We start from the raw sequence: 117,764 nt of genomic DNA on the forward strand, positions 1-117,764 counted from the left end.
AGGTGGTTTCTTTGGTTTTGGAAGTAAAACCAGACGCTGAACTTTCCAGGGGTCGGGGAACACCCCTTCTTTTATACATGCGTTGTACATTTTAGTAAACAGGGTGGGATTTGAAGTTATGGCTACCTTGAGGGCTCTATTTGGTATACCATCTAATCCTGGCGCTTTGTTGTTTTTAATTTTTTTCGCTATAGCCAATAGTTCTTCTTCCGTAACTAAAAGGGGTGACTCTGTAATATCGTTTCGCTCAGCTCTGGGAATCGGTTCGTGTGTCGGAAATAGTGCTTCGACAACTTTCTTCATGAACGGGCCGCTTTTAGGTTGTTGCGATTTATTTTTGAACTTCGACATACATATTTTGTATGCAGTTCCCCAGGGATCAATATTTGCTTCCTCGCAGAGCTTTTCAAAGCAGGACTTTTTGCTGCGGGATATGGCTGACTTCAAGAGCTTCTTATGTCTTTTAAATGTTTCTCTAAGGATACCTTCGTTTTCTCTACCCTGGTGGCGCTGTAGGTTACGTCTAGCTGAGTGACAAAGCTTCCTTAGCGTGGCAATTTCATCATTCCACCAATATACTGGACGTCGTTTGTTGTGATATTTTGTCCTTCGCATTGTTGCGTCGCATGCTGCGACCAGCTGTCTCCGCAATGCGGTTACCAAGTGGGTGGCGTCTTCGTCAGGTGCCTTTACTGCACTCCAGACTATCTCGAAAACATCAGCATCGAACTCGTTTTGCTTCCAGCTACGTTTCTGAGAAGTGTTTCCTCTCAGGGGTTCCATTTCTCGGAATACTAAGACTTCAGCAATGATAGCCATGTGATCACTATTTGTGAACATGCCTGACACCTCCCACTTCATGTGTCTGCTAAGTGCGTCATTTACAAACATAAGGTCTATTATAGAACCTTTATTACCTTTCTGATATGTGTTTTTTGTACCGCTATTTATTAACGTAAGGTTAGTTTGACTCAAAAACTCTAAAATTAAGCGCCCACGATGGTTTGTACTTCTGCTGCCCCAAGCAGTATGGAATGTATGCATATGTGTATACGAAAATTATGATATTAAAATGTATCAGAAAAATTAATTTTCAAAAAGTTCCAAAGTATCGATGGCTGGGATGTAAATCACCACATACCACACAAACACTGCGTAGAGTGCAATATGATTGGTATGCCCAGACTCTTGGCAGTTGGTGCATTGTACCGGACCGTTTCTTTTGTGTGGTTCTTCTACGGTTACTCTACTTCTCGTGTGTACTTCTGATGCACGATTTTTGTTACTTTCTCACACAAAGGACTACGTGTGCTTCTTCCATCATTCCGGGAATTCTAGTTCAAATTTGTATTGTACAATTGATGAGACATTGCCTTTGTATGTGTTGAAGAACTGCTGGTAGGATTCCCCGCACCCATACCAAGTATAGTATTTTTATTGTTATCACCATAAGCAATACGTTGTTACTATTGCAATGTTGGTGTATATTAATGCAATCTAATCTGTTTCTATGAGTCCACTGCCTGGGGTCGCTGTTGATGTACTATCGTTATGTCACTATTAAAAGTACTGTCTAAGGTTGGATAAGTTTGCAAATATCTGAAAAGAGTAATAAAAAGATAAAAGTAAGCTTTATATGAAAGTATATTCTAACAAAAAATATAATACTACTATTATAAAGAGGAAAGATTTGTATGTATGTTTGTATTGAATAAACTCGAAAACTACTGTGCCGATATAAAAAATGTTTCTCCATTGGAAAATTACATTCACCCCGAGTAACATAGGCTATATTTATTGCTAGAATCTCAACTTTCTGGAAATAGTTCCCAGGTGAGGGTATCAACAAGACTCCGTGATGGAGAATCTTAATCTGAAACTGAAAATCGTCCTGCAAGCCATTCTCTTCGCATCGCATGCCAGAGAGTCGAGCTGCTGATTTCTGAACAAAATTTGCCAAGTACGCGCTTGAGAGTCGAGTACGGAGCATACGCAGCGGCTTGAAGAACAAAATATTATAAATATACAAGCTCGCACTAGGCCGTCAACGCCTTCATATTCAGAGAGAAAGACAACGGTCATGTTCGAATTTTACTCATTTTACTTCTTTTAAAATGAACACTCGTAAGAAATGGAAAAGTACATACATATGTATGGGAGAGTGTGTAAAAACTTATAACTTTTGAAATGTTTGTTTAAGCCCGTGCGAAGCCGCAGTGGTCTGCTAGTAGTATACATATATACATATACTTATAGACTTGGGGTGTAAGTCTATTTATCAACTCCAATTCAAAATAAAAGACTCTAGTACTCTTTTACGTTATAAATCGTGGTTTTATTCAAAGAGCTGCAAGGGAGAATAAAGTCGTTCTATGTTAGGTAATACTTTTCGTCCTATAGGCTTCTTCCTGTAGTCCTAGATTGTCGTCCTGGATTCCTTCTGGGATGTCACACATTTTATTCACGAACTCACTAGTGAAGACAAACTTTGCTGAACTGAACTCCTTCTGATACTTTGCTATGCCTTTTATACATTTAGGATTTGATTATGTTAAGTCTATCGGTAAGGCGTCAAATATCGTATCACCAGTTCTTCGATCTGTGTCCAATTAAAGTATTAGGATTTCTTTGATGTTTGTTTACATTCAAAGAGTTCAAGTTCTATTGTTTTGTATACGTATGTCGTTGCCACAATTAGGTGTCAAGATTCTATGTTATGTACGTCTCTTATCAACTTGGTGTCGAATTATGCCGCGATGGGTTTATGTTTATTAATTTGGTGTCGATTTGTAACATACGTAAGTATGTATTGTGCTGATTATTGGTAGTGTGTTATGTGTGGTGCTAGATGTGGTGGCTGAATGTGTAACTATATACATATGTAAGGTTGGATATTATCAACTCACCTATCTGCCTCCAGTGGCATAATGCTTGTTCTGCTTCAATTTTTGGTTGTGTGTTGCAGCTCGCTTTGTATTCCAAGAACCATTTCCTGCAATTATCTTTTTCTTATTAACTGGCGTAGACACCGCTTATGCGGTTATAGGTCCACAACAGCCCGCCACGCCCCTCTCCTTTTGGCAGTTTGGCACCAATTGGTAACACCAAGTGAAACCAGGTCGTTCTCTTTCAGAGCTGGAGCATTTTCGTCCACTCGAACAACATGATCTAGCCAGCGTAGCCGCTGTCTTTTTATTCGCTGAACTATGTGAATGTCGTCGTATAAATCGTACAGCTCATCGTTCCCTCGTCTGCGGTATTCGCCGTTGCCAATGTTCAAGGGACCATAAATCTTCCGCAAACTAAATCTCGAAAACTCGACCATAAATCTCGGAAACTCCTAGTGTCACCTCATTGGATGTTGAAATCGTCCGCTCTTATGCACCATAAAGTAGGACCGGTATGATGAGGGACTTGTAGAGTTTTGCTTTTGTACGTCGAGAGAGGACTTAACTTTTCAATTGCCTACTCTGTCCAAAGTAGCACCTGTTGGCATTTCCAGGCCGACATTGTTAATGCTGGTTCCCAGATGAACGAAATCATCTACAACTTCAAAGTTATGACTGTCAACAGTGACGTGGGAGCCAAGACGCGAATGCGCTGACTGTTTGTTTGATGACAGGAGATATTTCGTTTTGTCCTCGTTCACCACCAGACCCATACGCTTCGCTTCCTTATCCTGTCTGGAAAAAGCCGAACTAACGGCGCGGGTGTTGTTTCCAATGATATCGATATCATCGGCGTACGCCAGTAGCTGTACACTCTTGTAGAAGATTGTACCTTCTCTATTTAGCTCTGTAGCTCGTATTATTTTTTCCAGTAATAGCAGTATCCAGTAATATTCCAGTAATTATATTAAAATCAATAAACCAATAATATTTCGATAGTAAATGGATAAATCTAGTTCATGAACGCAGGAAAGAAATATTAATAATTTGAATTTTTGACAGCTTTTTAAGAAAATAAATCACTTTTGGTAAAATCTTCAGCATATATTGGCTCAAAAAAAAATATATTTAATTCTTGGTATTTATATGAACTAGATAATGTTATTGCAAAGAAGTGTATATAATTTGAACAAAAACGGTTCATAAATTTTCGAAATAACTTGTCGCTCCATGACGCGCACAACCTTCCACTGCAAAAATGAAGCAAGAATGAGATCGGGCTGCACACCACATTATACCCGTCGCAAAAACGAGCAGAAAATTTCAAACAGTTTAATTTTCTTCATACATGTATGCAGACCAGGCTTTACACGATGCGACGGTATGCCATACTTGACATGTAGTACAGACATTTACTAGAATGGAGAAAATGTAAGTTATAATTTTTAAATGTTTTAACGAATTTTTAATATACATAAATATAAATTTATGTTTATATAGCGAGAGGAAGGAGGAGTTCGTACACTCACGGAAGAAAAAATTTGCATATGAGCATGTTTTAGAAGACTTAATATTTCAAGGATTTACGGTATGGCTGCTTTTAGCTTCAGCTCAGTAAATATTTATTATATTTGTATTTCAGGATACAACGGTCAATGCGGCTGATCTCGCGAAAATGCGAACACTTTTGAGTGCATATAAATCCACGAAAGATAATGAGAGGCAGACCGGGACTGCGCCGTGCACAGTGCCATATATGCAGGAGATGGACGATATTTTTTGCGACAGTTGTATGGTGTCCGTCAACCATACCATCAACATCGGGACAGACCCCCAAAAGGCTCTAACTGAAACATATGGTCAGTTAAAATGTTTATTTATTATGTGTGGCCCAGATTTAAATCGTAATTTTCTATTCGTTCGTAGTTAACCAGTCGTTAACGGAGTTGACCGGGCTCTCACGAACACTTGAAGACGTACCAAGTACATCTAGGCAGAGTAGGCAGGACAGACACACAACTAGTCAAATTCATGAGCCACACACAGTGATTGCTAGTCCATCTCCTAGAAATCGCAAAAGTGCAAGAGAGCGATACTTCGAAAAAAAACTCGAACTAAAGAAAAGTAGTGTTGAAGAAAAAGATAAATTCCAGGCGAATATGCAGAAAATGATGGGCGATTTAGTTAGAAAGCGCAACGTCCAAGTTGAAATAGAACAACAAAAGCTAAAAATAGAAGAAGAGAAACTTAAGCTTCTCCAACAATGTTTTAGTACTGAATAAAACGCAGCAATAATTTTTTTTTGAAATAAAATAAATTGTTTTTTATTGTTTTATATATACGTGTACATATGGGAGGCAAAAAATATATAAGTAGTTTTGTAACTCTGGTAAATAATTAACAGGTAATAATAATGAATGAATGTCAAGGTCTGGATAAATCTGGCAAGCTATCAATGGCGTATTTTATTTGACCACCACAAGGTAATATGTAAATCGTGGACAAATAAAACGCATGTGCTTATTTCATATCTTCGCTTAAAAAATCTGGCAACACGTTAGACTGTGAAGTTTAATTTTTTCTCGGTTCTTGAATTTGTGCTTAAATTTATTAATATAATTAAAGAAAGTTTACTTTTAATAAGTGTAATCTTAAGCTAAGTATTTGTGCTAATTTGCTTTTGTATTATATTAAAATTTTAATTGTATTTTAACTATTTTCTTAAATTCTGGTGCCGAGTCTTTTAAATCATTTGTTGTTGTTATCAATTATCAATTTTATTTCATACTTTGCAATTGTTTGTGCGATTGCATATTGTTTTTGTTTTAATTTGCTCTTTTTCTTTTGATTCGTCTTTTTTTCTTTCATTTTTGCTCACAGCTGTTTGCGTGTTATTTTTAAGTGGCTCAGTGCTTCTCAAACTGCTCACTATTATATTGGTTGTGATCTCCGCTAATTCAGTATAACTATCTTTGTTTTTTCTATTTACTATTATATCATATTTTAATTTTTATTATTATTTACTATTTTGTTTTTTCCTTCAATTTAAATTTTTTCATAATGACTTGCAATTTTCCGAATTGTACTATTAAAGGGATCTGATCCTTTTGTTTCTTGTTGGCTTTGTGACGGGCTTGCCCATCTTAAATGTGCTGGATTGACAGGTAGAATCTTAACCAAATTAACTTAATTCCGAACAAGTTTGGTAAATTCTTAGATTTGGTCTATGTTGATAATACTTCAACAGTTTCTGTGATCCGATCTGATCCTTTAGTTGGAAATTAATATCGAAATCATAGACGAATTACTTGTATACAACAAACAGGACCTTTGTTATCGGTTCAACTTTGAGAAAGCTAACTTCAAAAAGATTAATTGTGAACTATATAAATTGACTTGGCCTGATTACAGTGGTAATATTGAATTAAATGTATCACATTTTAATGAAACAATTTTTAATATTTTTGAAATATTTGTTCCGAAATGTTTTATTATCAAAAGAAAAAGTTCAAATTTATGGGTCTCGAATGAGCTATGTAAATTAAAAAATAAAAAAGCTCGTGCTTTTAAACTTTATAAAAAAACTGGAGCTCTTGTTGACTATTTAAAATATTCTAAATTGCGTCGTCAGTTTGAGGAACTTAACAAAAAATGTTATAAAAACTACATAATCAAAGTAAAAAATAATATTATTCGTAATCCGAAATTTTTTTATGGTTTCGTTAACTCCAAACGCAGGATTTCCAATTTTCCGTCCGCGATGAAATATAAATCAACAATGTCATGTGACAATTATATTATTTCTAATATGTTTGCAGAATTCTTCAAATCCAATTATTGTTCAAACTACCCTATGAATGTGCGATATCATCAAGTGTTATGTCCGAGTACTGTAATTAATACACCAATTATTTCTGAAACAGTGTCTTAAATTATTTAGTTACGTTAAAAATTCGTTTAAATATGGCCCTGATATGATTCCCTCAAGCTTTCTTAAAAATTGTGCAAAATATATCTATCTGCCATTAACTAAGCTTTTTAACCAATCTTTTAAACAAGGTATTTTTCCGTCAATGTGAAAAAACTCTTTTATATTACCTTTGCATAAAAGTGGAGTTAGATCATCTGGTGAGAACTATAGGGGGATAGCTAAAATGTCAGCTATACCCAAACTTTTTGAAACTATTGTCACTGACCAAATAACTTTCTTAATCTCTCCTTTAATTTCATTTTCTCAGCATGGATTTTGTAAAGGGAAATCTACAGTAACAAACTTGCATGAATTTGTAAACCATGTGTCAATGGGTTTTAGGGATAATAAGAATACAGATGTTATATATACAGACTTTAGTAAAGCATTCGATAGAGTAAACCACTCAATTCTTTTGCAAAAACTGGATCTTCTTGGTTTTCAACCAAGACTTCTTGAATGGGTATCCTCATATCTTACTAACAGAAAACAACAAGTTTTATTTAATAATACATTATCCGATTCAATTAGTGTCACTTCAGGGGTTCCACAGGGTAGTCATCTCGGCCCGATTCTGTTCTTGTTGTTCATCAATGATATACCTTCAGTAATTAAGTTTTCAGAAATTTTATTATATACGGATGATGTAAAACTTTTTAAATCATATACTTCTCATAACGAAAGGACTGAGTTGCAATCGGATTTAAATAATTTAGTTACTTGGTGTCACAAAAATGATATGCCACTGAATCTTAAAAAATGTAAAACGATGTGCTTTTCCCGTAGAACTGTTGATCTTTCTCCCTATGTAATAAATAACTTCAGTTTAGAGCAAGTTTTTAGCTTTGTTGATTTAGGCGTTAATATGGACCCTAAACTAAATTTTAATTCTCCTGTAAATTCAATTGTCTTAAAAGCTAAAGGTGCTCTTAGCTTTGTTAAACGTTGGTCTAAAGAATTTAGTGATCCGTATATTACTAAAATTCTTTTTACAACATTGGTAAGGCCTATATTGGAGTATGGTTCTGTGGTATGGAATCCTAGCTATCAATCCCATTCTGATAAGCTTGAGTCCGTTCAAAAACAATTTTTACTTTTTGCTTTAGGCCACTTACATTGGGATTCAAGATTGAATCTTCCCCCGTATACTAGTCGTTTAAAACTTATAAATCTTCCCACACTCACTAGTCGCAGAGAAATGCTAGGTATAACATTCCAAGTAAAACTTCTGAATGGTTTAGTTTGTAGTTGATTCCTTTTGTCTGATATTAAGTTTAATGTCCCATTGCGTTCATCCAGGCAGTTTAGACCATTATTTCTAAAATCTTCTAGAACAAATTTTGAGTTAAATGAACCATTCTGCCGAATATGTCATGATTTTAATTCGCATTCCAGCACATTTGATCCATCTGACTCAATAGTTAGCATCAAAAAAACTATTTTGTCTTCTCTTAATAAATAATATTCAGAAATTTTTAACTTTTTGTTTTTATATATTTTTAAATCTCAGCTGTTGAAATGTTTCTTTCTGTAGCTGAGCAGTTTGAGAACCGGACGCTTAAAAATCTCTTGCCTTTCTAGCCTCTGCAAATTCCGCTCGTATGCGGACTGCGCCCCACGCGTCGGTTGGGCGGGAGGAGGGTAATCGTTTGGGTTAATAATAATATCAAATTCAGCCGTCGTAGCAACAGCAAACAGAAATAATAAACCAATTAGCCGAAGAAAAATCACTAATAATGAAATAGAAAAGCTTGTAAATGAAAAAAGGCGAGCTAGATGTGAATGGCAGTTAAATCGCTACCCTTCTACTCAGCTGCAACTAAAATATGCTGTACGAAAACTAAAAACAGCGCTTAAACGTGAGGAAGAATACCACACTCACAAGTATATAAAGTAACTGTGTCCAAATTCAAACAAACGGAATTCTCTTTGGAAAACCCAAAAGTTAATGAAGCCTCCAGTCGATTCCAACTTGCCTATAAGAGGCTTTGGTGGAAACTGGGCACGAAGTGATGAGGATAAGGCAAATTGTTTTGCAAATCACCTAGAAAAGGTATTTCAACCTAATTGCCGAAAGAACAGCTAAAAGCTGCCAATCATATCCAGTAGCGCTAACGAGTCGCTCGAGTCTATTCAAACGTCATCTTCTGAAATTATTAAAATCATAAAAGAGCTCAATCCAAAAAAGTCGGCAGGACACGATAAAATTACTCCAAAAATGCTAATTGAGTTTCCAAATATTGCTTTAACAGTGCTCTCCTTGCTCTTTAACGCTATCTTCTGTTTCGGGTACTATCCAATTTCATGGAAAAAGTCGCAGATCATCATGATAGACAAACCAGGTAAAGACTTGACACAGCCGTCTTCATACAGACCAATCAGTCTTCTACCCTATCTTTCTAAAATATTTGAAAAAGATGTCTCCTTTCCTCCATGAAAATAATGTAATACCAACGCACCAATTCGGGTTTCGTGCAAAACATGGCACTGTAGAACAAGTAAATAGAATTACTAACGAAATCAGAAGGGCGTTCGAGTATAGAGAGTACTGTTCTGCTATATTTCTAGATGTGGCTCAGGCGTTCGATAAAGTGTGGCATGACGGGCTTTTATATAAGATTAAAAAAAGCTTACCTCTCGAAATGCATAAAACCTTGGAGTCCTATTTAAAAAATAGAAAGTTTACTGTCAAAGTAGGAGACTTCATATCTGAAGAACGACCAATAAGAGCTGGTGTACCGCAGGGCAGTGTTTTAGGACCAACTCTATACATAATATATACAGCAGACCTTCCAACAGCTAGTAATAGTTTGACATCAACTTTTCCGGATGACACAGCTTTAGTTAGCCGTAATAAGAATACTGATGTTATATATACAGACTTTAGTAAAGCATTCGATAGAGTAAACCACTCAATTCTTTTGCAAAAACTGAATCTTCTTGGTTTTCAACCAAGACTTCTTGAATGGGTATCCTCATATCTTACTAACAGAAAACAACAAGTTTTATTTAATAATACATTATCCGATTCAATTAGTGTCACTTCAGGGGTTCCACAGGGTAGTCATCTCGGCCCGATTCTGTTCTTGTTGTTCATCAATGATATACCTTCAGTAATTAAGTTTTCAGAAATTTTATTATATACGGATGATGTAAAACTTTTTAAATCATATACTTCTCATAACGAAAGGACTGAGTTGCAATCGGATTTAAATAATTTAGTTACTTGGTGTCACAAAAATGATATGCCACTGAATCTTAAAAAATGTAAAACGATGTGCTTTTCCCGTAGAACTGCTGATCTTTCTCCCTATGTAATAAATAACTACAGTTTAGAGCAAGTTTTTAGCTTTGTTAATTTAGGCGTTAATATGGACCCTAAACTAAATTTTAATTCTCCTGTAAATTCAATTGTCTTAAAAGCTAAAGGTGCTCTTAGCTTTGTTAAACGTTGGTCTAAAGAATTTAGTGATCCGTATATTACTAAAATTCTTTTTACAACATTGGTAAGGCCTATATTGGAGTATAGTTCTGTGGTATGGAATCCTAGCTATCAATCCCATTCTGATAAGCTTGAGTCCGTTCAAAAACAATTTTTACTTTTTGCTTTAGGCCACTTACATTGGGATTCAAGATTGAATCTTCCCCCGTATACTAGTCGTTTAAAACTTATAAGTCTTCCCACACTCACTAGTCGCAGAGAAATGCTAGGTATAATTTTTCTAGTAAAACTTCTGAATGGTTTAGTTTGTAGTTCATTCCTTTTGTCTGATATTAAGTTTAATGTCCCATTGCGTTCATCCAGGCAGTTTAGACCATTATTTCTAAAATCTTCTAGAACAAATTTTGAGTTAAATGAACCATTCCGCCGAATATGTCATGATTTTAATTCGCATTCCAGCACATTTGATCCATCTGACTCAATATTTAGCATCAAAAAAACTATTTTGTCTTCTCTTAATAAGTAATATTCAGAAATTTTTAACTTTTTGTTTTTATATATTTTTAAATCTCAGCTGTTGAAATGTTTCTTTCTGTAGCTGAGCAGTTTGAGAACCGGACGCTTAAAAATCTCTTGCCTTTCTAGCCTCTGCAAATTCCGCTCGTATGCGGACTGCGCCCCACGCGTCGATTGGACGGGAGGAGAGTAATCGTTTGGGTTAATAATTAATAATAAAAATACATTTATATATGTGGTATGAATGCTCGTAAATATATATTTTTATACTCTCGCAACAAAAGTTGCTAATGAGAGTATTATAGTTTTGTCCACATAATGGTTGTTTGTAAGTCCTAAAACTAAACGAGTTAGATATAGGGTTATATATACCAAAGTAATGGGTGACGAGTAAAGTTCAAATCCGGATGTCTGTTTGTCCGTCCGTGCAAGCTGTAACTTGAGTAAATATTGAGATATCTTAATGAAACTTGGAACACGTATTCCTTGGCACCATAAGAAGGTTAAGTTCGGGCGGAATCGGACCACTTCCACGCCCACAAAATGGCGATAACCAAAAACACATAAAAAGCTATAACTAAGCCATAAATAAAGTTATGAAAAAATTTGGAACATAGGATCGCATTAGAGAGGGGCACATTTGAATGTAATTTTTTTGGGGAAGTGAGCGTGACCCCGCCCACAAATAAGTTTTTTGTATATAACTCGCAAACCAATACAGCTATATAAACCAAACTTTCTGTTGTCGGTTCTCTTGCGTACCCCACCACATACCATAAAAATAGTTGAAATCGGATAATAACCACGCCCACCTCCCATACAAAGGTTAGGTTGAAAATGACTAAAAGTGGGTTAACTAACTAACGAAAAGCGTCAGAAACACTAAATTTTGCAGAAGAAATAGCAGAAGGGAGCTGTACTCAGATTTTTTTACAAAATGGAAAATGGGCGTGGTATCGTCCACTTATGGGTCAAAAACCATATCTCAGGAACTACTCGACCGATTCGAATGAAATTCGGTATATAATATTTTCTTGACACCCTGATAACACGGACAAAAAATGGGCGAAATCGGTTTACAACCACGACTACTTTCTTTTTAACTCAATTTTTAATTCCATCTTATTCCTTCACTTTATAATGTAAACATAAGGGACCAATGAAGATAGCGGAATAAAACTTTACATAAATAGTGCATATCATCTCTGGCTTCACTTGTGAAAAAATTGTCGAAAACGGATCATAACTTTTCAAGGCCCCAGATATCGAACATGTCGAACTCAGCGCCTAAGGGTAAATTTTAACCGAGTATATGGGCAAATCTCTTAGATAATTTAATGTAATTCAGATTAAATTATTTTCTTCTAATAGTGTTCTGTTCCAAACATTATTAAAATCGCTTCATAACATCTCCATATACTAGGTCCCATATACCTAATTATAGGTTTTTCAATAATACGGTGAGCTTTATTCCGCATATATGTATTGGTTAATATGTGAGCTATCTTAGCTAAATTAAGTGAGCGTATAGTCTTGGATATGGTGTAACTTGCCGATGAAAATTAATGAAATCGGCTAAGGAATTGCCTCAGCCCTCATATACTGTATATGACGATTTTCGTTATTCTATTAAACTTTATGCCGAATTTATGGGTTAATTTGTATGTTATATTAATAAAATTTCTTTAATAAATTGCGAGAGTATAATATGTTCGGTTGCACCCCAACTTAGCCTTTCCTTACTTGTTTCTTGTGTATTTGCCTGAAAGATAAAGTGCTACTTAAAACATTTAGTTGTTTTGTGATAAAAGCATAAGCAACTGATTACGACGATCTCCACTTGCTTCTCTCTCCCCTTCTGCTGCCGGGGCTGGTTCCGTTTCGGGACTTTCAATATCATTGCCAATAGTGGTATCGTCGTTTACTATAATACATATGTTGTGCATTGTACATGCGCTTGCCACTAAATTTGATATTGAACATAAATCTCTGTGCTCTGTAAACCTAAAAAGCCTTCGGAAACGTCCTTTAAGTGCGCCAAATGCATTTTCTACTACAATTCTTGCAGAAGAATGCAAGAAATGCAGCGAACCGTAGTCCTTGAACACCGGTAAGAGATAATTTTTGCAAGGGTATGCCGAGTCTCCGAGAATGAAACTATAATTTGGAAATAAAATGCTTTTTTATAAAATGCTGACCTTTTAAGCACACTACAGTCATGATAAGACCCGGGTTCGCCACAGTATATATCTATAAACTTTTGATCTGCGTCGACAATACCCTGCAGAACAATGCTATAGTTTCTTTTCCTATCAAAATAAATTTGCTTATCTTTAACTGGTGCGTTAATTGTTATATGAGTACAATCAATAGCACCAAGTACACCTGAAATTTTTTCTTTTGTAAAAATTTCTGTGTTGTGTCTTCCAGTGCTTCTGCTGTTGGCCACTTAATGAATTCATGTCCTATTGAAATAATCCATGCGACAACCAATCGAACAATATGCCAGTAGATTTTATAACACCAAACAATATGGCAAGTTGCCGGTATGTAATTATGTGACTTAGGTACCATACATACATGTACATCATTGTCTTCGCAGGAATTTTCGTCTTTCCTGACGTTGTTGCAACATGCTGTTTACTTTCTTCATATCTCGCTGCAAAAAAATACTTCTATAGAAAAGTTACAAAACTATAGTCATTCTTACCTATTAAATAGTTTATAATGTTCCGATTCATACGGAAATGTGACTTGAAATCATCACTTTCGAAATTTTCGATGGTATATACAAAATTAATACATTTCGGATGCTCTACATGTTCTTCCAACGAATCCTCTGATGATAAACTGCTTCAGCCGCTACATCAGCTAATATATTTGCAACTTCCTCATCTTCTTTTTTATTTGAACTTTATAATTCAGTACAAAAAAAACTGAAAACAAAACAGGTTTTAATTTTATTTTTACTTTAATTTAATATACATTATTACCTTTATTAAATTTGACATTTCACTCATTTACCAGAATTTATAATTTTGGTTTGTTTACATTTTTATCTGTCAAAATGGGCTATTGCCAACTACTTTTTTTGGAAGAAACCTAACTATTGTGAATGAAAAAACGAGAACAGCTGGCAATGCCTCTGGTTCAATATACAAGCTATGATAGCTTATGACAAGCCAACATAATTATGTTGGCTAAAGCGCCAAATACACGACACGAACATTTCCGCGAACATTCCGCAATCTTGTTCGCAGCTTTGGCCATACACCATACGAACTTTTGGCCGAACATTAGTTCAATTGTGCTGCAGCAATATTGCTCGCTGTGGCAATTAAGCGCAGAAAAAAGAGAGAATCTTTGCTTTTTACTTGCCACAATGATGGCAAAGATTTATACATTTCAATAAAATTACTCAGAAATTTTTTATTGTCCATTTTACTTTTCCGGGCACGTCTGTTCCGTTCAGAAATTACTACGATTATGAGCTATTTCGCCATACACGCACGAATCATTCCACTATACCATCAGATTGCGGATGTAAGGCTGTTACGTGTTTTCCGTATACCAAGTTTGTGACACATCTCCTGATTTAGAGCTGATTCGAAATTCCTCCCTTGGCCAAAATGTAGTTCTATTTGAACACCATACCTCGTTACATAACACAGCTCGACAAAATTTAAAAAAAAAATTTAATTTATCAACTGATTCTAGTTAATTTGGGCGCGATGAATTCAAATCTGTAATCAGGTCATAAGTTATGTGGAGGGAATGAAAAAGATATATCATGAAAACTAGAGCTGATAAAGACAAACTGATGAGTTGATAAATTTAAAGAAGCAAATTGAGTGTTGGCCTGTGTAATTGTTGATGAATATATCCGCTGCTATTTTAGTCTTTGGATTAGGATTTGGGTATACTTCTAGACATTTGTTAAAATAATTCATGACATCTAGAACGTATTTGTTTCCTAATTTACTAGTGAAAAAGGGCCCGCCTAAATCCATGACCATTCGCTCAAATGGCGCACCCGAATTGTACTGCTTCATCTGACCGTGACTCTATGACATAATAACCAACCAAATTTTTGCTTTAGTATTTCCAAGGTTTTTGTGCTCCCATGTGCCCTCCATTGGGCTGTTGTGCATCTCTTTGAGAACTTGAAGAATTCTTACTTTCGGAACGATCATAAGAGCTCAGGAACTAAATCCATCTCCCATACTTGATGCAAGCAGCCTCATAGTCTCCATCTATTTCTGCTAAAATTACTGCATCTGATTTTGGTGGATTCTTCTGGTTTTCTGTTATTAACAATCGGCAAATTTTGCATTTGTTATCATAACCAACATTAGAGACACTTCCATATTGGTAAAAGTCATAATTTTGTTTTCCATGTATATTTTGATTCCTTTACTAGCTCGTATCTACGGTCAGTATATATTTTCTGCCCTCCACACATCTACTAACGGTAACGTTATTCGTACGCCCTTTTCGCCTGGATCGGTTTATTTTTGATTTTAGAGTTGGTTGATCTTCCTCAATCAATATTATAGTTACGTGCAATATGACTGCTTTTTCAGCAGCGGGAGCATTTAATCCCGCTATTATTTTTCTTATAGCCTAGACAGACGGCAGAGTTAATTCGGATTAACTGCGCTTTTAATCAGTTCCTAATATGTGGGTGACAGGCGGCAGCAAAGCGAGTTATAAACTCCCAGCTGACTGGCAATAATATTTCCATTTTGGTAGAATAAAAATGGATAGAAAACAAATATTGCGGTTGTTAGTCGCACAATTAGCACAAAATTACTAATTACTAAACAAATATATATAAATACGTTATTAGATCTTCCATTTTAGAAAAAAATAACTATTTCATCGCATGCCTATGTTTTTGTTTACATTTAATTGAAAAACAGCTTTTGTATATTTTCATTCAAAATAGTAGTATAAAATGTAAAGAAATCATAACTCGCAGTACATCTAAAAAGAATGAAAGGAATACAAATATTAAATGTGCATAGCATTTGGTCAAAACTTTCAATTATATCATGTGCATTTAGTGGACAAAATTTTCCATATACCGCGATTTTAATTTGACAATGTTGCTCATTTTCATTTATCTATAAACTACTATAAAAAAATATTTTACTTTTTAACATAATTCATTTAAATACAATTTTCAAACCAACATTGAAATTTAATAGAAAAGGAACGAATTGCAGAACACCTGAAATAAAATCGTGCGAATTCTCTTTTCTGGAAGAAATTCAAATCGTACGAATGCCTGTATGAGTCCAGTTATGTGCTATCTTAAGAACATTAAATAAATAAATTGTGGGAGTATAAAATGTTCGGCTACACACTAACTTCTTTGTTCAAACTTTTCTTTTATTGTAACTTTTCCTAACTTCCATTTCCTATTCAAACTTTTCGAAATCAACTGCACGAATTTTTAACTACAATTGTTGATTTTTCATATTGTGGGCAACCGACTTTTTGTAAACGGTAATGCCACAAACAAGTTTAAGTACCATAATATTTCAACTGATTATTTTCAAAGAGTATCTTATAGTGGACATCAGTGAAGCATCAAATAGTTCACTAACTTCTTTTCGTGATTTAAAAAATTTATAAATTTAACAGCTTTTAAAGTGAAAACTAAAACCATTGACAGATAAGTATGGTTATTTCCCACATTTTTCATTTGTCATATTATATTTACAGAGACCGAGCCATATAAAACATTATTCAGTGAAGGACGTTGGAAAGACCTCGTTTTAAACTTTCGAAATGAAAACTACCGTTTATTTCAATTATCAACTCAGTCTTTACTCAGTGTTGCAATACAATTATGACTAAAAAAATAAACTTTAAGAATTATTTTATTTTCTTTGTTTGGTAAAGGCTGGATTGTCATCTTTAAAAACACCACAATGTTGTTCTCCAAACTGTAAAAACCCTCATTGCCCTGTATGTCAAGAGGATTTCAATCAAATAGCTAGGAATTTGCCATATTCACACTGTGTACAGAGCCGCATAATTTGCAGGTAAAAAATAAGATAATAAATACGTACAATATTACTTACAGTGGTCCACAGCTTATTTCGACCAACACCTATAAAAGCTGAACCAAACTAGTTTTCAAAATATCCAAAGTTCCAAATTATAATTTATTTATTTTTAATTATATTTTAAAAACCTAGCAGCTGTGCAATATGCCGTTACTCGCAATGTACAGTAATTTCTTTTCTATGAAATTAATAGTCACTGTATATAAATTATCCTCATACTCTCATATATATGTACATATATTGATTTTTAGAGACGTTTTACAATTATTTTGGAAATTACACTGTTAAAAACTTTTTGTCATACGAACTTTGTGTTAATTTTTGTTTATGTTTGCGACATTAATAATACTATACATGATATAAAAAAGGAAGGGCTAAGTTCGGGTGTAACCGCAATTTATTGATGTAATTTTATTAAGAAAAAGATTCCCACTGAATTACATTAAAATATCTGAGAAATTTACTGATATTTTCGGCGAAAAGTTACCCTTATTCACTGAGTTCTTAAAGTTCTATATCCAGGGCTTTGAAAATATATATTCCGATTTAGACAATTTTTCCACAAGTGATGCCACGCTTCAAATACAGTATTTATTAAAGTTTTATTCCACTAACTTCATTGATTCCTAATGTATATATTATAAAGTGAAGGAATCAGATGGAATTCATAATTGAGTTATATCGGAAGTAGGCGTGGTTGTAAACCGTTTTCACCCATTTTCCAATCTTGTCATAAAGGTGTCAAGATAATATTATGTACCGAATCTCGTTGAAATCGACTTTACTCGACTTGCACTGCTGCCCTCTGAGAGGCTCATCAGCATCTCGATATAAGGGAACTGTGGGATGGTATATCAAACTCCTTACGTACAGCTGCAACCGAAACCATGGGCTACGGCGATTGGCGCCAAACTGCCAGAAGGAGAGATGCGTGGCGCGCTGTTGTGGACTCGGCTATAACCGCATGAGCGGTGTCTACGCCAGTCAAGAAGAAGAAGATTCCAATAACTTTGGGGGGCGGGGTTTGACAAAGAATTCCGGGTATCGGGTGATATATGAGGCCCTCTAGAGAAGGAATATATATACATATTGTTGATAGTTTTTGAAATATTTGTGTTTAAAAGTCAAATTTATAAAACAAATCTTTCCTGGGTGTCCGCAGTTTATTCGTGCAGAACTCGTTTCTGCATTGACGGCCTTAAGGCGCGCTTTAAAATAAAAACCCAACTCTTTTCTGCATAGGCGCCTTTCGGCCGCACTTTAAAACAATAACCCTGCTCGAGCCAAAACAAGGAGTATCCGCAGTTTTTTCGCGAAGAAATCCCTTCTGCACTGGCGGGCTTCCGCCCAGCTTTAAAAAAAGCCAAAAGCATGGGTTTCAGTAGTTTCTTTCGCGTAGAACTTCTTTCTACAGTGGCGGCCTTGGGCCGCGCTTTAAAACAATAACCCTGGTCGAGCCAAGCAGATATTTTCGAATTTTTTTCGTGTAGAACTCTTTTCTGCATTAGCGGCCTTTGGCCGCGCTCTAAAAAAATAACCCTTTCGATCCAAAACCAGGGTTATCCGAAGTTTTCTCGGGTAGAACACATTTCTGCGATTACCGCGCTTTAAAAAGCCTGATTGAGTCAATACAAGTGCTAGTAACATAAGGAATTATCCTCAATATGTTTTTTTAAATTTATTTTGTTAAATAAAGAAGAGGAGCTTTTGTAAATATGGTATTGGCTCGCTTTCCGCATAATTGTAAACACATAAATCTTGAGAAATATTAGACTGAAATATGATTTTTCAAATAGGTAATTTTTGCTTTAAAAACATTAAATATATGTAATATTTGATTTTAAAGACTGTTAGCAGTGTAATTACAAATATTTGAAGTGAAAAAAGTGCGTAAATGTGTTAAAGTGTATGAAATTGAATGATGCAATTTTTGATTTTTTGATCTTTAAAGCTGAATAACTTGAGAACTAGGCGTCTGCGGTACCTATAACCCTATATATTTATTAATTAGGAGGATCTCTTCCTATTTTCAATGGTATCTGCAGAACATGGCTAAAGACTCGTTCTTTTAGGCACCGCTTTTTAGTCAGCAGCACGAATTTTGCCGACGACAATGACCACTGCAGAGCTGCCACTAATATGTGAAGTATAAAATTATAAAAAGTTCTAACAAGTATGACGTTATTTTGCCAACAGAAGCGTAAAATAGCTTTGGTATATCATTTATAATAACAATCGATTATTTAAAACAAGTAAATCAACTATTTTAAATTTTTTGCACACATAATTTGACCTTCACCTAAATATGTAAATTTTATTGAAGTGAAAGATTTTAGTACGGCGACAACGAAATTACTGTTTGATATGTCACTTCCGTTGTCAAAATGTTCAAGGCGCTGGCTTCAAAGCGACATTTGTACTCAACCGTCGCAACGTCGTGTCGTGTCGTCGTCTTAATGTTCAGCACTTCAATTGGCAATATTAACAGCAATATAAATATCGAGAAGGAATTTATTTCTTGTCGACGTGCCCAATTATCAATGAAATAGGATAGTGAATATGTATGATGTTATTATATTGAAATAAAACAATGGCAGAGGTAAAATCTATGGAACATTCAACACTTAAAGTTCCATATGAAGTTTTAAACAAAAAATTTCGAATTGCGCAGAAAAATCTTGATCGAGAATTGGACCAAGTACAAAATTCTTCAAGGGATGTTGAACAAATTATTACAAGTACTAAACTGTTTCCAACAGTTGATGAAGTCGGAGCGCTAGTTGGGAACGTTGTGGATCGTATCCAAATATTAAAGAGAAAAGCAGAGGAAAGTTTATTGGATGAATTAAATGCTGGATTAGTGTGCAAGCGTAAGATACAACATTTGAAGGTTGTAGTTCCGCCAGATTCTGATCTGGGCTACGATGCATGGCAGGCGTCAATAGACCAGTGGAAACGAGTATGTATATGATTTAATTAAAATATTTAAAAATAAGAAGTAATGATCCCCTAAACTAACTTTAAATTAATATATTTTTAAGACTATGTCTATGTTTAGTATAGTATAGTATTTCACAGTAAGGCTTAAGGTCCAAACCCAATGGTGGCTGACTTTGCTTGCTTTGCTGTGGGAACTGTCAAAACTGAATAGAACTATACTACAGCACATGAAAAGGGACCAAATGCAGCTTTGCTTCAAGCGCTTGAAGTTTCAAATAGCTCTAAGTTCTATTTTCCAGCGCTTTTGTCGCTTTTGACATATAATATTGTAACTAGGGTTACCAGTTTGGGCGAAATGTACCAATTTCAGTAGTTTTTTTGTTGCTACGTTGGCACACAAAAATGTATCACATATGCGTTTGCCAGTACAAATAGCTAAAATGTAGAATATTTTAAATTTTTAATATATGTATGTTCAAAAAAAAAAACCCTAGTCGAACCAAAACCGGGGTATCCAAAGTTTTTTCACGTATAACTCATTTCTGCACTGGCGGCCTTCGGTCGTGCTTCAAAAAAATTACCCTGGTCTATCCAAAACCGGGGGTGTCCGAAGTTTTTCGCGTATAACTCGTTTTTGCACTGGCGGCCTTCGGCCGCGCTTTAAAAAAATAACCCTGGTCGAGCCAAAACCGGGGTGTCCAAACTTTTTTTTTTCGCGTATAACCCTTTATGTACTGGCAAAAAAAGAAGAATTTATATATGGTATCTACAATGTGGCAGCGCTAGTTTTCCGCATAATTGTAAACACATAAATCTAAAGCTCCAGTTACCGATACTTGACTTGACCTAGAGAGACTTGATAACTGTCACATAAAAGATCCGTTTAATGGGCCTTGCATGTATTTGATTACCGAACGCATGACTTGACTTGAAAGTCTGTTGAATTTAGAACTCGTAAGTTACGTTGACATTTGTACTGCTCTCCCTCTCTCACTGCTTCTCTTTTCATTCTCATTATGACACTATTCCAGTGTTGCCTGAATGTTTTCGTTTAAAATTAAATATGTTAAAATTCTAATCTTTAATATTTATAAATCTTCAAATAAAGAAAAAATTAGATAATTCAGAGGAAAATACCTTTTTCACAACAATTATTTTTTAATGTGTTTAATTATCTTTTATTTTATTTATAACGCAAATACTTGTTTAACTTTAAGTGCAATAAACAAATCAAATCAAATAGGTTCGATATGAGGGTAAATTTTGCAACAGAAACATAACTATTGCGAATCTCTCAAAGAATTTGTGGTGATCTGCTCAGAAAAAAATATATTGCGAATTTATGTAATGAAAAATTGATTGTAAATGTTCAAAAACAATTTGAATAAATTATTTTTTCACCTATCATTTATACGCTTGGCTGGCTCCAATTTATTACATCTTCTAACAATTCTAAATATCGAAAAACTGAGCTTCACAGATTTCCTAATAGTGAAGATTTTTTTGTATACTAGTTTTGAAATCTTCAATCTTGGTGATATTTTAATTTAAAAAACTTAATTTAACATCTGGCAACTCTACCCAGAAACTATAATAATAACAGCTGAAGTTGAAGTTGTGTGAAGTATAACTGCATCTAAGTTTCCCAAGCGAAATTTTTCGAAGCTGAGTCAAGTCAAGCATCGGTAACTGGAGCTTTAGAGTGAAAAGTGACTTTTAAGATAAGTAATTTTTGTTTAAAAAAACTTTAAATAAATGTAAAATTTGAATTTTATTGAATGTTAGTAATATAATTTCAAATACTTGAAGTGAAAAAAGAGCGTAAAATGTGTTAAAGTGTGTGTCCTCTTTGTAATGGCGGCCTTTGGCCGCGCCCTAAAAAAAATAACCCTTGTCGAGCCAAAACTGGGGTGTCCAAACGTTTTTTTTCGTGTAGAACCCCTTTGTGTACTGGTGAAAAAAGAGGAATTTATGGATGAATTTATATATGGTATCTACAATGTGACAGCGCTCGTTTTCCGCATAATTGTAAACACATAAATCTTAGAGTGAAAATTGATTTTTAAGATAAGTAATTTTTGTTTAAAAAAACTTTAAATAAATGTAAAATTTAAATTTTATTGAATGTTAGTAATGTAATTTCAAATACTTGAAGTGAAAAAAGAGCGTAAAATGTGTTAAAGTGTGTGAAATTGCTTGTTGAAAATTTTAATTTTTTGATCTTTAAAGCGGAATATCTCGAAAACTAGGGGTCTGCGGTACCTATAACGCGCCCTCTTTCCAACGGTGCCCTCAGATCGCGGCGCCATAGTAATCGGAATTGTGCCCTTGTGTATACTATAGTGGTACTATATTTTGTATACATTATTAGAACTGCTGCTCGTCATCACGTTAGTAAATTATTATTTTATTTGGTAAATTTTGTTACGTACATGATACGTACATAAACAACGTTATTAAATAAAATTATCCAAAAAATGAGAAACTCGTGGGGTACAAATATGTACATATAGTGTACAATACTATTAACCCGGTATATACAGTAGAAAACCTTTGGTTTGTTTACATTAATTTTCATCTTCTAATACCCCTGGCAGACTTCGGCGTTAACTCGGAATAACTGCTTTAATCGGGGTTAATTCGAGAGTTATCTCAGTTAACTCCGTTTGCTAATACCCCTGACAGACGGCAGCGTTAACTCGGAATAACTGCTTTAATCGGGGTTAATTCGAGAGTTATCTCAGTTAACTCCGTTTACTAACTCCCAGTTAATCCTCAAAATTTTAGAGAGTTACTGGGAGTTCGTGGCATTTTCGTTGGCAACATTGTTAAACATGGCCGCTTTTTATCTATTGTGAATGAAAATATGCGATACTGACAGATGTTTTTCAATTAAATGTAAACAAAAACATACGCATGCTAATTTTTTTTAAAATGGAAGTAATAATAATAACGTATTTATATCTATTTTTTTTTTAATAATTAGTGATTTTGTACTATTTGTGCGGATAACAACTGCAATAATTGCTTTCTATCCTATTTTATTTCACCTAAATGTAAATATTATTGCCAATCAGCTGTTATGGGAGTTTATAACTCGCTTTGCTGCCGTCTGTCACCCACAAAATTGGAACTGATTAAAAGCGCAGTTAATCGGGGTTAACTTTGCCGCTAGACAGACGGCGTACTTGGGTTGTGTGCTACACTGTTTTTTGCTACAATTGTGGTAATTATGGTAAATGCTAGCACCATTTAATCTTCACAAAAATTTTAAAGTCCGATGAACAGTACTTAAATAATTATAAAATTAAATAATTTTTCTCTAATTTTGGAATTATTTTGAATTATTTCGCATATTTATTAAATTTTATGGTGGTATTAAATGTTATTTATTGATACGCGATTCAAATAATTTTTAATTACATTATTAAAATAAATACATCCCTGGGTTGGTGACACTGCATTTGCTGCTTTAAAATTTTAAGAGATGTAGTATTACTATGAAACAATTTGAATAATTTTCACAAAGTAACCTTGAAAGAGTATGTATGCCTGGTTCAAGATAGTTCTTGGCAAACTTTTCAAACTTTGTTAGTAAGCAATCTATTAGACATTGTATGTAAATTGATATAATTGAAAACGATTTCCTTCAGAGAAATTCATTTGCATATTTTTATGGTTATTTGTATAATGAATATTTTAAAATGCTCAATTGTTTGCTGTCTTTAACACTATTCGAGAAAGGGTAAACCTTTGAAGACGCCTATACTTTTACAAAATAAAAGTGTAGGATTCGTCAAACTTAGTAAAAGCTCTTGAGCCTTTTATAAATTTCTTAAAAAAAAACTTGAATTAGTATTAAATTAAGATTTTGAATCTTGTTACTTTGGACCCGATGATTTGAAATACATATTCAATAGCATCATGACATATTTCGTTTTAAAAATATTTAATAAGGAGGCGACCACGTATCGTTTCAAGCTCATAAAGCCTTTTAAATATAAATATTTGTAAATAATTTAAGTAAAAACTAGCAAAAATGGATTGTTTTATAATTTTGTGTCAGTAAAGTTAAAATAGATGTGGCAAAAAATAACATAACACAGAGAAGTACTTGTATGAGAGCTGTATTTTATTCTCACCACTTCTAAAATTTCTCATCTACATTAAATACATTTTTTGCATATAATATAGCGCACATTGATGTCGGGAAAACTTTAGAATAGCAAACCACGATATCGCGGATAAAATGTTTAAATATATTCTTAATCTGGTGGATCTCCTCTATCCAACCATACCCACTTTATCCCCGAAATCGTGGGATGCTATACTAAATCCCAGCCGACAGCAATATATATAATATTTGCTATTTTATGACTAAAGTTTTACTAAAATGAAGTATTCCATATATACAGCACTGTGTTTTTCCAAGATGGCGACTATCTTACCACCGATATTTCCCCCCGAATAAGGTTTTCTATTGTATGTACTGTGACTATTAGTATACGCATAGGTATATATCAGCTGTCTCTTTCTTCGGCTAGGGAGACAACTTCCTGTTTTACCAACAGTTACATTTTAACAATACAAGTTTAAAAAGGCGCTGCATTTAAAGTTTGAGGTTGATAAATTTTTACAAAATTACAGAAAATCTCGAAATTTTGGGAAATTAGGAAAATTAACTCTATGCTCATTTCAGCTAAGAATTAAAAATTATCGGAAAGCCGGAAAAGTAGGAAAACCTGAAAAATCGAAAATATACTCATTTTATTAGAGAATTTCACTAGGGACGTGATTCGATGGTTGGAAAATCGCTAAAAATTATGGGAAAGCCGGAAAAGTAGGAAAACCCGAAAAATTATATATGCTACGATTATAGCTTTAAAAAAATCTACATTTTTACATCTGCAATGATCGCAATCTTAGCGCAACAAAATTCAAAACTACTATTGATGCAGTATTCACAAGATATATAAATAGATTTAAATCAAAATTGTACATTTCATACTTTAGTTACCATAGACCTATTGTTTCAGTTTTAGAATTTGATGAAAATCCTGATAATAATGATAAAAATGCTGATAATGATGATGTAAGAGTGGTTGAAATTATGGATGAGAATTGATAAATTTTGTATTTACTATTTACTAATATTTACTCATTTAAATAAAACCACTTCCTTCGAATATAGTTTCTATATTATTATACTTCTTGTCCATTCAAAAAGTGCCCACATTGCTTTGATAAACTTGATTTTTTATGTACAATTTCTCATATCGCGAGCGCACCTAAAAATGCTCACCCAACGCGTTTTTCCGTTAAAGTTTTCACTTCTGTCAGCACTCCCGGTGTGCAACCCCGCTAGGTTTGCACAAAAACTTTCATTTTGAACTAAATATGTAAATTTAATGCAGTCAAAGGTTTCAGTACGCAACAATGAAATTCCTGTTGATATGTCGCTGCCGTCTTCAAAATTTCCAAGACGCTGGCTTCATAGCGACATTTGTAATCAGCCGTCGCTACGTCGTATCGTCGTCTTTGTGTTCAGCACTTATAGAAACGACATAGAAACAGTCATTAATTGTCGTTGCTATTATTGAGAGTGACATAGAAACGACTGGTTGTTTGAAGGAATATTTGAAGTGTGAAAATGAAAATTACAAATCAGAAACAGTTTGAAATTTTAATTTCTGAAATAGAAAAATATCCTGGTTATGCCAAAGACTTCTGAAAAGGGATAAAACCTTTAAATTGAGGGATATTTTCAAAAAACTAAATACACTCGCACAGAAGAGGAGCAGATACCACTAAGCTGCTAATTTTTTCGTTGACTTGCAATTTATTAATTATTTGTACCGCTGATGCGCACGTAGTCGCTGCAGTCAATAGGCTTATGCAATAAGTTTTATACCGACAGGTATATTAACACCTAACCTTTGCTTATTTATTGGTTGATCCCTTTTAAGCTATATTCGTGTCAGCGTTCCTGGAACTTCGTATGACTTACTGTTATGTTAAAGTTATAAATTTAATATAACATAATAAAAGATTGTGGTTTGTGCCACAAGTATTCCCCATGTTTGAGGAAGTTATCAATAACAAAGTATAAAAGAAATATAGAATTATCCTCCTTCCAAGCGGCACGAATTCCGAGTAACATAATAGGTAGCATGTCTACACACGAGCTGTTTTCATGACAGCGGATTGCATCCATCAAATGACGATGTAGACGTTCCACCATTGCGTTCGATTGCGGATGGAAAGTGGTAGTAGGTAATAAAATGATAAGAACAATCAAAGTAATCAATAAATCATCGAAAAAATATTTTTGGAAGATTTTTATTTAATTTTTTTTTTCGACAAACATTTGTATTAGGATGGAGTTTTTAAAAAATATAAAACTTGGTAAATATATGCGCATTTTTTACAGAGTTTTTTATTGCTTTGAATCTCAAAAATACTGTTCGCAAAAATAATAACAAAATAAGGTAAGCGGTTTATCTCCTGTCATCGACATGGGATTCATGAAATTTGGTTACACAAATTTAAATAACAGTTTAATGATTTTATCTGCCTATAGGCAACATTGTACTTACCGGCTTGTAATTATCGTTATTTAAAGACCAGTGGTTTTTTTTTCAATTATGTAGACTTATGTATTGTGCAAGCTTACCGTTACTTTTTCTAATATGAGCTGTGCACGTGTTCATTCAGTATGCGAAAGATTTGTATGTATATGTTTGTATTGAATAAACTCGAAAACTACTTTACCGATTTCAAAAATTCTTTCACCATTGGAAATCTACATTCACCCTGAGTAACATACCTTGCCAGCCAAATGTAGTGAAAAAACTGGTTAAACCGAAGCTTTCCAAACCCAGAAAAGTCGTTAAAAAGTGGTGAGTCTGCCATTGGCCAGCATAGCTGCTTGTGCAGCTTTTAACCACTTTTCCCCTCACACGTACGTATACATGTGATCATATGTCTCTGTTGCGCTCATTCATCTGTGTTATAAAGTATATACAAAAAATATAGCTGAACAGCACTAATTTCCATAATCGTCAGCTGATGCAGGGTTGCATTTTTTTATCCCGATCAATAAATTTTCTTAAAATTTCAAACAAAATTTTTTAATTTTAAAATTATTTTTTAAACTTTATTTATTCATTTATTAATATATTTACATTTTATTTTTACAATTATTAAAAAAAAAATTAGTATAATTAAATATTTATTATATAAATAAAAATATATCTGTATATATAAATATTGATATCTGAAAATAAAATATAAGATAAAAGAAAAAGATTATTAATATCTTAAAAAAATAATAATATTGGTTGAGAAATATATTAATGAAATCATAATAATTATAAAATTTGAAAAAAGGTTAATTAAAGCTGAAAAAGAATTAATTAAATAATAATAATTATAAAATCTGAAGAAATATTAATAAAAGCTAAAAAAATATTAATGAAATAATAATAATTATAGAATCAGAAAAAAGGTTAATTAAAACTGAAAAAATATTAACTAAATAAAAGTAGTTAATATAAATTATTATAACTCCAATGATACAAATATTGTAATAAAACCAATTATATTAAATAAAAGAACATGAAATTATGGGTTACTGTTAAGCGAACAAATTGATTAAATTAATAATGCGCAGGCCGTTTGTAACAACTTTCTTAAACATAAACACCTTTCTTTTTATAAAATTATTGGCGTCCGCAGGCGCTCAAAACATATTATTTTAATAAAATTATTGCACTGCGCAGGCTCACAAAACATATTATTTTAATAAAATTATTACACTGCGCAGGCACACAAAAAAAACGTACTAATACATTACATTTTTTTCGTTTGCTGCTGCTTCCTGCTTATATGAGATATATGTTGCTGTTGTATTGCTGGTTAATATCCAGCTAGAATAATGTAAGAAATTAGTTCATTAAGTTAAGTTATAAATTATAATAAAAAATAACAAGACTTCGACTCATTCGACTTACCTTTTTTGTTATATGACCGCAAATGACTCGCGTCTTTCAATAGTTTTTTATTTCCCTTTTTGGAATTTTTTTGGTACCAATGACAATTATGTTTCCTCTTTCACAGTCTACTTAGTTATCACTAATAATAGTTATAACTAATTTTGTTCAATTTGGGAAATTCGAAATGTATTAACCCTAGCTTGATTAATTCGACTTTGTTGGAACATATTTCTAAGCATTTTAGAGGAGTTATTTTTTCATCGCATTAGGGTTAAAAAACAAAACAACACATACAGCCTTGGCCAAAAGTATTAGGCACCCCACTAATTACTGAATTTTTTGTTTTAACAAGTGAAATAATGAAGTTTTATTGTAAAACAGTGAAAATACAATGATTTAGTGATAATAACATTAAAAAAATAATTAAAAAAAATATATATAAAATATTTTATGAATTTCTTAAAAATTACAATTTTTAGTTTTAGCTTAATTTTTTTTAATACTTTTAATATTACAAAATTTATTCGTTTAATCAACAGTTAAACACCCATGTAAGACATTTGCAAAAACAAGTGCTAACTTTGATAGCCACATTTGAAAATACTTGTATTTTAATGGGGTGCCTAATACTTTTGGCCAAGGCTGTATGTGTACGTTGGTGTTAGTAATTGAAGAAACATGCGGGGAAATTGGTTAGACCTGGATGGCAGGGATAGGCTACATTTATCTATACTACTATTATAGAGGAAATATTTGTATGCATGTTTGTAATGAATAAATTCCAAAATTACTGTGCCGATTTCAAATATTTCACCATTGGAAAGCTACATTCTCCTCGAGTAACATAGACTATGTTTATTGAGAATCTTAATCTGAAACTGAAAAACGTCTTGCAAGTCATTCTCTTCGCATCGCAATCGCGTGCCAGAGAGTCGAGTAATGAGTGCTCGCAGCTACTTGCCGAACAAAATTTCAAAACCTGCAAAATACGTGCTTGAGAGTCGAGTTTGGAGCGTGTGCAGCGGCTTGAAGAACAAAATATTAGGGCGCCGAACTCTGAGCTTTCCCAACGCCTTCATAATCAGAGAGAAAGACAACGGACACAAAAGACTAGAGGTCATAATCAAGTTTTAGTTCATTTAAAATGAACACACGCAAGAAACGGCAAAGTATATCCATATGTATGGGAGAGTGTGTAAAAACTTATAACTTTTGAAATGTTTGTTTAAGCCCGTGCGAAGCCGGAGTGGTCTGTTAGTAAATAAATAAAGATGAGAGAGTTATTAAAAAAAATACTGTCATGAGAAAAGTGTTTAATTTATTTATAATAATTCAATTTGTGTCTATAAGCAACATGCTGTAACTAATGAACCAGAATACATAGGACCTTGAAATGTTTTTCACTTTATATTTGAGTTAAGACTAATATATACCTGTCCTAAGAAAAGATTAGCTCCGCCCATTTTAGTTTACGAGATGTGTATAAAAAACGTGGTGGAGGTCGGGGCAACGCCCACTTCTCCAAAAAAATTGCATCCAAATATGTCCCTTCATAGTGTGATCCTTTGTACCATGCTCATTTTAATTCGGGCATGAGTTATTAAGGGGAACGCACAAAAAATGTCTGATAAAAAGGATGCACCCGTTTAGGGGCGTCCGGGCGGGTAACAAATTAAATTATGTTTCTAATATTAACTTCATCAATAAAAAATTATTGATATATGCTAATCCAAAAGCACGAAGTCAATAAAAGGACTTTTACTGAATAGTGTGCACATAGAACGACGGCTTCAATTTGGTAGAAATTGTATAAAGGAACCGGTGTTAGGTTGATGTTCTAAGGGACGATGAGACAATTTTTTTTTACGACTCTAGAGAGAAAAAAACAAGACTACAACAATATTAGATGATGTTTTAATCAGCAATTAAACTCTAATATACAAAGGCCTGTTGTTATGGAGATGGCCTAAAGGAGTTGTGCTTGGCTTCAGGTAAGTACTATTGGCGCCATTTATTGTGTTAATAAAAATCTGGAAACTATTGTTTTGCCGAAGAAAATATGCTACTGTGATGTATCTATCATCAAGATAATGGCCCAAAACTTGCCTCGAATAGAGCTAAAAAGTGTATACTTGGCGCAAATATTAATCCAATGTCTTAGTTTTTGTAATACTAGGAGTTTAATACAATTGGATGGATGTGAAAATGGTATAAAAGGCTCGAAACCAAAAAATGTCCAAGAATTATGGAGAGTAGCAAAAAATGCCATTGAAAATATGCGCCTCTCAACATGCCGTGCTTTTGTGGTTTCTTTTCACTCCAGAATTGCCGAAGTAATTAGAAAACGTGGAAGAACATCTTAATACTAAATGCAGACATTCGTGAACATTTTAACGCACTAAATATATCGTAATGAAACTTTTTATGTATGGTTCTTATTTTTTCGAACAGCCTATTTCGTACTGAAAGCAACAAAAAAACGCTAAAAAAATTAAATGTGCATATACAATTGTTAAAATAAAAATCTTAAAAAAATTTTCGTCGATTTATATGCTCACTTGTAAACCGGTCGATGATAGGCAAACAGTTGCGGTACCCTCTTGATGGTACGTATGGTCCAATGATGTCCAAGTGGATATGTTCGAAACGTCTTGTGCGGCCTGACAATTATTGAATTGGTGATAAAACGTGTCGAGATATGTACGGGTCCATAAGCGGCCCATTACATAAACTGAAACGTTTATCTTCGCCCATTCCTCCGCAATGACTTGTTTTAGCTGTCATACTGCTTTGTTCAGCTAAAAAATGTTGCGGAAAGTATGTCCCTTAAATCCCCTATTGAATTCAGATCTAGACTTTATGACGGACACTGAAGTTAGGCGATATTACGCGACTCATAAAATGCTTTAGTATACCCTGGGACATGGATAAGCGCGTTATCCTGCTGGAACACCCAGTTGTCGCCATGATATGCCTCAGCAAACGTGATAAATTCACTGTCCAGCAATTCCATATATATTTTGCTTTCATACGACTCGGAACAACGCAATGTGAGACTTCTCTTAGGCGCTAAAGCAGCCCACATCATTAGAAATCCACCGCTTATAGTAAGTATGGCGAGGGTGCCGTAGATCCCTCCAATACTTATGATCCATCTTAATTTAATGTTTCCTCATTACTAAATATCAAATTTTGAAGCTTTACTCCTTAGAATTTGTATTTTTCGAAAAAGGATGCATGCGTTTTTGTGGAGATTATAAACGCGGTTTAGACACTTTGCATTCATATTTAAGATTTAAGTATCCTTTCATAATTTGTTGTACATGTTGTCTTGGCACTTATAGAACAAATTCCGCTTTAATTTGGAGGAACTCATCATGTCCTGAGTTGCCAACTTGCGAATATGCCATTTGGTACTTTCATTTATCGAAAATTTTGGTCCATTACGCTTATGTTTTTTGTATTTCTCAGGGTTTCTAAAAAGTTTCGTATGGTTTTTCGATGCCACATTATTTCAGCAGTATTTACATAGTTTTTATACTCTCGCAACAAATGTTGCTAAAGAGAGTATTATAGTTTTGTTCACATAACGGTTGTTTGTAACACCCAAAACTAAACGATTTAGATATAGAGTTATATATACCAAAGTGATCAGGGTGAAGAGTGGAGTTCAAATCCGAATGTCTGTCTGTCCGTCCGTCCGTCCGTCTGTGCAAGCTGTAACTTGAGTAAAAATTAAGATATCTTGATGAAACTTGGCACACTTATTTCTTGGCAAAATCGGACCACTGCCACGCACACAAAATGGCGAAAACCGAAAACACATAAAGTGCCATAACTAAGCCATAAATAAAGCTATGGAAATAAAATTTGGTATGAAGGATCGCACTATGAAGGGGCATATTTGGATGTAATTTTTTTGGGGAAGTGGGTGTGGCCCCGCCCCCTATTAAGTTTTTTGTACATATCTCGCAAACCAAAAGAGCTATATAAACCAAACTTTCTGAAGTCGTTTTTTTAGCCACTTCCTAATGCAGTCCAAAAATGAAAGAAATCGGATCATAACCACGCCCACCTCCCATACAAAAGTTAGGTTGAAAATTACTAAAAGTGGGTTAACTCATTAACGAAAAACGTCAGAAACACTAAATTTCACATAAGAAATGGCAGATGAAAGCTTCACTCAGATTTTTTTACAAAATGCGTGGCGTCGCCCACTTATGGGTCAAAAACCATATCTCAGGAACTACTCGACCGATTTCAATGAAACTTGGTTTGTAATAGTTTCCTTACATCCCAATGATATGTTGTGAAAATAGGCCAAATCGCTTCACAACCACGCCTACTTCCTATATACCAGAACTTTGAAGACGATCTGAATCGTTTACTTTACAATATATAAAGAAAGTACTAGTGAAGATATCGGTGCAGAACTTTGCACAAATACTTTGTTAATAGTGTGGCAGCCTCATTCTAAAAATCGCCGAAATCGGACCATAGGTTTTTAAGGCCCCATATATCGAACACGTGGACCTCGGTGCTTCTAACTTAATATTAAGGTTTACAACTTTCAATGGACTTTATACAATATATATGACGAATATATGGGTCAAATTGTGTATTATATAATATTAATAAAGTTAAATAAATTGCGAGAGTATAAAATGTTCGGTTACACCCGAACTTCTTAGTACTTCCTTACTTGTTTCTGTTGAGAATTAAAAAAAAAAAATTATCAATTTTTCTGTGGTACATGGCCCGATATGTCACAATAAATTGGTTTATCGCATCCTGGAATGTTGACTGGTCGCATATTTAATGAAACGTCTTGTTCCCCCCGTAAACGTTGCTGACGTTCCTCGTCTTCGCTTTGTGCTTGTCCAAGTTCGTTTATAGATACTGACTGGGATATTTCGTCGATACGTAAAACAGCAACTCTGACGATGTTGTCCTTACCGGTTATGTATTTTATATCTGGAGTCCTAGGAATAGGGCCAGAACCTTTTATTGAAGCCTCTTGGATGTACTAATGCAAGGGTGGTTGAAACTTGGCAGAGTTTTGAATTTCCGATAAAAATTGATCATACCGAGGAACTCACGCAGTTTTCGGATCGTTGTTGGGCGAGGGAATTTGACGATCGTATCTATTTTACCTGGAAGGGGTAATATCCCTTTTGCTGAGATGCAGTGTTCCAAAAAGTCGAGCCGTTCGAAAAGTCAGCCAAGAAGCGTGTGGTGCCGGTGTTATGATGACCGTTTAGTCAACATCTTCTTTGGCAACTGGTATTTGATGAAAACCGCAAATGAGGTCAATTGTTGAAAATATGGTTTTACCAGTTAAATTGACATTAAAATTTTCCAGAACGAGAAGGGGATATCTGCCAGGCAATGTACCTGGAACCAGGAACTCTTCAGGCGTTGAGCGATACCCAATTCCGCTTTCGCAATTTTAAGTTTCACTACAAAGCGCCATGTGAAATTTGGTCTTAAGTCCGAAATTTAACGATACAGTTATGCAGCCGTTATGTTGATCGTAGATCCGTATGTCGCTGTGAGATTATAATTTGCTCATTCCGGTGACCAAGCAACTTTGTTGCGAGAGTATAAAAATACGGAAAACTTAGACGTTAACATCTCATCTTCCTTAATATCTCAAAAAACGAAAAAAGAAAACAAACCACAACCAAATTGCAAAAAATTAGTTGTGATAAAAAATCTTCATTCAAGTTTGTTTTTTCAATATTTCTTTATTTATTAAATCTGCTTTTTTTAAGCCTAACAATAAGTTATAAAATCTTAAATCTATTTAAAAAACTAGACAAGCTCCAACAAGTGAATGAGCTGTATTGGTGAAACGTTGCTCTTTAGTACGCAGGCATATCCCTTCTTTTTAGGCGTGTTTGATCAATGACTAGATAATGTTATTTCACATATGTGTGAACATTTTAAACAAAATCGCATAATAATTTTTCGAGAAATCGTGTCCACCCACTTAAAAAATTAAGTTGAGCACCTGACTTATAGTTTTCGAGATACAGTGGAACTTCTATAACTCGAAGATCTCCATAACTCCAACTTTTGAATTGGCAATAGTGTTTAGAAAACAAATTTCATACAAATTTCCTTCCATAACTTGTACTTCTATAACTCGAAGTTCTCCATAACTCAAACTCTTGAACTGAAAATAGAAGTCAAAATCCATATAAATTTCATTCCATAAATTGAACTTTTCGACCAATGCATAATACAAAATTTAAAATTTTACTATCGAGGCAGAATTTTAAAAGAGTCCCTTTATATCGTACGGAGTCGAAAAAAAAATATAATACAGTGGAATTTCCATAACTCGAAGATCTCCATAACTCGAACTTTTGAATTGGCAATAGTGTTTAGAAAACAAATTTCATACAAATTTCCTTCCATAACTTGTACTTCTATAACTCGAACTCTTGTAGAGGCAATAGAGTGCAACTTACATACAAATTTCCATCCATAAATCGAACTTTTTGTTCATCACATAATGCAAAATTTAAAATTTTACTATGCAGGCAGAATTTTAAAAGAGTCCCTCTATATTGTACGGAGGCAAACAAAAAATATAATATTACACATATGGATTGCATAAATCATCTAACAAAGGCATGGGACATAGACGTCAAGAGCCAATAATAGCAAACTGCAACAAACAAAATGACGGAATATATGTTTTAACGTATGTACATAATACTTTATGCGAAGTTAAAATTTGTATGTTTTAATGAAAATTCTACAACTCGAAGTCTCTCTAACTCGAAGTTTTTCTGTGGATTATGGTGATTCGAGTTAGAGAAGTTCCACTGTATTACACTTACGGATTGCATAAAGCATCTAACACAATGCATATCCCATGCCAAGAGCCAAATAATAGCAAAATACAAAAAACAAAATTACAGAATACGTGTTTTAACGTATGTACATAAATCTTTATGCGAAGTAAATAAATTAAACTGGGTATAAATCTATATTTTACAATATTTTGAAAAATTAGATGTTTTAAATGAAAATTCTATAACTCGAAGTTTTGTTGTGGATTATAATGATTCGGTTGAGAGTAGTTCCACTGTATTTGCAATTATATTGCATTTTTCACATACATATATTTTTTACTTTACATTTATTTGCACTTCACTAATTTGTTTCTCCATATATATTTTCTATAAACTATATTAAAATTTGCTGTAAATAAACATTTAAATTGTTGCACAATTCTCTTTATATGCACAATAACAAACGGATTCCATGTTGACAAAAAATAATTGTTGCCATTTTGCAAATGAATCGAAATAAATAAAGGAGGGATTATACACCAAATTGTATCTCGGGGTGTAATAAATTCTTTCGTGTAGAATTTCTTTCTGCATAGGCGGCCTTCGGCCACGCTTCAACAAATACTCCTGGTCGAGCCAACACCGGGGATTATCAAAGAGGTGGAATTTACGAGTTCTTTCGCGTAGAACTACTTTGAGATAATTTGACAAAATGTTGTGAACGTATAAATAAAGTATACTACATACAATTTACCCCGCTTTTAAACGTTGTCAAAAAATATGTAATTTTTCTTTGTGGAGCCATACATGCATTTATATTCTAAAATTCCGATCCGTCTAACTGAAAATGCATGGACATATACATAATTTTTCAATGAATAAGTACATGGACATTCAGCTGTAATCAGCTAATTAGTATAATCAAACTGTCATACAAATTAACTCATTTAAACATATGAACAAATTAGAAATAAATTATTCAAATTCATGTCTTAGTATTTTTGTTTTTTTACAAAACCCTGTATAATCTATTTTGGTGGAACAACTAATGTGAAACGAAATTATATTTTTACATAAATTTAATGATAATTGATTAATGATGAAACAGATATAATATGCCCAAAACATATAAAATTTTACAAAGGTTAAGAAGAGCAAAATACTAGTTAAATAAACGATTTCAATTAATCTAGATTCCCAAGTGTAATCAGATGCGTGGATGGGCCACATGTGCACATAGAAATAAAACCGATGTTATAAATTATATTGTATCATTAAAATATTACCGTCTTCTATGCGGTGATCCGAAACTACTTAGTTTGGCTGTAAAGCTTTTCATGTAACGAAGGGCTAATTTCGGGTATATAAGTAATAATAAAAATCATAATAAAGGGTGATTTTTTAAGAGCTTGATAACTTTTTAAAAAAAAAAAACGCATAAAATTTGCAAAATCTCATCGGTTCTTTATTTGAAACGTTAGATTGGTTCATGACATTTACTTTTTGAAGATAATTTCATTTAAATGTTGACCGCGGCTGCGTCTTAGGTGGTCCATTCGGAAAGTCCAATTTTGGGCAACTTTTTCGAGCATTTCGGCCGGAATAGCCCGAATTTCTTCGGAAATGTTGTCTTCCAAAGCTGGAATAGTTGCTGGCTTATTTCTGTAGACTTTAGACTTGACGTAGCCCCACAAAAAATAGTCTAAAGGCGTTAAATCGCATGATCTTGGTGGCCAACTTACGGGTCCATTTCTTGAGATGAATTGTTCTCCGAAGTTTTCCCTCAAAATGGCCATAGAATCGCGAGCTGTGTGGCATGTAGCGCCATCTTGTTGAAACCACATGTCAACCAAGTTCAGTTCTTCCATTTTTGGCAACAAAAAGTTTGTTAGCATCGAACGATAGCGATCGCCATTCACCGTAACGTTGCGTCCAACAGCATCTTTGAAAAAATACGGTCCAATGATTCCACCAGCGTACAAACCACACCAAACAGTGCATTTTTCGGGATGCATGGGCAGTTCTTGAACGGCTTCTGGTTGCTCTTCACCCCAAATGCGGCAATTTTGCTTATTTACGTAGCCATTCAACCAGAAATGAGCCTCATCGCTGAACAAAATTTGTCGATAAAAAATAAAAAAATTTGTCGATAAAATTGGTAATAAAATTCAATGATTTGCAAGCGTTGCTCGTTAGTAAGTCTATTCATGATGAAATGTCAAAGCATACTGAGCATCTTTCTCTTTGACACCATGTCTGAAATCCCACGTGATCTGTCAAATACTAATGCATGAAAATCCTAACCTCAAAAAAATCACCCTTTATATAGTATTTGGAAGCTGGGATGATTCATGGACCGATTTTAACTATTTTTGCCACCAAGCTACATTACATTATATCCCAAATTGTACGTTCACATAATTTTGCTAATCACATATAATAATGCTCACATATAATATTGCGGTATAAATATTATATATGTATGTGGGGGCTACAGGAATTATTGATATTATGTATATTGTTAATTTTGCACACTATTATAAAGAACACATCTTCTTTGAATTTATTAGAGTTAAAGTTTTGTTCCGATATCTTTACCATTGCTTTACTTATATATTGTTAAGTTAACGATTCAGATGGATTTCAAAATTGTGGTACAGTGAAAGGTGAGGTGGTTGCGAAAATTATTAGTGTAGAAAGTTTGGTTGATGTAGATTTAGTAGTTTACAAGATACAATGTCCGACAAAATTATGTATACCCTATGAATGTAAACACGAAAATTATTACAGTACTTTTCGTTTAATTGACCCTATGGTTAATTGGTTTCCCCGTTTAATTGAACGGTGTTATCGGGCAAAAAATATAGCATATAAAAGCACGTGTAAATTTTCTCGGATAATTGGACTAATTGGAAAAATCAAAGGCTGCTTGGATTTCAAACAATATTCATTTATTAATTTTTCATTTTCCTATAATGGTAAAAAAATATTCAAATATTTGAAAAACTTTTAATTGCAATATGTACACATGTATACAGTCTCCTTTAAGGGGTTGGGTGGGTTTAAGAGGTTGAAAACATTAATATATTTAAATTTTTTTTAAATGTATATAATCATATATTTCAATCAGCATATTGCATGCTGTCTACCATGTTCAGAAAAAGTGATTGTGGTTTGTTTTCCCAGGAGTCCTTCAATGTATTTAAAATGTCTCAATTATTGGGACGACAAGAATATCGGACGAGCTTATCAATCAAATATTGTTATAAATACTTAATAGGATTTAAGTCCGAAGTTTTGGCAGGCCAGAGTTGGAGCTCTATAGATTTTTGATCGAAACATTCTTTCATAACCCGACTTGTATGTTTGGGCTCATTGCCCTGCTGGTATATAGAGTTATCTTCTAAGTCCATTTTTAGTGTTGAGGGCTCGAAATTTGTACTCAGCATCACTCCGTAGGGCTCTCCCGTCATTTGCCTTCGATTAATATCATTGCTACAGCAACCCCAAACTAAAACATTTTCACCTCCGAATTTAATGGTGCCTTGGTTTTACTTACTTTGGAGCTGGTCATGACTCTTTCGTCACACTTTTTGACTGCCTTTCGTATTTTTTAATAAAAGCTTGCTCCTATTACTCCAAATTAGTATTTTCCAAAAACTTTGGCGGCATTTGATAACACTTTTTGGCAAATAGTAAACAAGTAAGGTAGGGCTAAGTTCGGGTGTCACCGAACATTTTATACTCTCGCAATTTATTTATTTAATTTTATTAATATAATAAACAATTTGAGTCACATATTCGGCATTTATATGGTATAAAGTCAATTGAAAGTTTGAAAACCCTAATATTAGGTATATAAGAGCTAGGGGAAGTTATTACCCGATTTCATTTTTGGCACGGAGACATAGAAGTGGCATATTCCTTCTGAATTTGTTAAAAATATCTGAGAGACTTACAGCGAGCAGATAAATAGTAGTGGGGGTTAGAGTTTTATATAAAAAAGTAGTTAAATAATACAAAATTAAAAAAAAAAATATTGAAGGGGTTTTGCAATTTCCTTCAATACCAAATCTTAGTACTTGGTAGCAAGACCATTATTTTTGATAACAGCAATACAACACCTCTTCATAGAATCTACGAGACCCTGGCATCTTTTCAGTGGTATGCTCTGCCATGCTCGCTGCACTATGGTCCACAACTAATTGTTGTTTTTGGGTTTATCATTCCACACGGCTTTCTTGAGGTCCAAATTTTTTCAATGGGATTGAGGTCAGGGGATTGAGCTGGCCAATCCATAAGCTCAATTCCATAGACCCGAAACCACCCCTTTGCCACCCTACTGGTGTGCTTCGGGTAATTATTCCGCTGTAATAACCATTTTAGCGGCATGTCCTCTTCAGAAAATGGTCTCATAATATCCACGTATACATATCGGTCCATTATGTCAGAAATCTTGTGAATTGAGCCTACACCTCTGAGAAAATTTCTTTCTCACGAAGTACATATTTGTAAATAATACAAATATAGTTATTTGATGGAGTTAATTTATAATCGTGAGTGTAAAGAAATGCGAAGACCTACATTTCCACCATATTGCATATTACATATTATCGCATGAAACATTTTAAAAATGAAGTAGGCCATGATTTAAAAAAAACTTGATTTCATTGCCAATTGTGCAATGTAATTGTTGAAACAGTCAATTATACGCTTTCGTCGCAAAGACATATATTATAATTTATTTTAAATGGAATCCGTATACGCGAAACATTTTGAAGGAGTCTTTCTTTATTCTCATACAAAAGGACCCAAGGTGTTTTACTTGAGTACTGAAAAGTACATAAAAAGTCGTAGGCGACCTAGCAACCAATACTTTTTGGTGCGCAAAGTAAGGGATACTGCTTTTGTAGAGCTTTAGACGACTTGGTTGTAAATAGCATTATCGAAGCTAACCCATTTGGTAATTTTGGAACTTTTTTTTATTTAGTGACTAAAACCGATTGCTTTATTGTTGATCACAAACCGGTTATTTTGATTCACTATAAAACTACGAAATTTCTTGTTTGCGGAAATACATATATTAAATGTTCAATATATATTAATTTTAAATAAATGTTGGGTGCCTTAATTTAAATTTGAAAAATTAATATTTTATTTGATTGCTGCAAACAATGAATACTGATATAACAACAGTAATACTGATCACGATGGAATATGTTGAAAATCCATTTAACACTAGAAACAACATAGCGAAAAGTCTGACGCTAAAAAATGTGTTTTACTTAAAATAGTGAATTGCGGTAATAAGAGTACTTCTCAATTTCACCATCGAGCACTAAGTATTTGTTTTTTTGTGAACTTTCCAAGAGAGGAAAATAAATTTTGACTTCTTAATTATGCATTAATATGCCATTCTTATAAATATTTTTGTTTTATACATTATTTAAGATTCGAATGGATCGCATTGTAATAGAACATCTACTCAGGAGGGGATATTATGAAACTGCAGAGTGCCTTGCAAGGAAGTCTGATATTCGAAGTCTTACTAATCTTGGTGAGTATATCATAATACAAATGAGTGAAATTAATTGTCGTAAAAATACATTAAGCGGAAAAAACACAGTTGATGTAAAGCGCATAGTAAATGTTACGTCAAATATATCTCAAGTGAAGTAGTAGTTTATGGAATTACCTCATAATCGTAACAACACTAGTGATGCACTATATTTCGTTCGGATGAAATTGAGAAATTAGAATACAGTGTAATCCGATTATAATGGACTCCACGGGACCATGTCAAATTGTCCATTATAACCGAGTGTCCATCTAATCAGAATATAAAATTTTTAACTCAAAAAGTAAATTCAATGTGTTTTTTTATTAAAGCAATAAAGTTTATGAATAAAAAAAATAAACAATTTAAACAGTAATTCATCAACTTGAGGATGTTTCGCCACTCTTATTTTTTTTCTCTTGTCGTTGACTTTCCAATCATTTTTAATTTTTTCCCGATTAATCCATATGTTCGAAATAGTCTGTTTTTTTAGGCTTGAACAAAAACCTAAAAACCAAATGTCAGCTTGGGAAGTTCCTCCTTCAATTTCGCATATTATTGTATATTTAAAATTAACAACTCTCAATGAAAAGCCAACGAACGTCACTTTCAGCCCACCCCAGAAGTTGTTTGCCTTCTTTGACTTATTTCCAAGAAAAAATGAACATTTTCTGCTGCAGAGACTGATTGTGTCCCTTGATCGAATTCGGGGAAGTACAAAATTTTGCTTATTGCCAACTGATTGCCAACTTTGTTTTGAAATTTGATTTTGAAAGCTTCGGTTATAATGGACAAAATACGATTTTATTGTCTATTATAACCGGAGTCCATTATAACCGAGTCTATTTTAACCGAGTTTTTTACATATGTTTGAACTGGGACTTGACAAAGAGGTACATAATAACAAGCTTGCATAGAGAAACTTTTGATATAATTTCCAGAATTGCACTCTGAAGCTGACAATGGGCGTAAATGGATTTTAAACCCTTTTTTGGACAAATCAATGGATCTGGCTGCTGTCAACACAAAAATGAAAGAATGTCTTCTAGAATTAGCTACTGATGGCATGCTTAAAATGGAATTTTATTCGCAAAGTGTCGACGTATTTTGGATGAAAAGAAAACACGAATATCCAGAGCTGGAAAGGGAAGCTCTTAAATTATTAGTGCATTCATACTTGTGTGAACTGACATTTTCTTCAATGGTATTCGACGTTGAGTTTCCGGTGTGCCAAATAAAATAAGATGATTAGTTTTTTATATAAAATAATTTTGTGTATTTGGGTGAGTGGGGTATATGATATACAATGTATGTGTGTGTGTATTAGTTATACAAATGAGTGGGTTTTACATGTATCTTGGTTAGCAGATCATAAATCTAACAATTGGGGATTAATTATAAGTTATAATTAGGTTTGGGTGGGTAATCCCTCGATGTTTAAATGATCCTTTGTTGTGTTGGGTTGATCCGGTGTTGGCGCCTTTTCGTCCGTCCGTGTTTTCCTTCTATCTTGGGTTGTTGTTCTTACTGTTGTGTACTTCTTAAATCTCTCCGCAAGCTATGTTGGCGCTGTTGTGCATTATTGCATTGTCCTTTAATTCGTATTTAGACGAGTTTATAGGACAATGCCGGGTTGTGTTCATCTGGCATGAACATCCCGGCCGCCTTGCAGAGTCTACGAATAAAAATTATTAGTTAAGGGTCTTGATATGTGTTAAAGAGTAATGTTGAAATGGGTGTAGTTTTTTTTGGGTCAAAGCTTCATATTCCTTTGGGGTCGATTAAAGGGTCTAGGGTCAAATAGAACTTTTCCTGGGTGTGTTCGTTCTTAGGGTCAAAGCGTTATATTCCTCCTTGAAGTACTTTCTTCGCGTTAAAATATTTAGCTTCGTAAGGGTCGTGTTGTTTTTATAGAACTTCTCTTTGTGGTATTCTCGTTGGGGCACAATGGTTGTGCGTAAGCATGAGGGCTTGCAATTGTAGAGTCCGTCCAAAGTTGAGTGCGATACTGGGTGTTGTTTAATTAGGGTAGGGTCGCATCCACTAAATTTGCTAGAATAACGGCTCCGCTTTGTTTTTGGGTCATTGTGTGGGGTCATTTTATTAAAGAATGACATTACCGTGGGTGAGATGGGTATTTCGGGAGTGGGTCCAGACAGAATCCAGCCGAATTCTATTTCTTGGGCTAGTAGTGTCCCAAAAACATTTCTTTGTACTCCTCTGAGTACAATTCGTGGGTACAAATCACTTCCAATTATAATGTCCACGGGTTTGGGTTTGTAGAAGTATGGGTCCGCTAAACTAAAACCGAATTTTGCATTGACAATTGTTGAGTCGAGTGGGTAATTGTGTAAATTGTCGGTTAAAGTTTTTAATATGAGTGCGTGGGTTGTTATTTGAAATTCTTTGTTTGTTGGTGATCGAAGGGTGAGTTCACAAGTTTTGGTAACTGTTGCGGATACTGTCTTGTTCAATCCAATCACTTGCGCATTTCTATGGGTTGTTGGTAGGTCCAATCGTCTTTGGAATTTCTCAGAAATTACTGTGGCCTCTGATCCGGAGTCTATGAGTGCTCTGGCTGTGTATAATTTCCCTTTGTTGTAAACTTGCACTATAGCAGTACCTAACAAAATCTGCTTCCTATTTGAGTTGAGTGGGTCTTGGGTTCTATTTTGAGTGGACTGTAATAGGGTTGTGTAGGCTTGCGGATTTGTATTGAGATTATGGGCCTGGGAGGTACTGTTTGAGTTTGAATCAAGAGTCGGGTTTGAGGCTCTTGGTCCTTGCGGGGGAGAATGTGATCGGGGTGTGATCTCTCTATGCAGAATAGTGTGGTGTTTCCCTCTGCATATTCTGCAAGAATATTTGCTCTTGCAGTCCTTGAAACTATGCGATAATGCGAGGCAATTAAAGCAGTATCCATTATTTTTTACGGTGGATTCTCGGGTCTCAACGTTCATCTGTAAAAATTGTGGGCATTCTCGAATGGAATGTTGTGTTCTACACAATTTACAACTCTCATTGTTTTAAGATATATATGAGAAGTTGCTGCGTTTTGTAGGGTTTTCAGTTGAGTGTAGAAAATGAAGGGTCGAAATTCCAGAGACGTTTGGGTGAAAGCTATTCAATTTCCTGTCCTTTCTGTAGGGTCCACAGTTGGATGGGGTAACTGGAGCAGGGTCAATCAAGTTTTACTGCTTCCAGAGATTTGTGCTTGTGGGTGAGAAACGCATCGAAAGTTTTCCATGATGGTATTTCTGAGTTGTCTTCTAGGGTGTCTTCAAACTGATAAAGTAGGGTCTTGGGTAGTTTCAATCCGCATAAGAATATTAAAATGGGGTCCCAGCTACTAGTGTCTATATACACATTATGCAGGTTTGTAAGACAATTGTTGACGGTCCTCTGGAGGTGTTTGATCGCGCTTGCATTTTCTTGAGTTGCGTGGGGTAAATTGAACAATATTTTTAATTGCGCGTTAACTTGTACTCGTTTATTCTCGTATTGTAATACGAAGTCCCTCCAGGCCATCACGAAACCATCATTTGTTAAAGGGGCGTTTTTAACTAAGTCTCTAGCTTCTCCTCGGGTTTTTTGAATAAGATGAAATAGTCTCTCCACGTTGCTAATTTTTGGGTTGTGTATATATACAGCGGTGAATACGTCTCTAAATGAGGGCCATGTTAAGAAATCGCCATAAAATATATCCGTGTCACAGGGAGGTAGCTGCATTGAAGGTATTGTGTCCACCGATGAGTTTTCTGCAGCGGGTTCCTTTACTGCTAATGGGGTCTTGAGATCATCAATAGTTTTATTGATTGATCCCAAACATTTTAGATACGATTTATGTCCTTTTTTAAATTCTTCTTTGACTTTAGCGAAGTCAATATTCTCGGGTTTGTGTGGGGCTCTGCGAAAAGCGTCATACGATTTGTTTGCCTTATCGTAAATGGCATTGAGTTCAACTCTTTTTATTTCAAGAGTATGAACTGACTCATCTTCGGGTAGGGAGTCGTAATGTTCCTCAATGTATTCGAACAAATCGGACATACAAAATTTAAAATCCTCCATTTTCAATAAATGTGAGTTTATTTATTCAAAGAGTCGGGTTGGATCTTTAAAAACTATTAACTTTTAAAACTTGAGTAAAACAAATTTGGAATCTGAGTTATTTTCCTTTTTTAAATAGCAAAAAAACGAATTCCGAAATTTGGCGAGTAAAATTCTTTTATCCTCTGGGTAGTTAGAAAGTTAATTGTTAAAATATTTTTTCCTTGTTTGTGTCTTATATGTACACAATATTTGAGTTTGGGTTGCAAAAATTTTAAAGTTCCGATGAACAAAAAATTTCCTAACGGGTATGTATGTATGTATGTACGTGTATGTCTATACTAATATTATAAAGAGGAAATGTTTGTTTTTTTGTTTGTTTGTGTCGAATAGGCTCCGAAACTACTGAACCGATTTGAAAAATTCTTTCACCGTTGGAAAGCTATACTATCCCTGAGTGACATAGGCTATATTTAGTTAAAAAAAAAATAGGGTTCCTTACCAGAAATCCGATAATGTAAAAAAATACCAAAAAACTTTCTTTTATCTACAAAAAACGTCGCGACATCATACCTCTAACTATTATAGTTTTGTCACAATAAGCGATTTTATATAAAAAATTAATTAAAATACCACTACTTGAAAAGGCTCTTTATTTATACCTTAGTATTAATCCTATTAATCCTTAGAAATAAATGATTTATTATTTAAGATCGCTTCAAAACCTTTATATAACTTTTTGAAATTTTTCGGCGGCTAACTATGCGTTGTAGAGTTGTAGGCGCCACTCAGGCACGGAGGTACGGGAGGGGGGGGGGGGGTAGGTAAGATCACTCGCGCGGTCGATTCCCTACTGAATGGTCCTGTGCGGAATTAAAAAAAATTGTCGCTTGATAGTAATATAATATAAACATTTTTTTCTGTTCGTTTGTGCCGCAAAAAAACGAGAACGGCCAACCGATCTGGCTAATTTTAGTCTTGAAATATTCGTGGAAGGCCAGAAAAAGATTAGAAAGTGAGTAAATATGGAAAAATTGCGAGGAATATAATAATAAGAGAATTTTATTCGAGTTGACAAGAGAAATATAAAAAAAGAAAACAAAAAAATAATATTTTGAAGGTTATCATTGTTGCTTTGTTAAAATATTTTTGTTATTGTTCAATTGTATAAGGTTGTGTCGATAGCCCAAAACAATTTGTAACTAATAAGGAAAGGCTAAGGTCGGGTCCAACCGAATATTTCATACTCTCGCAATTTATTGATGTAATTTTATTAAGATAACACACAATTTTACCTATATATTCGACAATAGAAAATCATCATATATAGTATATGAGGGCTGATGTTATTCCAGAACCAATTTCACTCATTTTCACCACCAAGGTTAACGGGAATAGGGGCAACTTGGCACCTGTTAGTAGGCAAACATACAGCAATTGCAAATGAACGAAAAACCAGTAGGCAAATTCGTCAAAAATAGCGCTATAACGAACTTTATCTTGATTGTCGATGAACGTTTTTGGTGGAGCCAGGATTCTGTTAGTAGGTGATTTACGCCAGACTCTTCCAATTATTCCTGGGTCAACTGTTACTGACGGGCTAATCGCATGCCTAAAATCATTTAATTTGTGGCGACACATAAAGAATCGCTAATTAACAACTAACATATGAGTGTTTTTGCAACAATATCAAATTGCGATTGTAGAAGTAGTTGGCAGTTGACACCTCGATGGATTAATAGCATTTCCAACAGATTTCTGTCACTTCATTGACTCAAAAGAGAAGTTTTCCTGACATGAAACCTCAATATGATAACCATAAATGACTGATTGAATGACCTATATTGGTGGTAAAAAAAAGATATCGATGATCTTAATGCGACAATTTCGAATTTCGGTCCAAGAGAGTTGACACAGCTACAAACCAGGATGACGTAGCCAATTATCGCAAACTATTTCAAATCGCCTGTACTTTGCAATTAAAAGTAGTGTGAGTTGTAATCATGCTGCGTAACATATTGGACCAACTTAATTTAATGTATACCTTAGCCACAAAAACGTGTGGCCGGGTCTGCTAGTATTATACAAAGTGCAAAGCGGAATAAGGTAAAAACGAAATTACAAATATTTTGTTAATTCGAGTTAAACACAATATTTGCTACTTCACACTGTTGTTCCGTTTCGCACTTGTAAATTACACTGTGATAGTTTTTTTCAAAAAAAAAAAAAAAAAGACAAGACCAAATTCGACGGTTTCCTCCTATTTCGGGTCCTACGAATCGAACTGCATCATTACTTTTTTGAGTTACAATCATGGTTTCATACAAAATTTTTTGTTGAAGTTTTTCATCAAAGTGGCCCATTGTAAGAGAAAGGCACATTTTTCTTCGGTCTCTAACTTTTTTAATGTTGACTTTTTTGGTAAACTTTCTTTGGCAAAGCTTCTCAGAATAAGTCCGTCTTTAAGTTCTTAGATGACTGTAAACCCCAAAATCAATGTTTTTGGTGTCCTTATAGCCAATATGTCGGAAAAACTGAAATTTAATGCATTTTTTTTAATGTTTTTTCCCTCTATCTCTATTCTCTGCAATCTATGCTTAAATTTTGACTCTTAGGCAAGCATTTAACGTTTCTTTCAAACGTTACTTATTGTTATTCCTTATCAGTGCAGTGGTAAAAAGCTTGACTCGTTGCTTGCTGATTTGTGTTGGACATTGATTTAATTTAATTTAAATATTGTGTACAAATTTATTCTCCCTAATACGATCCTATGTTCCAAATTTGATAATTTCATAACTTTATTTATGGTTTAGTTATGAAACTGTATAGGTTTTCGGTTTTCGCCATTTTGTGGGCGTGGCAGTGCAACCTCCTCAGGGTGCCAAGGAATATGTGTTCCAAGTTTCATTAAGATATCTTAATTTTTACTCAAGTTATCGCTTGCACGGACGGACAGACATCCGGATTTCAAATCCACTCGTCATCCTGATCATTTATATATATATAACCCCATATCTAACTCTTTCATTTCTTGGTGACACAAACAACCGTTATGTGAACAAAACTATAATACTCTGTGCAACATGTTGCAGGTCTGTCTCAGGTAATAGAAGAAAAACATTTCCTCTAAATTACATTAGGATACCTAAAAGATTTACCGAAATTTTCGGTGAAAAATTACCATGGGGCACTGAATTCTTCATATTCGATATTCGGGGCTTTGAAAAGATATAGTTCGATTTCGACAATTTTTGCACAAGTGATGCCACAGAGCATATTCAGTAGTGTAAAATTTTATTTCGCTATCTTCATTGGTTCCTTATGTATATATTATAAAGTGAAGGAATAAGATGGAGTTCAAAATTTAGTTACATGGGAAGTTGTCGTGATTGTGAACCGATTTCATCCATTTTCCACACGTGCCAAGAAAATATTATATACCGAATTTCATTCGAATCGGTCTAGTAGTTCCTGAGATATGGTTTTTGACCCATAAGTGGGCGATGCCACGCCCATTTTCCATTTTGTAAAAGAATCTGAGTGCAGCATCCTTCTGCAATGTCTTTGGTAAAATTTAGTATTTCCGACGTTTTTCGTTAGTTAGATAACCCACTTTTAGTAATTTTCAACCTAACCTTTGTATGAGAGGTGGGCGTGGTTATTATTCGATTTCAACTAATTTCATGGTGTGTGGTGGGGTACGTAAGAGAACCGACTGCAGAAAGTTTGGTTTATATGGCTTGGGGGCGGGGTCGCCCATTTTTTGGGCGTGGCAGTGGTCCGATTATGCCCATTTTCGAATGCAACCCTCTCACGGTCCCAAGGAACATGTGTTCCAAGTTTCATCAAGATATCTAAATTTTTACTCAACTTATCCGTTGCACTGACGGACCGATAGGCAGACGGATTTTGACTCGTCTCGTCACCCTGATCATTTTGATATATATAACCCTATATCTAACTCGTTTAGTTTTATGACTTACAAACAACCGTTATGTGAACAAAACTATAATACCCTCTTAGCAACTTTTGTTGCGAGATTATGAAAATTACATCCAAATATACCTTTCCCTAATGCGATCCTTTGTACCAAATTTTACTTTCATTATCACACTTTATGTGTTTTCGGTTTTTGCCATTTTGTGGGCGTGGCAGCGGACCGATTTTGCCCATCTTTGAAAGCAACCTCCTCAGGGTGCCAAAGAATATTCCAAGTTTCATTAAGATATCTCAATTTTTACTCAAGTTATCGCTTGCACGGACAGACGGACGGACAGACATCCGGATTTCAAATTAACTCGTCATCCTGATCATTTAAATTTAAAATTTGCTAAGTTTTACCATCTAGTCGGTTGGAGATCCACGCTTTCAATCGAAAACAAGTGTTTATATATAATCAAGTACTAAACCCAATTTGGGACTATGGAGCTCAACTATGGGGTTGCTCAAGTCAAAACTGTATTGCCTGCATTCAGCGCTTCCAAAATAAGGTACTAAGAAGTATAGTTAATGCTCCTTTGTATGTTAGCTCTGCTGACCTTCACCGTGATCTTGGTGCGAATTCAGTAGTAAACGAAATAACTAAACTTGCAAAGAATCACGAAATGAGGCTTATACAGTATGTAAATGAAGAGGTATCCAGACTCATCGGAACTGCTGTACAAGAAAACCGACTGAAACATAAGAGGCCTTCAGACTTATTTTCTTAATTTCTCTAACATTTAGCTTTTAATTATTATTCTTATGTTATTAGTATTGAATTGTTGTTAGTATTTAATCTTTTAGGGTATTCACAAGGTGTCAGAGTGTGTCATATCGTCATATTGTCATATTTTTTTATGACTGTCATACCAACACTGTTGTTGTTTCACATGCAAAATTAAAATATGACTGATACAACACTGCGTGGTATGTTCCTTGAGTACGCTATTCTATACCCCTACCCACTTGCTGCCGAATTTTTTCGGTTTTTTGCGGCATATGCGTAGTACTGCAGTAACTGGTTACTTTTTAGAACCGGTTATTTTTTTTGACATATTCGTGGCAGAGTGGGCGGTCGGTGGGTGCGGTTTTGGGGCAAAACTTCGACGAGTGGGTAGTCGGTTTTCTGTGAAGAACCGGTTTTTTTGGGTCGGTCAGTGGTCGGTTTTGCTCGTTCCCTTCTGCCCGAACACTTCTCAACCGATTTATACCGCACATTGTATATATCTGGAAAATACCGACATATATCTGGTTTTGGCCTCAGCAAAAATCGCTATGTTTTTTTTTTCTAAGGCCTAAATCGGATGATAGCATATATATATTGATGATTTTTTATCGCGGATATATAGCATTACTGTCTTCTTAATTTTTCACTATCAGCTGATTAAATGTAGAAATATGACAAAATATGACACTTAAGGGTGCTCACAAGTGTCGTATTTTTTAAGAATATTCAAATATGACATAAGACATACAACAAAGCTTGTGAATTGCCTAATTGTATACTAGGTACAATTGTAAAAAAAATCCTGATCATTTATATATACAGTCAGCGTAATATTTCATCGTACGGCACTCTAAAATCAAATTTTCCGTTTTAAACCCATTTAAATGAAAAAAGTTCTTCTATGAACTGATCAAAATAGAAAACAAAATATATTTCATATTCCAGTTGCAAAAATTATTTGCAAACTAAATGTAAAAACTCAAAAATTGGCTTAATGTTCAAAGTTGCTGCGTCATAATTCATCGTACTGCATTGTTTATCGTTACTTTTAAGAGTTTCTTGTTATCATTCACGATTGAGCGAGCTTTCAAACCATACGGACGTGTTCTCGATGCGGTCCGTGAAAACTTTTAAAATACAAAACAAAAAAAAATAATAACAATAAACAAGTATCTTTAAAAGTGCATTAAAGCAAGCGTTAGGCAATAAGTCAGTCCACAGAGCCTAGCAACAAGCAAGAACGCCCCAACAAATACGCAGGTACCGGCAAGTGAGATGACAGCGAAAGAAAACAAAAAGGAGGGTGAGAATGTACCTATGAAAAAATATTCATCTGTTCAGATTGGCATTGACCGCTACGTCAATATAAAAAGGAAGTTAAGTCCTTCAAAGTCAGCGGTCAATTCTAAAAAATTACAAGACGGCACGCCACTCAAGAATAAACCCGAGATTTTAAAGGGCAACAGATTTGCCTTATTAAGCAATTATTCGGAAGACGCTGCGAAGGGTACCACAACAGCAGCCAATGCCAAACCGCCACCAATATATCTGCGAGAGCGTAGCTCAAATGCACTTATTGCTAAACTAAGTGAAATTGTAGGTAGCAACAATTTCAATATAACGCCTTTGAAAAAAGGCAATATCGACGAAACTAAAATACAGTCCTACACTGAAAAAAGTTTTATGGACATTGTTAAGTTTTTGTCAACTAAAGAACTATTATTCTTACCAACTTAAGAGCTCTAAGGGCATAGTTGTTGTAGTTAAAGGCATAGAGTCTTCCGTAGACTCCAGCGAGGTCAAAGAAGCTCTTGAAGAATGCGGCTTTGAAATTAAAACTTTTGTAAATATCTTCAACAGAAACAAAGTACCACAACCCATGTTTAGAATTGGATTGATGCCGAATTCTAACCAGCTTAAAAAAACGAAACACATCCTATATATAACTTAAAATATTTGTTACACCGTAGAGTAACAGTAGAAGAACCACACAAAAGAAATGGTCCAGTACAATGCACCAATTGCCAAGAGTATGGGCACACCAAATCCTATTGCACATCCCACTTCCAAATGCACAATTAAGAAAGAAGATTTAACTAAAAAATGCAGCAATTGTGGAGGAAATCACACTGCTAACTATAGGGGCTGTCCTGTATACAAAGATTTAAAATCGAAGCTATCACAGGGAATTCAAGCACGTCGTAACCAAATATTACATACACCCCGTAATGAAATTATAGATATCACAGACCACTTTACAAAACCCGGTATACTTAAAAAAACTGCAGTACAAGGGAGCTATGCCAATGTTGTAAAAGCCAACATGGTACAAATGCAACTACCGCAAAATCCACTAAAAGAAGGTATTGAAACCATGATTATAAATCTTACGCAATGTATGACACAATTTATGTCTACTATGCAAAGCATGATCCAAGATTTAATAAAATCACAAAACCAAATGCTGCAAACTTTAATAAGTAAAAAATGAGCATACTAAATATTTGTATATGGAATGCTAACGGTGTTAACCAACATAAACTAGAGATTGTTAGATTTCTGTCTGAAAAAAATATAGATGTAATGCTAATATCAGAAACTCATCTAACAAACAAAAATAACTTCAATATACCCGGATATAGACTCGATGTTACAAATCACTCGGATGGAAAAGCGCATGGCAGTGTTAGTTAGGAATCGGCTTTACCACCATGCTCTCATTCTACAGCCCAGTTACAAGCTACAACTATATCATTAAAAAATCGGGGTTGTGATTTAAATCTAACGGCTATATACTGCCCACTTCTTTTAAAATCACAGATAGTGAATTTAAAGACTTTTTTGGAACACTAGGTCATAGATTTCTAGCAGGTGGAGATTACAATGCAAAACACACGTACTGGGGATCACGTCTAATTAACCCCAAAGGAAGACAGCTGTACAACACTATTATGAATAAGTATAATAATCTTGATATAATATCTCCTGGCAAGCCAACATACTGGCCCATCGTAACAAAATACCAGATCTAATTGATTTTGCTGTAATCAAAAATATAGATAGATCGCTGATACATGTACTGATCTATCTTCTGATCATTCGCCTGTACTAATAAAGTTATGTGAACAACCCATATTTGTTGAAACGAAAGTGGGCCTAACATCTCACACAACGAACTGGCTAAAATACAAAAAAATCGTAGGTAGCCACATTAATATTGATCTAAAAATAAATACAGAAAGTGACATTGACGAAGGCATAAGAGAACTCAATGATATAATAACTAATGCAGCAGTCTCAGCAACACCAAATAAGCATTTTGGTCGCCGAAAAATCACTAATAGCGAAATTGAAAAGCTTGTAAATGAAAAACGGCGAGCTAGACGTGAATGGCAAAAAATACATCGTTCCTCTTCTACTCAGCTCCAACTGAAATCTGCTGTACGTAAACTAAAAAAAGCACTTAAAGGCGGGGAAGAATATAACACTCAAAATTATATAAAGTCAAGTAAACGAAACTCCCTTTGGAAAGCCAAAAAGTCTATGAAGCCTCCAGTCGACTCCAACATGCCTTTAAGAGGCTTGGGTGGCAAAAGGGCACGAAGTGACGAAGATAAGGCAAATTGTTTTGCAAATCACCTAGAAAAGGTATTTCAATCAAATTGCCCAAAGAACAATTTTAAGTTGCCAATCATCCACAATACAACAAACGAGTCGCTTGGGTCTATTCAGACTTCAACTACTGAAATTGTTAGTATCATAAAAGAGCGACAAAACGAAACTCCAAAAACGGAGCGATTTACTGAACATGTCAAACTATTTAAAAACGGAAAATGCGAAAATATTGCATAAGTAGTTTGTTTAATTCGTTTGATTTTAACCCAAATGGGTAGCGAACAGAACTAGGACTAAATTGCAAAGGTTTACTTTTCCACATTATTGAATATACACACAAAATATTTTAATTTAATTGGTAACTGTAAAATGTAATTATTATTGTGTTTCTCTGCATGTGTAATTAATTTGAAATTTTGAAATATTAATTTTCTTTAAATTTCATTACTTTCTAGATATTTTTCAAACATCCAGAGAAGTAGAAGAGGATCTCTTGAAACATAAAACATTAAAATGTGTTTTGTGGTGCATGGACAATAAATCCAAACTTCGAAAAATAAATTCTAACATGGAATTCAGTTTACGCGTGCAAGAATTTATTGAACTAGTTCGCATTGATAACCGAGTTGAAGCAGTTAAATACGCAAGGAGGTATTTTCAGAGTTTTGAAAAAACGCAGCTAAAGGAAATTTGCAAGTGCATGGCTTTATTGGCGTATCATCCGAGCACAGGTATGTCCTTCAAATTTAAATTACTTTTGATCGAAGAAGGTACAGTAATTCCAATGGTGTAAAACATTATATGTAGACAAGGTAGCTTTTTAAGCTACAGAAACGAAAATAAAAATTTCGTCAACTTAGACGTATAAGTACGTTATAGGACAATAAGAACAATATACCAAGCATTTCTCTACGACTAGTGAATACAGGTAGATTTATAAGTTTTATACCACAAAATTCTAACCTAGCATTGGTAAAAGAAACAGGCTACTGAAATATAGTCGCCGTGTAAATGCCTTGGCTACTGAAACAAGATTTCATACGATATACTATTTACAATACACATATAACAATCCTGAGTTTACATGTTTGATAAGCACTGTAGAATTGCCAAATTTTGTGCAACAAGGAATGGAAAAAATGACGTTTTAAATTAAAGTCATGATGTTTGATAAATTTTTTTTTTTATATTTTTCCGTGTATTAATGTATCTATTATTAGCAAATGTAAAGAATATGGACAATTATTTGTTACTTAAAAGAAAACAGCGTTTAGGGCCTATTATTAGAATTATAAATATTAGTTGTAAATCCGTAAATAAAGTATGCCACAAGAAAAACTATGAAACGAAGTAAATATAAATATCAGAAAAATATAATACTTGAAAAGTTATATTCCGTTTTCGACAATTTTTTCACAAGTGAAGTCAGAGATGATATGCACTATTTGTGTAAAGTTTTATTCCACTTTCTTCATTGTATATATGATAAAGCGAAGGAATCAGATGGAATTCAAATTTGAGTTATAAGGAAAGTGTCGTGGTTGTGAACCGATTTCGCCCATTTTTTATCCGTGTTATCAGGGTGTAAAGAAAATATAATATACCGAATTCCATTTAAATCTGTCGAGTAGTTCCTGAGATATGGTTTTTGACCCATAAGTGGGCGATGCCACGCCCATTTTTCATTTTGTAAAAAAATCTGAGTGCAGCTTCCTTCTATTATTATTTCTGTGAATTTAGTGTTTTTTGTTAGTGAGTTAACCCACTTTTAGTAATTTTCAACCTGACATTTGTATGGAAGGTGGGCGTGGTTATTATCCGATTTCAACTATTTTCATGGTGTGTGGTGGGATACGTGAGAGAACCGACTGCAGAAGTATATATAAATAACCGATTTGTGGGCGGGCCACGCCTACTTCCCCACCCAAATATGCCCCTTCCTAGTGCGATCCCTTATTCCAAATTTTACTTTTATAACTTTATTTATGGCATAGGTATGACACTTTATGTGTTTTTGGTTTTCGCCATTTTATGGGAGTCGCAATGGTCCGATAAGCAACCCTCTCACTGCCTCAAGGAACATGTGTTCCAAGTTTCATTAAGATATCTTAATTTTTACTCAAGTTGCAGTTTGCACAGACGGACGGACAGACATCCGGATTTCAAATCTACCCTGATCACTTTGGTATATATGACTCTATATCTAACTCTTCTAGTTTTAGGTGTTACAAACAACCGTTATGTGAACAAAACTATTATACTCTCGTAGCAACTTTGTTGCGAGAGTATAACTAGCAGACCCGTTAGTGGCTAAGGAAGGTATACATTAAATTAGTATATTTTTCAATATAGTGAGACTTTATCTTGGCTTTGGTGACGATATTGATTACCTTCTTCACAGCCAGTCTTGTTCTATTGCAAAGTGATTGGTGATAGTCCAGACTATTTTTTATTGACAGCATCATCCTGGTTTGTAGCTGTGTCAACTCTTCTCGAACGAAATTCTAAATTGTCGGATCAACGACATCTATATTTTTATCACCAAAAGAGGTCATTCAATCAGCCATTTATGGTTATTATATTGTGGTTTCATGTCAGAAAAAACACGATGAATAAGCCCCTCTTACGAATCCATGAAGTGACAGAAATCTGTTCGAAATTTTCCGTCGAAGTGTTAACTGCGATCCTATTATTTCCAACTGCTTCTACAACCACAGTTTGATATTGTTGCAAAAACAATCATATGTTAGTATTAATTAGCGATTATTTATGTGTCGCCACCAATTAGATGATTTTAGTTATGCGCTTAGATCGTCAGCTTTGCAATTTAGGAGTAATTTCAAGGCCGAAAGTAACGTTTATCTGCCTACTAATAGGTGCCAAGTTGCCCCTATTCTCGTTATACCTTGGTGGTGAAAATTAGTGAAATCGATTCAGGAGTTACCCCAGCCCTCGTATATATATGATTTTCGTTATTCTAGTGGACTTTATGCGGAATATATGGGTCAAAATGGGTGTTATCTTAATAAAAATATAGCAATAAATTGCGAGAGTATAAAATGTTCGGTTGCAGCAGAACTTAGCCTTTCCTTACTTTTTACAAATTGTTTTGAGCTATCGACACAACCTTATGAAATTGAACACTGACAAAAATATTTTAATAAAGCATCAATGAGAACTTTTAAAATATTATTATTATTATTTTTAGTTTTCTGTTTTTTTTTTATATTTTTGTTGTAAATTCAAATAAAATTCTTTTATTATTATATTCCTCGCAACTTTTCCATATTTTCTTTCTTTCTAAATCGTTCCTGGCATTCCCCGAATATTTCAAGACTTGGCCGTTCTCGACTTCAATTCATGCGAGACTAACGAACATCAATTCATTTTTACATCTATAAATTAGAAATTGTTTGTATGGGAGATTATAAAAGTGTGGATTTTAGATTTTTTTCAGGTAATGTTTTTAATATTCCCTCCGTAAGAACGATCCTTGTACTTCATGGGATATTCTAAAAAAAGAATTAGCGAAATCGGTTCAGCTGTTCGCGAGTTATACGCTTAGCAACACATTTAGCGATTAATTTTATATTATAGAATATAAACAGTAAAATATATTTTACGGTAGGTATGTTCCTAAGAAAACAAAATCGTGTAAAAAAATACACGATTCATATGTGAATTTGGAGATCTGTTCCACACCCTTAGAAAGCCGTGGGAAATTAAAAAAAATTCAAATATTTTCTTAAAAAAAAAAACAGTGCAAAAAAAGTGATATTAAACTCCATTAGGTAATAATAACAGCCCTATTCTGTGCACTTGACAAAATAACAAAAATTTGAAAGTATTTTCAGATTTTTATCAAGTAAGAAATTGTTTGGTATTCTGTGACAATTTTGATAAAATAAAAAGCTTCAGTACGCATAGCTTTTCCCCACACGTGTGGGAAACAAAATAATGTAAACAGAAACAGCTGATTTCTGTCCAATTATATTGAATTAAATTGAAAGATTTATTTGAATTATTCTATAAAGTACGTTCAATATTTGTTGCAAATAGTTAATAATTTAACTTCAATTTCAGAATAAATTATTAGCTCTTGGTCAAAACGTTTCTGAGAGTGCGCAAATATTCCATGCTCCGTATCTGGCCCTATTTTTCATGCATAAGATCGTTATTTGGATGAGTGTTTGTTTTAACAGAGCCTTCTTCATTGTGGCTTCGTTAATAAGTTTGGTTTACGATTGACCGGTTATCAGCCTATCTATCCGATTCTGATATCGAGATATCGACTGAAGCCTCCCAGACCTGATGCAAAGTATTTGGTTTGGTTTTACAACCCTATTTATTCTATATAGATGATAAGGTTATACCGTCTGTACTCGATCGCCCTATCCAAGCAGGGAGTGCCACGCGCATTGCATACTATATAATATAATACATATATGTACATAGGTCTTTTGTAATAGATTTAAAATTATTTGCAATGCAATTTTGATTTATTTGGTTGTTATGTTTAGGTTCAGAAAAGTTCCTTGGGGACTACCATATATAAAAATTTCGTCCCTATCTTAATTTTTTATACAAAAAAGGGAAAACTAAACTTCTTAATATTAAAACGGCTCAATAACGCGAGCCATCAACATGTTCATATTTTTCCTCTTTGTATAGAAATAACGACAAAAGTAAAATATCTTCATTACAAAAAATCCACATTCACAACTTTAATTTAGACACAGAATACGAAATGCTTGATAAATTTCAATTTTTTACAAATTAGAAATTTGTTGAATTTGTAAAGTGCACAGAATAGGGCTGTAAATCACAATAATTCAATCAATAAATACGTTGACGTGTTCGTTAATTATGGACTAGCTTAAAAATAGCACTGTCATCAGAATATATGTCTAACACAACTGTTGGATTTTGTTCTAAGGCAGAATTATCTTCATTATAAGCGGCCTCTATAGTTTTTTATACTGTCGCATCCTGTTGCACTGAGTATAATAGTTTTGTTCACATAACGGTTGTTTGTGTCACCAAGAAATATAAGAGTTAGATATGGGGTTATATATACATAAATGATCAGGATGACGAGTGGATTTGAAATCCGGATGTCTGTCCGTCAATCTGTCTGAGGTAAATCCCCCAGATATTTTTATGTAATTCATTCCCTCCGAATTTTTTTCTTATAACAGTTTCTCTCTGTACCTGAAATGGTAAAAATCGGGTTATAACTTCCCCCAGATCCCATATACCTAATTATAAGTAATATTAAATTTAGGGAGCGTATAGTCTTCGATACATTTTATCTTGATGATGAAAACGAGTGAAATCGGTTTAGGAATTACCTCAGTCCCCATATACTATTTATGATGATTTTTCGTTATTCTATTGAACTTTATACCGAATATATGGGTCGAATTGTGTTATCTTTATAAAATTACATCAATAATTTGCGAGAGTATAAAATGTTCGGTTACACCCGAACTTAGCCCTTCCTTAATTGTTATAAAGTTTGTTAAAATAAGTTGTTTTTTGGTTCCTCTAGTTGTTTAGATAATTTAGATACCCAGCAACACAGGATTTAAGTTTATGTTGGAATTGTGATACAAGCTCTTGTAGCGAATGCCAAGCCCTCACGAATTTTTAAAAAGTTACCTTCACCTTCCTCTTCGTTGATATCGACATTTTTATTCTCATTCAAAAATACATTTTTTTTGGAATTCGTGTTAAATCAAAAATAACGTGTAAAAAATTTTAAAATTTCTTCTTAACGAACCTTATTATTTCAAAACATTGTAAACAAATATTTTACTGTACCATTAATAAATAAACGAGGAAGGAAGGACATAATTTGAGTCTGAAAAAGTATCATTAATGCTTCTATTATAGTTTATAATTCAACTCAATTTAATTTTTTTTATAATTTGATTAATTTTTTTATGGGTAATCAATTTCGAGGTTCCCTACTTTTTAAAGTAAAAAAAATCAAATTTAATGGGGAATGTTTAGATCATTCGAATGGACAAATTTCGTAATAAAGTTGAACCATTTGTTAACGTTGTTCAGGTGTAAGTTTTTCTATGATAAAATGCCAATCAATATTGATTGACATGACAGCTTAGCACGCCTCACGCGAGTTACGTCGACGTCGATGCCAACCACTGTCGGCATGACCGATATGAATGCAACTGCAATTCATAAGAACTGCAACAAAGAAATAATGCCGACGTCGACGACCTACTCAAAACACTTAAAGTCAATTGGTCTACTTAAGTATTTTCCCTTTTTTTGTTACCGCAACAATGTTGCGACCACACGAAATATGCATATCATATTTCGAAATAAACCAGGGCACTTACATTGGATCACATTGCATTTCCGCTCCGCTTTTAATATGTTCAAACGAATATTGCGATAACCAAATACAAATAACAATTAACGTCACAATAAATAGTGCAACGTAAACATTTGAGGGAATGCAATTGATGTAATGTGAGAAGTAGGCCACTTGACAAATATCGTCGCAACTACAAGTGGTTGCACTAAAATATTAATAAGAAAAGAAATAATATATTTTGTATTAGAAAACATAACTTAGCTTAAGAAAATATTGGAAATAAAAGATCAGAAGAATTTTGACTATCAACCAGGAAAGTCACGTCTTTGCATTTACAAACGTTAAACTAAAGTTTAGAATTATTGAACCGAAGTTCAATATACGGATAAAATATTAAGTTAAATATAAATTTAACTTACATTGAACCGAAGTTCAATATACGGATCAAATATTAAATTTATGAACTCGGGGTTCATAAACACAACTCGCGTGATCTGTCAATAAAAATCTATTTAAAAAAATTACCTCTAATCATCCTTTCTACCCCAACGTAATCATCCTTTACTACCACTACGTAAGCGGCGATAGAATATTTAATTAGTTATCGGCATACTCTCTTTGTTGTTGCTTTCACATGTAAAATACTTGACAAACGAGCAGCGCTCAGAGAAGAGAAGTGGCCAATTGAATACAGCTATAATAAGGAATACGATAGCGCCATATTCGTTTTATGGTAACTGAATCTTTATGACCAATAATGTTTTAAATAATCCAGCAACTGAGATAGATATTATGCAAGAAAAATCCCGTTATCGCAAATCGCAAATCCCCAATGCAATGATATCAAATTAAACGTTAGGCAAAGAAACTAAAAAATTACGAAGAACTTTGGTAGGGCACTACTCTCCTTATATCATCATTTTGATGCCCATCTGATTAGCAATCTTTAAATTAAGCACCAGTGAAGATATCGGAACAAAACTTTGCACAAATATAGCGTTTATAGTGTGACATCTTAAAATCACCGAAATGGGACTATAACATTTCAAGGCCCTGTTTTTTCAACTGGTGTGCTTCTATGCCAAAATTTGGTAAAATCGCCTCAATTCTTCCTATAGGCCCCATATACCTAATATACAGATTTTCAAACTTTATACGGTATATATCAGTTATTATGTGAGATATTTTAGCAAAATTAAATTAAGTTAATCTTGTAGAAGATGTAGGTGGGTGGTGAAAATGAGGAAAAAAGGTCAGAATATTACCAACCTCATATACCATATGTAGTAATTCTTGATATACTTTATGCCAAATATGTGGATCGCATTGTGTGTTATTTTAATAACAATAAATAAATGACTTGTATATAATATATACAGGCCCTAGCGAAGTTTTGTTTTTTGTTTAATTATTTGTATTCATAGTAAAAATACAAAAATACATTGAAATTCATTTAGAATATGCGAAAAAAATAAGAAGTAAAAATATGGTTCACAGAAAATATATATATGTGCATGTAACAAAAATAGTTTTTTAATATTTTGATGAATTAAGGTTGTCAGTTATTAGCTTTTCTTTATGAATTTTGACTTGATTAAGACGTGATGGTATTGAATCAAACAAACATTTTAGCGTGATCATGCTGATTTAAGTCTGTTTTAGCTGTATTGCCATTTTAAAAAAATCTTAGCGAATAATATTCCCCATAGATCCCCAATAGGGTAAAAATCCGGATTTTTTGCTAGTCAGTCTAAAAGCGGCATTATTCTGTACTCGAAAAATGTTTTTGTAAGAGTTGCATTGTAAATTTTGGCATTGTCATGCTGGAAAGTCCAATTATCCTGAACATTTTGTGCTGGAAATTATATTTATCATCGAGTAAGTCCAAATAAATCGATGTATTCATTTTTGTCGATATATAGCATATTGGGGTCTTTCCTGCATAACAAAAGGCAGCCTAAACCATTATGGAATTTTCGGCGTGTACTCGATAAGTGTACATTTGCATTAAGTACCAATTTTATGACGAAGTGTGCCGAAATGTGTTATTCAGGGCCTTTTATTTTAATTTTTTAATAGTTTAAACAGCTTTTAAAGTGAAAACTAAAACCATTGACAAATATGTATGTTTATTTCCCACATTTTTCATTTGTCATATTATATTTACAGATACCGAGCCATATAAAACATTATTCAGTGAAGGACGTTGGAAAGACCTCGTTTTAAACTTTCGAAATGAAAACTACCGTTTATTTCAATTATCAACTCAGTCTTTACTCAGTGTTGCAATACAAGTAAGACTAAAAAAATAAACTTTAAGAATTATTTTAATATCTTTGTTTGGTAAAGGCTGGATTATCATCTTTAAAAACACCACAATGTTATTCTCCAAACTGTAAAAACCCTCATTGCCCTGTATGTCAAGAGGATTTCAATCAAATAGCTAGGAATTTGCCATATTCACACTGTGTACAGAGCCGCCTAATTTGCAGGTAAAAAATAAGATAATAAATACGTACAATATTACTTACAGTGGTCCACAGCTTATTTCGACCAACACCTATAAAAGCTGAACCAAACTAGTTTTCAAAATATCCAAAGTTCCAAATTATTATTTATTTATTTTTAATTATATTTTAAAAACCTAGCAGCTGTGCAATATGCCGTTACTCGCAATGTACAGTAATTTATTTTCTATGAAATTAATAGTCACTGTATATAAATTATCCTCATACTCTCATATATATGTACATATATTGATTTTTAGAGACGTTTTACAATTATTTTGGAAATTACACTGTTAAAAACTTTTTGTCATACGAACTTTGTGTTAATTTTTGTTTATGTTTGCGACATTAATAATACTATACTTGTTATAAGTAAGGAAGGGCTAAGTTCGGGTGTAACCGCAATTTATTGATGTAATTTTATCAAGAAAAAGATTCCCACTGAATTACATTAAAATATCAGAAATTTACTGATATTTTCGGCGAAAAGTTACCCTTATTCACTGAGTTCTTAAAGTTCGAAAAGGGCTTTGAAAATATATATTCCGATTTCGACAATTTTTCCACAAGTGATGCCACGCTTTAAATACAGTATTTATTAAAGTTTTATTCCACTAATTTCATTGATTCCTAATGTATATATTATAAAGTGAAGGAATCAGATGGAATTCATAATTGAGTTATATCGGAAGTAGGCGTGGTTGTAAACCGATTTCACCCATTTTCCAATCTTGTCATTAGGGTGTCAAGCTAATATTATGTACCGAATATCGTTGAAATCGGCCGAGTAGTTTCTGAGATATGGTTTTTGACCCATAAGTGGGTGACGCCACGCCTATTTATATTTTTTTTAAATAGGTGTGCAGCTTCTTTCTGCCATCTCTTCTGCAAAATTTAGGGTTTCTGATGTTTTTCTTTAGTGAGTTAACGCACTTTTAGTAATTTTCAACCCAACCTTTGTATGGGAGGAGGGCGTGGTTATTATCCGATTTCAACTATTTTCATGCCGGGTGGTACATAAGGGAACCGACTGGTTTATATAGCTTTATTGATTTACACCCTATTTGGGGGCGGCCCACTACCCCCAAAAAATTACATCCAAATATGCTCCTTATTGTGATCTTTTGTACCAAATTTTACTTTTATAACTTTATTCATGGCTTAGTTATGACGCTTTATGTGTTTTCGATTTTCGTCATTTTGTTGGGGTGGCAGTGATCCGATTTCGCCCATACCCATACTCAAGTTATCGCTTACACGGATAAACGGACGGACAGACATCCGGATTTCAACTCTGCTCGTCATCCTGATCATGTTGATATATATACGTCTTCTATTTGTGGGTGACACAAATGTTCGAGAGTATAATAATTTTGACGTCCAGTTTTTTGTGACAGCAACTTATTAATTTCTGACCTCATATACATATCTGTATTTTTAAATTAACTGTATACATATTGCAATCGACTAACTTATATATTATACATATATCAATTACATAATTTATACGTTTGTTACTTCGTAAACATGCCACGGAAGTGTTCCAACGAACAATTTTTTATGTGTGTATGAAATAAAGTCAGCGTCGAAATTTCCCGGCATTAATAGAACAGTGCTACTTAACAAAAGGTATTACACCATGTTCAAACACAACACTCAGTAACTTGTCTTCGCAACACACCAGTTCTATATAGTACTGAACTGCCAAAGTTTTCTAGGAAACCATAAATCCGAAAATTACAAAGATTTTATAAATGAACTTATAATGTCATTTAAAGCTTTGGGGTGTAATATTTCATTAAAAATACATATGCTGGACTCTCATCTGAATTTCCGTTTAGCAAATTTGGGAGCTAATGCAGAAGCGGTACCAAAGGAAACGGAGCGCAGGAATGCCAGCGGATTATTGTTGGAGATTTAAAATAGACCTTCCAGAAGCCAAATATTCACGAAAACCATAATATTGTTTTTCTAAATTAAGCAGTAATTTCTTTAAATGTAGCTGATGTTTGTATTTAAAAACAATATTTGTTTTGATATCACAAGAAAGCGTGACGTGTAAATTTTTCTCATTGACTTATTATAGTATTTAATATGAGTGTGCATGTCATTAGAAAAATTAAGAGAAAATCATTTGGAAACTAATGAAAATAATCAAAAATTATATTTTTAATGAAACTCTGACAGTATTCTAACTAAATTTGATTTACCGTTTGGGCCAAACCTTGTCATTTAGCATTAATTGTCGATTCAGCACAATCTGTTCTAACATATACTCGATTGTCAAATGATTTTCATTAGAAGAAAACTATTTGCTTGTTTTTGTCTGTTTAATTGAGAAAAACTTTTGAAAACGTAAAATCGTATAGAAATGTTAAATTTTATATTGGTAGTCACCTAGACATTGGCTCCTTTCGTAAACGCAACATGCAATGCATTTTTAAAACAGATGCCCATACCATGCAAAGTATTTATGCATTACTTCCATGCTTTACCAAAATATGTAATGCATTTATATGACGTTTATTAATGCCCCAATGCACTGCCTCAACCACCTGCTAAATAGTTAAAGTTTGTTGTGATACTAAATTATTTTTTGAATCGGTAATTTGTTATTGAGATTGAGAGAGAGATTGATTCAAGTTAGTGAGCTTTCAAAGAGTACGGACGTGTTTAATGCGCTCCGTGAAAACTTTCATAATAAATTAATAATAAAAGCAAAACAAAAAAATAAACAACCAATAACTTGTGTATTCGAAATTTGAAATCAAAACACAAAACATAAACAAAACAAATTAGTTTAAAATAACAATAAATAACAAACAACATATAAAAGTGAACAAAACAAACAAATAAAAAAAACAAATATGAGCGCTAGCGCTGCGCAGTCTCAACAGCAAGGTCGTAGGCATTCTCTGAACGCCTACTTCAGCTTTGTTGAGCCTGCAAAATCTGCTCTCTCAAATAAACAATCAAACGGTGAGAAAGATGAGTCATCGAAGCGCTCAGCCGAGCAGCAGAAGGGATCAGCAGAAACTGAAAAAAACAGCAAGTGCGCAACAACAAATCAGCAGGCAACATCAACCAAGCAGGTATCAGCAAACGAGCGGACAACAATTGAAAAAACAATGCAAGGTGAGCATGTACCGAAGAGAAAAGTACAATCTGTACAGACTGGCATTGACCGCTACGTCAACATAAAAAGGAAATCAAGTCCTATCAAGACAGCGGTTAATGCCAAAAAGTTTCAACCCGCCACGCTTAATACAAATAAGCCTGAAAATTTAAATTGCAACAGATTTGCCATACTAAGCAATGGTTTGGACGACGATGCGAAGGGTGCCACCACAGTCGCGAATGCTAAGCCGCCGCCAATATATTTACGTGAGCGTAGCTCAAATGCACTTGTTGATAAACTCAGTGAAATTGTAGGTACCAACAATTTTCATATCGTGCCTTTGAAAAAAGGCAAGATTGATGAAACTAAAATACAATCCTACACTGAGAAAAGTTTTATGGATATAGTGAAATTTTTGTCAAATAACAACAAGAATTATTATTCTTATCAACTGAAGAGCTCTAAAGGCCTAGTTGTTGTTGTAAAAGGCATTGAGTCTTCGGTAGAATCTAATGATATCAAAGAAGCCCTTGAAGAATGCGGCTTTGGAATTAAAAATGTGGTAAATATCTTCAATAGAAATAAAGTACCACAACCAATGTTTAAAATTGAATTGTTGCCAAACTCTAATCCAATAAAAAAGAATGAAACACACCCAATATACAATTTAAAATATTTACTCCATCGTAGAATTACCGTTGAAGAACCTCATAAAAGAAATGGTCCGGTACAATGCACTAACTGCCAAGAGTATGGGCATACCAAATCATATTGCACTCTACGCAGTGTTTGTGTGGTATGTGGTGATTTGCACCCAACATCAAAATGCACTCTTAAAAAAGAGGATACAAATAAAAAATGCAGTAACTGTGTTGACTTGAAATCAAAATTGTCACTGGGAATTCAAGCTCGTCGTAACCAAATGTTGAATATCCCTCGTAACGAAAATGTAGTAATTACAGACCAGAGTTCGAAACCTGGTAATTCTAAGGATATCTTTGTCCAGGGAAGCTATGCAAATGTGGTAAAAGGCAACGCTGTGCAAATGCAACAACCGCAAAATCCACCAAGTGGAGGTATTGAAAATATGATTCTAAATCTGACTCAATGTATGACACAATTCATGTCTACGATGCAAAACATGATCCAAGATTTGATCAAATCTCAAAATCAAATGTTACAAACTTTATTATCTAAAAAATGAGTATACTAAATATTTGTATATGGAATGTCAACGGTGTAAACCAACACAAACTGAAGTTAATACGATTTCTGACTGAAAAAAACATAGATGTTATGCTGATATCAGAAACTCATTTAACAAATAAAAACAATTTCTTTATAACGGGATATAGACTTCATGTTACAAATCATCCAGATGGAAAGGCGCACGGTGGAACAGCAGTATTGGTTAGAAATCGGCTAAACCACCATGCTTTAGAACCACATGCTACAGCGCAGCTACAAGCTACAACAATATCATTGAAAAATCGAGGTTCTGACCTCAATCTGACGGCTATATACTGTCCACCTCGTTTTAAAATTACAGACTGCGAATTTAAAGACTTTTTTGGAACGCTAGGTCCAAGATTTCTAGCTGGTGGTGATTATAATGCAAAACACATGTACTGGGGCTCACGTCTTATTAATCCGAAAGGACGACAGCTGTACTACACTATTATAAATAAGCACAATAACCTTGATATAATATCTCCTGGTAAGCCGACATACTGGCCCAGTGATAGAAATAAAATACCAGACTTAATAGATTTTGCTGTAGTCAAAAATATAGATAGATCGCTAATAACAGCAGATACATGTACAGACTTATCTTCAGATCATTCTCCTGTACTAATAAAGTTATTCGAACAGCCCATGATAGTTGAGCCAAAAGTATCTCTAACATCTTTTAAAACTAACTGGTTGAAATATAGAAAATATATCAGTAGCCACATTAATATCGATTTAAAAATAAGTACAGGAAGAGATATTGATGAAAGCGTAATGGAATTCAATGATGTAATAACAAATGCAGCTGTCTTGGCAACACCTAAAAGAAAAGTTAAGGTTTTTAGAAACATGACTAATAATGAAATAGAAAAGCTTGTAAATGAGAAAAGGCAAGCGAGACGTGAATGGCAGTTAAGTCGTTCCCCTTCAACTCTGCGTCAACTGAAATCGGCTGCACGTAAGTTAAAAAAGCACTTAAACGCGATGAAGAATACAATACTGAAAATTATATAAAGCACCTGTGTCCAAATTCTAGCAAGAAAAACTCCCTTTGGAAAGCCCAAAAGTATTTTAAGCCTCCAGTAGATTCCAAGATGCCTATAAGACAGTCGAATGGTAATTGGGCGCGCAGTAATGAGGAAAAGGCAAATTGCTTTGCAAATCACCTTGAAAAGGTATTTCAACCCAATGTACCAAAAAACAACTTTAAGTTGCAAACTTTGCCCAATATTGCAAACGAGTCAAGCGTGTCTATTAGGACGTCTACTTATGAAATTATCAAGATCCTAAAAGAGCTAAATCCGAAAAAGTCTTCAGGACACGATAATATTACTCCAAAAATGTTAATTGAGTTGCCAAATATTGCTATATCAGTGCTCTCTTTGCTCTTTAATGCAATTCTTGGTTTCGGGTACTATCCAATTTCGTGGAAAAAGTCGCAGATCATCATGATAGATAAACCTGGAAAAGACTTAACACAACCATCTTCCTACAGACCAATAAGTCTCTTACCATGTCTTTCCAAAATATTCGAAAAAGTTTTACTATCAAAAATGTCTCCTTTCCTCCACGAAAATAATATAATACCAACCCATCAATTCGGGTTTCGTGCTAAACATGGCACAGTAGAGCAAGTGAATAGAATTACAAACGAAATCAGGAAAGCATTCGAGCACAGAGAGTACTGTTCAGCTATTTTTCTCGATGTAGCTCAGGCGTTCGATAAGGTCTGGCATGAAGGCCTTTTATGGAAAATCAAAAACGTTTTACCTTACGAATTGCATAAAACATTGGAGTCATATTTAAGAAATAGGAAATTTACGGTTAAAGTAGCAGACTTTATATCCGAAGAACGAGCAATAAGGGCCGGTGTACCTCAGGGCAGTGTATTAGGCCCCACTCTGTACATAATATATACAGCAGACCTTCCAATAGCTAACAACGTATTGACATCCACTTTTGCGGATGACACAGCCATAGTAAGCCGAAACAAATGCCCCATTAGAGCATCAAGAGTATTAGAGGAGCACTTAACTTGTGTCGAAGAATGGCTAGCCAACTGGCGTATAAAAATTAATGAGCAAAAATGCAAGCATGTTACATTTTCTCTAAGGCCAGAAACATGTCGGACAATTGAAATAAACAATGTATTAGTACCCCAAGCGAATGAAGTAACTTATCTTGGGATTCACCTGGATCGAAGGCTTACGTGGCGGAAACATATAGCGAGTAAAGTAACTTGCATGAAGTTAAGAGCAGCAAATTTAAATTGGCTTCTAAACAAAAATTCTAAACTTAGCCTAGACAACAAAGTCCTGTTATACAATGCAATCATAAAACCGATTTGGATGTATGGTATTCAACTGTGGGGTACGACCTGTGCAACCAACATTGATATAATTCAGAGATTCCAATCTAAAATGCTTAGAACAATAACGGGTTCACCATGGTACATGCGTAATGAAAATATCCATAAGGATCTTGATATTCCTATGGTAAAGAAGGAAATAGAGGACAGCAGAAAGAAATATATTTCTAAACTTCGTGAACATCCAAACCCATTGGCAAACGCCTTGGTACATTCCAATCAAACTCGTTTAAAAAGAAGAGATCTACCTGCCTACTAAAGAGCAACGTTCTGCCAAAAAGCTCAAACACATTCTTGAGCTTACTTAGTTGTAAATAGATTTAAGATTTTAATACTTATTGTTAGGCTTTAAACAAAGCAGATTCAATAAATAAAGAATTATTGAAAAAAAAAAAAAAAAGATTGAGTGCGTTAGAAAAATTTTGACTGACGGCTTTAACTTTTGCATTAGATCCATTTTAATGCAAATTTTTAATGCACATAAATTTCGTGCATTTAGCTAAATTTACCAAATTTGAGTAGGCTATACCACCCTAATATTTCCTAAGTTGCTATTGTGAATGGTGATTAATCAAAAGAAAAAGATACAAAAACGTAACCAAATCATTTAAATTTCTATTTTGCTAATTAAGTAATGTGCAAATATATTAACAAAACCAATTTTAATATTTTTAAATGGTAGAAATTAACAGAGGACAGTTTCAACAACAACGACAACCTGCGTCGGAAGTGTGCTGATAGATTTGTTCACTTTTTTAATGAATAAACAGATTTCTCAATCAGCTGTCTAAGTGCCAAATCTGCCGTCTGTCATCATACAATTTCAATTCGCATTAGCATGTATTAAGGCGCATTAATTTTGCACGTCTGCCACTGCTATTATCTTTGTGGATTGGTGTATCTTCAAAGGTTATAATATCGGTAGTTTGGACTATGTCCAGTAAGCACAGCAAAGCCTGCACTCCGGCGTCAATGTTGGTAGGGCACCTTCTCTTGCAAGCTGGTCCGCTCTGCAGTTTTCAGAAATTCCGCGGAGATCGAGTATCCACACAAGTCGAATGACACAGTAGTTCGAAGCTATTGATAAATAAAAAGATAGGAATCAAATTATACTAATAGTCAAAAAACATTTCGCTCATTTACATGAATAGTGTCATAACTCAAATAACACGATTTTTGAGTTTAATATGCAGAAATGTACGCAATTCCTTCGTCCATATTGTATAAAAAAAATTACATTCTGATGCGTAGAAAAATAAACCGTGAAATAAGAATGTGCCGTTATTAAACTTGTTATATTGCATTATTTTTTAACCACAACCACGACACATCTCAGTTGTGCCAGAATTATACATGGTTTTTTTTTTTTAGAAAGAAAGACACATTTTGTGCTAGAACGATATTTGTGAAAAGGGAATTAAATTTTGCATGTTGCTTTTTTTTATCAATAACGACCCATTTAACTTATGACAGCGAAATTGATATATATTTTTCACAAATAACGACATAATTCAAAAAGGGTCACGCTTATCCCTACGGCAAAGCTTCAGTACACTCTTTTAATCCACTTATGCTCATCATTTTCTTAAATATATATATATTACATGCCACTAGTTTTTTCAATACACTTATGACATTTTTCTATATTTGCTAAACAAGAGACACTTGTAAACTTTAAATTGCTCTCCTGAAAAATCGGGTTTGATGAGTTTTCGAGGCTAAACACTAGGGTATTAACTTTTTTTTTGTAAATATATACAATCTTATATTTCTTTGAATCAATTCAGAGTATCAAAGCTACATATTTATACATCAAACAGAAATTTTTATTTACAAATTCCACTAACTCAGCCGTTGTCCGCCATCTCCCATGGCGTGTCCAAAAAGATCTTGCGGTGGACATCTTAACTCATGATTAGTTCATCTAAAAACAATAAACCAAAAATATTTCCATAGTACATAGGTAAATCTAGTAAATGAACGAAGGAAACAGAAAGCATTTAAATTTGAATTTTTAACAGAATTTTAACGAAACATGTTGGACATACCACAATCTTTTTAACATTATATTATATGGCAACATCATGTCAGCAAGTCCTACTTAATTCCAGGACTGCTGAAACGAATATAACACAAAATAAAACTACCAATAAGCAACCGTTAGGTTCAAGTCCGCCTGCTGTAATAAAACATAGCTTTTCTAGCGTAAGCTTTTCTCTATCTGGCAGCGACCGCGTCCACATCAACTCAACTCTAATTAAATAAATCGTTAGTCTAAATATCTAATACGTCTAAATATCTAATATCAACAATTGGTGACCCCGACGTGATAGAAAATCGTCAAAATTTCTCTTGCGACCCGTAAACATTCCAGGCTGCGATAAACCAATTTAGTGAGACATATCTGGCAATCTGATTCGCCCATATGTCCCCGCACCAGACACATCAAACAGAAGACCTGTAGTAGCAACAACAACAACAACAACAGAGAAGTATATCTGCAACAACACAAAACCCATCATATCATCCGTTACGACCAATCAGGGAACACAGTTTGAGATGCTCGTTAACGCCCTCGCTCGTCCCTCGGGAGTAAACACATTCGCACACGCAGCAAACAACGAGTACAACGGCTACATTATATTATATGGCAACATCATGTCAGCAAGTCCTACTTAATTCCAGGACTGCTGAAACGAATATAACACAAAATAAAACTACTAATAAGCAACCGTTAGGTTCAAGTCCGCCTGCTGTAATAAAACATAGCTTTTCTAGCGTAAGCTTTTCTCTATCTGGCAGCGACCGCGTCCACATCAACTCAACTCTAATTAAATAAATCGTTAGTCTAAATATCTAATACGTCTAAATATCTAATATCAACAATTGGTGACCCCGACGTGATAGAAAATCGTCAAAATTTCTCTTGCGACCCGTAAACATTCCAGGCTGCGATAAACCAATTTAGTGAGACATATCTGGCAATCTGATTCGCCCATATGTCCCCGCACCGTTGAATAAGCCAATGGTTCTCAGTTTTGTCCTCGTCTTTGTTGCAGCACAGCGCCAATAGCGTACTCGGAGGCGGAAGCATCAGACATCTTCCCAATTTTCATCCACAATCGAATGGAATGGTGGAACATCACTCATAATTACAACCGCAGACAACTTTCAACTCTGAATGACCAGCCTGTGATTCGTCTTAATCGAAGGACAATGTCATCTCGTCAAAACTCCGATGAAATTACGCAGTATTACTACTCTCTGACGCATCTCAACGCCAAGGCACGATCCAGCAAAAGCGTCCTCGCTCCAAAAGAACCGATCGCCTTCGGTCTTTGTCGGAGCACGATCTATCAAAAGCGCTTACGGCTTCTACGCTACGTTTGTCGATCGACTTACGCTCATCCAAGGTGCACGACCACAACAGCTTGTCGATGGTGATAGCAAATTGTCAAAATTTCTCCACCATTTCAGAAATCGCCACATCATCGTTTCAGTCAACAGACACATCAAACAGAAGACCTGTAGTAGCAACAACAACAACAACAGAGAAGTATATCTGCAACAACACAAAACCCATCATATCATCCGTTACGACCAATCAGGGAACACAGTTTGAGATGCTCGTTAACGCCCTCGCTCGTCCCTCGGGAGTAAACACATTCCCACACGCAGCAAACAACGAGTATCACGGCAGCTATCAGAAGAGAAGAGAACACAGTTTGAGATGCAACAGCAAACTTCCCACCACTTTTCATCTATTATCGAATGGAATAGTGGAACATGAGTGGAACAGCAACAAAACGCAACAACAACAAACACATCGATTTCAATGCCACATCATCAACAACAACATCAAAGTACATCTGCAACTGCAACCATCCAACAAACATCACATCCATATGCAATAGCGGCAGCAAATCGTTTTTAGAGATGCTCGGTAACGCTCTCACTCCTCTCTTCAACATCAGGTATCCCTTCAAGTTTCATCTATAATCGAATGGAATGGTGGAACATCATTCAAAATCACAACAAACGCAACAAAAACAACAGCAGCAATCGGTAGCGCACAACCCGTTCAATTCAACGACGATAGGATGCAGGGCAACGATGACGACAACAACACAACGCTCGGACATTGTCATATTATTTATTAGAATCAGATTTCAGTTTTCTACGCCGTCCGTCAGATTTCGTTGAGAAACATAATATTTCTTGTATCAACAATTTTGAAAACATTCTCCAACAAGAGGAGTATTTGTGGGACATACCACAATCTTTAATTATATTATATTTTTAACATTATATTATATGGCCACATCATGTTAGCAAGTCCTATTTAATTCCAGGACTACTGAAACGAATATAATACAAAAGGGAACTGCCAATACATAAACAACAGTAAGGTTCAAGTCCGCCTGCTGTTATAAAACATAGCGCCTAAGCTTTTCTATCTGGCAGCGACCGCATGCACATCATATTACACATCGGCGCAATACTAATGAAATAAATCGTTAGTCTAAATATCTACTACATTCGATTGAAGGTTAGGAATATTATCCCCACATCTGGTGACCCCGTCGTGATTAATGACGTCGTAAAAATCACTCTTTTAGTAAAATTTTCTCCAAAATTCGCCATATGTATAAAAAAAATTGTTGTAATAATTATATAAAAAAAAAAAATAATTCGTTCATTAACTAGGTAATGTGTTCATTAACTAAGGTGTGTGCAAAATTTGAACAAAATCTCTTCTTAACTTTTCGATAAATCGTGTCCACCGACTTGAAAAATTAAATTTTGAGATAAACGCGTTTAAAGTTTTACATTCATACTGACGTGTCCTGATGGGCGGAACTTCCAAAGGGCATATCTCTTAGAATATTATTCGCATTGATTTGACATTTTTGGGTAATATTTTAAACATATGGACATAAGACAAACAATTTGTATACTCTCGCAACAAAAGTTGTTAAGACATAATGGAGAAAACCGAAAACACATAAAGTGTCATAACTGAGCCATAAATAAAGTCATAAAAGTAAAATTTGGTGATCAGTTCTCTTACGTACCCCATCACACACCATGAAAATAGTTGAAATCGGATAATAACAACGCCCACCTCCCATACAAAGCTTAGGTTGAAAATTACTAAAAGTGGGTTAACTCCCTAACGAAAAACGTCAGAAACACTAAATTTTACAGAAGAAATTGCAGAAGGAAGCTGCAGTCAGATTTTTTACAAAATGGAAAATGGGCGTGGTATCGCCCACTTATGGTTCAAAAACCATATCTCAGGAACTACTCGACCGATTTCAATGAAATTCGATATATAATATTTTCTTGACACTCTAATGACACGTGTGGAAAATTGATGAAATCGGTTCACAACCACGACAAAATCCCATGTAACTCAATTTTGAACTCCATCTTATTTCTTCACTTTGTAATATATATGTACATAAGGAACCAATAAATAAAATAAAAATAAAACTTTACACAAATACTGTATCTGGCATCTCTTGTGAAAAATTTTCGAAATCGGACTAAAACTTTTCAAAGCCCCGAAAATCGAATATGAAGAATTCAGTGCCCTATGGTAATTTTCGGTAAATCTCTCAGATATCTTAATTTAATTTATAGGACATATTTTTCTTCTAATAGTGTGTCTCTGTACCAGAGATGGTTAAAATCGGGGCATAACTTCCCCTAGCTCTCATATACCTCATTATAGGATTTTCAAATTGGGGCGAATTGTGTGTTATCTTAAAAATATATTAATAAATTGCGAGAGTATAAAATGTTCGGTTGCACCCGAACTTACCTTTCCTTACTTGTAAATAACACAGATGATGGTTGTGTAGGAGTCAATGTATTATATTGGATTTGAGAAATGCAAAAAAAAAAATATTATATACAAATCATCTGGCTGCATGTTTATAGCAGACGTGTATAAAAAACCATGCATAAAGCTGCATTTAATTAGCAACCCATATTTCGTCAAATTTTTGTGTAATGTTCGCTTTTAACACTATTGCAGCTATGTCCTCACTATTCAGTTCGCAAATGTTTTTTATTTTTAAAATAGATGGAAAAACATAACACAGCGATGGAGAACTACAGAGTTGTGATTTCTGGAACACAATTCAAACAAGACTTTTAGAATCGGTATATTAACGTGTAACAATCAGTACGTTGTTAATTTCACCAATTGTCAATTATAGATTTAATCATTCATTGGATAGAAGATGCTGCAAATTTGCTTTTTTACATTTTTTTAATATTATCTAACAATTTTGTGTCAGCCAACGACTTCTCCAAAACGTTGGAAAATAGATGGCTGCTGCAGTTTATGCGTATAATTTGGTGTAATGCTTTAATCATATTACTTCCCCTATCAGTAATGAATATAATTTGGTCAATTTTCTTCCATTGCGTTCATGCCCATGCCGCTGGGTAAAATTTTACATCTTTTTGGTGGTGGAAGGTGACTACTAAGAAGTTTCTCTTTACGTAGTAGTGGCACTCTTTTATTTTCTTGGCAGTATTTTAACTCTTTTAAGAAAGTGCTACTGTGTACTATTACAAAACCTTTCAGTACAGTTTCATCCGGCTTTATGATTTCTGACAAAACATTCCACATGAAACTTCCGCCTTTGCACTTGCCAGACAATTGGTGGTTTTCCATTGGGAATGTTCTCACAAACAGAATTTTCTTTCGTTCTCATTATTAATAAAAAAAGTAAAAAAGTAAACAAAAAATTAAAAACCACTAATTGCTGTTTCTCAATAACAACATAACTACCGATTATACACATTTTGTCTAATATTATATGTTAGCAAATTTTGTGCAAACTCGAGTGCAACTCGATCACATTCAATAAAATCGTGTCGAGAGTTGCAGGTCGTGGGTGAACGCTTGTCAACTCGACACTCTGTTAAATCAAAAATATTTCCTTGAACTCGTTCCCTAGCGGTCAATGCTTGTGTTCTGACTGAAGAGTTTGTTTCAAAAATAATCAGAGTGTGTATACGTTTGCAAGAAAATTATGTATCCGTTGCAGCTCTCTAAATGATGCCGCACCTCGGAGCAGTATGCCACCTCTGTCTGGAAAACGCTGCAATGGTAAAGCAGCCTAAAGCTTGGGTTGATTGAGAGATCCCCCTCCTACCTTCATCCTAAGCTTCGATTCATTCGTGAAAAAGCTCAATGAGCCTCTTCTCCATCGGCTTCTCCCCTCCCATATAGCTCTCGAATGTAAATGCGCAGAGAAGAATCCGCTGGAAGACTGTTCCGAGGAGTAGTGGTCCTCTCTGAAAATAATACCAGTTCAGTTATAATTTGAATAATCGCTAAGCCACTTCTGTGCAAAGTAGGTTACTACATTTAAGTAATGTTCCTCATATACAGTATTTAGAAATTTGTATTTTACCATAAGAGCTACATCGTCCGACATCACTTTCTCTAGGGTTAAATGGATGGAATATGAATTACCTGAATGTAGACAATCATCCGTTTTATTTCGAGGCAAAGCGTACTAGTTAAGGATAATTAAATAATATGTTCGGCATGACCGTATCTCTCCGTTACTGTTTAACTTTTATATTTCGGGATTTATCAACAACCAGAGGGTACTCAAGGCAGACACTCTTTCCTGCTAGATCCATCGAGACCCTATTTACCAACTGGACGAAGACGTGCAAATTAAACATTCATATCCACGTTCCATTTCCGATGAACAAGCCAGAATTTTGTATTTTACACTTGATAGATGACACTTTTAGACTGCACAATGATACGTTGTTAGCCACTTACAAGGTTGGATAGTACCAGTCGAATGGAATATAATGAATTACCCTAACTGAAATACTTTCTATTGTTTTTTTTTCGTCGGAATCCCCTACAGTTATTTATTTGATGCAAAACCACGTCGCAGGAATAATACGCCGACCAGACTTCGGTCGCGCTCAACTTCCGACACACTTTAAACTCGCGAAGTAGAACTTCTACTTATCTAAACCCCGACATACAGAATATCACAACAATGCATGTACAATTTTTCATGTATCCAATCGAATTCCTACAGGAGATACAATATCAAAAGTGTCAGAATTAATTTTTTGCAAAAAGGAGAAAACAAATATTTTTTTATTTTTTTAGAGAATTTAACTAGAAATAAATTATAATTGCAAAGTAAGATATGGACGCTTCGAGGTGTAAAATGGTCAATTACGTAGATTAAAGTATTTCTCCATCAAAGAAGGTAGCATTATTCTATTGCATGCATTAGATGAGATTTTAGTATAGAGGCGCGCCACAAGAGCTGCCCGTTTGCGCGAACCTCTGGATCTTTGGTTCGATTGGTTTCGCTCCTACGCTTGATGAATCAAAGACAGCTTTTATTTGTCTATAAATGTTAATAAATATTATGTTTACTTGTTTTTTCTAGAGTTACTGGTCTTCCTTTGAATGAACATAACTTACCCATGATGTTGCCAAACGGTCAAATATTCGGGCAGTTGGTAAATATAGCACAACATAATTTTCATTTTCTTTTAATTGTTTTTATTGCTACAGGCTGTACCTGAAATAACTCGAGAAGACGGTGCTGTGGTTTGCCCTATTACAAATACAAAATTCTCGAATCCAAAGGTGGAAAAGGTTTTTGTAATGTGAAAAATACAATCTGTTTCAATTTAAAGATTTCAATATGTTTTTGAGTTATATTTTGCATAACCTATCATCAATAATGAAAGTAAATATTTGTGACATATTTCTGCGTGTGTCACAAAGGAGAAAAAGCATCGTGAAATATCTAGAAAATTGTGGTATATTTAACAAGGAACACTTATTATTTATTGTCAATGAACCTCTAAGTTAATATTATAATGAATATAATTAATTATTTCTTTTAAGTTTTTAATTGAAAAAATTAGTTTCATAATTTCCATTTCTTAGTCCTCCGTCAGGCGGAAGTAAATGAGATTACTAGAGAAAAATACTGCTGTCATTATTTGCTAAACTTTTAAATCATTGGATATGTGTTCATACAACAATAGTATACTTATTAGAGCTCTTGGTATTAGACTAACCGAATTAACCGGATAGGGCATTATTCGATTCATACTATTCGGTTTGCACAATTCGGATAGTCGTCAGTCATCAACTATTCGATTAACCGCTCATTTTCGACTATTCGAATAGTGCAAGTTCATTAATTTTCTTATTTTATTGAAAAATGTTAAACATTGAAACTAACAAAAAACTTGCTTTAAAATACAAAATAACAATGATTTCACGGGGGAACCATTAAGTAATGACAAAATAGTTTTTAACCATTTCAACTGGGCGAATATATTAAATCAGTATTTTTCATAAAACGCCTATTTTGATATAAGAAAGTTAAAAGGTTAACATTTGTTGGTTGCAAGCAGCTTTTACGTGGTATCACAATATTTCCAGCAATGGTGAACGTGCTCTCTGATTCTGATAAAGTGGCTGGAATGCGGAAACTTTAAAAAATCAGAGGCTATTTGGATTTCAAACAATTTTCATTTATTCGAATAGCGAGAGTATAACTATTCGAATAACCGCAGTAGAACGACTATTCGAATAGTCGTAACATTAAGACTAATCGAATAGTACTAACCGGTTATTATTCACACGAACGGTTACAAACCGGATATTCGAATAATCGGTTTTCAGGTTAATCGATTAATTTTAAAGAGCCCTAATACCTATACAAAGTTTTTGTCACACGAACTTTGTGTTAATGTTTGCGACATTAATAATACTATACTTGTTATAAGTAAGGAAGGGCTAAGTTCGGGTGTAACCGCAATTTATTGATGTAATTTTATTAAGAAAAAGATTGCCACTGATTTCACCCATTTTTCAATCTTGTCATTAGGGTGTCAAGAGAATATTATGTACCGAATCTCGTTGAAATACTCGAAAATTTTACGAAAAGATCCGGCTACTAACTGAAGGTTTCAAGACCGGAGAACACTCCTGTAGGAACCCCAGAGCACATGTTCCATTGTCGGACCGTGAAGAAATTCGAATAGCAATTACGCGCTTGAAGAACAATAAGGCGGCGGGGGCCGATGGATTACCGGCCGAGCTATTCAAATACGGCGGCGAAGAGCTGATAAGGTGCTTGCATCAGCTTCTTTACAGAATATGGTCGGAAGAAAGCATGCCTGACGATTGGAATCTCAGTGTACTCTGCCCAATACACAAAAAGGGATTACAATTTGCGCCAATTACCGTGGGATAAGGCTCCTCAACATCGCGTATAAGGTTCTGTCGAACGTATTGTGTGAAAGACTAAAGCCCACCGTCAACAAACTGATTGGACCTTATCAGTGTGGCTTAGGCCTGGAAAATCAACAACAGACCAGATATTCACCATGCGCCAAATTTTGGAGAAGACCCGTGAAAATAGGATCGACACACACCATCTCTTTGTCGACTTTAAAGCTGCTTTCGACAGCACGAAAAGGAGCTGCCTTTATGCCGCGATGTCTGAATTTGGTATCCCCGCAAAACTAATACGGCTGTGTAAGCTGACGTTGAGCAACACCAAAAGCTCCGTCAGGATCGGGAAGGACCTCTCCGAGCCGTTCGATACCAGACGAGGATTCAGACAAGGTGACTCACTCTCGTGTGATTTCTTTAACCTGATGCTGGAGAAAATTATAAGAGCTGCAGAACTAAATAGAGAAGGTACAATCTTCTACAAGAGTGTACAGCTACTGGCGTACGCCGATGATATCGATATCATTGGAAACAACACCCGCGCCGTTACTTCTGCTTTTTCCAGACTGGATAAGGAAGCGAAGCGTATGGGTCTGGTGGTGAACGAGGACAAAACGAAATATCTCCTGTCATAAAACAAACAGTCAGCGCATTCGCGTCTTGGCTCCCACGTCACTGTTGACAGTCATAACTTTGAAGTTGTAGATAATTTCGTCTACCTGGGAACCAGTATTAACAGCAATAACAATGTCAGCCTGGAAATCCAACGCAGAATCACTCTTGCCAACAGGTGCTACTATGGACTAAGTAGCCAATTGAAAAGTAAAGTCCTCTCTCGACGAACAAAAACCAAACTCTACAAGTCTCTCATCATTCCCGTCCTACTTTACGGTGCAGAAGCGTGGACGATGTCAACATCAGATGAGACGGCACTAGGATTTTTCGAGAGAAAGGTTTTGCGGAAGATTTATGGTCCCTTAAACATTGGCAACGGCGAATACCGCAGACGATGGAACGATGTGAGCTGTATGTGATATTCGACGACATAGACATAGTCCAGCGAGTAAAAAAACAGCGGCTACGCTGGCTAGGTCATGTTGTTCGAATGGATGAAAGTGCGCCAGCTCTGAAAGTATTCGATGCAGTACCCGCTGGTGGAAGCCGAGGAAGAGGGAGACTTCCACTCCGATGGAAGGACCAGGTGGCGAGGGACCTGGCTTCGCTTGGTATAACCAATTGGCGCCAAACTGCCAGAAGGAGAGATGCGTGGCGCGCTGTCTTGGACTCGGCTATAACCGCGTAAGCGGTGTCTACGCCAGTCAAGAAGAAGAAGAAGAAGAATCTCATTGAAATCGGTCGAATAGTTTCTGAGATATGGTTTTTGACCCATAAGTGGGCGACGCCACGCTTGTTTATAATTTTTTTAAATAGGTATGCAGCTTCTTTCTGCCATCTATTCTGCAAAATTTAGGGTTTCTGATGTTTTTCTTTAGTGAGTTAACGCACTTTTAGTAATTTTCAACCCAACCTTTGTATGGGAGGTGGGCGTGGTTATTATCCGATTTCAACTATTTTCATGCCGGGTGGTACATAAGGGAACCGACTGCAGAAAATTTGGTTTATATAGCGTTATTGATTTACACCCTATTTGGGGGCGGCCCACTACCCCCAAAAAATTACATCCAAATATGCCTCTTAGTGTGATTCTTTGTACCAAATTTTACTTTTATAACTTTATTCATGGCTTAGTTATGACGCTTTATGTGTTTTCGATTTTCGCCATTTTGTTGGGGTGACAGTGATTCGACTTCGCCCATACCCATACTCAAGTTATCGCTTGCACGGATAAACGGACGGACAGACATCCGGATTTCAACTCTGCTCGTCATCCCGATCAATATATATACGCCTATATCTAACTTTTCTATTTGTGGGTGACACAAATATCGACTAACTTATATATTATACATATATAAATTACATCATTTATAAGTTTGTTACTTCGTAAACATAAATTAACTGTATACATATTGCAATCGGCTAACTTATATATTATACATATTTAGTTATTTACATACAACTTACATAATTTATACGTTTTTTACTTCGTAAACATGCCACGAAAGTGTTCCAACGAACAATTTTTTATGTGTGTATGAAATAAAGTCAGCGTCGAAATTTCCCGGCTTTAATTGAACAGTACTACTTAGAGTATTTTGGATTTCCAATGAGGATTCAATATAAATCCTTAGTTCCACATTGTGTGAGACTGCTAAATAAGAACCCAGACATATGACATTTCCTATGCCAATGATTTGGATCAAATCATATAATAAATTTAAATGACTCAAACAAAAGGTATTACACCATGTTCAAACACAACGCTCAGTAACTTGTGTTCGCAACACACCAGTTCTATATAGTACAGAACTGCCTTTGCCAAAGTTTTATTGGAACCTATAAATCCGAAAACTACAAAGATTTTATAAATAAACTTATAATGTCATTTAAAGCTTTGGGGTGTAATATTTCATTAAAAATACATTTGAATTTCCGTTTAGCAAATTTGGGAGCTAATGCAGAAGCGGTACCAAAGGAAATGGAGCGCAGGAATGCCAGCAGATTATTGTTGGAGATTTAAAATAGACCTTCCAGAAGCCAAATATTCTCGGAAACCATAATAATTTTTTCTAAATGAAGCATTAATTTCTCTAAATGTAGCTGATGTTTGTATATAAAAAAAAAAAGATTTGTTTTGATATCACAGGAAAACGTGACGTGTAAATTTGATATAAGTGTGCATGTCATTAAGAGAAAAATTAATTGGAAACTAATGAAAATAATCAAAAATAATATTTTTATATTACTTTTAGTTATAACCACGTCGGTATCTAATACCTTTAGGACCAATCGATCGATGAAATGCAATAAACAGGCTAAGCATTTAGGCATTAATTGTCGATTCTCCAATCTGTTCTAACATCTACTCGATTGTCAAATGATTTTCATTAGAAGAAAACTATTTGCTTGTTTTTGTCTGTTTAATTGAGAAAAACTTTTGAAAACGTAAAATCGTATAGAAATGTTAAATTTTATATTGGTAGTCACCTAGACATTGGCTCCTTTCGTAAACGCAACATGCAATGCATTTTTAAAACAGATGCCCATACCATGCAAAGTATTTATGCATTACTTCCATGCTTTACCAAAATATGTAATGCATTTATATGACGTTTATTAATGCCCCAATGCACTGCCTCAACCACCTGCTAAATAGTTAAAGTTTGTTGTGATACTAAATTATTTTTTGAATCGGTAATTTGTTATTGAGATTGAGTGCGTTAGAAAAATTTTGACTGACGGCTTTAACTTTTGCATTAGATCCATTTTAATGCAAATTTTTAATGCACATAAATTTCGTGCATTTAGCTAAATTTACCAAATTTGAGTAGGCTATACCACCCTAATATTTCCTAAGTTGCTTTTGTGAATGGTGATTAATAAAAAGAAAAAGATACAAAAACGTAACCAAATAATTTAAATTTCTATTTTGCTAATTAAGTAATGTGCAAATATATTAACAAAACCAATTTTAATATTTTTAAATGGTAGAAATTAACAGAGGACAGTTTCAACAACAACGGCAACCTGCGTCGGAAATGTGCTGATAGATTTGTTCACTTTTTTAATGAATAAACAGATTTCTCAATCAGCTGTCTAAGTGCCAAATCTGCCGTCTGTCACCATACAATTTCAATTCGCATTAGCATGTATTAAGGCGAATTAATTTTGCACGTCTGCCACTGCTATTATCTTTGTGGATTGGTGTATCAAAAATCAATCAAAGGTTGTAATATCGGTAGTTTGGACTATGCCCAGTAAGGACAGCAAAGCCTACGGTTAGAGGAGCTAGAAGGATCGTTTTCGGTCCACCGCGCTAGTTATTGTCCAGCGCAAGTGGACCACGGACTACCCACCCGCCTTCACTCCGGCGTCAATGTTGGTAGGGCTCCCTTTCTTGCAAGCTGGTCCGCTCTGCAGTTTTCAGAAAATCCGCTGAGATCGAGTATCGACACAAGTCGGATGACAAAGTAGTTCGAAGCTATTGATAAATAAAAGGAGAGGAATCAAATTATACTAATAGTCAAAAAACATTTCGCTCATTTACATGAATAGTGTCATAACTCAAAAAACACGATTTTTGAGTTAAGTATGCAGAAATGTACGCAATTTCATTGTCCATATTGTATAAAAAAATTTGCATTCTGATGCGTAGAAAAATAAACCGTGAAATAAGAATGTGCCGTTATTAAACTTGTTATATTGCATTATTTTTTAACCACAACCACGACACATCTCAGTTGTGCCAGAATTATACATGGTTTTTTTTTTAGAAAGAAAGACACATTTTGTGCTAGAACGATATTTGTGAAAAGGGAATTAAATTTTGCATGTTGCTTTTTTTTATCAATAACGACCCATTTAACTTATGACAGCGAAATTGATATATATTTTTCACAAATAACGACATAATTCAAAAAGGGTCACGCTTATCCCTACGGCAAAGCTTCAGTACACTCTTTTTATCCACTTATGCTCATCATTTTCTTAACTATATTACATGCCACTAGTTTTTTTAATACACTTATGACATTTTTCTATATTTGCTAAACAAGAGACACTTGTAAACTTTAAATTGCTCTCCTGAAAAATCGAATTTTTTGAGTTGTGACACTATTAATGTAAATGAGCGATATGAGATCGAGTACAGTTTTATAACTTTTAAGCATTATAGATTTATAGTACATATTTAAGTTTACTTTACTATTTTAGTGTTACTGTTTGCTGATCCCGGCCCTAGTCGATTTATTTTTTCTGATATTATGTGCCAGCTAAATAAAAAGATCTCTCGGTCGCTACACTACTAATAAGAGTATTTCTGCTGATTTATTTGCCATCACTCCATCAAATTGAAAGCTTCTACTTCGTCTTCAGGGTTTTATGTAGTATTTGAGACAGATGAATACATCATTAGAAACTTGAATAACTTTGATGTAAGTCAGGTTCATTAAAAAACGCGATGTCGAAGAAGAAACGTTCATATTTACATATATATACATCTGTATTTATCTTCACGGTACTCACCTTATTATTACTAACCGAAATTGATTAACAACGGATAGTTATAAGTTTACAAACTCGGTTTATTTCACGGGTGATAAGTATGCAAAAGGAGTAAGTATATAACAATATATAAGTATATAAATTGTATTTTGTTTAAGTTCACAAATTCGGTTTATTATAGGTAAGTATATAAAATTGGTAAGTATGTAAATTGTATTTTGTTTAAGTTCACAAATTCGATTTATAATAGGTAAATGTGTAAAATTAGTAAGTATGAAACGGTTAAGTATAGAAACGAGTAAGTATGAAAAACTCCAAATATATACTGCGACCACGTACGGCACGTAGTGTCTTTGACTGCATTCGGCGACAGACTCGCCTGTGAGCGATCTTGCCTTGACCTAGCAAGGCAAAAATTGCAATCAGCGCGATCGCTCCTCCTTCTTTTTGTTCCTTTTGGGGTGGTGTTCTTGTCTGTGGTGTTCGTGTGTGTGGTGTAGGCGTGGTGTATTGATGTGGATGTTAAGTGGTGATGTGATGATGTGGGGAGTGTGGTGAATGTGCCGTGTCAGTGTTGTGTGGTTGAGTGAAAATGTGGTGTGATGGTGTGTTGGGTTGAGGGGACTAAGACTCATTTAGACAACATCTAACAGTAATTTTTATTTACAAATTCCACTAACTCAGCCGTTGTCAGCCATCCCCCATGGCGTGTCCAAAAAGATCTTGCGGTGGACATCTTAACTCATGATTAGTTCATCTAAAAACAATAAACCAAAAATATTTCCATAGTACATAGGTAAATCTAGTAAATGAACGAAGGAAACAGAAAGCATTTAAATTTGAATTTTTAACAGAATTTTAACGAAACATGTTGGACATACCACAATCTTTTTAACATTATATTATATGGCAACATCATGTCAGCAAGTCCTACTTAATTCCAGGACTGCTGAAACGAATATAACACAAAATAAAACTACCAATAAGCAACCGTTAGGTTCAAGTCCGCCTGCTGTAATAAAACATAGCTTTTCTAGCGTAAGCTTTTCTCTATCTGGCAGCGACCGCGTCCACATCGGCTCAACTCTAATTAAATAAATCGTTAGTCTAAATATCTAATACGTCTAAATATCTAATATCAACAATTGGTGACCCCGACGTGATAGAAAATCGTCAAAATTTCTCTTGCGACCCGTAAACATTCCAGGCTGCGATAAACCAATTTAGTGAGACATATCTGGCAATCTGATTCGCCCATATGTCCCCGCACCAGACACATCAAACAGAAGACCTGTAGTAGCAACAACAACAACAACAACAGAGAAGTATATCTGCAACAACACAAAACCCATCATATCATCCGTTACGACCAATCAGGGAACACAGTTTGAGATGCTCGTTAACGCCCTCGCTCGTCCCTCGGGAGTAAACACATTCGCACACGCAGCAAACAACGAGTACAACGGCTACATTATATTATATGGCAACATCATGTCAGCAAGTCCTACTTAATTCCAGGACTGCTGAAACGAATATAACACAAAATAAAACTACCAATAAGCAACCGTTAGGTTCAAGTCCGCCTGCTGTAATAAAACATAGCTTTTCTAGCGTAAGCTTTTCTCTATCTGGCAGCGACCGCGTCCACATCGGCTCAACTCTAATTAAATAAATCGTTAGTCTAAATATCTAATACGTCTAAATATCTAATATCAACAATTGGTGACCCCGACGTGATAGAAAATCGTCAAAATTTCTCTTGCGACCCGTAAACATTCCAGGCTGCGATAAACCAATTTAGTGAGACATATCTGGCAATCTGATTCGCCCATATGTCCCCGCACCGTTGAAAAAGCCAATGGTTCTCAGTTTTGTCCTCGTCTTTGTTGCAGCACAGCGCCAATAGCGTACTCGGAGGCGGAAGCATCAGACATCTCCCCAATTTTCATCCACAATCGAATGGAATGGTGGAACATCACTCATAATTACAACCGCAGACAACTTTCAACTCTGAATGACCAGCCTGTGATTCGTCTTAATCGAAGGACAATGTCATCTCGTCAAAACTCCGATGAAATTACGCAGTATTACTACTCTCTGACGCATCTCAACGCCAAGGCACGATCCAGCAAAAGCGTCCTCGCTCCAAAAGAACCGATCGCCTTCGGTCTTTGTCGGAGCACGATCTATCAAAAGCGCTTACGGCTTCTACGCTACGTTTGTCGATCGCCTTACGCTCATCCAAGGTGCACGACCACAACAGCTTGTCGATGGTGATAGCAAATTGTCAAAATTTCTCCACCATTTCAGAAATCGCCACATCATCGTTTCAGTCAACAGACACATCAAACAGAAGACCTGTAGTAGCAACAACAGAGAAGTATATCTGCAACAACACAAAACCCATCATATCATCCGTTACGACCAATCAGGGAACACAGTTTGAGATGCTCGTTAACGCCCTCGCTCGTCCCTCGGGAGTAAACACATTCCCACACGCAGCAAACAACGAGTACAACGGCTACAGCACATCCATATCACATCATTCAATCCGGCAGCTATCAGAAGAGAAGAGAACACAGTTTGAGACGCAACAGCAAACTTCCCACCACTTTTCATCTATTATCGAATGGAATAGTGGAATATGAGTGGAACAGCAACAAAACGCAACAACAACAAACACATGGATTTCAATGCCATATCATCAACAACAACATCAAAGTACATCTGCAACTGCAACCATCCAACAAACATCACATCCATATGCAATAGCGGCAGCAAATCGTTTTTAGAGATGCTCGGTAACGCTCTCACTCCTCTCTTCAACATCAGGTATCCCTTCAAGTTTCATCTATAATCGAATGGAATGGTGGAACATCATTCAAAATCACAACAAACGCAACAAAAACAACAGCAGCAATCGGTAGCGCACAACCCGTTCAATTCAACGACGATAGGATGCAGGGCAACGATGACGACAACAACACAACGCTCGGACATTGTCATATTATTTATTAGAATCAGATTTCAGTTTTCTACGCCGTCCGTCAGATTTCGTTGAGAAACATAATATTTCTTGTTTCAACAATTTTGAAAACATTCTCCAACAAGAGGAGTATTTGTGGGACATACCACAATCTTTAATTATATTATATTTTTAACATTATATTATATGGCCACATCATGTTAGTAAGTCCTACTTAATTCCAGGACTGCTGAAACGAATATAATACAAAAGGGAACTGCCAATACATAAACAACAGTAAGGTTCAAGTCCGCCTGCTGTTATAAAACATAGCGCCTAAGCTTTTTTATCTGGCAGCGACCGCATGCACATCATATTACACATCGGCGCAATACTAATGAAATAAATCGTTAGTCTAAATATCTACTACATTCGATTGAATGTTAGGAATATTATCCCCACAACTGGTGACCCCGTCGTGATTAATGACGTCGTAAAAATCACTCTTTTAGTAAAATTTTCTCCAAAATTCGCCATATGTATAAAAAAAATTGTTGTAATAATTATATAAAAAAAAAAAATAATTCGTTCATTAACTAGGTAATGTGTTCATTAACTAAGATGTGTGCAAAATTTGAACAAAATCTCTTCTTAACTTTTCGATAAATCGTGTCCACCGACTTGAAAAATTAAATTTTGAGATAAACGCGTTTAAAGTTTTACATTCATACTGACGTGTCCTGATGGGCGGAACTTCCAAAGGGCATATCTCTTAGAATATTATTCGCATTGATTTGACATTTTTGGGTAATATTTTAAACATATGGACATAAGACAAACAATTTGTATACTCTCGCAACAAAAGTTGTTAAGACAAAATGGCGAAAACCGAAAACACATAAAGTGTCATAACTGAGCCATAAATAAAGTCATAAAAGTAAAATTTGGTGATCGGTTCTCTTACGTACCCCATCACACACCATGAAAATAGTTGAAATCGGATAATAACAACGCCCACCTCCCATACAAAGCTTAGGTTGAAAATTACTAAAAGTGGGTTAACTCCCTAACGAAAAACGTCAGAAACACTAAATTTTACAGAAGAAATTGCAGAAGGAAGCTGCAGTCAGATTTTTTACAAAATGGAAAATGGGCGTGGTATCGCCCACTTATGGTTCAAAAACCATATCTCAGGAACTACTCGACCGATTTCAATGAAATTCGATATATAATATTTTCTTGACACTCTAATGACACGTGTGGAAAATTGATGAAATCGGTTCACAACCACGACAACATCCCATATAACTCAATTTTGATCCCCATCTTATTCCTTAACTTTATAATATCTACATAAGGAACCAATGAGATAGCGGAATAAAACTTTACACAAATACTGTATATGATCTGTGGCATCTCTTGTGAAAAAAATTTCGAAATCGGACTATAACTTTTCAAAGCCCCGAAAATCGAATATGAAGAATTCAGTGCTCCATGGTAATTTTTCACCGAAAATTTCGGTAAATCTCTCAGATATCTTAATTTATTTAGAGGACATATTTTTCTTCTAATAGTGTGTACCAGAGATAGTTAAAATCGGGGCATAACTTCCCCTAGCTCTCATATACCTCATTATAGGATTTTCAAATTGGGGCAAATTGTGTGTTATCTTAATAAAAATATATTAATAAATTGTGAGAGTATAAAATGTTTGGTTGCACCCGAACTTACCTTTCCTTACTTATTATTTTTTCAAATTTTGAAATCTACGCCTTGGGCAGTCCTTTTCTATTAACAACATAGACGATGGTTGTTTAGGAGTCAATGTATTATATTGAATTTGAGAAATGCAAAACAATTGTTTAATATACAAATCATCTGGCTGTATGTTAATAGCAGGCGTGTACAAAAACCATGCATAAAGCTGCATTAAATTGGCAACCAATATTTCGTCAAATTTTTGTGTAATGTTTGCTTTTAACACACTGCAGCTATGTCCTCACTATTCGGTTCGCAAATGTTTTTATTTTTAAAATAGATGGGAAAACATAACACAGCGATGGAGAACTACAGAGGTGTGATTTTTGGAACACAATTCAAAAAAGACTTTTAGAATCGGAATATTAACGTGTAACAATCAGTACGTTGTTAATTTCACCAATTGTCAATTATAGATTTAATCATTCATTGGATAGAAGATGCTGCAAATTTGCTTTTTTACATTTTTTTTAATATTAGCTAACAATTTTGTGTCAGCCAACGACTTTTCCAAAACGTTGGAAAATAGATGGCTGCTGCAGTTTATGCATATAATTTGGTGTAATGCTTTAATCATATTACTTCCCCTATCAGTAATGAATTTAATTTGGTCAATTTTCTTCCATTGAATTCATGCCCATGACGCTGGGTAAAATTTTAAATCTTTTTGGTGGTGGAAGGTGACTACTAAGAAGTTTCTCTTTACGTAGTAGTGGCACTGTTTTATTTTTTTTGCAGTATTTTAACACTTTTAATAAAGTGCTACTGTGTACTATTACAAATCCTTCCAGTACAGTTTCATCCGGCTTTATTTTTCCACAAGTGCCTTTCTAATGGCTCGAAGGACCATATAGTGACTCCTAAACTTACCACTTGGTCCTCTTTTTCGCTACACTAAGGAATGTCTTTATATTCGTTTTAAATTTTAAATATATATTCGTAGACGCGTGTATATGCCGATATTATTTACAACAGTTTTTATTTTACAATAATTTCGATTGTTTTACAATAATTGCGATTTTTGCAATAATTTCGATACAAATTACGTACGGATTATTTAGCAAATTATGCGATATGAAAAAAAGGTAATAAAAAACACGACGAAGTCTGCGATGATGCTGCCTGATTCCGACTCGATAGCAAAAAGAAGTTTTTTCTAATTGTTGATTCCTTTTGTTCAAGTTATTGTGTAAAAAGTCTCCAGTGTGATGTCCTCAAGTTGGTTTGCGTTTGTGTGTGTTGATGTGTGAAGTTCCCCTTCAGTTCGGCTCATTAGTGAAACACTAGTGAGTTCACTACTTACTGGTAACCACTGGTTACCCACCATAATACCGGCAATGCAATTCACTCATGAATTTGACACGGCGATGTCATTGGCGGTAACCGATTAACACTATTCACGAGTGCTTTCACCGCCTATACTTCACAACTACTTCACCACATATCACTGACTATATATCATTAGTTACCTCACAACTTACCGACTATTAAATTTCACTACTTTCCTCACTACCTTTCAACCTAGCTAGTTTATTCCAAACATAATTAAACACAAATTTTATATAATTAACAATATTAATTTTTATTTAAAATTTCTTTGTTTACAATTATATTTACCATCTGAACAACAGAGTCGGTTAATATCAGTCAAAATTTTTGTGCACTTCGGCTGGATTCAAAAGCGACTTCGTTGAACATGTGATAAAGAAAGAAAATAATTAAAAATAAATCTAGTTGATATTAAAATTGTATTACAAATTACATACCATATTTATCACTGCACTTATATCCCCAAGCCACATTTCTAAGAGTTCCATTAAAATTTGGTGTTGATCTTAAAGGAGTAAAATAATTCGAAACAAGTATACATATAAGTAAGGTGTTAATAATTTAAATAAATGTACGTACAAGGATATTTATGCGTTCATAAATACGTGCAAACACTTCCAAACAAAGCATATAATCACATACAGTAGAAAACCTTATTCGTGGGGAATTCTCGGTGGTAAGATAGCCGCCATCTTGGAAAAACGCAGTGCTGTATAAATTGAGTACTTCATTTTAGTAAAACTTTAGTCATAAAAATAGCAAATATTATGTATATAGCTGTCTTATATAAAGCGAAATTATTTATTTATACTATATTTCAATTATAGAAGATTTTAACATCAATGTGTGCCATATTATTGCAAAAAAATTATTAAATGTAGATGAGATATTTCATAAGTGGTGAGAATAAAATACAGCTCTCATACAAGTACTTCTCTGTGGTACGTTATTTTTGGCCACATTTATTTAAACTTAACTGGCACAAAATTAGCAAAAAATCCATTTTTGCTAGTTTTTACTTAAATTATTACAAACAATTATATTTAATATACTTTGAATTGCAAAGCTTGGAAGTACACAAAAGTTTTATAAGCTTGAAATGATACGTGGTTGCCTCCTTATTAAACATTTTTAAAACAAAATATGTCATGATCCTATTGAATAGGCATTTCAAACCATCGGGTTCAAGGTAACAAGAATCAAAATCGTCATTTAATACTAATATAAGTTTTTAATGAAATTTATAAAAAGCTCAAGAGCTTTTACTAAGTTTGACGAATCCTACACTTTTTATTTTGTAAAAGTATAGGCGTCTTCAGAGATCTACCCTTTCTCGAATAATGTTAAAGACAGCAAACAATTGTGCATTTTAAAATATTCATTATACATATAACCATATAAATATGAAAAGGAATTTCTCTGAAGGAAATCGTTTTCAATTATATCAATTTCCATACAATGTCTAATAGATTGCTGACTATATAGGGAAGACATTGCCAATGCTTGAAAAGTTTGCCAAGAACTATCTTGAACCAGACAAACATACTCTTTCAAGGTTATTTAGTGAAAATTATTCAAATTGTTTAATAGTAATATTAAATCTTTTAAAATTTGAAAGCGCCAAATACAGTGTCACCAACCCAGGGATGTATTTATTTCCATACAATATTAAAAAATTAGTTGAATCGCGTTATACACTTCTACATAAAATTTAATAATTATCCGAAATAATTTAAAATAATTCCAATAATAATGAAAAAATTTATTGTATTTAATAATTATTTAAGTACTGTTCATCGGACTTTAAAAGTTTTGTGAAGATTAAATGCTAGCACAACACCCTAATTACCACAATTGTAGCAAAAAAAGCGTAGCACACAACCCAAGTACGCCTCGGTGGTGTGTTAAAAGATGAAAATTAATGTAAACAAAAAAAGGTTTTCTATTGTATATACTGAACATATAATTATACAGCAATGTTGGAATTCTTACCTCTTTTCATTGTGCAGGGCAATCCATTTACAACATTTATGTTTTCTTTGTTTTTATTCACTATTATTTTATTTAATTATTCACCTTTTAATAACACTTTTAATAAACAATAAACGTATTAGAACCCGCGACGCGAGATCAATTGTACAATCAGAGAACAACTATAATGCGAAAAATGAAATATCAGAATTACAAAGAAAACGCTGATGCCTTTCTTTCTACTACAGTAAATCATGCTTTCAATGACCAACTTGTACGTAAATACTATAATGATCCAATAATTATTTGCAACTTGTACTTACTGTACGAGGTGCTCTGCCGTTATTATTATGCGTTATTTTTGCTTCGATCTCTCAAAATTGCATTCCCACCCTTATTTGTCGCTAATATCCTACTGAGAGTACATATTGAGCACAACATTCTCTAAATCATGCTCTCTTCTCTTTCTCATGTACTATTGCTTCTCTGCATTATCTCGTTGCCGTGAATTCTCTATGAATTCTCTAGTTCAGTGGTCGGCAAACTTATACAATCAAACAATTTATTTTGTGAGAGTGTATGCGTGTTGAGAGCTACTCAACTGACCAAGTTTTATGTTCTACTGGTCCCGAACTTTCTTAGAACTAGTGAAATTATAACCAATACTGGTTTCCTAGCAATCGTTTTTATAGTGTACGTTAGTTTTACACATACAATCAATTGTTAATACTGCTGCGTATGAAAATTTTTGCAAAAAAAATCGGATTAACAACACAATTATTAATTATTATTAACATTTTAAATGGCGAATGAAGTTGGAAAATTAATAGTTGTGTTTTTATGAACTGACTTGCAAAAATAATAAAAGAAATTAATAATCAAAATAGAAATCAAATAATATATAAAAATATTGTATTTTGTGTTGATACATGCATGCGAACAATCCATACCATACGTCTTGCTCGCTGTGAAGCATTGTATAAACCTACTAGTAGATAATCTAAAATCCATATAAAGAATTTGCGATGCGAATGAAATAGAATGAAGGAAAACGCAAGACATTTCGCGAGGACTTACGTCGATAAATACTACTAAATCGACACTTGCCGCGGGTTGTCGTGCAGATTTTGGTACTATGAACAACAACAACTCAAGGCAATGGACACTTCGCGCGGGTTGCGTGGTACTAAAAAAGACCCAAATCTACAATGTCGAGTTGCCGTGTTATACTACAATATTTATTACTTTTAGTAAATTATTAGTATTTATTTTGTTTGTCGATATTGTATGTATGTGATTGGCGTTGCAACCGTTTAGCCGGTTATAGCCGAATCGACGATAGTGCGCCACCTCTCTCTCTCCTTCGCAGATCGGCGCCAGTTGGAGATCCCAAGCTTAACCAGGTCGCTCTCCACCTGGTCCCTCCAACGGAGTGGAGGCCTTCCCCTTCCTCGGCTTCCTCCGGCGGGTACTGCATCGAACACTTTCAGTGCTCGAGTGTTTTCGTCCATTCGGACAACATGACCTAGCCAGCGTAGCCGCTGTCTTTTTATTCGCTGAACTATGTCAATGTCGTCGTATAACTCGCACAGCTCATCGTTCCATCGTCTGCGGTATTCGCCGTTGCCAATGTTCTGAGGACCATAAATCTTGCGCAAAATTTTCCTCTCGAAAACTCCTAGTGTCGTCTCATCTGATGTTGACATCGTCCAAGCTTCTGCACCGTAGAGCAGGACGGGAATGATAAGCGACTTGTAGAGCTTGATTTTGGTTCGTCGAGAGAGGACTTTACTGTTCAATTGCCCACTCAGTCCAAAGTAGCACCTGTTGGCAAGAGTTATTCTGCGCTGGATTTCGAGGCTGACATTGTTCGTGTTGTTGATGCTGGTTCCCAGGTATACGAAATTATCTACGACCTCGAAGTTATGACTGTCAACAGTGACGTGGGAGCCAAGACGCGAATGCGCCGACTGTTTGCTTGATGACAGGAGATATTTCGTCTTGTCCTCATTCACCTCCAGACATATTCGCTTCGCCTACTTATCCATGCGGGAAAAAGCAGAACAAACGGCGCGGTTGTTGCTTCCGATGATATCAATATCATCGGCGTACGCCAGGAGCTGTACACTCTTGTAGAAGATTGTACCTTCTCGGTTTAGCTCTGCAGCTCTTATAATTTTTTCCAGCATTAGGTTAAAGAAGTCGCACGATAGTGAGTCACCTTGTCTGAAACCTCGTTTGGTATCGAACGGCTCGGAGAGGTCCTTCCCAATCATGACGGAGCTTTTGGTGTTGCTCAGCGTCAATTTACACAGCCGTATTAGTTTTGCGGGGATACCAAATTCAGACATCGCGGCGTAAAGGCAGCTCCTTTTCGTGCTGTCGAAAGCAGCTTTAAAATCGACAAAAAGGTGGTGTGTGTCGATCCTCTTTTCACGGGTCTTCTCCAAAATTTGGCGCATGGTGAATATCTGGTCAGTTGTCGATTTTCCAGGTCTAAAGCCACACTGATAAGGTCCAATCAGTTTGTTGACGGTGGGCTTTAGTCTTTCACACAGTACGCTCGATAGAACCTTGTATGCGATATTTAGGAGGCTGATCCCACGGTAATTGGCGCAGATTGTGGGATCTCCCTTTTTATGGATTGGGCAGAGCACACTGAGATTCCAATCGTCAGGCATGCTTTCTTCCGACCATATTCTGCAAAGAAGCTGATGCACGCACCTTATCAGTTCTTCGCCGCCGTATTTGAATAGTTCTGCCGGTAATCTATCGGCCCCCGCTGCTTTGTTGTTCTTCAAGCGGGTAATTGCTATTCGAATTTCTTCATGGTCGGGTAATGGAACATCTGTTCCATCGTCATCGATTGGGGGATCGGGTTCGCCATCTCCTGGTGTTGTACTCTCACTGCCATTCAGCAGGTCGGAGAAGTGTTCCCTCCATAATCCCAGTATGCCCTGGACATCGGTTACCAGATTACCACCTTGGTCTCTACATGAGGATGCTCCGGTCTGGAAACCTTCGTTAAGTCGCTTCATTTTTTCATAAAATTTTCGAGCATTACCTCTGTCTGCCAGCTTCTCAAGCTCTTCGTACTCACGCATTTCGGCCTCTTTCTTTTTTTGTCTGCAGATGCGTCTCGCTTCCCTCTTCAGCTCTCGGTATCTATCCCATCCCGCACGTGTTGTGGTCGTTTGCAACGTTGCGAGGTAGGCAGTCTGTTTTCTCTCCGCTGCGAGACGGCACTCCTCATCGTACCAGCTTGTTTTTTGTCGTTGCCGAAAACCAATTGTTTCGGCTGCAGCGGTACGCAGTGAGTTTGAGATGCCGTTCCACAGTTCCCTTATACCGAGATGCTGATGAGTGCTCTCAGAGAGCAGGAGTGCAAGTCGAGTAGAGTATTTCGTGGCTGTCTGTTGCGATTGCAGCTTTTCGACGTCGAACCTTCCTTGTGTTTGTTGACGGGCATTCTTTGCTGCACAGAGGCGGGTGCGTATCTTCGCTGCGACCAGATAATGGTCCGAGTCTATATTTGGTCCTCGGAGCGTACGCACGTCTAAAACACAGGAGACATGTCTTCCGTCTATCACAACGTGATCGATTTGGTTCCGCGTGTTTCGATCAGGAGACAGCCAAGTAGCTTGATGTATTTTCTTATGCTGGAATCTGGTACTACAGACGACCATATTTCGGGCCCCAGCGAAGTCGATCAGCCTCAGGCCGTTTGGCGATGTTTCGTCATGGAGGCTGAATTTTCCGACTGTTGTGCCAAAGACACCTTCTTTACCCACCCTGGCGTTAAAATCGCCAAGCACGACTTTTACATCGTGGCGGGGGCAGCGCTCATAGGTACGTTCTAGGCGCTCATAGAAAGTATCTTTGGTCACATCGTCCTTCTCTTTCGTTGGGGCGTGGGCGCAAATCAGCGATATGTTGAAGAACCTCGCTTTGATGCGGATTGTGGCTAGACGTTCATCCACCGGGGTGAATGCCAGGACTCTGCGACGGAGTCTCTCTCCCACCACAAATCCAACACCAAATTTGCGCTCCTTTATATGGCCGCTGTAGTAGATGTCACAAGGACCCACCTTCTTCCGTCCTTGTCCCGTCCATCGCACTTCTTGGATGGCGGTGATGTCAGCCTTGAGTCGTATGAGGACATCAACCAGCTGGGCAGAGGCACCTTCCCAATTAAGGGTCCGGACATTCCAGGTGCATGCCCTTATATCATTGTCCTTAGAACGTTTGCAGGGGTCGTCATCAAAAGGGGGGTGTCTCATCCGAGGCTTTCGTAGATTTTTCATTGGGGGGTGTTTTTATGTGGTGGGTCCCAAGCCCTACGCACAACCGCATAAGCGGGCTTCGCCTTCTCACTTTAGCTCGCCTTCAAACGGATGTCTGTTGGCTACCCAGAGGATACTTGGTCTAAAACCGGAAGTCGTGAGCTGCTTGAACCATGTGGAGAAGAATCGTTTCTGGCCACTCCCAAGTGAATGACAATCAAAAACTTTCCTCACTTGCGTGAACTTCTACACATGATCCCATCCTCCCTTCTACACATGATCCCATCCTCCTCGATATTAGTTGGAATTAAATCTGGGTCCGTTTGACTAGCTGTCTATATGGGTCGGAATATAATATGAGTCTGTGGTTTTGTCTTTTTTTTTGAATTTTTGTTCATAACTTCAACACTTTTCTCCACCACTATTCTTTTGATAGGGTTTTTTAGTTAAGATTTCGCTGTGGGTGACTTTTATATGTATTGTTATTGCATAGTAGATTGTTTAGATCGTTATTTCTTGAACTATATATATACTAAAAAATTGGTAACGCGCCTATATTGCAACCTCAGAGGTGGTGAGGAAGAGTAATACATACGCAATTAATTATTGTTACGAATGAAATTTTTCATTAAAATATTTCCATTTTCAGTACGTTTATTTAAAACTCTGTGTCGAAATACGTAGTAAATCGAACAGGTGATCTCAGCTGCGAAAAATTTCCCGTTATCCAGCTGATTCTTTTGCTACTTGTAGGCATATACAATGCTGTGAAGTCAGCAAGCAACTGACCTGACATCTCTTCTAGGGTGTAATAATGATTGCAAGTACGTGTGTTTCATGTGCTGAACACATAGAAGACGACAAGCGACGAGCGACATCTGTCAAATATTAAAATACACGCGTTCTTATGGGCACAGATTTTTAGACAACAGCACGACTACGCGACAACAGGCTTGTAGTTGTCGTTGACGCCAAATTAGAAATGTTTCTAATTTTGCCAACGACAATGGCCGCTGTAGAGCTGCCACTAACATGTGAAATGTAAAATTATTCAAAGTTCTCACAAGTATGACGTTATTTTGCCAGCAGAAACGTAAAATAGCTTTGATATATCATTTATAATAACAATCGATTATTTAAAACAAATAAATCGCCAATTTTTACATTTTTTACGTAAATAATTTCACTTTAAACTAAATATGCAAATTTTATTGAAGTGAAAGATGTTAGTACGGCAACAATGAAATTGCTGTTTGATATGTCGCTGCCGTCTTCAAAATGTTCAAGACGCTGGCTTCGAAGCGACATTTGTGGTCAGCCGTCGCTACGTCGTGTCGTCGTCTTTGTGTTCAGCATTTCACACGTACACTCAGTGTGCGCTCAGAGAGCGCTCCGCGGGCAATGGGCTGCCGATCACTGCTCTAGTTACTTGTAACACAAGAATTCACTAGTGCAATTCTCCAATTCATACCAGCCGTACTCTCGTGAGAGATTTATGCGTGTGTGTTAATGTGGATGGTAGGTGATACGATGGTGAAGTGTCAGTGATGCGTATTGGAGCGTGTTAAATGGTGTATGTGGTATGTATTGTTAAATGGTATGTGTCCGGGGTGATTAGTAGTGTGGTGCGTAGGGGACGGGCCGATGCTCATTTATGCAATTGCCTTTGTCAGTTTGATATCGAACGAAAAATTCGTATATATATATGTATTATCTATACTACTATTATAAAGCGAGAAGATGTATATTTGTTATGAATAAAATCAAAAACTACTGTGTCGTTTTTTTTTAATTCTTTCACCATTGGAAAGCTACATTCAGCCCGAGTAACATAGGTTATATTTTTTGCAAGAATGTCAACTTTCTGGAAATAGTTCCCAGGTGAGGGTATCAAAAAAACTCCGTGATGGAGAATCTTAATCTGAAACTGAAAATCGCATTGCAAGTCATTCTCTTCGCATTGCGATCGCGTGCCAGAGAGTCGAGTAAAGAGCGCTTGCAGATGCTTGCTGAACAAAATTTCAAAACCTCCCAAGTGCGCGCTTGAGAGTCGAGTACGGAGCGTGCGCAGCGTCTTGAAAAACAAAATATTAGAATTATACAAGCTCGCACTAGGGCGTCGAACTCTGAGCGTTCCCAACGTCTTCATAATCAGAGAGAAATACATCGGACACCAAAGACTAGAGGTCGTAATCCAGTTTTAGCTCATTGCAAATAAAATATAATTTCATGTTCAAATTTTCCTCATTTTACTTTTTTAAAACGATCCCTCGCAAGAATGCGAAGCCGGAGCGGTCTGCTAGTATTATATAATATTCTACGGCACCGCCGCGGAGCAAAAGACTGCGGGGGATCTGGAATCGAAAAGCGAATATATAGCCGCTGCCATCCGATTATCAACCTCATCTACGCGAGAAATGAAATAAGGTTGAATTAAAAACAAACTTAAGCTGTTACTTCTTACTTTATTCAAGTGAATCTTAAGACTAATTTTACAATAGTTTCGTTCTTAAAATGAAACCTTCAGTATTGATCAAAATAAGCATATGTAAACAAAATCATATACATATGTAATCTTGTAATACTTTTCCAAGTATTAAATTCGGTGCATTGACATTTATGTGGCTAAGTACCTTTTTTAAGTGGACGTACAAATAACCCTAATAATTGGATATTACTTTGACTTTTGCTCATGAAAGTAAAAGTAATAACGTTTCATGTAGTATTAATAAATTTAAATTCGGTAACATGAAATTTGAGCCACAATGTTTAAATACAATTTGCTTACATTGCAAGTATCATTGTTTAATTTTTATAAAGCAACGACACTTGCATTTTCGTTGTACATATTTATGTGAGTGTCAATTTAAATCAAACTTACAAATAAATAAATGTTTTATACAGTAATGTTGTTGGGTTGATTTAAGTATTTTCTTATTATTTCGTCTACGTTGGAGTTTTCATTACATATCGTTCTTTGTGGAACTATATACAGTAGTTTTCTGAAATAACGAACATATTAATTGTCAGGCCTGTTCGCTATATCGAATTTTTCATTAATTCGAGTACTCACTTAGAGGTATTTTTATCAATAAAAATTAGTTATATATCCGTAAATTGCTGTTTAATAAATTGTTTTATTAGTTATTTGTTAAAAAATGAAAAACCATAACAAAACAATTAAAATCCAATAAATTCGTCCAAAATGGACCAATTCTGACACTCATTCTTCTATTCGGTGCTGATCAATAATTTTAAGCTTTTTTATAAAATTCAACATTTTTTGAATTTGCACATTTCTTCCAGTTTTATTTTTAACTCTGGTTCGATGTTATTTGATTTTTTCCTCTTTCTTCATATGTCTTCTTCATGTTGTTCGTTAAACTGAGTACTTGTAAATTCTCGACGTTCGTTATTTACGCTACTCAATGTAACAAATTTGCTTGTTCGTTATAAGCGGTTTTCGTTAAAACGAATATTCGTTATTTCGGAAAACTACTGTATGCAACTCCTCCACCCCTAGACGAAGGATTCTCCTGAATTATTTCTTTATTTCTTAATATTACCACTGTTGGTACACTGTATGTTACAACTTTATTGTTGTATTTTATTTCTTCTATTTCTTTTTGATTATGTATCGACGTTAATTTTAATTCTTCTAAAGTTAGAGTGGCATTAAAAGTAATATTGCTGGATTGTGATAATATAATTTTGTCAATAAACATTTTGTAATTATTTGAAAATTTTTGGTTTGCTAATTCTATTGAACAGTTGTTGTATTTTATTACATAATTTTCATTTAATTGTAATGTTTCCGAGCCACAAATATTTTGAATTGAATAATTTTTTGCATTTTTTACAATTATAACTTCGTTATTAATATTAATTATTTCTGAGTTAACATTTGTAACGGGTGATTTTTTTGAGGTTAGGATTTTCATGCATTAGTATTTGACAGATCACGTGGGATTTCAGACATGGTGTCAAAGAGAAAGATGCTCAGTATGCTTTGACATTTCATCATGAATAGACTTACTAACGAGCAACGCTTGCAAATCATTGAATTTTATTACCAAAATCAGTGTTCGGTTCGAAATGTGTTTCGTGCTTTACGTCCGATTTATGGTCTACATAATCGACCAAGTGAGCAAACAATTAATGCGATTGTGACCAAGTTTCGCACTCAGTTTACTTTATTGGACATTAAACCAACCACACGAGTGCGTACAGTGCGTACAGAAGAGAATATTGCGTCTGTTTCTGAGAGTGTGGCTGAAGACCGTGAAATGTCGATTCGTCGCCGTTCGCAGCAATTGGGTTTGTGTTATTCGACCACATGGAAGATTTTACGCAAAGATCTTGGTGTAAAACCGTATAAAATACAGCTCGTGCAAGAACTGAAGCCGAACGATCTGCCACAACGTCGAATTTTCAGTGAATGGGCCCTAGAAAAGTTGGCAGAAAATCCGCTTTTTTATCGACAAATTTTGTTCAGCGATGAGGCTCATTTCTGGTTGAATGGCTACGTAAATAAGCAAAATTGCCGCATTTGGGGTGAAGAGCAACCAGAAGCCGTTCAAGAACTGCCCATGCATCCCGAAAAATGCACTGTTTGGTGTGGTTTGTACGCTGGTGGAATCATTGGACCGTATTTTTTCAAAGATGCTGTTGGACGCAACGTTACGGTGAATGGCGATCGCTATCGTTCGATGCTAACAAACTTTTTGTTGCCAAAAATGGAAGAACTGAACTTGGTTGACATGTGGTTTCAACAAGATGGCGCTACATGCCACACAGCTCGCGATTCTATGGCCATTTTGAGGGAAAACTTCGGAGAACAATTCATCTCAAGAAATGGACCCGTAAGTTGGCCACCAAGATCATGCGATTTAACGCCTTTAGACTATTTTTTGTGGGGCTACGTCAAGTCTAAAGTCTACAGAAATAAGCCAGCAACTATTCCAGCTTTGGAAGACAACATTTCCGAAGAAATTCGGGCTATTCCGGCCGAAATGCTCGAAAAAGTTGCCCAAAATTGGACTTTCCGAATGGACCACCTAAGACGCAGCCGCGGTCAACATTTAAATGAAATTATCTTCAAAAAGTAAATGTCATGAACCAATCTAACGTTTCAAATAAAGAACCGATGAGATTTTGCAAATTTTATGCGTTTTTTTTTTTTAAAAAGTTATCAAGCTCTTAAAAAATCACCCTTTAATTAATTCACATGTTTTATCTATTGTACAGTGTCTTGATATGGTACATTCATTCATGTATTTATTCTTCTTGTACTCATAAATCTTACATTCTCTAATCTTTGAATACATTTGAAATTTCAGCATTTATTTCTTTATTTAAATAAGGGATAGGTATTATAGTTATTACTTGTATATTAAAAAAATATTTTAGGCACTTTGATTACAAATATTAATTCTCCTTCTTTTTCAAATATTGCCGTTCTTAAGTATTTAATTTTTCCAATGTTTATATTATAATAATCTATTTCATTTTTTTGTAAGGATATTGGCATAATTTATGCTATTTTGTGCTGTATTTATATATGTTTGAATATTTTCAATATGATTTTTAATTGAATTTAACATAAGTAATTTTTCTAAATAGGTATTTTCTTCTGATTCTGGTTTATTGTTTCTTTAATAAGCTGTATTGTTGAGTTAAAGTGACTGTTAATTTTTATTTGTTGATTTAATTCTGTTATAGAATTATGTAAGTTAGAATCGACAGTGTTAAGGTGATAAAAAGATATTTACATGCATTGCCTACAATGTTTATTAGTCCCCTTTTTTGTCTATTTGTAGGTGTTATTGTTTTTAGTTTACTTATGAGTGTATCTACTTGATTTATTATATAATTTGTTTGACTTTCACTAAAAATATCTAATTTCATTAATGCGAGTAGATTTTTTGTTTCTTGAAGATCTAAATCGGATTCTATCGGTGTGCTTTGATTATTATTATAAATTTCTATGTATCCGTTAGTTTGTGTGATTTTTTTAGTGATTAAATTACCTCTTACTCCTACTAAAGATGATGAGATTAATAATAATATCCACATTATTACCTGCAAATTTAAATTAATGATCTATTTTAAAATAAATATCCGATAATCCAAATTTGGTAGGTCTTTTTATGTTAGTGGTGTGGATTCCTTGTAAGGGTTTTTTTCTTAAACTTTGGTTCTTCTTTAAGTCTTACATTTTTATAGTGTTTTATAAATCCTTCTTGTCTAGTTTCTGTATATTCTTCCCTATTCATATTTGCTTTATTTATTTTTGATTGTTTTATTTTACAGAGCCTATCATAAATTATTGCGTGATCTATTATTTTATTTTGTGCTTCGATTGGGGTGCATTTAATTGTGCTGTGATAAGTATCATTATAGTATGTGATAGCTTTAAAAATTTGTTGGGTAATTGGTAAATAATGCTCAAGATTTAGAGTCCGAATTTTTTCTGTGATTGTATTCTTTAATCTTTCCACATCACTATTTCCAGTGTGACTATTCGGTTTAGTTATGTGGTATTGTATTCCCTCTCTTTTTAAAAAATCTTCAATATTTTGAGCTCTAAATTCTTTGTCGAACACCATTTTCTTTACTCTTCCTTTTACGGATAAAAATTGTTGTAATAGACTTACAATGGTTCTGCTACTCCTGTGCGTAAGTGGTAGACATGTAGCATGTTTTGAAAATTTATCTATGAAGATGATAAATGAATGTTTGCTATTTAAGTAGGTATCAACATTAATTATTTCATTAGTAGTTTTGGGTTTTTCAGTAACAAAAAAATTGTTGTTATAGGATTTCGATCATATTTGCCGCCTGAACATGTATCGCAATTATTTATTACCCGATGTATTTGCTCTTTAATATGAGGATTATACAATTTATGTAGGACGGTGTAAACGGACAATAAGACTGAAATAGAAATGCAACACTGTGTAGGGAACAGATGCGACAGTAGCGAACGGACTGGAATGACAACGAAACAGTAGGGACAAAGACGATGTAAGACAGACCTCCGGCAACCACGGACCACGGCTGATCACAGCGGACGTGATCGCTATTTAATCTTTTTCCCTTTTATCTGGCCATTGCAATTATTTCTTTGCGGTCATACTAATTAAATAATTTAATAAAGTTCATTTGTAATAATTTTATATAAAAACGCGGTGTTTTATTCGGCAAGTTAATCGGCCATCCCTCAAGTGGTGTCAGAAGTGAAATTTCGGGATTGAAGTGCGATTTTGCGATTTAAAGTGAAATTTTTTGATAAATTTCAAACGCGTTAATTTCAACAAGTGGTCCGTGGTGTGCGAAAAATTGCGGTACTCAAACCGCATAACGGAAGAGTGGTACAGTTTGGCTGTCGAGAGGAGCGCTAGCAACAAGGCGCAGCGTCGGCGAAGACGCAGTAGCAGCATCAGCATTAGTAGCAGCAGTAGCGGTAGTAACAGCAGCATCATCAGTAACAGCAGCAGCATTAGTAACAGCAGCATCAGCAGTAGCAGCAGCATCAGCAGTAGCAGTAGTAGCGGCAGCAGTAGCAGCATTAACGACGGGCATACACAGTGTGTGCGGTAAAGTACAGTACATCGTTGGAGGTGGCGTTACAATTCATTGGAGAAACAGCTAAGTCTTTTGATATACAATTGTACATTTTTTGAATAACGTAAAATAAGTTATTGAATACTTTTGTGAAAATTTATGGCGAATATCGCAAGAAACTTTTATTGGTGAAAATGCGTTGTAAGACTTTTTACGTGAGATTGTTAAAGAAAATATTACAATAAAATCCGAATAACTTACAATTTTATGTAAACGTTAAATGCGGACATTGTAATAAAATTCGATCTACAGAAAACATTTCTCCCTAAAAACTTTATTCGGAAAAGTTAAAACGAATATTGTTCTGAAATTCGTTATACAAGTTATTAAAATTTTGCAAAAAGTATAAAGCGGATATTGTAATAAAATTCGAATTATAGAAAATATTTTACTTCAAAAACTGTATGCAAAAGATTAAAACGAATAATGTAATAAAATTTGTTAACATACAAGTTATTAAAATTGTACACGGAAATTGTAAAATCGGATATTGCGATCGAATTGAATAACGTAAAAGTTATCAGAATTGTATGCAGAAAAAGTGAATATTGTAACGCAAGCTAAAAGGAAATATTATTATTAAAATTAAGATTTTTAGAATATTATCAATTTTTTGTACAACATTGTAAATTATGAACCGCAACGAAATTTTTGAGCTGACTGTTGACGGTCTGAAGGAAAGGTTAGGCGATTTAAGGCTATCAACTATTGGACGGAAAGCGACACTACAGGACAGACTGATGGATCATTTCGGCCTGACTGTGAGTGACGGTTCCGAAACTGATGTGGAAGAGGTAGCAAGCCAACGGAGTGTGCGTGAGGTTAGAGTCGAATACCACAACTTTACTCTCCGAGATGTTGAGGACTCAATGACTTCGTTTAAAGGAACAGGTCCTCCAAGTTTCGAACAATGGCTTGAGGATTTTGAGGCAAACGCATCAGCAGTGCGTTGGAACGAGAAAAGAAGCCAAAGCGGAATAAGCAGCTGGAGTTCACTAAAACTAGCGCTGCGGCAGGAATTTGGTAAAGCATTGTCATCGATTGAAGTTTACGTAGTCGTCGGAAGCGACATGGGGAAGATCTTCGAGAATATTTAAACGTTTTAATGGAATTGGGGAAACCGATAGGGCTAGATGACTCAAGCCTAATAGAATATTTCATCGAAGGCATACCGGACTCAAGGTCGAACAAAAGCAACCTATACCAGACGAAAACTATACAGGATTTGAAGGAGCAGATCAAGGTGTATGAGAAGATTCGCTACAGCCAGTCACTATCCGTGAATGGGAACCAGGAGAAGGCATCGTCGTCAAACAAGGATTTCCAGAAAGCAGTTCCATTTAGCAGGAAATGTTTTATCTGCGGGGATTCATCACATCTCGCTAGAAGTTGTCCACGCAATAAGATATCGTGTTACAATTGCGGTAAAGTGGGTCATCGTGCAGCTGATTGTAAGGCAGGAAGGAAAACTCCTAAATCGGAACGAAGCAGCGTCAATAATATGACGGATGAAGGAGAAATCGTAAAATCGGAGAAGCGGAGTGGATTGATCTTTAAGGATGTAAGTTTCAATGGAAAATCTGCGTCGGCATTAATCGACACAGGTAGCGTTATACGTTAAACATACTTACAGCCCTATTCTGTGCACTTGACAAAATAACAAAAAAGTTTAAAATTTTTCAGATTTTTATTAAGTAAGAACTTTTTTGGTATTCTGTGACAATTTTGATAAAATAAAAAGCTTCAGTACGCATAGCTTTTCCCACACGTGTGGGAAACAAAATAATGTAAACAGAAACAGCTGATTCTGTCCAATTATATTCGAATTGAATTGAAAAATTGATTTGAATTATTTTTTAAGGTAAGTTTTCAAATACATTTCAATATTTGTTGCAAAATAGTTAATAATTTAACTTCAATTTCACAATAAATCCATTGCTTTTGGTCTAGACTTTTCTTAGGGTTCGCAAATATTCCATGCTCCGAAGCTGGTACTATTTTTCATGCAAAAGGCCGTTATTTGGATGAGTGTTTGTTTGAACCGCGCCTTCTTCAGTGTGGCTTCGTTGATAAGTTTGGTTTATGATTGACCAAAGAGTTATCAGCCTATCTATCCTATTCTGATGTCGAGATATCGACTGAAGCCTTTCAGACCTGATGCAAAGTATTTTGTTTGGTTTCACAACTCCATTTAATCTATATAGATTACAGGGTTATACCTAACCAAACAGGGAGTGCCGCGCGTAAATAAAGTTGATTGATAATCAAATGGCAGAGCCTATATATTCACTTTTCCATCCCAGATCCTCCATAGTTTTTTGCTACCCCGCAAAGCCGTAGAATACTTCATAATATAATATATATACATATGTCCTTTATAATATATTTAAAACTGTTTGGAATGCAATTTTGATTAAGTTGGTTGTTATGTTTAGCTTCAGAAAAGTTCCTTGGGGACTACGAAATCTAATCTTTGTTCTTTGTTGGCAATATATAGAAAACAATTTCGTCAATGTTACCCTCATTATCCTCATTTTTTATAACGGGTGATTTTTTTGAGGTTAGGATTTTCATGCATTAGTATTTGACAGATCACGTGGGATTTCAGACATGGTGCCAAAGAGAAAGATGCTCAGTATGCTTTGACATTTCATCATGAATAGACTTACTAACGAGCAACGCTTGCAAATCATTGAATTTTATTACCAAAATCAGTGTTCGGTGTTCCGCTTTTTTATCGACAAATTTTGTTCAGCGATGAGGCTCATTTCTGGTTGAATGGCTACGTAAATAAGCAAAATTGCCGCATTTGGGGTGAAGAGCAACCAGAAGCCGTTCAAGAACTGCCCATGCATCCCGAAAAATGCACTGTTTGGTGTGGTTTGTACGCTGGTGGAATCATTGGACCGTATTTTTTCAAAGATGCTGTTGGACGCAACGTTACGGTGAATGGCGATCGCTATCGTTCGATGCTAACAAACTTTTTGTTGCCAAAAATGGAAGAACTGAACTTGGTTGACATGTGGTTTCAACAAGATGGCGCTACATGCCACACAGCTCGCGATTCTATGGCCATTTTGAGGGAAAACTTCGGAGAACAATTCATCTCAAGAAATGGACCCGTAAGTTGGCCACCAAGATCATGCGATTTAACGCCTTTAGACTATTTTTTGTGGGGCTACGTCAAGTCTAAAGTCTACAGAAATAAGCCAGCAACTATTCCAGCTTTGGAAGACAACATTTCCGAAGAAATTCGGGCTATTCCGGCCGAAATGCTCGAAAAAGTTGCCCAAAATTGGACTTTCCGAATGGACCACCTAAGACGCAGCCGCGGTCAACATTTAAATGAAATTATCTTCAAAAAGTAAATGTCATGAACCAATCTAACGTTTCAAATAAAGAACCGATGAGATTTTGCAAATTTTATGCGTTTTTTTTTTTAAAAAGTTATCAAGCTCTTAAAAAATCACCCTTTACAAAAAACTGAAAAATAAACTTCTTAATATATTATAAAAACGGCTCAATAACGCGAGCCATCCACATGTTCATATTTTTCCTCTTTGTATAAAACTAACGACAAAAGTAAAATATCTCCATTGCAACAAATTCACTTTCACAACTATCCACAGCGAGATATTTTATTTGTCAAGAGCATTTTACTTCTTAACAACTTATAAAGAAAAGAGCTTTTTATTTTAGACACAGAATACGAAATGCTTGATAAATTTTTTTTACAAATTAGAAATTTGTTGAATTTGTAAAGTGCACAGAATAGGGCTGTTAGTCTGGACGTTGACTTAAGTAGTGAACAGCGACAGTTGATGGGTATCGGTACCAGCAAACTTACAACAATAGGTAGGTTTACCACATCCATCGAGATAGACAACATAAAGTTGGAAGTAAAATTTCACGTAGTGAGAGAGCGAGACATCAAATATGCTCTTGTCGATTTATTCGTTACGGAAGATGGCGCCGAGTTCAGGCAGAAGAAGGTGGAGGAAAAGCCACAGAGTAAGGAGGAGGTGAATACTGGAGCAATAAGGAAAGATCGCAGTGTTGGGTCAGCGAAGCCTAAGAGGATTGATGTGAAATCAAATGTCGGCATAAGGGTGCAGGAACATGAGGAGCAGTGTTAGGAAGTATCGCAAGCGAATCCGTGATAGAAGGGCTTTGGAAGTAGCAAACAATCAGAGCGAGGGCGCTGTTGTGGCTAAGGAGCCAAGAGAGTTCAGGATTTCAGAAGCGAGTTCGAAGTTGGTTCATGAGACTGCGGAAATGGGCACTGACGTTAGGAACAACCCAATTGATGAAGGTGATAACAGGATAGCTGAACTGAGCGAAGAGTTTGGAACCCTATGTATGGTCGCAGGAATGGAGAAGGTACCTGTGGACGAAGTCGATCTTTCACACCTCAACAAAGAGCAAGCAACTATAGTAAGAAGAATGGTAGCGAATTATAAGCCTACAAGCAATTCGAATTCGCCAGTAGAGATGAAGATCTTACTGTCAGATGACACCCCAGTATACGAAAATCCCAGACGGATGTCATTCACCGATAGACAGGAAGTGGATGAACAAGTTAAGGAGTGGTTGAAGGATGGGATCATCAAACCCAGTAATTCAAATTATGCGTCACCAGTGGTGTTAATTTCGAAGAAAAATGGAAGGAAACGTTTGTGTTGCGATTATCGGCGATTAAACACAAAGATAGTTCGCGATAATTTCCCGATGCCAAATATCGACGATGTTATCGAAAAGTTACAGGGTGCTAATGTTTTTACGACACTAGATCTTCGGAATGGATTTTTCCATGTCCCAGTGGAGCCTACTTCAAGGAAGTACACCGCATTCGTTACATACAATGGGGAATATGAATTTCAATACGTGCCTTTTGGTATATCGAATTTGCCGGCAGTTTTTTCAAGATTTATTTCAGCAGTATTTAGAGATCTTATACAAGACGATACTGAGGGCGTACACAGTTTGGAACGAGTCCTACGAAGAGCTGGAGAATATGGTTTGCGGATGAAATGGGACAAATGTCAATTTCTTATAAGTAAAATAGACTTTCTAGGCTATATTATAGAAGACGGTTCGATAAAACCATCTGATGCAAAACTGAACGCGATTAGGAATTTCCCATTGCCACATGATCAGAAGGCTTTGCAGAGATTCCTGGGATTGCCATCATACTTTAGAAGATTTGTCGATGGATATGCAGTAATAGCTAAACCGCTGTCGGATCTACTCAGGAAAGAGGCTAAGTTCGAGTTGCGCGACAAGCAGTTGGAGGCATTCCAGAAGTTGAAGTCAGCATTGATCAGCACACCTGCCCTAATGTGTGCAGTGCTACTTCAGAAGGATTTCGACGATCAAGCGTTCCATCCAGTTCAATACATGAGTCGGTAGACAAAACCAGCAGAGGAAAAGTACCATTCGTACAAACTTCTAGCGATTATAGAAGCACTTAAGAAGTGGAGAGTATATTTGTTGGGGATAAGTTTTAAGATAGTAACAGATTGTAATGCATTCGCAATGACGATGCGGAAACGTGATGTGCCATTAAGAGTATCTCGTTGGGCAATGTTCCTACAAGACTTTTGCTACGAGATAGAACATAGAAACGGTTCAAAAATGCGACATGCGTTGAGTAGGGTATCTTGTCTCATTATAGAATATTCCCTAATCCACCGGCTGAAGCAAGTATAGGAAGAGGACGATTGGATACGAGCTGTTTTGAAAGTTCTGGAGAAGAGCGACTACGAAGTCTTTTATATCAAACATTGAGTACTGTATAAGGATTCAACAAGAGAACTTGTGGTAGTTCCATCAGTTATGGAGAACGAAATCATCAACATGACACAAGGCAAGGACACTTTTCCATCAAGAAAACGGAAGAAACAGTAGAAAAATCATTTTATATACCAAATTTAAATAGGAAGGCAACAAAGGTTGTAAGAAGTTGCGTAGAGTGTATCGTCAACGATACGAAGTCAGGAAAGAAAGAAGGATTCCTAAATTCCATTGGTAAAGAGGACAAGCCTTTGGGAACAATACATCTCGATCACGTTGTACCGCTGGAGTCGATAAAGAAGGCATATAACTACATCCTTGTGATGGTGGACGCATTCTCCAAGTTCGTTTGGCTATATCCAACTAAGAACACAGGAGCTGATGCAGTCGTCGAATGCTTAAAGAAAAGAGCAGCCGTTTTCGGAAATCTAAGACGTATCATAACAGACAGAGGCGCGGCCTTCACGTCGAATTTGTTTAAACAGTACTGCGAGGATGAGGAGATCCAGCAATTATTTATTGCTACGGGAGTGCCACGAGCAAACGGGCAAGTAGAGCGCATGCACCAGATTATTATTCCGATGATAACTAAGTTGGGAAACGAGAGTTCTAATCAACAGCACGCCGCCTAGAAGCACCAAACAATCGCCTTTTAGAATCACGACTGGACTTGAGATGCGATTGAAAGGAATACCACAATTACTTGAACTGCTGGAAGAATCAGCCACCGAAGAGCTCGATGCAGAACGTGAGGTAATTCGTCAGGAGACACGACACAATATTGCTAGGATTCAGCAGGAAAATATGAGAACATTCAACAAAAGGCGAAGAGCAGAAGTCGACTATAATAAAAACGAGTTAGTAGCCATCAAACGAACGCAGTATGGAGCAGGATTGAGACTTAAAGCAAAATTCTTTGAGAATTATAGGATTGTAAAGAAGATGGCACATGGAAGATATGAAGTCGAGAAGATCGATGATCATGAAGGACCAAGACGCACAATAACAATTGCTGAATTTATGAAGAAGTGGAACTCATCATTCGGGGCCGGATGAACAGTCAGGATAGCCGAATGTAGGACTGTCTAAACGGACAATAAGACTGAAATAGAAATGCAACACTGTATAGGGAACAGATGTGACAGTAGCGAACGGACTGGAATGACAACGAAACATTAGGGACGAATACGAATTAAAGACAGACCACCGGCAACCACGGACCACGCAAGACCACGGCAGATCACAGCGGACGTGATCGCTATTTAATCTTTTTCCCTTTTATCTGGCCATTGCAATTATTTCTTTGCGGTCATATTAATTAAATAATTTAATAAATCATTTATATAAATTAAATAAATTTATCTTTAATTTTTCGTAAGTGGCTATAATTCTACAGTGACCACTTTCATTTTTATGAAATAATGCAATTTGTTTTCTTAATTCTTCTTCGTTGTAAACGTCTTTTGCTAAATAAGAACATTTGACAAATCTCACGTTAAGATTAGATGCAAAGTCTTCTTCAATAATTTTATGTTCTTTATAATATTCATGATCGCTAAGATGTAAATATATACCTACTTTCCCTCTACATACTTCCCTTCTAATAATGTCTCTTATTCAATTTCCTTCAATATCTCTTTGATCAGTACAAATTCGTTTGTAATTGAATATAGATTCGACGGCGGTTTGTTTCTCCTTTATTATTATTATTTGCATTTTAAACCTGTTAACAATTTTATCTAATATTAGAATTTCAAATCCTGAATTTTCTTCTTGTGAATGGACAGTTTCTGCTTCTACTGACATGCTGCTACCTTCATCCCCTTGAAAAATTTCTATGTGGGAAATAATTTCGTCGTTTCTTATTCTGCTCAAAAAGTCTGCTATATAATTGTTTTTCCCTTTAATGCTCCCTATGGAAAAATTATATTCGCCCAAACTCACTAACCATCTTTGAAGTCTTGGACTCATGTCCTTCCCGGAGTATTTTGTCATTAGCCATTTCAATGGTTGGTGCATTCCAAATCAAATTACCTACCAAAAACATGAGGCCTAAAATATTTTACGGCCCATACTATCGCTAAGAGTTCTTTTTCGATAGTAGCATAATTTGTTTCATGATTATTTAGTGTTCTTGATGCATATGCAATGGGGTGACCATTTTGAGACAGAACTGCTCCTATTGCAAAATTACTAGCAATAAGTTGTAATCCTAAATTGTTTATTAAAATTTGGATATCGTAATATAGGTGAATTTGTAACTATATCCTTTAATTTTTCAAATGCTGCAATAAATTGTGGGTTGTATGTATATATTTATTGTTTGTCCTTTTTTTAGATATTGCGTCATATGATGTGCAATTTTTGCATAATCCTTAATAAATTTCCTATAAAATCCTGTCATTCCTAAAAATTATTTTATTCTTTTTGTGGTATTAGGTATCTTGAGGTTTTGTATGATTTTAACTTTGGCTGGATTTGGCTTAATTCCTTCTAACATTAAAATGTGGGCCAAAAATTGAGTTTCTTTCTTGAGAAATTCACATTTGTCCACATGTATTTTTAACTTTGCCTTAGGGCTTCGAATATTTGCTTTAAATTAGTTAAATGCTCTTCTAAAGAACTGCCAAATACTAAAATATTATCCATATATACGACGCATATTTTATTAATATGTTCTCTAAGGACTCTATTCCAGTGGTCGGCACTGCATAGCACAATTGTGCGGACTCAAGTCACACGTACGCTTACGCTCTATCGTTCAGTCGTTGTCGAACCAGCAACGAATAAACATCGCGCATGGCTGTGGCACTTTGTTTAAGTGACCTGTGCGAAATATCTCACTGTTTTGATGTTATGTATTATATTTAAGGTTTTAAGCTGTTTAAAGACAGTAATGTTAAGACTTTTATGACATAATATATTTGTTTTAATAATAAAATATTTAAAATGAATAAATGAGCACAAAAATGCACGTTTTATGAAAAAATGAAATACATTCTTAAAATGATTGGCTACAGAGTTCTCACTGGGTATTCATAATTTCGTGCTCACTTACACAATCACAATTCCTCTCGTGCCGACCACTGCTCTATTCATCAATCTTTGAAAAGTGAAGCATTTTTTAGTCCAAATGGCATTCGAATAAATTCGTAATGCCCAAATGGTGTTGAGAAGGCGGTTTTTCTTCTGTCTTCCTCTCTAACTGAGATTTGGTGAAAACCTTTGGCCAGGGTGGTGAAGTACTGTGATCTACCTAGTTTGTCTGGGATTAAATTTAAGTTTGGAATTGGGAATTTGTCATCTACGGTAAATTGGTTTAATTTTCTGTAGTCGATGACAATTCTATATTTCTTTTTCCTTTGGAATTGTCTACTTTTTTCTCTACAATCCATAAAGGACTATTGTAGGGTGAATTGTTTTCTTTAATTATTTTCTGTTGTAACATTTCTTCAATTTGACGTTTTATCTCTTCTTCATGAATTTGAGGCTATCTATAAATTTTGGAGTATAAAGGCTTACAATTGGTTGTTATAATTTCATGATGTACCTCATTGGTGCATGATAGTTTATCTCCTTCTTTAAAGAAAAGGTCTTCGAAGTCATTGAGCAGCCTTAAGGTTGTTTGATGTTCTTCTTTATTCAAATGAGAAAAATTGAATTTATCTTTTAGATAATTTTTTTTAGTATACTCCAAATTGCAAACGTTCTCTATGTATTGGAAACAATTAAATTCTTTGAAATAAATTTTATTATTTAAAATTTCAACGAAGTTTTCCGCACAATTAATTTTTGCTTGTAAAGATTTTAAGAAATTTTGGCTATGATACCTGAAAATTTTGTGTTTGAAAAGTTTAATAGTTTCCACTGAAGGGTGCCAAAACATCCAAATTCTTTTGGAAATGGTGTGGTAACTACTTTTTATTTGATTTACCCCGTTTAAAGTTTTGTATTTTATAGCATATTTCATTGTTATTTTGGGATAATTATTTCTTTTAATATGCTTGTAGTTGATCCTGTATCTATAAAGTAACTAATTTTAGTTTTTCCTATCGTTATATTTATTGTGGGGAGTTTAGTTCTTGTGGCGTTATTAAAAAATTTACTTCGTTTTCCTCAAGTACACCTATTTCCATTGGTTCAGGTGTTAGTGGGGTGTTATTGTTGTTAGTGCTTTTACGTGAAAATCTGGTATTATTGCTACTATTTCCTCTGCCGTAATTTTGTGTGAAATTGTGTGAATACTGTTAATTTTGTCGTGTATTAGTATTTTGTGTGATAATTTTAGTTGTACATATTGGTAGTTGGTTTAATTCGTGTAATTGAGCTGTTCCTATTTGTGTTTTGATTAGTGTGAAAATATCGCGTTCTATTTATAGAAAAATTTTGTTTGTTTGTCTGTGTGTAATATGTATAGTTCTAGTGTTATCTAAAGCTTTAATTTTAGAATATTTATTTATAATATCGTTAAGCGAACAATTTTCATTTAAATGTGATCTCATAGGTACATCATTTTTTTTTTTCAATTAATAAGCTAACTAAATCTCTATCTACCCTATCAGGCTTATAAATATAAGGCTTATCCTCATCAAATAAATATATTTGATTTATCTCAAATTTAGCCCTTTGAAAATAATCAAATAATTATCTTAAATTACTTACTTTTATATTTCTATATGTGTCTAGTTCTTGTATGTGTCTTCCTGCATCTCCCAGGATCTTTTCATTAGCTATTATTGTCATCGCCAGGTTTATCAATTGTTGGTTGTTTTGTGGGCATAAGTTGATGATGGCTTCCTCTGATTTTATAAATGCCATTATATTATGCCCTTCGTCCAAACCCTTCAGATGTCTAAATTGTTGTAACAGCTCTTTCGTGTTTAATAATGATTGAGATTGCACTTGATTTGCATATTGCAACCTCATTTGGTTAATGACTTCTTCTTGTTGAGTAATTACTCTAGCCATCTGAGCCATTTGTTTCTCCTCCTCGGTTAGTTCTCCTCCGTTTCCTAAGTCTCGGTTGACACCAAATCGACTCATCTTTTTTATTATTTAAAGGGTTTAATTATTTAAAATTTTAACACTGTTTTTATTATTTTTTTTTTCTATTAGAAGATTAACTCCACAGTTATTTAATTAAAGTGCATAGATTTTTTTTTTGCACATCGACTTCACTAATCATCTGCTTATGTTTTCATTATTTTGTTTACCACACGTGTGGGGAAAAGCTATGCGTACTGAAGCTTTTTATTCTATCAAGAGTGTCATAGAATACCAATTTTTTTTTACTTACAGCTCTATTCTGAAAAACCCTCATAACTGAGTTGAGAAGAAAAATTTGTGAGGTTTCTTGTGAGTCTATTCTGGCTCGAACCTCAAGAAAAAAGCTTAAGAAAGTCACCAATTGAGGTGAAAAGCATTTTGCTGTCAAACAGTTGTTTCAAAATAAATAAAGCTAACTCCGACCAAGGCATTTGCAGCCCTTGAGGGGCCCTTGCAGATACTCTCAATTCGTTAAGAGGTCCGACGCGTACCGCAGCCAAGTGGAGGGAAGTTCACAAATATTTGTGTGTTTTTTACCATATTAAAATTTATTTATTCCACACAGTCTTTAATGCATTGGAAGCACAAATTGCGGTTAAATAAAATAATTAAATAAATTATAAAATAATTAAATAAATGTAAGTTAGTAATAATAAATACTGAATTATTTAAACATATGTAGATGTCTTTTGGAGGATGGAGTCATATGTAGAAGCTCACGTAAGTGAGGAAAGTTTCTGACTGTCATTCACTTGGGAGTGGCCAGGAACGATTCTTTTACATGTGGCTCAAGCAGCTCACGACTTCCGGTCTTAGACCAAGTATCCTCTGGGTAGCCAACAGACATCCGTTTGGAGGCGAGCTAAAGTGAGAAGGCGAAACCCGCCTATGCGGTTGTGCGTAGGGTTTGGGACCCACCACATAAAAACACCCCCCAATGAAAAATAAAAAACAGCCTCGGATGAGAGACCCCAATTTTGATGACGACCACTGCAAACGTTTAAAGGACTACGAAATAAGGGCATGCACCTGGAATGTCCGGATCCTTAATTGGGAAGGTGCCTCTGCCCAGCTGGTTGATGTCCTCGTAAGAGTAAAGGCTGACATCACCGCAATCCAAGAAATGCGATGGACGGGACAAGGACTGAAGAAGGTGGGTCCTTGTGACATCTACTACAGCGGCCATATAAAGGAGCGCAAATTCGGTGTGGGATTCGTGGTGGGAGAGAGACTCCGTTGTCGAGTCCTGGCATTCACTCCGGTGGATGAACGTCTTGCCACAATCCGCATCAAAGCGAGGTTCTTCAACATATCGCTGATTTGCGCCCACGCCCCGACGGAAGAGTAGGACGAAGTGATCAAAGATACCTTCTATGAGCGCCTAGAACGTAGCTATGAGCGCTGCCCCTGCCACGATGTCAAAATCGTGCTTGGCGATTTCAACGCTAGGGTGGGTAAAGAAGGTGTCTTTGGCACAACAGTCGGAAAACTCAGCCTCCATGACGAAACATCACCAAACGGTCTGAGGCTGATCGACTTCGCCGGGGCCCGAAATATGGTCATCTGTAGTACTAGATTCCAGCATAAGAAAATCCCAACATCGACTCGTACCACTATCTTGTAGCAGCTAAAATACGCACCCGCCTCTGTGTAGAAAAGCGCACACGTCAACAAACACAAGGAAGGTTCGACATCGAGAAGCTGCAATCACAACCGACAGCCGAACGATTTTCTACTCGACTTGCACTCCTGCTCTCTGAGAGCACTCATCAGCATCTCGGTATAAGGGAGCTGTGGGACGGCATATCAAACTCTTTACGTACAGCTGCAACCGAAACCATTGGTTTTCAGAAAAGCCAAAAAAACAGCTGGTATGATGAGGATTGCCGTCTCGCAGTGGAGAGAAAACAGACTGCCTACCTCACATTGTTGCGATCGACCGCAACATGAGCGGGATGGGAAAGATACCGAGAGCTGAAGAGGGAAGCGAGACGCATTTGCAGACAAAAAAAGAAAGAGGCCGAAATGCGTGAGTATGAAGAGCTTGACAAGCTGGCCGACAGGGGTAATGCTCGAAATTTTACAAAAAGATCCGACGACTAACTGAAGGTTTCAAGACCGGAGCACACTCCTGTAGGGCCCCCAGAGGTGATCTAGTTATTGATGACCAGAGTATACTGAGTTTGTGGAGGGAACACTTCTCCAGCCTGCTGAATGGCAGTGAAAGTACAACACCAGGAGATGGCGAACCCGATTCCCCAATCGACGACGATGGAGCAGATGTTCCATTGCCCGACCGTGAAGAAATTCGAATATCAATTACCCGCTTGAAGAACAATAAGGCGGCGGGTGCCGATGGATTACCGGCCGAGCTATTCAAATACGGCGGCTGCTGATAAGGTGCTTGCATCAGCTTCTTTGCAGAATATGGTCGGAAGAAAGCATGCCTGACGATTGGAATCTCAGTGTACTCTGCCCAATACACAAAAAGGGAGACCCCACAATTTGCGCCAATTACCGTGGGATAAGCATCCTCAACATCGCGTATAAGGTTCTGTCGAGCGTATTGTGTGAAAGACTAAAGCCCACCGTCAACAAACTGATTGGACCTTATCAGTGTGGCTTAGGCCTGGAAAATCAACAACAGACCAGATATTCACCATGCGCCAAATTTTGGAGAAGACCCGTGAAAATAGGATCGACACACACCATCTCTTTGTCGACTTTAAAGCTGCTTTCGACAGCACGAAAAGGAGCTGCCTTTATGCCGCGATGTCTGAATTTGGTATCCCCGCAAAACTAATACGGCTGTGTAAGCTGACGTTGAGCAACACCAAAAGCTCCGTCAGGTTCGGGAAGGAACTCTCCGAGCCGTTCGATACCCGACGAGGTTTCAGACAAGGTGACTCACTCTGGTGTGATTTCTTTAACCTGATGCTGGCAAAAATAATACGAGCTGCAGAGCTAAACAGAGAAGGTACAATCTTCTATAAGAGTGTACAGCTACTGGCGTACGCCGATGATATTGATATCATTGGAAACAACACCCGCGCCGTTACTTCTGCTTTCTCCAGTCTGGATAAGGAAGCGAAGCGTATGGGTCTGGTGGTGAACAAGGACAAGACGAAATATCTCCTGTCGTCAAACAAACAGTCAGGCATTCGCGTCTTGGCTCCCACGTCACTGTTGACAGTCATAACTTTGAAGTTGTAGATAATTTCGTCTACCTGGAAACCAGCATTCACAGCAATAACAATGTCAGCCTGGAAATCCAACGCAGAATCACTCTTGCCAACAGGTGCTACTATGGACTAAGTAGGCAATTGAAAAGTAAAGTCCTCTCTCGACGAACAAAAACCAAACTCTACAAGTCTCTCATCATTCCCGTCCTACTTTACGGTGCAGAAGCGTGGACAATGTCAACATCCGATGAGACGGCACTAGGAGTTTTCGAGAGAAAGGTTTTGAGGAAGATTTAT

General features: G+C 35.3%; 3 protein-coding genes and 1 long non-coding RNA gene across 5 annotated transcripts; 3 read left to right on the forward strand and 1 right to left on the reverse strand.

The window, feature by feature from the left end:
* The first annotated feature begins 4,308 nt into the window (after positions 1-4,308).
* Positions 4,309-5,170, forward strand: LOC128921526 (uncharacterized). The gene is made up of 4 exons (XM_054229413.1): positions 4,309-4,319; positions 4,389-4,476; positions 4,531-4,747; positions 4,815-5,170. Exons 1-4 carry the CDS (start codon positions 4,309-4,311, stop codon positions 5,168-5,170), a joined length of 672 nt encoding a protein of 223 aa, XP_054085388.1.
* A 14,242-nt stretch (positions 5,171-19,412) lies between these two features.
* On the forward strand, positions 19,413-76,839 carry LOC105220442 (E3 ubiquitin-protein transferase MAEA). Of its 2 annotated transcripts, none has more exons than XM_054228826.1 (7): positions 19,413-19,852; positions 40,085-40,190; positions 53,016-53,291; positions 61,073-61,197; positions 61,253-61,395; positions 76,580-76,652; positions 76,708-76,839. In XM_054228826.1, the coding sequence occupies exons 1-7, from the start codon at positions 19,484-19,486 to the stop codon at positions 76,804-76,806; spliced, it is 1,191 nt and encodes a 396-aa protein (XP_054084801.1). In that variant the 5' UTR covers positions 19,413-19,483; the 3' UTR covers positions 76,807-76,839. The 2 variants fall into 2 exon arrangements, with proteins under 2 accessions (XP_054084801.1, XP_054084841.1); XM_054228866.1 differs by having other exon boundaries at positions 76,580-76,648.
* Positions 76,840-89,793: 12,954 nt separating this feature from the next.
* Positions 89,794-91,871, reverse strand: LOC128924164 (uncharacterized). Its single transcript, XR_008472861.1, has 4 exons — positions 91,559-91,871; positions 90,146-90,275; positions 90,004-90,071; positions 89,794-89,922 (listed from the first exon to the last, which is right to left on the reverse strand). It is a non-coding gene; the product is annotated as an uncharacterized LOC128924164 (long non-coding RNA).
* Positions 91,872-104,551: 12,680 nt separating this feature from the next.
* On the forward strand, positions 104,552-105,067 carry LOC128921536 (uncharacterized). Its single transcript, XM_054229460.1, has one exon. The coding sequence runs from the start codon at positions 104,552-104,554 to the stop codon at positions 105,065-105,067; it is 516 nt and encodes a 171-aa protein (XP_054085435.1).
* The last annotated feature ends 12,697 nt before the right edge of the window (positions 105,068-117,764 follow it).

Source organism: Zeugodacus cucurbitae, chromosome 2, assembly GCF_028554725.1.
Source record: "Zeugodacus cucurbitae isolate PBARC_wt_2022May chromosome 2, idZeuCucr1.2, whole genome shotgun sequence".
Classification (NCBI taxonomy): domain Eukaryota; kingdom Metazoa; phylum Arthropoda; class Insecta; order Diptera; family Tephritidae; genus Zeugodacus; species Zeugodacus cucurbitae.

Bases quoted from the DNA above. Each gene is read 5' to 3' on its own strand.
- LOC128921526 (XM_054229413.1), top strand. The intron at 4,477-4,530 runs GTATGGCTGCTT...TTTGTATTTCAG, and splicing joins TAATATTTCAAGGATTTACG to GATACAACGGTCAATGCGGC. The intron at 4,748-4,814 runs GTCAGTTAAAAT...ATTCGTTCGTAG, and splicing joins GGCTCTAACTGAAACATATG to TTAACCAGTCGTTAACGGAG.
- LOC105220442 (XM_054228826.1), top strand. From the start codon at position 19,484: ATGGCAGAGGTAAAATCTATGGAACATTCAACACTTAAAGTTCCATAT. The intron at 53,292-61,072 runs GTATGTCCTTCA...TTATATTTACAG, and splicing joins GGCGTATCATCCGAGCACAG to ATACCGAGCCATATAAAACA. The intron at 61,198-61,252 runs GTAAGACTAAAA...TGTTTGGTAAAG, and splicing joins TACTCAGTGTTGCAATACAA to GCTGGATTATCATCTTTAAA.
- LOC128921536 (XM_054229460.1), top strand. From the start codon at position 104,552: ATGGAATTGGGGAAACCGATAGGGCTAGATGACTCAAGCCTAATAGAA.